At 38.1% G+C, this 121,896-nt stretch overlaps 11 protein-coding genes and 1 long non-coding RNA gene across 24 annotated transcripts; 6 read left to right on the forward strand and 6 right to left on the reverse strand.

Moving 5' to 3' along the window:
• The first annotated feature begins 13,032 nt into the window (after positions 1-13,032).
• LOC119076041 (protein artichoke-like) lies at positions 13,033-15,096 on the forward strand. 2 transcript variants are annotated; one of them, XM_037182667.1, is made up of 2 exons: positions 13,033-14,950; positions 15,012-15,096. In XM_037182667.1, the coding sequence occupies exon 1, from the start codon at positions 13,067-13,069 to the stop codon at positions 14,924-14,926; it is 1,860 nt and encodes a 619-aa protein (XP_037038562.1). In that variant the 5' UTR covers positions 13,033-13,066; the 3' UTR covers positions 14,927-14,950; positions 15,012-15,096. The 2 variants fall into 2 exon arrangements, with proteins under 2 accessions (XP_037038562.1, XP_037038561.1); XM_037182666.1 differs by having other exon boundaries at positions 13,033-14,938; positions 15,004-15,059.
• Positions 15,097-17,404: 2,308 nt separating this feature from the next.
• Positions 17,405-23,072, reverse strand: LOC119076011. Of its 3 annotated transcripts, none has more exons than XM_037182596.1 (5): positions 22,929-23,072; positions 21,145-22,874; positions 19,764-20,089; positions 19,353-19,652; positions 17,405-19,103 (listed from the first exon to the last, which is right to left on the reverse strand). In XM_037182596.1, exons 2-5 carry the CDS (start codon positions 22,840-22,842, stop codon positions 17,513-17,515), a joined length of 3,915 nt encoding a protein of 1,304 aa, XP_037038491.1. In that variant the 5' UTR covers positions 22,843-22,874; positions 22,929-23,072; the 3' UTR covers positions 17,405-17,512. The 3 variants fall into 3 exon arrangements, with proteins under 3 accessions (XP_037038491.1, XP_037038494.1, XP_037038493.1); XM_037182599.1 differs by having other exon boundaries at positions 21,145-22,404; positions 22,459-23,072; XM_037182598.1 differs by having other exon boundaries at positions 17,416-18,766; positions 18,809-19,103; positions 21,145-23,072.
• Positions 23,073-26,505: 3,433 nt separating this feature from the next.
• Positions 26,506-38,464, reverse strand: LOC119076062 (REST corepressor). 5 transcript variants are annotated; one of them, XM_037182700.1, is made up of 11 exons: positions 38,209-38,430; positions 37,434-37,551; positions 37,105-37,149; positions 35,581-35,715; positions 35,297-35,511; positions 35,061-35,225; positions 34,536-34,631; positions 27,647-27,801; positions 27,381-27,585; positions 26,980-27,324; positions 26,506-26,914 (listed from the first exon to the last, which is right to left on the reverse strand). In XM_037182700.1, exons 2-11 carry the CDS (start codon positions 37,543-37,545, stop codon positions 26,822-26,824), a joined length of 1,566 nt encoding a protein of 521 aa, XP_037038595.1. In that variant the 5' UTR covers positions 37,546-37,551; positions 38,209-38,430; the 3' UTR covers positions 26,506-26,821. The 5 variants fall into 5 exon arrangements, with proteins under 5 accessions (XP_037038595.1, XP_037038594.1, XP_037038596.1 ...); XM_037182699.1 differs by having other exon boundaries at positions 38,179-38,429; XM_037182701.1 differs by lacking the exon at positions 34,536-34,631 and having other exon boundaries at positions 38,179-38,464.
• A 2,989-nt stretch (positions 38,465-41,453) lies between these two features.
• Positions 41,454-42,905, reverse strand: LOC119076136. Its single transcript, XM_037182810.1, has 5 exons — positions 42,547-42,905; positions 42,370-42,479; positions 42,155-42,239; positions 41,876-42,088; positions 41,454-41,815 (listed from the first exon to the last, which is right to left on the reverse strand). The coding sequence occupies exons 1-5, from the start codon at positions 42,805-42,807 to the stop codon at positions 41,732-41,734; spliced, it is 753 nt and encodes a 250-aa protein (XP_037038705.1). The 5' UTR covers positions 42,808-42,905; the 3' UTR covers positions 41,454-41,731.
• A 2,284-nt stretch (positions 42,906-45,189) lies between these two features.
• LOC119076197 lies at positions 45,190-61,252 on the reverse strand. The gene is made up of 4 exons (XR_005087566.1): positions 61,239-61,252; positions 49,639-49,642; positions 47,992-47,998; positions 45,190-45,286 (listed from the first exon to the last, which is right to left on the reverse strand). It is a non-coding gene; the product is annotated as an uncharacterized LOC119076197 (long non-coding RNA).
• LOC119076012 lies at positions 46,273-69,555 on the forward strand. Of its 4 annotated transcripts, none has more exons than XM_037182600.1 (7): positions 46,273-46,512; positions 54,458-55,001; positions 59,323-59,547; positions 65,121-65,273; positions 65,338-68,483; positions 68,540-68,648; positions 68,712-69,555. In XM_037182600.1, the coding sequence occupies exons 2-7, from the start codon at positions 54,861-54,863 to the stop codon at positions 68,778-68,780; spliced, it is 3,843 nt and encodes a 1,280-aa protein (XP_037038495.1). In that variant the 5' UTR covers positions 46,273-46,512; positions 54,458-54,860; the 3' UTR covers positions 68,781-69,555. The 4 variants fall into 4 exon arrangements, with proteins under 4 accessions (XP_037038495.1, XP_037038496.1, XP_037038497.1 ...); XM_037182601.1 differs by having other exon boundaries at positions 54,458-54,989; XM_037182602.1 differs by lacking the exon at positions 59,323-59,547.
• Positions 69,556-75,679: 6,124 nt separating this feature from the next.
• Positions 75,680-80,248, reverse strand: LOC119076053 (NADPH oxidase 4-like). Of its 2 annotated transcripts, none has more exons than XM_037182688.1 (10): positions 79,936-80,248; positions 79,770-79,865; positions 79,188-79,386; positions 78,917-79,014; positions 78,667-78,851; positions 78,094-78,202; positions 77,784-78,020; positions 77,340-77,711; positions 75,954-76,132; positions 75,680-75,874 (listed from the first exon to the last, which is right to left on the reverse strand). In XM_037182688.1, the coding sequence occupies exons 1-10, from the start codon at positions 79,996-79,998 to the stop codon at positions 75,754-75,756; spliced, it is 1,659 nt and encodes a 552-aa protein (XP_037038583.1). In that variant the 5' UTR covers positions 79,999-80,248; the 3' UTR covers positions 75,680-75,753. The 2 variants fall into 2 exon arrangements, with proteins under 2 accessions (XP_037038583.1, XP_037038582.1); XM_037182687.1 differs by having other exon boundaries at positions 78,094-78,223.
• On the forward strand, positions 76,572-77,281 carry LOC119076149. The gene has a single exon (XM_037182832.1). It carries the CDS (start codon positions 76,623-76,625, stop codon positions 77,238-77,240), a length of 618 nt encoding a protein of 205 aa, XP_037038727.1. The 5' UTR covers positions 76,572-76,622; the 3' UTR covers positions 77,241-77,281.
• Positions 80,249-86,177: 5,929 nt separating the features above from the next.
• On the reverse strand, positions 86,178-96,337 carry LOC119076007 (nuclear factor related to kappa-B-binding protein). Its single transcript, XM_037182587.1, has 6 exons — positions 94,785-96,337; positions 94,556-94,720; positions 90,995-94,472; positions 89,834-90,930; positions 89,599-89,767; positions 86,178-86,836 (listed from the first exon to the last, which is right to left on the reverse strand). The coding sequence occupies exons 1-6, from the start codon at positions 95,547-95,549 to the stop codon at positions 86,754-86,756; spliced, it is 5,757 nt and encodes a 1,918-aa protein (XP_037038482.1). The 5' UTR covers positions 95,550-96,337; the 3' UTR covers positions 86,178-86,753.
• A 2,301-nt stretch (positions 96,338-98,638) lies between these two features.
• Positions 98,639-107,201, forward strand: LOC119076030 (zinc finger protein 2 homolog). The gene is made up of 12 exons (XM_037182648.1): positions 98,639-99,092; positions 99,157-99,264; positions 99,321-99,521; positions 99,596-100,035; positions 100,102-100,346; positions 100,411-100,528; positions 104,019-104,211; positions 104,288-104,393; positions 105,633-105,796; positions 106,680-106,818; positions 106,883-106,953; positions 107,089-107,201. Exons 1-12 carry the CDS (start codon positions 98,778-98,780, stop codon positions 107,176-107,178), a joined length of 2,190 nt encoding a protein of 729 aa, XP_037038543.1. The 5' UTR covers positions 98,639-98,777; the 3' UTR covers positions 107,179-107,201.
• Positions 107,202-110,852: 3,651 nt separating this feature from the next.
• LOC119076109 (reducing polyketide synthase swnK-like) lies at positions 110,853-115,505 on the forward strand. Its single transcript, XM_037182769.1, has 3 exons — positions 110,853-110,871; positions 114,072-114,938; positions 114,992-115,505. Exons 1-3 carry the CDS (start codon positions 110,853-110,855, stop codon positions 115,144-115,146), a joined length of 1,041 nt encoding a protein of 346 aa, XP_037038664.1. The 3' UTR covers positions 115,147-115,505.
• A 3,457-nt stretch (positions 115,506-118,962) lies between these two features.
• On the forward strand, positions 118,963-120,852 carry LOC119076079 (malonyl CoA-acyl carrier protein transacylase-like). Of its 2 annotated transcripts, none has more exons than XM_037182730.1 (3): positions 118,963-119,057; positions 119,118-119,975; positions 120,049-120,843. In XM_037182730.1, exons 1-3 carry the CDS (start codon positions 119,039-119,041, stop codon positions 120,528-120,530), a joined length of 1,359 nt encoding a protein of 452 aa, XP_037038625.1. In that variant the 5' UTR covers positions 118,963-119,038; the 3' UTR covers positions 120,531-120,843. The 2 variants fall into 2 exon arrangements, with proteins under 2 accessions (XP_037038625.1, XP_037038623.1); XM_037182728.1 differs by having other exon boundaries at positions 118,975-119,066; positions 120,049-120,852.
• The last annotated feature ends 1,044 nt before the right edge of the window (positions 120,853-121,896 follow it).

A 121,896-nucleotide genomic window follows, 5' to 3' on the forward strand; every position in this document is an offset into this window, starting at 1 on the left:
TTTATGGTGCGGGAAAGGAATTACATGATTTTTTCCATGACTATACATTTATTAAATTTAATATGGTGAATGTGAAGTGTGTATGTTTTCAAGTAAATTGCTGTGTTTTGTCTATTTCAGTTGTCCGATGCACAAAACGTTGTTCGTACCTCGACAGGAAATGGATTTGTTCAGCACACGTCAGCAAAAGCCAAAGCACTCAATTTTTTGTTTCGCTCAAGTGATCGACATCGTAAGATTTTAGGCTTTTGAAAAGTTGATGGAATAGATGATATTGTCGGTGATGCATTTTTTTGTAAATTTGGTTTGAAACTGGAGCATTTCGCATCGGCAATGCCCCAGCCTAACATTCCCCCGACGAATATTCACTTGTTTGTTGCGGCTCAAACTCTTCCGCATCTGACTCACAAGAATCCTCTGAAGAAGAATCCTTCAGTGTGCATATTTTGAACATAAAAGAACGTTGGACTTGTTCTAAAATGGAACTGATCGATCAACACTGTACACTGTTATTTATTGTGCGAGAGCTTTTAAAATTAAAACGAAAAGGAAATAATGTGGTTTTGCATTCGCTGGTCCTTCTTTCCGATAATCACACTTATCAGCATTTACTCTCATTTACTTTCAATTCCTTACAATTCCACATATTTCCAGTCAATTCCTATCAATTCCGGTCAATTCCGATCAATTCCGGTCAATTCCGATCAATTCCGGTCAATTCCATCAATTCCAATTATTTACCGGATACTCCGGCAATTCCTTTGAGGGTGTGTAGTCAATTTCCCGAGTCGGTTACCCCTCGAAATCACCTTACAATTTTTTCCACAGAATCCTTCGATTGTCCTTCTAGCACAATGTCTCGTCAGTTGTTGGTTGTTATGCACGTCATTGAACACACAAAAACATAGCTAACGCCGACCCGTACGAAACACCTATTCGTATCAAAAGCCTTTAATGTGAAACTCTTCATTTCTCTTACTTCATTTTCTTCTCTGCTGAAAAACTATTCTCCCTTTAAAATCACTTACATTATCCACTCTTTGCCTTGTTATCATATACAACTAAATTGCCGGAGGCAATATAGACAGCCCCGTACGAAGACAAATTTCATAAATTCCTATTTAAACAGCTATATACCGCTATATTTACCTATATTTCACTGTAAGTAAACATTTCACAGAGGAATATGCTATTATATAGCTCTATATGCCTGTATATAGCTCAATATAGCTGTATATAGGTATATATAGATGTCCGTATATGGAATCCCTGAAACCCCACACACATAACAAATTATTTCCATGTTAACAGAAACTCTCTAAGCATCATTTTTCCCACTTTATATCGTTTTACTAAAATCCAATATGGCCGCCGGCAGCCATTTTGTTAGGAGACCGGAAATAGTACCGACGCTTTACATTCGTTAATATCTTTCAAACAAAAAAAAATTCATGAAATTCGGTCAAAATTTACTCGAGATATTGTCAAAATACACCACGTTCACTGTACTTCCGAGTAGCCAGATAAGAGCTCACTCCAAGAGACCTAGCTCACGCTCCGGAGAACATAATTTCATAAATTTTTTTTCCCTGATTGGTACGGTCAATACCTATCTAATAAAGCTAAAACAGACGAAATATGTTCAAATGTGGCCGACCTACAAGCAAAAACTGCTTGCCGCCCTGTGCCTGTTCCACACCAAGGGGTCTAACTCACGAGTCGGTCATCCGATTTCCATAAACTTTTTTTTTGTCGATCGGTATTGTAAATACCTTTTATTTGACGTATCACTTACAAGTTTAACGTTTAAATGTCCGGAGATATCTTCGAAAAACCGTAAAGCACTTATTGGGCCACAGCTCGGGAGGGGTCGATCCAAAATCACTCATCTTCGAACTTAGCCTGTCTTTTGACATTACCAAACGGGAAAAAAAAGAATTTTCAAAATCGGATGCGTTTTACTCAAGTTATCGTGCAGACAGACGGACAGACGGACATTTTTTTTTTCGCGGATTTGGCATCTCTAGACAACCACAATAGGTTTCCCCTTACTCAGGGAGTCCAATTCGACGTGTTACAAACGTATGCGTAAACCCATAAGACCCCAGTACTTCGTACGGGTCTAATTAGACGACTCACTCGCTGTAACAATCAAAATTTTCTTTTTTTTTCGATAAAAAAAGCCTTGAGTATGAAATTAATCGTTCTGACATTCGGCCACTGCCGCTGTTGAGGAAGAGGGTTAATACCCATTCAAACTCGTCGCATCGGGCCTGAGATGCCATTCAGAAACGAGTTCTTTTTTATTCGTTTTTTTTATATTACACCAACAATAAATATATATTTCCATCGTAGCTGAAGCTGACAATAAACAATTTTTTTTGTGTGTTGAATTTACAGTTTCCGGGATTATATCAAATTAGAGATGGACATCCTCCGCAATAAAAATTCGTATAAAAGAAAAGTCAAAGATTTGGATATTTTTGTTGTAATAATTTTTTTTTCCCTTTTGCTTTATGCATGGTCGGTTGTTGTTGCGTCTATTGTCCCCGCATATATTTTGATAAAGAGGAAACGCTATTCACAACATTCCTTTTCCCGAATTTATTTTTTTTTCTCGTTTGTTGTAATAAGGACGACTTTTTTGTGAGTTCAATAGTGGCTGTCATCAATGTTGTAATGTTATCGAGAGTCATTTGATTCCCTCTTAACGATTTAATTGTCTTTTAAGATCTTCGTGTAGGTCTGACAGTAAACCTTTTCCCATAGAAACATTTTAGCATGTTTGCGTCGCCTTTAGGTATAATATTTTTCGGATTTTAGGCATTAGTGTAGCTAAGACCAGTTATTTGTGAAGCAAGGGAAGAAATGTTGAAAATTCATTTCGAGGTTGTTCTCACTTGAGAAAATGAAATTTCCTACTTTTTTCCAACAAAACGTTTCTCACGACAAAGGCTCCCGAAGTTCGAGCTGAGGTGAGAAAATGGCTATTTTCTCGCCTGTGTTGTGAAAAATTCATTGGAACATGCAGGGAATTTAGGGAACTTTCGAATCAGTGAGTATTTCCACACGAAGGCATTGACAATGTTGACACTTTCAAACAGCTAGTAAGGCAGTGTGAAATGCAAAGGTCGAAATAACATTTGTTGTCGTATGACCAGCAATTTTCGACCTGGGAGCAGATTAAGTACGTCAGGCCTTGGATTGGACAGAGTGGTGCTGATTTGATATAATGCTCTGAGAATACTTTACCATTTTGTGCACGAACAAGTCTAGCGAATCATAAATAAGATATTGAAAGTTCAATGCATCACTCAGCCCACGACTGGTGCGTAATGTGTGTAGCGAGCTACCAGAAAGCTCGACATATGTCAATGCTCGGTGGGTCAGTACCAGTGCCAGTCATAAAATACCAGTCAGTGTAACCTGTACTGTAGTCAGTGAGCAATTGGAGAACGTTGGCGAGGAATAGTTCCGATTGGAGAAGATTACTGGAGAGCTAGTCTAAGTAAGATGATAAAACTAGTGAAGTAGAAGATTTTGCTTCAATCTGTTTAAATTTCTTAAATCAAACGAAGTCAAAGACGTCATACGATAATTACCACCAGGTTTTCGTCTGTGCAAGAACGCTCTAAATGAGTTAGGAGAGAGGGTCTAACACAAGCGCACACTTCATTTTCTCGTACGTTTTCGCGAAAGTAATAGGTGCATGGAACGTTGATTGGAAGATTTTACCAATCTAACGGCCAGGAATAAGTTTATGGTTGTCCTCCACTAAATGTTTTAGCACTTGAAAGCATATTGTATACAAGTAGTGATCAACCACATCACCCATAAATGCAACTACCGCAATCAAAATCTAAAACAATCAATTACATTTTCATGAAGAGCGTCGAGAAGAGCACTAAAGAAAATTATTTATGATCATTTTTATTAATGCATCTGTTAACAGTCGACTGCTCAACGAGACACTTTGTAACAATAGAGACGAAAAGAAGTGAAAAAGGGTCCAGCCATGCCAGCGCTATAGATTCATTTTTGTCTATAATTCGAACATCCGCTAAATCAAATTTCCCTTCGTATTTATTTAACGAAAAAATACATCCATTGAACGAACATCCACTGCGTGTATCAACAAAATGCTAAATGGATAACAAGGATAAACATTAAATGGGATATGTAAGAGTTCAATAGAGAGATTTGGGTCATAAGTCATAAACATATTTTGAGATTAATATCTCTCAACGTTTATACACACACATCATATGTGTGTATCGTTCGTATATCATCATATGGATCCGAATAAAAAGCAGTATATGACATTGTTGAAAAAGATATAACTATAATGTTTATGAATGGACATAAGGTCATTTGAGTGGAAAGAACAGATAAAATGATGAGGTTTTCGTTCACATTCTTCCTTTTACGAACGTAAGGCATTTTTTTAAGCAAAAATATTAAATTTTTGGAGAATGATTTGTTCATTTCGGCGATGATTTTTCAAATGAATAGCAGGTCATTTAAATGGATGGACGTGGGATAATATCTACATAATCCATACGAATATAATACAGTTGAAAACGTTCAATGTAACATTACACAAATACTAAGCAAATGGTGTTGGCACAGTAGCAGACTAAGTGAAAGATTCTATATCCGGTCCTACTGAGCAGACTACAAATTACGTTCCCTATCCGTCTGCCTTTAAAAGAATGAATCTCTGAAGTTAATTGAAGGTCAGAGGGTCATAATTTTAAAGGCAGAAGGATAATAAACGCTCAGACTCTCAGCGATTGGTTCTCAATAGACAATTTGATTGGATTAAATTGAATAACCTTTGTGACCGAATCTATTAATTACCGCGGTGATACTGAAGTATTTTGAGTGAACGAGGGATTCTTCTGCCGAAATCAGACGCATTTTTCACGATATATGTTTAAGTCCAGCGGTAGGTCTCGGTCCTAAAATGTCAAAAACTGACTTCAGATATTTCTATTCGTCTATTCGCAGTGGCAGGTCTATTCGCAGTGGCAGGTCTATTCGCAGTGGCAGGTCTATTCGCAGTGGCAGGTCTATTCGCAGTGGCAGGTCTATTCGCAGTGGCAGGTCTATTCGCAGTGGCAGGTCTATTCGCAGTGGCAGGTCTTTTCGCAGTGGCAGGTCTTTTCGCAGTGGCAGGTCTATTCGCGGTATATTTGCAGTGTTAGGTCTATTCGCAGTGGCAAAGTTCTAAAATATGATTTTTCTTGGGTTAGTTTTACTGCTTCTGGATGGTCAAGGGTCAAATATTGATAGGCCGAATATCAAAATGTAATAGGCATTTATAGAATTTGGGTCTCAAAAGGTTTCATCTCTTTTCCACTAAGTCTTTTATGCGTTGTAGGGCAGACACACTCCAACTAACCAAACTGTGTAGCATGAGTGAAGTTGGGGACGTGACCAAGACGATGCAAATATGAATTTTTTTGCTCGAAAAATGTTGATTTAACAAGCGGTTGAAAAATTGCAAAGGGCCCACAAAAGTTACGATACATCTTTGATTATCTCTGATGGCTCACCACAACTTTCAAATTCTTCGATATTTCACGCGAAAAAATATTTAAATTTTCAGTAAGTCAGGGCATAGATGAAGACTAGCAGCCCTAGGTATAAGAACATATCCACTCCATCTTTAAAGTCAAAATACCGATAAAAAACATCACCTAGCATCTCCGAACCCTTTAAACCACTCACATTGTTTGCCTAATTTGCTCCAGTTTCGTGTTAAAATGATTTCCATATTCGAAGGGTATGTGATAGTCGTGTAGGTACATTAAATGCAGTGTGCAGCACACGTTGAAATTAATCGCATATCATCATTTCACAATAAATGCCTCATCAACGCAAACACACAACAACAATTCCATTAACTTTTCAAAACATATTTTAATTTCTACCCCCCCACCACACACACACACATTTTATATCCCTTCCGCATTAATATTGAATATTATTTGTATGAATATATACAAAACGCGATGTCGACCAAATGCAATCTGATAGATAGAAATCGGAAACATAATTGTACACACCAATAAATGCATTAAGTATGTTCTTTTGCTGGTGAAAATCATTTTTCAGAATGATGATGATGACGACATCGTTTCCTGGTTAAATTGCTTTCGAAAAGTTACATGCTACAATTCACTGGTGAGTGGGTGCAGCAACCGTCACACTTTAGCCACGTGTCAGACGTGGCATAAACTTTATATTTTCATTTTTCGTTTATTTTTTTTTTACGTATGCACTTAGGAGAGCTGCCCATATTTATGTTTAAAGAGATATAGAGGGTCTTCGAAGCATAAGTACTGTTGTGATGATGTTCTCTTTTTCCCTGTTCACACCTATTGATTTACACAGGGATAATAATTGAATTTTAGTAAGAAAAAAGAAAAAACTAAAACAAGAGGAGACGTAGCAGACGTAGTAGATACGGGATACAATCAGTATGATTATGAAAGCCCGTACGAAAGGGCTAATGGAATCTTAGGAAGCAACTTATTACCACCTTAACAATGCCAAAAGTACAGAAGGGATCCCAAAAAAACTCGCAGATCCTTTAAATCCATCCGAATTCTAGAACTGGAAAGACTGATAGAGGGTTCTGGAATTTCGGGAACCAACACATCGCCACCTCAATAATCTCGAAATTCCGGAAGGGAACCCAAACCTTGCAGATCCTTCAAATTCCATGATATCTACAAGTGGGAAAATTGTGGAATTTGAGGGATTCTGGAACCAAAATACTGCTACTACCTAAATTACCCCAAAAGTCCAGAAGATAACCCAAAGAAAAACCTCGCAAATCTTTTAAATCCCTTCGAATTTTTGAAGTGGGAAGACTGGAATTTTGAGAACAAACACATTGTCACCTCAATTATGTAAAAATTCCAGAAGGAAACCCAAAGAAAACTTCACATACCCTTCAAATTTCTTAATGTTTGGGAAGTGGGAAGAAGGTGGAATTTGCACGATCTGGGAACCAATACACGCTGCTACGCTGCAATAACTCTAAAAGTTCTGAAGATAACCCGAAAAAATCTGAAATCCTTCAAATTCCTTGAATTCTACAGCTAGGAAAATGACGAACCACATGGAGTGGCAGATAGTTGAACACTAACAAGCTTCAATCTTAATAATACCAAAAGTCCGGAAGGAAAACCCGAAAAACCTCAGAAAATCCTTTAAAATTCTGAGGTTCTAGAACTGGGTTAATGGTGGACCATGAGTAATGGTGCAACTTTGGGAATAATCGTACCACTTCAATAAGTCAAAAAGCTGAAAAAGTGATGAAAATCACATTTTTCTTCAATTATTGCACAAACCATCACCTACGGCCGAGTAGCACGATTTGCGCTCGCTGTAAGGGTTCTAGCTCATGATCCACCGATTTTCATAAACTTTCTCTTTCCCTTCGTATCTATGCCTCTGCAGTCTGCTACGAATTCCCCATGTTACAAACGACATAGTGCTTCTATAAGCTCCCAGTACTTCGTAAGGGGCTAAACATTTTTCCAATGTATCTGATAAAGGACATGCTGCTGCAGGACAAATCCAAACAACAAAAAAACTTTTCGAAAGTAATTTTCAAAGTTGTCTAAAACAAATCACTGTAAACATAAAAACGAAAACCAATAACGAACAGAAACATTTCCTAAATTGAACTTTATAGACCGGAAAAAAGAGCAGTTCTGTCGCACTAACATTTTCCTATTTGATGAACATTTATATGGCAACGACTGAAAAAACCGTATGTCGCTGAATTGCTTTAATAAGCAAATTGACTTTCGTTTTTTTTAGCAATTTTATTTGTCCTTAAGATGAACCCTCCATTGTTAACAGTCATGGATTCGATAAACGAACCGATAAAATGTAATAACATTAACAATCACATCAATTTACATCGGCAAACCCTTCCTCTTCGTCTTCATTGTCATGACTCGGATTTAAAATGGAATTGCAGACGGAGTTCGTACGGACTCAGTTGCAAGGGTAATTTAAATAATAATTTCGCCTTTAAAATGTAAATTATTACCAAACCCCAAATGCGAATTTCAAAATTTTAAATTGTTTACTTTAAGCATCGGTTCCAGCAATAAATATAAATGGGGAACAGAAATTCAAATAAAATTATTTTATGGAGTGTGGAAATCGGTTGACAGACAAATTTAAAAAAAAGAGCAGAAGAAGAGCCACACCGAACGTTATTTTTAACCAAATAGAAAATTTGTCGTCGTTTCCTGGATTTAATGAAGCGGCGTTAAATCGAGTCTATTGAAGAAAGGGACGGCTCTCTGTTCGGCGAAGTTGATGTTATTTTAAAGTTTGATTTAGTTAACTCTTGCCAAATCAAAACCGCATTGAGAATTTTGGGGGGCGGGTTCTACCGTTACAACCTACATCATTTTACATTGAACTGACTCGTCGTATAACTTTCTGCTTAGATTCACGATTTGAATATTGTGGATGGGTAAGAGTTTTGAATTGGTAAGTGTGAGGGTTGATTTGCCTGAAATTGATTTTTACTTTTTAAATATTTGTGTTACATTGATCAGACAACTTTGTTTTGTTGATAGTGACTAGATGGTCACTAAGTTGATAAATCCAACAAACCGACCCCTATAGTCATTCTGCTTGTTAATTGATCTGTTTATGAAAAATAAACTTAATTACATGGAAGCACGGCACGGTGCGACATTGATTTTTATTCTCACAATTCAATGAACGGATTCTTTTATGAATATACCTTCCTAAACTGATTGTGTGAGAGGGTGGCGTTGCCCTTTTTTACGAATGAATGTTAGGAAGAAGAACAAAAAAAAATGTTTTTTTGAATGTAAATAACATTACGAAAGGACATAAAATATGTACCCACGTGAATGCACCATTTGCTTTCGTTTAATTTTACAATTGTTTGTAAATGATATGTGGCTTAGTCGTGGGAAAAAATGGGGTAAAGTAGTGAAAACGATTTCAATCAGTTTAAATACGAAGTTACTTCACGACTGAAATAAATCATTATTATGGGACTCGAGGGTCTAGCGACAAGCTAACGTATCTCAAAATAGAGCTAACTAAAATAACATTGGTTCTATTTTGAGATTTTGTCGCGTTCTCCACGGCAACGGAAGTGGTTTCTTCTACGATTACTCGAATTCGGTTCGGAACACTTGAAGAATATTCTTTCTTCTATTTGTCCCAACATAGATATCTTTCCGTCGTCATTTAGAGAAATGATATTTGTCATGCATTGGCGGAATAAAAATTTCAACAATAGTCAAATATGATACGTTCAAAGCGAAGCGAGAGCCAACTTTTACTGTTATTTTATTTTGTCTTCTCTGGTTGTTTTTAACCTCGTTTTTAACTGCTCACTGCAGCACATTCCAATTGTTGCTTTGTAGGCCAATAAATTCACATCGGTAAAAATTCTTTTTGAATGTTTGCCGACTTCCTGCGACATTATTTCCCAATCTATACCTTCAATTGTATCTATTTATTTCACAGTCGTTTTCAAGTCATTGCAGCTCCTTTCTCTGTTTGGAGACTGTAGTTTTGCAGTTAAAGTAAAAGAATATTTCAATGTCTTCTGTTATCTTCAACAGTCAACAGATCTAGTTGCTTCCTCTACGTAAACGAAATCAATATACACATCGTGTGCCTAAAAAAGCATTGCCCTAACTTTTAGAAACGGCTAGTCATCTGTTATCGACAACGACTACAAATGTAAATCATGAGCTAAGGCTAGTGTCCTCTTATATAACGAAACGAATGTTCAATGAAATAAAAGTTTTTGTATCAAGCTCAATGAGATGCTTTACACAAATGAAGTAACAGATTTAATTATTTTGTTGCTATATGCTTGCCGTTTGTAAAAGGTTAATTGAGAAAAATGTTGGATGCAACTCGGTGATAATAGTACATTTTGTTACTAGTGACGAAAAATTCAGCTTTCATCGCGAGTCACAAATGACGATTTTTGTGCTTGAAAACTGAAATAAGACGAAACCACAACACCATTAACATAGAAACCACTCTACAGCCATTTCAACAACGAAGCATGCACACTTGATCGTGCCCGGAAAAATATATATGAAAATCAATTTTCGGCTGGAGAGTACTTTCTTGGCCACAAATACCTCTCTCTGGGAAGTACAGAAAAATTGACTTTTTGGTTGTAGAGTGAGTGTCGAAAAACAAAAATGCTTTTTCATAACTAGGATCCGTCCAATATGAAAAATACTATTTGTACCACGGACTAAAAGTCTTTTTTAGCGTATTCGATTCCAGACCTCGCCTTCGGCTCCGTCTGGAAACTTCTCACACGCTAAAAAAGACTTTAAGTCCTAGGTATGAAATGTACTATTTTAGGCACACGATATGTATTGTCACACTCGGTCTGCGGCCTTGTCTAGTGCCTACTGGACTACTATACAGTTTAACCAGTACTCTCTCTAGCAAACAAACTCTCTTAAAAGATCCGATTAATGGTGTAAAATTAGTTCGAGAAACTTCTTCATCAGACAAAAAGTGAACAGACTCACGAATCGTGAACAAGTAGCAGAGTTTCACAAACATCTTTACCACTTTAATAAATGTAGTTTGTTTGCTAGACGTAAACCGTAAATGTCTTGTTATAAGCCAAAACTTCTAACATTTCCGAGGAGACGATTATTATTGAATAAGCTGCGCTGGGTAAATCATATAAAAAATAATTAAATCAACGAATTAATAAGTTAATCCGACGAAACCAACGGATTTACCGCACAATAAAAAATTTATTATTAATTTTCACACCCTCACTCATCACCCGTTTTCCCTCCGTTTATTATCATTGGCAGTATTGTAAAAGTTTACAAACGAAAGCTTAACAACCAGAACAAAAATTTAATAAAGTCATCGCCTGTCATGATACTTAAATCCCTGGGTATTAAAATCAAAACAAATTACAGCATATTAGATCCCCATTTTATACATAAAATATAATAAACACCGGCATCGAATCACCACCACCATCACCGCCAGCAGCAACAACAACAACAACATCAGTAACAACAACCATCATCCACACTTCTCCTCCCTCACTCAACAATATCATGTTGAATATGGTATTAAGCCGGGAGAAATCTAATAATTTGCACATTCAAAATTCATTACGAAATGCATGATAATGCGTAAAACATAAGGTTTTGCGGCGCGGCGCTTTAAATGATATTCAAACGATTTATTAAACAGAAAGTGTATAATAATTGGATCAGGCTTTTGTTCCACATAATGTTATTATGTGTGTGGGTTGTGGGTGTGTTTCGAAACATAAATACATTATGTTAGGGTGTTGATTTGGTTATATTATTCATCCGTGCAGGCCTTTTTCAGCTGTTCGTTTTATTAAAAACCCTTCATAGAATCCTCTAAAACGATGTTCCCGAATGCCCAATCACTCTGGGTATGAATATAGAGCAGGACCTTAAGAATTTTAATTTTGAAAATTCCGAGAAAATTCTGAAATTAAAATTCTCTAAAATAAACCGTGGAATATCGAAAAAGGTTCCTTACTTCTAAGTCAGATCCTTCCACTCCACATAGTAGTGTCGTACATTGAAATTCCTAAATTTCATTTCCATAGCCATGGCTTGAGATCTACCATTTCAAAAATACCAAACTTGTCCTATTCACTATATCTGTCTAGTATGTAGGTAAGTCGACCTACTCGAAAGACGTTTTCAAGTAATTTTCATTTCCAATTTTAACCGAAATTAAGTTACGAACTTAGTCGAATGATGTGGTCTTTGGACTAATTTACCATGCATTCTGACACTCTGACCACACAAAACGAAGCTAATATAGCAGTGATGCACACCGACCAATTGCTGCCAGTTAATTAAAAAAGCTAACGTAATGACTATTCGCAGGCGCCTGCCTATAGCCAAATTATTACTGAAGATGCTCCCTTATACGAAATGCTATTGGCAGGCGCCTGCCAATAGCATTTTCTCTTTTATACAGGCTATTGGCCAACGCCTGCCAATAGCATGTTTCCTTTTACAAATACTATTTGCAGGTGAAATGGCCTGCCAATAGCATCTACGAAAAGCTAATTAGTTGAGCCGATACCAACAAAACGGTGACAAACGGTTCGTTAGATATATACAGCTTGTGTCAGACTGACACATTAATTTGACCTTTGTTTAATAAACGTTCATCTGCAGTGTGAATGCCACACAAAGCAAATTGTAATTCGTTTATTCTAAACAACTCAGTTGATGAAGCTAATGAACTTGAATCTGATAAATGGTTCTTAACATTGAACAGCAGGTGCATACATTACGGTCAATTTCGCTTGGTTATTGCACAAATTGATGCAACAATTGACTTTATGATGGATGTTAAACGCAATTTTATGCAATAATATTTATCAATGATTCAATCTTAAGTCATTTAAACATCCGTTACAAAAATAAAATCAGTTAAATAGAGTTACAGAAGGTGAAGGTGCCGCTAGTCCTTGTGTCTTAATTTACAAAATAACTGAAATCGCTCGAAACCTGTCTAAACTCTAAACTCTAAAATTTTTGACAAGGAGAATTTTCCACTACAAAAATTGTGTCACAAGAAGGGGCAGATGATGCGGCTTCCTTCGTAGAATGTCCTTAAAAATTGTGAGGTTTCCTCAACATCTACCATTTTTTGACGCATATTTTTGGAGAAAATTTTCTTTGTTTAAATTTTTGAATGCAGACACACAAGAACTTGCGTCACTATTCACCTTTACCCTTTGGGGGTCTTTTTGACTGATGCCAGTTTTATTTGGAAGTAAGTTGAAAGCAGGTTGTCTCTGTCGAAATAACCTAAATTCATTTACCAACCAACTCGTTACTGAAAATCCTTTTTTTAATTTTTTTTATTATCTGACTTGCGTCACGCCCGCTTAATACCGTGCGGGCATGACGAGCTAATCTGGTTGTTCCTATATTGCATCTAGCAAACAGTTTAAGTAAGGCTGTTGTGTGAGATTGATCTGGTCACAATGATTTGTGGTCTGTTATTCGCTTTATTGTTCACAAAAATCAACGCTGCAAATTTAACCACTGGCTGTCGATTCCTCGATGTTACCGAAGAATATGTGGAAATAAATTGCCGAAGCGATTACATTGCGCCCGACTGCTCTTTATCGTCCGAAAATGTGAGACATGTTAAAGTCAGCGAATGTGCTATTGGTGAATTATTTGAAGCGATCAATTCGTATCGGAATTTAAGTGGAATCGATATATCTTGGTCACAAATGTCAGATCAAGAATTAAGATCCATTTCTTGGGACTATCCAAATTTGACAAAGTTAAATTTGTCGCATAACGACATTTCCATGCTACCAAACACAAAATACACCGACCAAGGAATCTCCACCAAACTCATATACCACGACTATTTTCGAATCTATTCCGAATTATTATCGTCGAAAGTCGATCCATCGCAAATAGGAAAACTCTGGCAACTCACCGACATGGAAATATTGGATTTGAGTTTCAATCGGATCAAGTGGATTGATGACGACAGTTTCAAACATTTTGGCAAATTGAAAGAGCTGCATCTGGTCGGCAATCCAATCGAGCACTTGGGATGCAACATCTTTCTGCCGATCATGAATCATGCTGTAGTGCACATCTCCTGGGATAGTGTTAGGTCAATTGAGACGAGCTGCTTGAAAGAGACACTTCAAATTGAGACGAACAGCGAAAATAAAATCGATTTACGGATGAAAGTCAGCAATGGCAGTGAAGACATTCTTAGGAGAAATTTAATCAATTACGCGGACGGGAGAATCTATGAAAATATTTCGGATGTACTTCAATGGCGTGGATCAAATTTCCGGGGGTTCCTTTTCTCATCAAATATTCTGACTAATCTCAATGAGGAAATGCTTCGGGATTACACGGGATTTACGTATCTACGACTGAGAAACATGGGTTTGTCGGAAATTGACTCTGACGTGTTGGACAATCAAATGTTTCTATATTATTTAGACCTGTCGTATAACCAATTTGATGATGAAAATCTCAAACAGTTTTTAATGTCGTCAACTGTAACTAAATTGATTTATTTGGAGATGTTAAATGTTGCCGGCAATCAACTGAATAATGTTGACGAAATCATTCGAATTATGCCATCACGGCTGACGTTGCTCGATGTATCATCGAATTATTTGGGAAAGATGAACAGACGCTCATTCGAGCGGTACAGAAAATTAGAATATTTAATTTTGAGTAACACGAATTTGTCAGACATCGAACCGAACATATTCAGATATATGAACTATCTGATTGCTCTAGATATGTCTAACAATCAGTTAGAAAATGTGGACTTTGTTTCGTTCTTGAAAGACGTAAAAACATTGCAGTATTTCAATATCGCGGCAAATCAATTGAAAAATATTCCGGAAATAATTGAACTTTTACCACCGACGCTTTTGATGTTAGATTTGTCTTCAAATTTCGTGAATACCTTAAACGGCAACTCGTTTGAAAGGTTCAAAAATTTGGCTTACCTAAATATGAGCCGCTCAAACTTGACAGATATCAAATTCAACCCAATCCCATCCAATACTGCGATCAAATTGAGAATTCTCGACGTTTCGCACAATCACCTGAGCAACATCGATTTCTCGTCATTCTCCAGCATGTTTAAATCGGTGCACCTTTTGCGTCTGGACAACAACGAACTCACTGAGATCGATAGTCTTCATCCGTCCGATTTTCCGGAGCTTTTTTATTTGAGCTTAGCAAACAATCGATTCCCTTGTGGCTACTTGGACACATTCTTAACCAAATGGACCAAATTGAAGATCATCGACATGCCATCGGATCAGTACGATAACAAGTGTCAGATTTGAAAATGCTTCCATTGAAGTGGAATGAAGTTGCACACAAATTAGCATTAGTGTAGAATGGTAGCTTTATTCACGCCTTTATGTTATACCACCATTTTGCACCTCTTTTCCGAATAAAAAGATATTTGAAAGCTAACAGTGTGTGGTTTCAAGAATTATTTGTTCGATAACGAGCCAATTATGCTAAGTCAGCAGGCCGAAACATAAATGGAAAGTGTTACCTTTGTTACGAAACACATACCCTAAGGCCGAAAGCACACGAGCAATTTCGTTGAGATCGACAATTCACACCGCAAGTGTGTGCCTAAAATTTGAATTTCAAGTGAACGAGTCGATGAAAAAGTGAACCGAAAAATTCTTTTCAATGTTTTCTTGTATGAAAATGCGTTAGATTTAGAAGGAATTTCGCACGTTCCATTTTGAATTTCGACCGCACTTATGGCGTGAATTGTGCAGAGTTTTCCATTGTAATCCGATATTCACCACAGGCTAAACATAATGGAAAATTCAGCATAAAATTGCTCGTTTTGTTTTGGATTAAAATGGTTTAGCAAATTCTCTACAGTAACAGTAGCTACCACGGCAGTGGTCTAAGAAGACCAGGCAAATCGAAATCGTTTTTTTCGCAGAGAGTTGATACGCCCAAAGTATATAAACACTGAAGGTAACGCAAATCCTCAGGGAATAGCAAGAAATGCGGACCCCAAGTTTCGGGGGGTGAATATAAGATTTGTTATGTTGCATCCGTGACGTTTGGCGCGATAATGTTGTTGGAAGTGTGTTGTATAGTATTGTGTTTTGGCATGTGTTGCAACCTAACAAAGTAAATTTGACTTGTGTCCAACATTATAAAAACTATATTCACCCGAAAGTAGGGGTTCGTGTGTTCTTGCGGATTTACGTTACCTTCAGTGTTTATATACTTTGGGTACTCCGGGTGCCATCGTCATATTTTCTTGTCACAAATGTTGTTGCACCTGCTGGAATCGAATGCACTTCACCACTAGCTGCAACTTAACGCAAAAAAATTCAATATTCAACATAACGAAACTAAATTCACCTGAAAGTAGGGATCCGTGCGTAACTGCACTTTCGTCTCACCTTCAGTGTTTATATACTTTGGTTATGCACCGATGCCTACTATAGTTTCGTTATGTTGCACACATATCGGATTCACTTGAGTCAAATCGCAGCTTAGTGGTGAGGTGAATTTGGTTCCATACCACCTCTTACCTCGAGCATAACTGTATTTATTTAATCGTTACGTTACGACATTGCGGAAAATGTTGAATGCTTTGAAAGAAACCATTTATGGATGAGCTGAAAGTACCTTTACCTTCAAATATGACGCTTTTCGTTTGCCTGTTAGATCAAGATACTCATTTGGAAAAGGTGTAATTGATCTGGTTGACTCGACTCGAACCTAATCGATAAAAATCATTTGGAAACACAGCTCGACTCCTAGACATGAACAATGTTCATTGAACGTATAAGAACTATTCGGAGGTTTATGCATTTCTTGGTGTGAATAAAAACACACAACACTTGCAATCGTACACGCATGCATGCTTGAAAATTTGTAGGCTTTTCGCCGTTGGAAAAATGAGTATTCGTGCTCGGAGCAGTGCTATGCTTTGAAAATGTTTTTCTCATAGTCATATTCTCATGTCAGCTCCAACTTCAGGAGCCTTGGTTGTAAAAAAAACGTTGTGTTGACCTTGGGAAAAAAATTAATTTTTTCGGGTGACTTCTTGCCCTCGCTACACTCTGACCACAAACAACACCATCGAAATGAAATTTCCAACTTTGTTTCCCTTGGTGAGTAAAATACTATTTCAATTGTTACTTGGTCCCTGCATAAAATATCTCATGCAACTGGTTGACCCGGTCATCTCGAATCGAGTCGGGTCTATAGACAAAAAAAACGTTTTTGGGTAGTACCATAGCACTATCTCCTAGCATTAACTCTCGTATGACAGATGTAAAAAAAAACATCCAAATTTTGATACATGTATGCGCATACTGTTGGTTTCAACTCACACCAAGAAAGCATGCGTCAACGAAATAAATGCAACGGCCGGAACACCAACTTCGAAAGGGCACCTTAACCTTGTCTACAATCATCATAAACCGGCTCGCTTCGTCACTTTGTCAAGGAGATGCTACTCTTCGAAAATTGTGGAGTTTTGACTTTTAACTGCTATTGGTCCACTACTATTTGCTGATGAACTGAGTCATTTCGCACCTCTTTCATTTTGAAATTTGATGATGTTCGATGTCGATGACATGCAATTGTAGGCAAACTTTCATTTTGAACAGAATTGGGATCGCTGTACTTAAAACCTTTCAGAATCATCTGTTAGCACCGGAAGATATGATAAGCGACGACCATCTCGGTTTCTAAGACTAACGAATAACTTTGTTTGAGAGATGATCGATTCGGCGAATGAGGAGTAATGAAACGCACCAATTTCTCTCGCGAACCTTTGATGGCATTTTATTTTGCGTTAAAAAAATAACAATTCAAAATTGAGTGCCCGATAAAAAGTCCCGAGCGTACGGAAAACATATTTTGAAACAAATAATAAATTATTCGGAATCCAGTCGTTTGTCACGCATTGCGATAGACTTCAATATTCGCACCAATGGCGGATTATCACTGGCTAGTGACTGGATTTCGTGGTAAATCATTTTGTACGGGCCAATATCGCTGATATCGGACCGGGAATATTTGTTGAACATATCAACCAAAATGTTCAGCAATTTTGGTTGTGGATTCTCGGACAGGCGACTCAATAGCGACAAAATATGCTGCGAATCGATATTCGCGAGTGGATAGAAGTCTTCCAGCATTTGTTGAAACAATTCCGGATCCTCGCGGACGATGATATTCAAGATGTATGTGCAAGAAATCGTACTTTTACAACTGCCTTTGGCGATCTCGGACAAAGCCTCCACCTTTCGCATACCCAGCCGAATGCAAGCACGATAAATATGACTGTAAAACGACTTCTTATTGTGCTGGTCACAATGCTCAACGGCGGCTATTAATTCGGACTTCAACTTCCGAATGCTGAATATCTCGCACACGGTCGGAAAGTAATTGATGAACGCCATTCGAACTCTCACAATAAACGACGAGTACAGAGTCAGTACGGTTTCGGTGGGGAAAAATTTCAACTTCTTGAGTACCTCGTCCCCAGTCGGCAACTTGTGATTCTTTCGACAGGTATTTTCAGTACAAGCCTCATCAGCCAAGTAACTGAAGCATATCCGATTCAGTAAATATTGCACTTGCTGCTTAAGCAATTCAATTTGGTCGGTGGTTGCAGGTTGCTTCAAATGATCCGGTGGAGGTCTCACACCAATCAATGGCATTACTACCGTATTGGCTTGTCTGTCTGTTGGTAGAGATGGCACATTTATCGATAGGATTGCTGGCCTTAACTCTTCTGTTGTAGTGGGTTGTGGCTCAACAACATTTACAGGAGCGGAAGTAAACTGCTTTGATTCAATCGATTTCAATGACAACGACCGGGTGACAACGCGTGTGTCTCTCTTATTTCTCGCTGCTTTAATCCCACTGTTATTGCGACTTTCGATACGAGGCTCGAGTCTGAGGTCAATGGCGACTGGTGGAGTGGTTTCAGTGTCGACTGGTGGAGTGGTTTCAGTGTCGACTGGTGGAGTGATTTCAGTGTCAACTGGTGGAATGGTTTCAGTGTCAACTGGTGTAGTGGTTTCAGTGTCAACTGGTGGAGTGGTTTCAGTGTCGACTGGTGGAATGGTTTCAGTGTCAACTGGTGGAGTGGTTTCAGTGTCGACTGGTGGAGTGGTTTCTGTGTCGACTGGTGGAGTGATGTTTGTGTCGATTGTCGGAATGATGTCGACTGGTGGAGTGGTTTCAGTGTGGACTGCGGTAGTGATGTCTACTGCGGAAGTGATGTCTACTACGGGAGTGACGTCTACCGTGGAAGTGATGTCTACTGAGCGAGTGAGGTCTACTGTGGGAATGATGTCCACTGCGGAAGTAATGTCTGTGTCGACTAGTGGAACGATTCTTTTGTCGCCTGGTGGACTGATGTCAGGGTCAACTGGTGGACCGATATCAGTGTCGATTAGTGAAATGACATCATTTGGTCGAGTGATGTCTGTGTCAACTGATGAAGTGATGCTTTTTCTGTAAAATTAATTTTAATTTGTAACGAAAACGTCTTAAGAATATGAGAGAGCGATCGGAAATTAGCGCCTTTAATTCAATGGAATTCTCGAAGATACAAACAAAACCGAAAATGGTAAAACTCCTCCGTGCATTTCTATTCGAATGGGATCGGGGAATACTAACTCGAATTGAATCTGTAGTTGTATAGCAAATGTACGAAGATTTAAAGATTTTATTCGCTGGAATGGTTTACAGGAAAAAACTTACGTTTGATGTGATGACGTATTGGAGAGCTTATCATCCTCGTCGTCCTCATCTTCTGAAGGCTCATAGTCCAAATCGGTTGAATAATTATCGAAATTCCAATTCGTAGATGTTACAGTGCGTTGCGGGACCATCACTTCTTGAGTAGCTTTCATTTCTGGAGGGATTATGGCCGGTGACGTGACTCGCATATCTGGCGTCACTTCGACCATCGGCTCAATAACACAATGCTGTTTCTCGGTCGTCTGTGTAGTCATACTCAGTGGAATCGCTGAATCAACGGTTTGTGAAGCGGATGGAGTGCTGTAATTATTATTTGCCATTTAGAAAGGAAACGAAAGCAACGACACAAAAATCATCGAATTTCCATTATTCGCAACGCAACCAAACTGTAAAGAAGAACTTGATACTTACGAGTCTACAGCCGCACCTCCAGAACGATAGTTATGAGTACAACAGTTGTTGTACACGTCCCGAACATCGGTGTCAACGTGACTCGCCGGCGTTTGTTTCGGAGTGGAACTGTATGGTGAGGTAATATCCAACGAAAAGCTTCCATTGCAGAATCCGGTATCGGTCGATGCTGGTGTAGTCCGTTTCATTGACAAGTCCAGTGGTTCACAAACATCGTCTGTCGTATCGTCCACATCGTCCACCGGTTCTTTGTCATAAATTTGCTGAGCCGTCCGAATATTTGATGTGAAATCCAAAAATGTGGACAGTTGGTATGCTTCGTCTTCCTGGGATATCGGTGAAGGAAAATCAATGAATTTTTTGAAGACTTGTTGAAAGGCAAAGTGACTGGTGGCCTTTCGCGGTCTAAAATGTAGACTAATTTGAATTTTCAATTTTGCAGTTGATTTTCAACACGAAAATGAGGGCGAATCTTGTGCAATAGTAGATGGTAGAAGTTCAGGTTGTAAATTTATGCTTTCTGGACGAATGAGACTTATATATGTAAATCAGGACGATGTTCTTTACTTGGGACAGCTTTACTGTAGTTAGTTCCTTTTGCTATTGCCATCTAGAAATTATCCGAAACGAACCAACTACCTAACCGAAATGTGACTGGTAACTATACAGAAACTGGGTTCACAGAAAATGGGGCATTGAACCGAGCCGAGGGGTCGATAAGTTACCAAACATGAAATTAATTCCGTGGACGAATTGCAAAATGAACAGTGCAGAACACAAAACCTTTTACAAACGGCCAATCATCTGTAATTGACAAAAAACGTCACCAATGAATGATGATCTCCAGGTTGAGGTATCATATACAGTAAAACTGAGGAAGTACAAGATTTGTTATCAAGCGATGCTTGAAGCAAAATAAGTAACAGATCGAATCTTAATGTTCCGTTAAGAAGAAGGTTAGGTCTTGGTTAATTTCTCTAAGAAAAATGCATGCAGCTTAGGGTGTTCCCTATGATCAGCATCATTTTACGTGTAAAAATTACGGGAACACCCTAATGTGGCTATTCAGTTGAGATTCATTGCACAGACTCTGACTCATGCTTACCGCACAAAATTATTCTAGATCCCAAAATTAATGTAGATCTTAAGCGTAACATGTACCACACACTGTAGGTAACATATTGTTAAAACTAGTGAAGTAAAAGATCTTGTGTGCAATATTCACATTGCATTTCAACAAAAGAAGTAGCAGATTCAGTGATATCGTGAAACTATCGCTGTTTCTAATATCTTTACATGTCAAACGACATTAACTCGTACGTTATGTGGGACGAGCTAGATTCTCTTAAATTTAAACATGAATAACGGAAAAGCTACTTACAATGTCTGACAATATCGGAAGACTTGCGTACTGCAGAAACTCATTCACGTCCAAATTGTTGTCCGGCTGTATTTGCGATGAAAGCTCAAGCCATTCGTTGATTGACACATTTTTTTCTTCGATTGAAATCGCCTGTATTTCAGTCGGATTCACTGGTACGAATGGCGGAATTTCTTGTGTCGTTTTCGGAATTTCTTGTGCAGTCTTCGGAATGTCGTGTGTCGCTTCCGGAATTTCGTGTGTCGCTTCTGGAATTTCGTCTGTCGCATTCGCAATTTCGTCTGTCGCATCCGCAATTTCGCATGTCGCTTCCGGAACGTCTTCTTTCGGATAAGCTTCCTGTATTGCACTCCAGAGTGAAGAGCGCTGGGCCGCTTTTTCGATCTCAGTCTGTGCACCGATTTTACGTTTCGACGCTCTACGTTTCGTTCTGTCCACAGTGGATTGTCGTCTCGGTTGTCTAAAGTAATTGTTTCTCGGCTTCCTTAACCGCTTCACTTTTTGTGGCTTCTCAGCAAAGAATTCGATGTTTTCCAATGGATTCGGTCGGGGATACTTTTTGCGATAATCTTTTATGGTAATGGCGCAGCGTTTGAGTTCCGGACCATCGTAAAACACCGAAGATTGATTACGAAGTCTGATCATTCGTCGATTGTATGGCTTTCTGTTTCCCGGTATTTTCGGACAAACATGAAACACCATCGGATTCTGAGCATCTGGCAAAACATCGAAAGATCGGTCGTATGTGCATTGATTGTTGATAGGCTCCGTCGACATTTGCTGGCGATTGTTGGATGCATCGAGTTCATCTGCTGCTTGTAAATCGTTTCCGTTCGCTGGCTTCCCGATAAGGTCTTCGAGTTCTTTATCTTCATCGATGGATAATTTCGAGCCTTGTCGGTCGTAGAACGTAATGAATCTCCTCAATTGTCCACTTACAGTGCTTGCCGCGTCAATGTCATCTAAGCCAACACAACTGTCATCGTTTGTTAAGTTTGTTTTATTGGCATCTGCGATGAGAGTAGAACACTTTTGACTTGTTGCATCATCTTGTTCTTGTTGTCCAATGGTACCATTGTCTGACTGTACAATATCAGGCTTATCGACGTCAGGCGGCCATTCTTCCGTTTCATCAACGGAAGCAGGTAAATCCTTGTCTCCTTTCAAAACTCGCACTGTTTTTGCATCAACGGAAGCAGGTAAATCCTTGTTTTCTTTCAAAAGTCGCACTGTTTTTGCATCAACGGAAGCAGGTAAATCCTTGTTTTCTTTCAAAAGTCGCACTGTTTTTGCATCAACGGAAGCAGGTAAATCCTTGTTTTCTTTCAAAACTCGTACTGTTTTTGCATCTGTCGCCTCCTCAATTGTTTTGGCGGCGCTCAGCAATTTGTGTGTAGAACGTGTGAATCTCAACGACCTCAACAGATGCGGATTTTCCACCACAGTTGTGCGACTCCGCTTTCGACAGTTGAATTTTTTGACCTTTTCGGTTGTTTCTAGTGGCGACCTTGCGCTTTCTGCAGTTTCGTCAGCGACGGCAATACTTTCCGAAAGGTTCTTTTCCGTCTCGATGAGGTCATCATTCTCGTTTCTTTGAAGCCATTGAACCCGGCACGAGTAATTAGAATTTTCAAAAAACCGAGCAAAGGTTTTAGCGATCTCCACACTGGTTTCCTTTTTTGTCTTTTTCAACGGCATCGTGGTTCACCTCAGCACAAAATGGGCGTTCACTTCAAAACGATTTAATTTATTATTGGATTGCGCAATTAACCGATTTTTCATACCAGCTTATAGAGAAGTGCCAGCTTGTTCTACAAATTGTGTTTTTGTTTAATTCTTTCACACCGAACTCGCGGTTTTATGATGAAAAGAAAATTGTGACGGTATCACATCGTTTGTTGCTTTAGGAATAAAATGAAAACAAAGAGACGCTTTGAAAGTATTGACTGCCATCTAGGTGCGCAAAAATGTCAGTGGCGTCGAATCATAGAGCTTTGGGTATCTGACAGGTAAGCGCAAAAGTGTCGCCGATAACTAAGGCTGTACACTTTGGGGAGTTTACAGCTTGGCCGATAATGACATTGTGGTGTGTTGGAGGGGTTGGAGGTTAACCCTTTTATGTCAGATTTTCTTATTTTATTCATGCTTCATCTGGTTGCCGCAATCGAGGATCATTTGTTAATAACAAATTGTTACTGTCATTAACGATATTAGTTAGTGGCAAGCTTATCTATCATGCAAAAAGATTAAGGTTGGTTCGTACATATGTGTGTTTTATGGGTTTTATGTCAGTGGAAGCTCGGGGAAAACCCTATAGAGTTTGAAATTAATTTTCTCTATGTTGCCACACAATGTAATGTCAAATAAATGTCCAAGGTCTTTAACCTGTGCTAGGTCAACACACTCCTATAACAGACACAAGAACAGATTTTTCTAACGGTCATTTTGGCCTCTTATTTTGCATGGAACGTCTGTGACGCAATGGCTTATACCAACATAAAAAACTGAATTTATATGAGAATTTTAGACCAATGCGTCGTGTAGGCATCTTATTTAATTCTGTTCTCGTGCATCTTCTTGGAGTGCGTTGGCTAGGTGAAGTTCTTTTTCACAACGCAAACTGCTTCCAACATTAGTATTCACGCCGCAAGTGTGCCTAAAATTTGAGTTTTAAGTGCGGAGGTCTTTCTAACGTTACGTCATTCTCATACTCATGAAGTGTTGAAATGTATTTTTCGGTTCACTTTTTCATCGAATTGTTCACTTAAAATTCACATTTTCGGCACACTTACGGCGTGAATTGAAGATCCTTTATATGCCTCTCAACAACACACTTTAGGCATCAGAACAAAATTTTTTTAACGGTCAAAATGCCTCTTTAAAAAAATTAAAGAAAAATTCTGACTGTTACTTAATAGACTGTTATGATCAGAGCGAGAAAACCGAAGACTAGTTATTATAACTTGCCTTGGGGTACTTGTCAAAGTATTTGCTTCTCTTTCAACGTGGTACTTTGAGAGCGAGAGGACAGAAGACCAGTTTATTTTAACTTGCCTTGGGGTACTTGTCAAAATATCTTCTTCTCTTTCATCATAAAGTGCCCATTCCACTTAAAAAAAGTACGCCGTGAGAGAGCCGTTAGAGCGCCGTGAGAGAGCAAACTGTCAAATAAACAAAGAAAAATTGAAAAAATTCAATTTTGTCTCTCACACGGAGTACTTTTTTTGGTAAGAGGAAACTAAGCATAACACTCTATTCAAATCTGTTCTGGTGCCAGTTTGTAGTGCGTTGCTGTCAAATGTATATACGAGGGGCACCCTAAAAGTTTCGGGAATCGGGTATTTCCGACGCATAAAAGTATTTAATTTGAACATATTCGTACAACATTTTTTAAGGTAAATAGCCAACTCAGCTCGAAAAAAGCGTGTACTCAGACATTAGGGCTTATCATTAAAAATTGAACTAAAATTTCACGACTTCGGCAAGTTTAGACCAGGGTTTCTGTTGTTTGGGTCGCAGTATCGATGTAATACCAGCATAGTTCGATAAAAGAATCCTAAAAATATATATCTAAGAAATCCTAACAGATTTCATCAGAAATTTCGGGAAAATTGAAAGAATTAGATTCACACGCAAAATCACTGCGAGAGCGGCCCTACAAAATGGATCAGTTTATTTCTAAAATTTGAGGTGCAACATGGCCTGTTTCCTAGTGAAACAATAGCTTATGTTTCAGTTATGAAAGTCCATCCCTTTCCAGGCAGAACGTTTTTCCGCTTCTGAGATATTGAGGCCGAGAAATTTAAATCACGAAAAAGCCTGATACTGAAGTCTCACTTTGAGATCACATTTTGCTTGCCTTTGAGTAAAAGTGAGTAATTTATAATCGAAAAAAATACATTAAAAATATAAGTTCTCGGAACGTTTTTAGCGAAATTGTTCTAGGACTACACAATTTGCCGAGGGACACTAAATAAGATCAAACTGGTTTTATCTGCGTATATCAAATTATTTCACATGAATTATGACTTTTCTGATAGCTGAGAATCCAATGCAACAGCAAAGTACTTTCAGTTATCGAAACCGGTTTTTGAGGCAGATCTGTGGAGCTCTGAATCCGTCAACATTAGATGTTTTTAATTTATCGCATTACTACGAAGTGTCAACATTTGAAGGCCGCGTATATGACTTATTACCATTTAGATGGACCATACTTTACATGTTAACATAAAAATACTTTAATAAAAAATAATTATTTAAGAAAAAATTAAAAACGAACAGCACTTCAGAAAATGAATTCTTCCATTTTCAAAAATGGCCGACAAGCCTTTTTATAAATGTTCCTCAACTCACAACAAAATCTTTTTTTACGACGTTAAGACGTCATTTTACTTAAAAAATGTTGAAATTTACGAATATGTTCAAATTAAATACGTTTATGCGTCGGAAATACCCGATTCCCGAAACTTTTAGGGTGCCCCTCGTACGACAGATGGAGTACTCGTTGAATTTGTTATTGTTACTGTTTGGCGGTCAGAAAAATGCAGTTTTTGGTCACTGCAATCCATAGAGTTACAATCAAGAGATGGCATGGTGGCGCAGTCATTTTTAAACATGTCTGGGTGCCCATGTAATTTTTGGGTGCCGATTAGCATCAGCGCCACCTCTCACTGCAATTGCTAATTCAACTAATTATTTCATTCAGAAACGAGACAGTGGTTCGGACTGATTTTCTCCGGTGTGAAGTTCTTGTCCATCATTGATAATATGAAAAATAGTATTTGTTTACCGAGGTGAGAAACTAGGAAATTCCAACAAAACTAAAAGTTGCCAGAGCGAAGCGAGTTCCGCAATTCGCTCCAGTTGGAATTTCCAATTTCTCCCCAAGATAAAGAAATAATTTTTTCATTCGTGCGTGGCGTGAACAACTGTCTTTATCCACGAAGCACACACAACAAACACTTCGTGAAAAATAGTATTTTACATAACAAGAGATGAAAAGATGAAAAGTAGAGTTTTCGTGTGAATTTTGTTGATCCGAGACTAGAGGTCAATAAACACACGAAAACGAGACTTCATGGTCATTTTTAATGCATTTTGCATGGTGTCATGAGCTGTGTAGACAGATGAAAAATGCGTAAAAAATCAGAGTTCACATCAAAGTTACACTCGGCACGATCCCAATTTGACATTTGTCTCATCCATTTTCTCATTTCACTGTGTACCAGCTTACACATACTGCTTCATAATAATTTAGGCTTCAGACGTTTCGGTCGTTTCCATATTCAGTTTAGTTTCGAATATAGAAACTGATGTCGACAAGTCAATAAAAACGCAATCGAAATTGTCAATCGAATGGTATTCCGATTCGAAAATCTTTAATTTATTTGGATTAAATTTAACGTGTGGAACGAAAGCAAATTTAAACGACAAAAAGTGCTTCAAAGTGCGACTAAAACTAAAACTTCGACCATATATGGTTGTCTCAGTATACTCAGTTCAGATTTTGTTCGAAAATTTGCTTTTTGTATAATTTAAATCGATTTCTTTTTGTGTGATCCATTTCTTTTTTTTTAACTGAAAGCGATAGTCATTTTGCACGCAACGATAAAACATATAAAATCATAAATGCCGATCCCATACTCATGTTCGGGATGGGAATTTTCCATTGGACAAATCAATTATCATTTAACGCTTTGAGTATCGGCTGTGATACTTCCTCGACATCGTCATCATCTTTGGTGTTCGTATTCTCTTCATCGGCGTCGATCTGTAACGGAAGAAATATTTTCCATTAGCCATCCCCACCGTAACAGCACGTTAGCGTTGACTTACTTCCATTATTTCCGGCTCATGCTGCTTAATGTCACTAGCGTCCAAGTCTTTCTGTTCGTTCAGTTTCAGCTGCGCCTCGTACTCCTTAACCAGTCCGTCCAGATTATGCTTCTTACGATAGTTCACAAAGAATGTACGAACTTGTGCCTCGGTCTTCGAGCCAATTATATCGGCAATTGCTCCGTACTGTTTGCCATATTTCCGGATCCCGACTATGGCCAAATTAAATTCTTCGTTGTTCCAGCGAGAACTCAACCGATTCATCGTCTCGGGCGGTATCAGTTCTTTATTATCCTCTTCGGTGTTCGCTTTCAGAGCGCTAGCGAGCTGCTTCTTCATTTGAATCTAAATTGGATTTGGTCAGATTTGACTATCGAGGAAGCGGGAAATTGAAAACCTACTTGACTTAGTAAGGTGTTCAACTCACGATCCATCGATGCCAACAAATTGACACTACCTTGGTCGGACTGATCGGAACTGGCTAGGGCAACAATATCGTCGTGATTGATATGCATTCCACGCGGAGGCTTACGCTTATGGCGTTCAACACCACGGCCACGTTTCGCAAAGGTTGGACCGGTTATAGGTCGTTGGGCGCCAGTACGTCTAAGAAATTCGAACAAATTAGTCCACCGATTTTTAGTCACATATCTGAGTCGTTTCGTACCTCCAATGATGGAAGCAACTGTTGCATAGTTCGCCGTGCACTGAAAGATTGGTATAATTGCATGCGACACCGCATCGAGAACAATATTTCTCGGATTTTGTCATGTTGATGTCATCTTTGGTCGATGTGCCATTGGTTGCAGTAGTTGCGGATGTCTGTGAATGGATGCAATTGACTCATGATAGTTGTAGGATTTTAGTGGACTTTAGACAAGGACAATGAAAATGCATGCTTTATGTACACTAAACACAGTGACTACACCAAAGAAAGCTCTAAATTTTCCCACCAAATACTGTAAAAGGCACCAGACCAGTGGTAGGAAGAAAAAAGGAAGTTTGATCGAACTATACTACATTTTCGCAATAGAAGAAGAAGAAAATGTTTTCCCAAAAACAGTCAATGAGAGGAGCCTTAAACGGTATACACACTACAAAAACTCTTTGTGTTTTCCATCATCCAAGGACAGAGGAAAATTGTACTGAAAACTCAGACTTCCAACAATTGCGCTGAAAATTTGACGACATGAGTATCAATTACATTCTGCAGAACAAACGAGTTCCTGCCGAAAGAAGAAGGGACGAGTAGTTGACGTTTCTTCAGAAAGTCCTCGAGATGAAACGACAGTCGATCTGGCGAACTGGCGGTGAGTTCGGTGAAATAGTGAGTTCCTGAAGAAACGCCGACCAATAGCCATGTGGAGATCGTTGTTTTTTCACAAAGTTGCCGAATTTTTAGCGCAATATTTGGAAAGCATTTTGAAACCAGTAAAGAGGACTTCTCATCGGTACAAAAAAAAAATCGCCATAAAGTAACGTGTTGTGAATTAAACATGCCAACAGGCATTGAAGACCAACTGAAAAACATTATTCTAAGACGTGTCAGTGATCTGAACATGGTGAACATCAATGGCTTCCAATATCCATTGTCAAGATGTGTCGCAAAACACGCTATAGATTAAGGTTTCCTCCACATGTTTAATGACTTTTTAATTGTGAAGCAATCGTCGTCATCTCAAGAAGTAAATTGAAAATACACTCGGTTCATCAAAGTTGTACAAACCAAGGCTTTGCATGTGCACTTCGAAAGGTAGCGTCAATGGCCATTTTATTAGACCCGCGGCGACACACCACTTTCAAACGCAAAATAATTCTAATTCACCACATATGATGAGTTGAAATTTGTATAAGAAAAGCAGGGTGACATGAAGTCTTCCGACGACTACGTGCACATCTCATTTCAAAATGAAAAACGTTGGCGATCGACGTTACCTATCCGAATGGCATACCTTCAAAATAGCCATGACTTGTATTTGCAGTTTACGGCATTACAAGAGTGTTTTATCGAAACGGTTGAGTATGTCGGACGAGAATGTTTAGAACTCAAGATGAGTATTAGAAGCAAGCCATTCATCATAAAATGGGATTAGTAGAATAATGATACGTTCTGAAGGAACATGTTAAGATACTTCTGAGTTGATCAAGGCGGTGGTATCACCGTCAACTATTCCCTGTGCCGTCAACTATTTTTGAAAAAGTCTCCATGACAGTTTCAACTTGAAAATAAGAAAAGGTTTTCTTCAAGTTGAATTTTCCAAGGTTCTGAAAGAACAGGTTAACACATTCAAAATAATTGCGGCTTGTCAACTTTCGGCACTCTGGACTTTACTTAAATAGTCGTGGAATGCCTCCAAATAAATTTCTAAAAATCTAGAATTCAGTTTTGGATTTTTATAAATTTATTTGGAGGCATTCCACGACGATTTAAGTAAAGTTTAGGGTGCCGAAAGTTGGTAAGCAGCAATGAATTTCAATGTGTTAAGACATTCACGAAGGCGGGTGAAACACAAATTTTGACAATTTAGACATGTTTTGTTAAACACACTCACTAGAGAAAACTTGAAGAAAAAAATTATTTTTATTAAGTTCACATTTCACACAATCTGCAACAAAACCTGTCTCAATTGTCAAAATTTGTGTTTCAACGACTTCGTGATCAACTTAGAAGTTTCTTTACCTGTTCTTTCAGAACCTTGGAACGATTTTTATCACGAAACACAAATTTTGTCAATTTAGACAGGTTTTGTTAAACACACTCATCATTGTGTCAACTTGATAAAAAAAAAAAATTTCAAGTTTTCTTTTCACTCAATCTCTAGTGAGTGTGTTTAACAAAACATGTCTAAATTGTCAAAATTTGTGTTTCACCTGCCTTCGTGAGTGTCTCAACCAAGGCTGTATACTTTGGGGAGGTCACGCAGATCGCCATTTTATTAGATACGCGGGAACACACCTTTTCCATACAAACAAATTCACCAAAATTGAATTTGTATGGCGTGGTGAATTTTATGTATGAAACGTGGTGTGTAACCCGCGTATCTGCATCTGCGTGACCTCTTCAAAGTATACAGCCTTGGTCTCAACCTGTTCTTTCAGAACCTTGCATTTAGGCCTGAAAATATTTCTTTGAGTCAAAATCTTTTTTTTTTTGAAAAGCTGTGAAAGCACGCAAAAATGTGTTACGTTTGAAGGAAAAATTGGTTTGTGGGTAATAACTTATCACAATCCACACAAGTTTCTCACAGTGACATAAATTAGCTCCCACAATTTTTCCATTGAAAGTGACACACCTTTACGTGTTCCAATGGTTTTACTTAGAAAAAAAGATTTCGGTTCAAGGAAATCATCAAAAAACGAATATTTTCCGGTCTTAAAAGGTTACAAATATGCAAAGGGTACATCGCTCTTAACAAATTTGATGCCCCTTCGTGGGTGTCTTAACCTGTTCTTTCAGAATCTTGGAATAACGAGACCTTTTTTGCAGGGTCGCTCAACGAATGATTGTGAACCACTCTAAATCGGGAACAATTTAAAAAGAATGCAAACCGTACGTACAGAAGTTCGCAAAACAATTCCATAAACAAACACAAACATTTTTCGTTCTTAATTAATTTGAATAATTTATTTACATCATTTTCTGCACGTCCATTTTTTCTTTCTTTGCTTTTTTTCTCATCTTTCTTCTTTAAATTTAACAATTTAATTTAGTTTTTTTTTCTTCTTTAGCTTAATTTAATACCGAACCTGTGTTTGGGGGAGGGGAGGACCTGGTTTTCAAATCGTATGCACATTTATACGAAATCGAAACGTTCTTTCCTTTCCTTCTTTTGTTTCTGCTTTAACAAAATTGATCTCTCACTGTCTCTCTCTCTCATACAATCTAACTAAATTTCTACTTAATTTATAGCAAAATGCTACACACAATCAACACACGGTATTATGAATATAAATGTAGATGCAGAGCGTGTGCATAGCATTTTTTTGTCTACAGTACATCTCACAGAAGTGTCAGACGATGTGGTGTTGTTGCGGAGGTTCTAGGTTTCTGGAAAGAGTTGAAATAAAAAGGAAAAAATTGGTAAAATTCGAAATTTTAATTTTTTTTTGTTTGTTTTGTTTTACATTCTATTTCGCTAGCTAAATGTTGGGTTAATTAAAAAATAAAAATGAAAATTTATTTTGTCATACAAAATGAATAATTTAGAGGAAATGGGGAGGGAAGGTACAATGAAAATATGAAGCATTTTAGGGTAGAGTAGATTAGAAAATGGTTATAAAAAAAAGGATTTTGTATAATTTGCATGCACATCAACCAGGGCTTATTTTAGAGAATTCCGAAATTTTTTGAAAATACTCCGAAAAAATTCCGAAAAAATCGGATTTTTTTCTTCTTCAGAATTTCCAGGAATGATTCGGATTTTTTTCAGAATTAAAATTCTCTAAAATAAGTCCTGACATCAACAAAAAAAAAAAAAACATTACGGTTAAGAATGCTTCAGGTCTACAGTTCTTAGTTCTATGTTCTGCTGACACAACTCTTCTCTACAAGAACGTCTGATTCAAAATGGAAGTGAAAGTATCGTCCCTAATCTTCACCGTTTCGATTGTAATCTATTTTTCATAAATTGTGCACACCCCTAACCCTAATAATGAATGTGGACGCCGGATGTAATAAACAAACGAATTTTTGGTTTGTTATGGAATTGTTTGGTTTATGGAATATTTTGCCTTCATTCCGTACGATTCCGCTAAGTCGACAATACATTTCTTCAAATTTTTCATAATTTTTTATGTTTAACGAACTACACATGCATATAAGGAACTAAGAAAACATGGACTACACTACCTTAACTCCCACATTTAAGAGCAATGCATTCCTTGCAAATTTGTAGCCTGCATTTAGGCGGAAGAATATTCGTTTTTTGATGATTTCTCTGAACGAAAATCTTTTTTTAAGTAAAACCACAAAGAAATGATAAGTTGGTATGCCTATGGCGAGATAGAAGGAATATGAGGTTAAAAAATGTGTACGGTATCTCGTCACAGGCGTACCAACTTATCATTTCTCTGTAAAACCATTAAAGCACGCTAAAGTGTGTGTTTCTTTTAGAGGAAAAATTGGTTTGTGGATGATAACTTGGGGACTTGGAGAAACCTTTGCAGATTACATAAATTTACACAATCTGCAAAGGTTTTACTTTTTCAAAAAAAAAGATTTTGGTTCAGAGAAATCATCAAAAAACGAATATTTTTCCGCCTAAACGTAGGCTACAAATGTGCAAATGGTCCATTGCTCTTAATACAATTGATTTGTCACAGACAACATAATCGAAGTTATTTTTTTCCCATTTGATTGATGTTTGTCTCATATTGAATGAAATGATGCCTTTGAGGTACAGTCGACGTCAGTGAAATTTAGACATGTATTTGCTTCAACTGCTTTTCAGCTAGTCCATCAAAGCAAAAGAACTTATTCGTCTTTATACGCGCGTTTTAGTGCTTAAACCGTATACAGGTGAGTGGACCAGCTGACGAACGGCTAAAGGAAATTAATGCCTAAATTTGGGAGACATTTCCTGTACCGTTTTCTTTGTGAAAAAACCAGAACAAAAAGTAAATTAGAAGAAGAATGCCTTGGATCGGTAATTAGTGAGGATAAACAGATATCAAGAAGTTTTTGTAAGCTCTGCCTAAGGCACCACGATTGATCAAAACCACTGTGACACGTTTATTTGCGAACAATCTTTGTTAGTTCAAACTATTAAATTTATCAACATGGGCGTTAGTCGTTCAATAGAATTACGGTTAGCTCGCTTAGTATGTGTTCATTACGTAGGTGGAAGCACGAGTTTTCAATGTGTAAAGGCCTACTTTTGAAAATAGAAAATCAAAACCCACTGCTGACCGGTGGCGACTCGCTTGATGAACTAGTAATACGAGAACAAATGCCTTACTCTATAGAAATTTAATTAATTTGCACTAGAAATACTTCGAAGTACGTCGTACTAATGAAGGCTTTTCATTTTGTGCCGGTTCTTGTCTTTGGGTTGAGTTATTCGGTGTGAAATTGAAAAATTAACAAATTATATCACAAAATCGAAAGTTAACCTTACCGTCCTAACAATCTCTACAACATAAACCAATCTGTAAAAACCAAATTCTACAATTTTATCTTCAAACCATACACACCACAGTTCATGCAATTAAGACAAATTTTTACTCAGACTGAGTCTAGGACAATTAGTTAGACAATGGATTCGTTTTCGAAAACTGATTCGTAAGATTGATAAGACACAGTAGGGTTAACAGTTTATCTGGGCCTCGGAACAGACCAACTTTATGTCAAAAACTTAATTGAACTCGATCCGAGGCATGGTATCTTCGGGTCGGTGGTCAGTAGTTTTCTGTTGAACAAGCCACAGAAGGGAACTTATGTTTTGTTTCTTACTGAAGTATTCAAGTAATGTCATGCGCAACCAAAAACCACAGACACTCACCACAAGTCTGGCATTTTCGTACTATTAGCGAGTTCTTTACAGGGCGAATGAGCTTAGCCTTTTTGCATGACCTGTTGCGTCAACTTGTACAAGTTCGCGAATCAAAAGCGGACATGGAAATAATGTTTTCGATCCAGTCAGTGATCAAATCCAAAATTTACGGTAAACAAAACCTTAAAACGGGCTTCCCGTTCCCGATGCTGTGTTCGGTGAAGGCTTAATTTGCTGGTATTCAAATTTTGTACGGAAAAAATATTTCCCGGTGCTAGGTTACCATGATACCATACACTATTCCATGCCCAATCAAAGGCAGAATATTTTCGAAAATTCACATTGAAATTTAATGAAAAATTAGATTTTCAGTCAGATGGGTGTAGACACTGAAAGCGCTGAAGGTACACAAGATCTTTCTCCGATATACTCTTTCCCTTTTCAACGAGATCATTTTACAGATATTTGCCTGATGCGATAATTCTAAACATTGACGAGAAGCGAAGCAGTCATTTCATTACATGCTTAACTAAGCTCAAAAAGAAGGTCACAGTCAGATATAAGCTAGGGAAAATAAAATGATTTTATCGAAAAGCTGCAGTCAGAGGCAGTACTATTTCAGCATGAATTTCATTCAGCTGTTTTTCAGCTTGTTCACTCATACAAAACAAAACTGTGTCTACGGTTGGATCAGCAGTATACAAGTTGTTTTGTTTGTATGTGTCAACCAGCTGAAAAACAGCTGAAGCAAATTGATGCTGAAATTTCACTGGCTCCGACTGTAAAAAATGTGTAACACGGAAAATTCCGAAAAAAAAATTAAATGCGGCCGTATGGTGTATGCATGTCAAGTGTGGGTTAATTGATGAGTACAATAAAATGAAAGTGAGAAAATGAAGAGAGAGAAAATAATTAATTTTGAAACCAAAAGCGATCGAGAGCATAATAGAAAATGATAGAACGAAATGGATCGTGGCTGTCTTGTGTATAAACAAAATAGGCCAAAAAGAAACCAAAAATTAAAGGAAAAGAAAATTTCTCAGCTTTTCAACTTATGCCACCCACCTGATTTGTGGGCGTTGATGAATTATTATGATCATCATTTGAACCTCGTGGTGGCGATCCACTTGTTCTTCGAATACCTCTATGCAGTGGCCATTTCTAAACATTTTAAAATTAAAAATTAAAAAAAAAAAATTTTGATTAGCAAATTTCGTTGGGTCAGGTCGTAAATTTCGTCGTCATCGGTTCTGGCGAAGGGTGTGAATCGGATTCGATTATAATAACATTTTGATGGGCCACAAAATGTCATTATATCTCTTCAGAACAAAACAAAAAACAAATCAAAACAATTGAAATCAAAGAAGTTATGTGGACCGATAGAAGGAGAATATTGACGAAGAAAAATGCCAAGTTAAGAACACTTCGATCGATCAGTCTATACAACTTCTTTGATCAAAATTCTACAAAAAACCATAACACTGCTTGCAGCACACAAATCAAAATAATTAAAAAAACAAAAAACAAAAATCGAGAAACCAAACCAATCCAACCAACCCCAAACTTTAGTGTCCGCGGTTAAGAACCTACCTTTTCTTCGGTGTCCGATTCTTCGTTACTGCCGTTTTCGCTTCCATTCTCTGATCCCTCTTTCGCTTTAATCTTCTCCTGTCTATCCATTACTGACGTACGGCTACGCGTTTTTTTCCAGGAGTAGTAATATTTGACTAGACTGGGAATGGGCTTGTCGGGCAGCTGTTAGAAAAGAACCAACCGAATTAAAATCCATCGGATCAATCGCATACAACTTCAAAGTATAACCTTACCATCTGTCTGATTCGATGAAAACTTTTGCCGTGAAATTGAAATGCTTGCTCGAATAAAACTTTGTCTTCGACAGTCCATTCGTCCGGAAATGGTGTGAAATTAGCTAAATCTAACACGGCCCGTTCCAGATCGTGTTTGTGCCAGAATAGCATGCCGAGCGCCTGTTCACCGTTGTAGCCATATTTTTCCTTTGCCACGGAAATGTATTCTTCCACTGGTTTCGGGAAAGGTTCGGATTTATTAGTTTGTTCAATGTTTGCGTTACGGATTAAGCCCAACTTACATTTACTTTCTGGTATGTCTGTGGTGGGCGACCACACTAGCAGTGCACGATCGGTCAGTGTTTCCGGTTTTCTGTCAGTGATCGGGATTAGTTCTGGACAAACGACTTGATAGTCTTTACCAACACGAATTTTTTCTGGAAAAAGAGGAAAATTTTCATTGCTTTAGAAAGCTGAGTTAAAGGTACGACGACTACGAAGGCCAGCGGATTTTTTTTTCTGAGGCTGGTCATAAATTAAAGGCGTTTACGGCGATTACCACGACCCAAGAACAATCAAAAATAAATTCAGGAAAGAGAACTAATGCTGAGGAACGACCGGTGTGTAATTCATGAAAGAAAATTCAGTTTCGTCATTCATCCCTCAAAAATTTTCAGTTGAATGCTTAACACACGGAGATGACTGAACGAGCTTGTTTTGGTAATTTCCGTGATATCCATAGATAACGAACAACCCTCGTTTGCTTGTTCAGATTACACCCTATGCGAAATAACAACACTAAGGGAAGTCTAGTGTCTAGCAGACAAAGAGGGATATTCGAAGCTAACCAAATTTGGTGGAAGGACATTCTTAAACAGAGTGACAGGAAGTGTCACAAATGTTGACAGTTATCCAAAAAATGGTTTTGGTTTTCCGATTACTTCAATTACGTTAGAGCATAGCACCACATAAAGTGGAAATCGAAATCTATTTTCTCGAAAATGGTTCACGATTTTAGCCTGGAAATTTCCGTGGGTCGATTTTAACTTGATCTGGCTGTGCTAACCAAAGAACCTAAACCACTGAAGGTAATGCAAAACCGCACAAGCACATCGAACCCAAGTTTCACGTGAGTTCGAGTCCAGCATAAGAGTACACACTGTTGCAGCACCTACGAATTCACTTAGATTTTTCGCAGTACTTTCCCAACATTTACGTCTCATATTCACCACATTCCGTCAATTCTATAGAAATCGTTAGCGCTGCAAACGAAATATGGTGCTGCATTGCTGCACTTAAATTTATCCGAAACTTGGGTTCCGTATTTTTTGTGATTCGCTGAAGATATGCATTACCTTCTGACAGTTTTGCATTACTTTGGTACTAGCCATGAGGAAAATTAAAATTTCCGCAAAATTGTACCCTATGTTCCACATCGATTGGAAATTGTACATAGCGTCAAAAAATGGGAAGAGGCATAACCAGCAATCAATGCGTATTTAACACACTCTGGCATTGAGTTAGTTCTGTTGATATATGTTGTGGCGCGACCAAGACCCCATTGACGTTGTAAAATTGTAAAATCAACTTTCGTCTGACGTACAGTTACCGGAAATAATGATAAGGCCAACAACTGTGCAAATAAATGTGTTCTCGCTGACTCTATGGTTGATTTTGTTTGACTAAAATTCGTTTCAATTTTGATTCTTTCGGCATTGCGAACAATTATGAATTGACAGCCGTTCCATACGTAATTTAGTCTTTGATTCAAACAAACAACTGGCAGAAACCATAAACAGAAACAATTTTCTTCCACAATTTCTTACCTTCGTATTCGCTTTTCGTCTTTGTTTTGCCGATTTTCTTTGTCGCTGAAACGGGAAAAAAAAATCAAAAACCAATTTTATTATCTGCATCGAACAATTTGCAATCTTGCAAGTGCATCGTCTACCGTCATCCAGCAACGAATCGTAATGCGTTCAACATTCGCATATTTCTATACAACGTTTTTATGACTACACCAGTGGCTTTTCCACCGAAAATGATAACAAAAATTCAAAGCAGCGATCATTTTCGTGACGCGAATTTCGTCGTTGTTGTTGTTGTTGCGGGTAGACGAATTCACATACGAAATAAAATTCAATGTAACACTTACAATCATCGTCTGAACTGGAATCAGGTGAACCACCATGACCGTTGGGGCTCGGTCCACGCGATCTCTTCCCGTTGCGTACGTTATTTTCGTTATTCCTTTCGTTCAGCACCATGTTTGCCTAATATACAACACAAAGCCAAATTGTATTCATCCACAACACAAACTTTTATCGGATTTCCAGTGGAACAACAACGGAACAAACAGATTTATCGGATATAGAACAACCAAGCTGTGTGTGCTGTACAAGGCATATCAGACAAAGATGTCACTCGCTGAATGCTCAGCGTCACTTTTCTCTTACAACCGTACAAAAATGGATGGGTTTGCAATGCAGCAATGTCAATTTGACAGATCGACATCGTCATCCAGCGATAATTTTTTTTTTTTGAAATGGAAATTATTCTGTCTTGATGAATTGGACTACGGAAATTCAGATTTTCCATTTCGACAAGGACAATTCCAAGTTATGACTAGGACATTGATGAAGAAAATGTGGCGGGGTCTACAGCCGTTTGTTTGAAGTAATAAACAACACAGCATGTCATGTAGGTGGACTGACTGACTTTTCTCGTACAACCGTAGCACTTAATAAGCGCTTCGCGGATACGTTTTGTTTTAAAATTTTGTTGAATCAAAACCAACTCAACTTTCACAGAAGTCCCTCTGCCCACACACCAAGAACCGATCTGTCAATCCGTCCACTTATCAAAAGCGGAAATTTGCAAGAGATTTAAGTTTAACTTACGATTTCCTATTGAACGGATCTATGAACTACCTGTCGACTATGAACTGTGTGTCGAACGGTATTTTTGCTGATATTAAATACGGCACACCGTAACCAAAAATTTATTAGGATGTCACTTCGCTCAAATAAACCGCTTTCGCAACAGAACTGTATTTCCGTTTATTTCACTGTCCAATTTTTCTTTTAAGACGACATCCTTTTACCGATAGACTTATCAGTGTAGATGCGAAATTGAAATGAACGTCGACTTTGTGTCGACAAACGTCTTGCACCGAAAAAATAGAATGCAGTGAGCGTGGTGTTTATTCTCTCCATAGAGAGAGAGAGCGCGTTTGATACTCTTTCACGATGGTGGATGATGGATGATGGAGATGGATGGTAAAAATTGTCTACGCTTTGTCGTGTGCGTATGTGCTGTATGTGCATAATTTACCTGCTCTGTGGCATCTGGTGCTTGGATTAGTTATTAACGTCGTCATAAAGTCATTAGGTAAAAAGGACTTTGTTCCGAATGGAAAAGTACCAGAGCGTTTCGGGTCGTTTTGACGACATCAAAATCGTTTGATATGAAACTGCAATATTTGAGCAAGAGAAAGTGTGATTGACCATTCAATCGTACGTTGCAAGTAAACCATCTCAACCAACCGGTTCGCAAGTGATAAATTGGAATTAAACTTTTTGTGCATTCGAATTGCAGTTTTGTCAATAAAATTTCTCAATGGGTTATTGGGTGATATTAGGAGACCAAGATGACTACTTGCAATACTCTCTCTAGCAAACAAACTAATTTTATTAAGGTGGTGTAAGAATCAGGTAGCCTTTGGAATTTACATGTACACTACAGCGTAGTCAGTCAAAATGTAAAATAGCGTTTGTGGAATACAAAGAAATAATGTTTGAATTTGACATAGAGAACTGGAGAGTTTGGCTGCTAGAGAGAGTATTGCTACTTTTAAACGGAATTATTGTCCGCGGAATTAGAGTTAAGGCTCGGAACGCGGTCAAAAATATGACTCAGCCTGAAAATTCAGGTCAGGTCAGATTTATATTTAACAAAAACGTGACCTGACTTGAACATAAATTCTAAAATCTGTTATGTTTCACGTTGACCATTCAAATTTTCAGGTACACTTGCCAGATTTCAGGTCAGGACTGACCTTTTCACTGTATTCAGGTTTCAGATCAGGTCGAAATTGGTTGAATCGGGTTCAGTTCAAAACTGATTCAGGGGATTTCCAGTTCAGTTGTCACGTTAACCTGTTCCAAGCTGTAGCAGTTTAACGTTCAATTCAGTCTATTTCCTAAATGAGATTAACCCATCCACCGAATAAAATGCTTAAAGTCACTTTTAAGGAAATTTCCCATAAATCCCACAAATTTACGGTAGTAGCACGGCAGAGTAAAATAAACCTTTATTCTGTCGTGGTAGTAGACATAACAACATTTTTACCAAAAGGCACAGAATGGGCATACCGGCTTGAAATTTCGTATTTTTGAGATATTTCACTTGTAGATCTTAACTCTAAGCATTACCCAAAACTTCCAAAACAACTGATATCCCACAAAAACCTCAAAAGAGGAAGAGGTGACGCTAGTACTGTAAAAGTTAAACTTCCAAAACATTTGATATCAGTTTTGGTGACGCATTCTGCGCCTCAACGTAATCAATTTTGACCAAGAAAATTTTAACATGAAAATGAGTCAACGAGAAGTTTACCGATACCGATGAGATTTTACAACGAAAGTCTTACAAAAACGAGCCATCAGAACAGCCATCAGAACAGCGACTGAGCCCCGTACAAACCCGTATATCTATTGCGTACGTGACCCTAGTGCGTCTGTCACCCTACTTTGACCGTAAGCCTATTGCGCCGGTTAATGTAGTTAAAGTAAAATTATTATGTAATATGTACATCTTACAAATTGCGCATAGCGCAATTACGAAGCCCCGTACGACGTTCCTTTCAAATGAAACAAAAATTTCAAATCGCCCTAAAAATTTTATTTTTTTTGAAGGGCCTAGTATCGGCCTCAGTCCGAGGACCCAAATTTAATTTTTTTTTCAACTACATTCTATTCGGCCTTTGATTACCTTCCAAATGAAACAAAAATTACGAAAAACGGATGAAATTTACTCGAGTTATATGTGAAATACACATAGGGCCCTAGTAGCGGCCTTAGGCCAAGGACCCAAATTTAATTTTTTTTCAACAACATTCTATTCGGCATTCGATTACCTTCCAAATCAAACAAAAATTACGAAAAACGGATGAAATTTACTCGAGTTCTATGTAAAATACACATAGGGCCCTAGTAGCATTTCACTTCTAAGGCCCTAACTCACGGTCCACTCACCCGATTTTAAAAAACTTTTTTTTCCTGGATTGGTATTGACAATACCTATCATTTGCCGTGTCATTTACATTTCCATCGTTTATTTTGCCATAAATATCACCAAAAGACCTTAAATCACTTAGGTGGCCCTAACTCACGAAGGGCCGACCCGAATATGCCCATCTTCGAACTTAGCCTCACTATTTTGACTATCTTTCAGGGAAAAAAATATTTTTTAAAATCGGATTTGATTTACTCAAGATATCGACGTGACGGACAGACGGACAGACGGCCCAAATTTTTATTGCAGATTCGTCATCTATAAACATAGGCAAACACTTTGCCCTTACCGTCTGCTTCGAATTCCATCAATTACACACGGCATCGTAATCCTATAAGCCCCTTCGTACTTCGTACGGGGCTAAAAATGCGTCACAAAGTTGCAGATGATTATTGTCGTAACTGAAAAACTGAAAAAATGTTCCAACGGATGCGGAAGTGGACCTATGGACCAGCACCCGTCGAATTTGGTACCATTCGATCGGTATTTATCCCTTTTTCAATTTTCATAAAATTTTTTCATTTTTTCGTGGTTTTTGACGCACATTTTTTTTAAAAATTATTTGTCAGTTCGGCCCTGTCTACCAATATTTCGTTTTTGTAAAAAATAGAGCTTTGGGTGTCCGTGATAAAAACGACATAGTCGAACAATCGGATATTCTGTATACATTCGATTAACACTAGTGATGACCTCAGACATCTACAAAGTATTTTGAAGTTAATTGAACGACAGTTATTGCTGTCGTCTGTTAAGAGTCAAAGGTCATTCGTTAATTTGATAATTTGATTAAAAGTAAAAGGTGAGCCGATTGCTTGGGATGTGTAGAATGCAAAATTCTAACATTTGAACATGGACTTTTGCGGAGAGATAAACGATCGGCTGGCCGTATTCTTTTAATTTTTATTTGATCTGAAAAATGTACACAGAAATTGAATAATAATTTACCTACGACAAACTAAACAGCCTGAATACAACTTACGCCGTACACTCAATCCCGTTGAGTGTGTGGCACAAGGTGTATTCAGGCTGCTTACGACAAACGTGTTTCAGTCTCGATAGATTTGAGTCAAACCTTAAAACAATGAAAAAAATTATTCACAAAATAGCCTTCCCGGTTGCCCCATGTTCACTCCTTTCTCTCTCTCTCTCTCTCTCTATTTATATCGACGTGTAAATATCGCGGTTCTCCGACAGATCACTCGGTTGGATTTTGCAGCCACTCTGCACAAATTTGATTCCGTCCTGGAGTGAATAAGAATGGAAAATTAAGACGGAATGGCGATCCCGGTTCAGTATCCTTACCCTAACTAAAAATGGGAAATCTTTCCAAAACGCTAAGTGTGGAATGACCTCGATGCCTCGGGCTCCCATTAGAAAATAGTCTACCAACACTCCAACGACTAGGTACGCAAAGACGATGACAAGAAATGTTATATTGAGCACAGCTCCAGTGCTTAACGTTGACACAGTGAACAATTCCTGTTTGCATGCATGCTTGGAGAACAGTGCCAGATTCTGTGGATTTTATTTTTTTGTTATCAGAAGATGGTATACGGGTCAAATTTAGGCATAGTCACTTACAGCTTGCCCAGACGAGTTGCCATCCACGAAAAAATAATTCCGCTCGACATCTGTGCAAATCAGCGAAACTGTCGTGACCACAGCTCTAAAAATTCGGGGAGTGCAATTAGAATCGATCAAAGAAGAGACATGTCAGGTCCGGACAAGGCTTTTCAACTTTTCGTGGCAACTGAGCCTTTTGATAGCCAGTCCGGCCCTGTGTCTTTGGAACTCACTGATGAGTGTAAGCAAGATACACCGTACCATCAGTATCTACTTTCAAGGCAGCGTCTTTGTTATTTGCCAATAGTGTAAGGTTATCCGCTTCTGCATTGTATAGGCAGATCTGTTAGGCAAAGGTTTTTGTTCAAAAGGAAATTTTCGAAATAGTTCGCGGACGTTTTGTTCCTTACCCCGTAGCCCGGATCGCAAGTGCTGACGTTAATTGGTTTGAAATCCGGTCGAATGGTACTGTCGCTGCATAGGCTCAATATGTATGAAATGCCAGTGATGTTGGGCACAAACGCCTCAAACTCTACCTTTTCAAGTGCTTGTAAATCGTAGCCGAATCCATTTTCGTAATTACATCGACACGGACTTGTCTGCTGACATTGATCAGCTCGAATACAGTTGACAATTGATAAGATCCAGACGATTGAGAAAATCGAAATCATCCTTTGACTTTGATGTGTACAAATATTTGTTTTCTTTCTTTTTTATTGTTTGCTTATGACATTTCAGATAATCAAACAAAAAAAAGTCGTCAAACGTCAAATCGACATTCAAATGCATTCCGTTAGGTGCCATTGTGGCATAGATTTTTGAATTGAAGGCGCGATTCCAAGGTTGTGAAACACAGGGTAAAACAATGAGTTGATCACAAAGTTTGTGAAGGTGGCCTCACAGTCATCCGTTTTGCCTAAGTGTACATGGGAGTTGACATTGTCAACTTGACATTTCAAACAACAGGTTCATCATGTGCTCTATTGTTTAAATTGTCAACTGTCACGTACTCGGAGACCAAACGGATGACTGTTAATAGTGTTAAGGTGATAGAGATGGCGAAACGACAACCTATTGTTCCATCTCGGGGTCTGCTGTCAGATTCTTTTGTATTATCGATGACAGCAGACCCCGAGTTGGTTTTCCATCCCGCTCTACTTAAACACCGTATTCAGAGGTGGCCTCACAGTTCTCCGTTGTCACTCCGTTTAGCTTTCAACTGTTGGTCTGTCATTGATTTTTATTAAAACCAAAGATAGGCGAAACCCATGAGGGTACTGGTAAAAACACGTGGAGACATCCACGAAGGCGGGTGCCTTGTCAATCGTACTCATTATAAATTGTGCAAAAATTCAACTTAAGAGAACACAAATATTGTTACGTTGAAATTGTCATTAGACTTTTTCAAACCTACTTGGCGCCACAGAGAAATATTGATGCCTTCGTGATTCAGTCCAGAAGTGTCTTAATCTGTTCTTTCAGAACTTTGGGTCTTATGTGCATGAGACACAGGTATATGAGACAATGAAACTGTACATATATCTATGATTGTGAACCAAGCATACATCCATACCTACCTCCTATATAGTAAATGAAATGGTTTATATGTTCATTGATGAGTGCCCTTGGTGCTTGTCTCCACTGTTTTATCCCGAAAAATAAATTGATGTCAAAGTTGTAACTGGGATACTTTCTTCGAGTGTACCATTGATATTTGTTATCATCCGAGCTGTCATCGGTATTCACTACCTCTACCAGCGTTACAATAGTACCACTCTTTTAGTTCCACTTTTTTCGTAAAAGGAAAAAGTGGAACTATTTTCACGCCGCATATATGCAGCGTTACAATAGTTTCACTTTTTTAGTTCCTTATACAAGTGGAACTATTGTAACGTTGCATATATGCAGCGTTACAATAGTTCCACTTTTTCCCTTTTACGGAAAAAAGTGGAACTAAAAGAGTGGTACTATTGTAACGCTGGTCTCAAAACGAAATTTTCAAAGAAAGTGTTAATCTGGCATCAATCGGCTGATTTATCAACAACTCACTCATAATTCATGTCAAAATCACAAAGGTTCTGAAAGAACGGGTCAAGATAAAGAACAGGAAGGGCACACATTTTTTGTTAAACGCACTCATTACAAATTATTTGAAAAGTTCAAGGTTCTGAAAGAGCAGGTTAAGACAACTCTGAGTTGATCAGGAAGGCGGTGCAACACAAATTGCGTCAACGGCTACAAAGTTTATATGGAAATAGCAACTTCACAAAGGCAAAATTCTAAATTTTCGTAAAAATCATTTTCTTCAAGTTGATTTCACACACAATCTGTGCTGAGTGCATTTATCAATTTCGGTGTCACCCGCCTTCGTGGCTGTCTTAACCTGTTCTTTCAGAACCTTGGAAAAGTCAACTTGAATATTTTTTTTTTGTTAAGTCGGAATTATCAAATAAACTTTCACAAACCTAGTTAGCGGCAGAGAATTTTTGGTTCCACAAACCAAGGTAAATATAGTGAGGAGGTAATGCCATTCAGACGCGCGGTGTAGCACATAAGTTCGATGCCACTGACATCTTTTTTTTTAAATGGTTGACTATGATTTACTTGTGTTTTCACAAAATATTTTTGCTATATCACAACAGATGGCTCGAGTTTCTATTCCATTTTTTGTTTTTAACGAGGGGAGGAGATGGCGTTTGTATCGAACTTTCGTGCCACCGCACATCTGATTCGGTTATATATGGCATTACCTCCTCACTATATTTACCTTGCCTAGCTGGTGATCAATTCTTAGGAAAGTTTACAAAATATCTATGTCCTCCTGGTCGGTATGAGACCTAACGGCAAAAGTGACGTTTTAAACGTCAAACCAAAACAAATATGCGAAGTGGTCACGACATTTCTTTAAATCTATTTCAAAAGACTATTATGGTCAGAGCAAGAAAACCGAAGACTAGTTATTATAACTTGCCTTGGGGTACTTGTCAAAGTATTTGCTTCGTGGTACGTTGAGAGCGAGAGAGCGTTTAGAAGAAAAATTCATCCGTTTACAACATCCGTTTATGGAAACTCCGCCTACATTCTATTGTTTGATCACATCTGTCAAGTACACGGATGAACTAAACGGACGACTCTGAATTGGGCTTAACACTATGTTAGAGTTGAGGAAAATTATTTGATTGGGTGACCACTTTGCATATTCACTTTTGTTTGACATTTTAAACGTCGCTTTGACAGGTGGATAAGATTGACTATCTACTAGAATTGAAATTTGACATCTCAAGCTGACAGAGAGTGTCTGAAAGAGAGTGTTAGAGGCATTAGAAGAATTTTAACCCGAGCCACTGAACGCTGTTCTGTCGAAAGAATAGTCGACAAATTCTTGACTTGATATCAACGCAACGTTCATTGACTCGGATTAAAATTCTTCTAATATACCTCACAAACGATTACCTTAATTATGGTGTTCCTATAAATAGTCTCCTTAAAATTGATGTTACCTTTCAATAAACCTGATATTTTTAGCAAAAATATTAATTTTATGGCATGCGCCTATAAGATGTTTAATAATTCATGATGATTTTAGAATGTATGGAACGAATATATATAATAGACCGTCTTCAGTAATACGTATATAGATCATGGCATGCATTTCCCGTATAGTGTATAGTGTTAGTGTAAACAGTTCGAGGAAATGAGAGAGAGTTTCTCACACGAATTTTGTTGGTATATTCAATGAGAACGATTATGTCACATATGTCATGGCATTTGAATATATGTGATTGTGTCACCGACCAGACCCACCACCGATTCGAGATATTATCAAGAAGAATATTGCTAGAACCGTTCTGCTATAGAGGTTTGGAATTGGGAACGCATATTACAATTTACGCTGCTAATTTTATCCAATGTCTTACATAAACACTTCATCCGATGTCTTTACGGTAAAAATAAACTTTGAAGCTCTATAATGTAAGTGAAAAGCCTTCCCATAAACAAAATATCGCGTGAGCAATATTTTATGGGAAACGACATGTAATGAACCTCTCCCGTCTGAGTAAACCCCCCGTATCATTCGGTTTTTATTCAATATTTTTATCCTTCTAGTTCAGACTTTTCAGTTGAAATTCGTGAGTGGCGCGGTAACGTTCGGTTTTATGTATGAACTTGTTGTGTGTATATTATAGTTGTGTGATATATCCATCGACAATGAGCTTTTCACTTTTCACGAATGGAATTTCCTTTCATTTTACTAACTTTTGATAAAGCGACGTTGATAACATTTTGTCGATTTTTGAGAAAAAAGAGGAAAAGGATTTTTTGGTGATCAAAAATAATGTCAACATTTATCTCACGTTTATTGTGCACGTTTTACGGTTAGTTGAATGTTGAATAATAGTTCACCAAATTATTGTGTATAATTAGATCCGAAATTGGAGATAATTTTATGTGTCCTATCGATTTTGTGTGGCTTACTTACATATATACCATTTCCATCGGAAGGATATAGACTCGGAATTTTCTTCTTTATTTTGTATTCAAAATAATTTTTCTGTGTCATATCAGTGGAACAGAGTCACGTAACATGTACGGAATACAATAAATACAAAATTGTTCAAATTATTTAGATAGATAGATAGAACAACAACAACTCGACCAAAAAAATACAACTTTTCCGTATTGTAAAAGGGAGAAAATCGATTCCCGACTTGAAATAGTAGTAAAAATGCTAAGCAGAAAGAACGAAAGCCAGAAGAAAAAATAAATAAATAGAAACGTTTCTCAAAGCTGGGCATATATAGGGTAACAGCGCTACATAAGCTGAATGTATAAATTGAGAGGTATAATAAGAAGGGAAAATATTAGAATTGAAGAGCGAAATTTTCTAAACGGGTGGTATGAAATTCAACACGATTCTCGCATCACACTGAACAATATTCCGTGAATTTTGATATTTTTTGCCCGTTCTTCTTCGTTAAAAACAATGAACTTTCGCTTTATATGTCGAGAGTTTATATGGTCAATATATGTTCGGATTGAACTTTGTATATAACGAGAAATTATGTGTTCACTTGCTGACATAATCGTGTTCGTTTTGTATGTATAGTATACCATACCATACCATATTATAACGAAATCAGTCAAAAAACCCTTAACGGGTAAATGTGACGCAAGTCCTTTATCTTACTTACAAAATAACTGATATCGCTGAGGGTGACGCATTGTGCGCCGTACGCAAAAGTCTTATCCACAAAAAATTGACCCAAAATTTTTTTTAAAGTTTCACAAAAAAAAATTGCTTCACAAGTAGCAGATGATTCGGCTTTCTTCTGTGCAATTTTTTCTTTTGTAAAGCTTTCTTTCAAAATTTTTTTGGGTCAATTTTTTGTGGATAAAATTTTTGCATACGGCGCACAATGCGTCACCCTCAGAGATATCAGTTATTTTGTAAGTAAGATAAAGGACTTGCGTCACATTTACCCTTTAAGGGTTTTTTTTTGAATGATATCAGTACTTTTGTAAGTTTTAAGGTTAGAGCGCCAGTTATAACATACCAAAAGTTTTTTTTAGAGACGAAGAAAGCAATTTTTTATGTCCCGTAACACAAAAGGTAATACCAAAACCACATTTGGTCAAAGACAAATTGAAACACTTTTCCAGTTTTGGTCATTTCGTCCGTATTCTACTCCCAAAACTCTGACACTTTGCCGAAGACACCAATTCTCCATCTGCCGTGCCAACAGAGATAGCTCTAAAAACCTAATTGAAACAGAAAATTCCAACTTCGCGACATTTTTCTCCAATACCGGCCAATTTTACTCCCAAAACTCTGAGACTTTGCCGAAGAAACCAACCTTCCATCTGCCACAGTTCCCGAGATAAGTCTAACTGATAGTGACCAAATTTTTCCCGCTGCCCAACATACACCGAAAGTGACTAAATTTTTCCAGCTGCCCAACCGTACCACACAATTTTCAATAAGAAACACATCCCAAAACAACACACTTGACCATCCATTTCATGCACCAAAAAATACAACACACACCCACACACACACATACAAATTGGCATTTAAATGGCATTTGTATGGAGACTTTGGGGAGCTCCAGCTCCCAAGATATGGGGTTTTTCTAAATTTTGATAATTCCATTCTTATTTTTGGGCCATTATTAGCTGAGAACCAAAATTTCAGGAAAATCTATAGAAACGTTTGGGAGTTGCTGGATCCACTTTTCCATAGGAACTAACTTACTAACTAACGTAGGCGATTTCAGTTATCTGAAAAAACGAAATTTTGCTTATTTTCATACAAACACCAATATTTCGAAGTTCAATATCTCGGCCAATTTTGAAGCTGCAGTAACGTGTGATAGCTCGTTGAGCTCGTATTGATGCCCAGATGAGTTTGGGGTCGTTGGAGTTAAGGTGGAGGACTCAAAAAGTTGCTGTAAATATGTTCCGCCGTCCTCAAAAAAATTTTGTTAAAACTTTTTTGGTCCTGGACTTGCGTCACGCCCGCTAACTAACGTGCGGGCATGATAAATACTTGTCACGTTTAATAACTTAATGTGGTCGGTGGTATATCACATTTTGCCAAAAGACATTGGACAGAGACTGAATGTGGATTTTCGGCACGAGAAACATTTTAATGAAAACGTGAATTTTTAGACGTGAGAAATTTGGTGGATGGAGAGCCGAAAATTTCACTTTTGGTGGTTTGAATGACCTTTGCAATCGGCGGATTGTTTTCTTCTCGTTTTTAGACACGTACGAAGTACTGGGGTCTTATAGGTTTACGCATACGTTTGTAACACGTCGAATTGGACTCCCTGAGTAAGGGGAAAATATCATTGGACGCATTGTGATGAATAGCTTCTAAGAGTTCGCGATAGTATCATTTACTTTTGTTTGCAACCAATCTTTCATACGAAATTACGTCCAATCTGCTTCACATATTATAGTAGAATGCAGCACATTTACTCAGAGCCACATGTATCTACTTGCAGTTTCCGACGGTTCAATGCATTTATTTGCTTTCCTAAGGCTTTCCAATAACGTCAATGTGTCCTCGTTTCACGTGTTCACCTCATAGTTTCCATCGTTGTTAAATACCACGGAACACACTGGATAATGCAGATGCATGACGCGACACAGAACGTTTGTATTTTGATTAGAGTCCGCAAGTATTACACAATCAACTATTAAGAGATCTGATTATGGGCGGCATCTTGATCATTTCCCAACGGTGTATTGTCGTCATTTGCCAATTCCTTTATGACTGTAGATGCAATTTCGTTGGTAGTCGCTTACATAATCCGATTGTTCTTTCTTGTATTGCGCCAAAATGGCCGTATCTGCGTTGAATTTCCAGCAAATGTTGTTCTAAATTTTAAAGGGTTTCTTTCTTTTGAAGGACCTTAACGGAGACCTAACTTACCTGTTGAAGAATTTAGCCAAATGCTTGATAGGTTTTTGACACTTTCAGCTCATGGGAACGGCACAATTCTTGCACGCTAACTTCTTCTCATTCGGCTTTCCATTTAATCTTAATAAACTCACAGATTTACTACCAGATTTACAAAATTTTACCAAAACAAGGCATCAGAACAGTCGGAGCGTTTGCTGCGACTTAGCCCCGTACGACCCGTAATCCTATTTCGTCCGTAACCATAATACGTCCGTAGCCGTAATACGCCCGGAAACCTAATACGTCTACAACCCTCTAATGCGTCTGTTACCAAAATGCAAGTCAAGTTGGGCATGGTCAAATTTACTGAAAGTGTTCATTTTTAAAATTGCGCATAGCGCAATTACGAAAGCCCGTACGAAGTACCTTTCAAATAAAACCAACAATTTACGACATTATTTTAGAAACCCAAAATTTTTTGCCAACTTTCTATTGGGTATTCAATTATCTCTCAAATGAAACAAAAACTAGCAAAATCGGATGACATTTACTCGATTTATGTGCAAAAAACACTTAGGGCCGAGTAGCGGCCTTAGTCCAAGGGCCCAAATTTGAAACTTTTTTCGCCATCATTCTATTCGGCATTCAATTATCTCTCAAATGAAACAAAAACTAGCAAAATCGGATGAGATTTACTCGATTTATGTGCAAAAAACACTTAGGGCCGAGTAGCGGCCTTAGTCCAAGAGCCCAAATTTGAAAAATTTTTCGCCACGTTCTTTTCGGTATTCAATTACCTTCCATAAAAAACTAAATCTAGCAAAATCGGATGAGATTTACTCGATTTATGTGCAAAAAACACTTAGGGCCGAGTAGCGGCCTTAGTCCAAGGGCCCAAATTTTAAACTTTTTTCGCCACGTTCTTTTCGGTATTCAATTACCTTCCATAAAAAACTAAATCTAGCAAAATCGGATGAGATTTACTCGATTTATGTGCAAAAAACACTTAGGGCCGAGTAGCGGCCTTTGTCCAAGGGCCCAAATTTGAAACTTTTTTTGCCATCATTCTATTCGGCATTCAACTATCTCTCAAATGAAACAAAATCTAGCAAAATCGGATGAGATTTACTCGATTTATGTGCAAAAAACACTTAGGGCCGAGTAGCGGCCTTAGTCCAAGGGCCCAAATTTGAAACATTTTTTGCCATCATTCTATTCGGTATTCAATTATCTCTCAAATGAAACAAAATCTAGCAAAATCGGATGAGATTTACTCGATTTATGTGCAAAAAACACTTAGGGCCGAGTAGCGGCCTTAGTGCAAGGGCCAAAATTTGAAACTTTTTTTGCCATCATTCTATTCGGCATCCAATTATCTCTCAAATGAAACAAAATCTAGCAAAATCGGATGAGATTTACTCGATTTATGTGCAAAAAACACTTAGGGCCGAGTAGCGGCCTTAGTCCAAGGGCCCAAATTTGAAACTTTTTTTGCCATCAATCTATTCGGCATTCAATTATCTCTCAAATAAAACAAAATCTAGCAAAATCGGATGAGATTTACTCGATTTATGTGGAAAAAACACTTAGGGCCGAGTAACGACCTTTGAGTTGAGCCCTCCCAACAAGCTCGCGTTGCATCCTACACAAAAACAATGTTCAGCAACTTTGTTCTACTCGTCAATACCTTTCATTTGATAAATCACAAGCAGCCATTGCGCCCGTATTTCGGTAGATATCGTCGAAAGACTGAAAAACACCTATAGGGCCCTAGCTCTGGAAGGACCGACCCTACCATGCCCATTTTCGAACTTGACCTTACTTTTGTCGATACCAATCGGGGAAAAAAAGAATTTTGAAAAAAGGTTGTGATTTGCTCAAGCTAGAGGGGTCACAGACGGACGGACGGACGGACGGACATTTTTAGCCCCGTACGAAGTACTGGGGGCTTATAAGATTAATATGCCGTTTGTAACACGTCGAATTGGAAGCAGACAGTAAGGGCAAAGCTTTTGGTTATGTTCATAGATGACGAATCCGCAATAAAAAAAATGTCCGTCCGTCCGTCCGTCCGTCCGTGACCCCTATAGCTTGAGCAAATCACAACCTTTTTTCAAAATTCTTTTTTTCCCCGATTGGTATCGACAAAAGTAAGGTCAAGTTCGAAAATGGGCATGGTAGGGTCGGCCCTTCCAGAGCTAGGGCCCTATAGGTGTTTTTCAGTCTTTCGACGATATCTACCGAAATACGCACGTAATAGCTGCTTGTGATATATCAAATGAAAGGTATTGACGAGTAGAACAAAGTTGCAGAACATTGTTTTTGTGTAGGATGCAACGCGAGCTTGTTGGGAGGGCTCAAAGGTCGTTACTCGGCCCTAAGTGTTTTTTCCACATAAATCGAGTAAATCTCATCCGATTTTGCCAGATTTAGTTTTTTATGGAAGGTAATTGAATACCGAAAAGAACGTGGCGAAAAAAGTTTCAAATTTGGGCCCTTGGACTAAGGCCGCTACTCGGCCCTAAGTGTTTTTTGCACATAAATCGAGTAAATCTCATCCGATTTTGCTAGATTTTGTTTTATTTGAGAGATAATTGAATACCGAATAGAATGATGGCAAAAAATGTTTCAAATTTGGGCCCTTGGACTAGGGCCGCTACTCGGCCCTAAGTGTTTTTTGCACATAAATCGAGTAAATCTCATCCGATTTTGCTAGATTTTGTTTCATTTGAGAGATAGTTGAATGCCGAATAGAATGATGGCAAAAAAAGTTTCAAATTTGGGCCCTTGGACTAAGGCCGCTACTCGGCCCTAAGTGTTTTTTGCACATAAATCGAGTAAATCTCATCCGATTTTGCTAGATTTAGTTTTTTATGGAAGGTAATTGAATACCGAAAAGAACGTGGCGAAAAAAGTTTAAAATTTGGGCCCTTGGACTAAGGCCGCTACTCGGCCCTAAGTGTTTTTTGCACATAAATCGAGTAAATCTCATCCGATTTTGCTAGATTTAGTTTTTTATGGAAGGTAATTGAATACCGAAAAGAACGTGGCGAAAAATTTTTCAAATTTGGGCTCTTGGACTAAGGCCGCTACTCGGCCCTAAGTGTTTTTTGCACATAAATCGAGTAAATCTCATCCGATTTTGCTAGTTTTTGTTTCATTTGAGAGATAATTGAACGCCGAATAGAATGATGGCAAAAAAAGTTTCAAATTTGCGCCCTTGGACTAAGGCCGCTACTCGGCCCTAAGTGCTTTTTGCACATAAATCGAGTAAATCTCAACCGATTTTGCTAGTTTTTGTTTTATTTGAGAGGTAATTGAATACCCAATGGAAAGTTGGCAAAAAAATTTGGGTTTATAAAATAATGTCGTAAATTGTTGGTTTTATTTGAGAGGTACTTCGTACGGGCTTTCGTAATTGCGCTATGCGCAAATTTAAAAATGAATACTTTCGGTAAATTTGACCATGCCCAACTTGACTTGCATTTTGGTAACAGACGCATTAGAGGGTTGTAGACGTATTAGGGTTCCGGGCGTATTACGGCTACGGACGTATTATGGTTACGGACGAAATAGGATTACGGATCGTACGGGGCTAAGTCGCAGCAAACGCTCCGACTGTTCTGATGCCTTGTTTTTATTGCGGATTCGTCATCTATGAACATAACCAAATGCTTTGCCCTTACTGTCTGCTTCCAATTCGACGTGTTACAAACGGCATATTAATCTTATAAGCCCCCAGGACTTCGTACGGGGCTAAAAACGCCCGGCAGAAAGTGGCAGATGATTCGGCTCCCTGTTTTAAGACGTTTAGAAGTTTCCTCAACATCTTCCATGTGTGACACAAACTTTTACGGCAAATTAAATGCATCGCACACCGAACACCGCAGGAATCGTAATGCATTCAGCATTCGCTTACACATATTCCCTTAGATCATCTTCAAGGACGTTTGAAATGTTATCCACGTTAAAAAAAAATCAGACAAAAGAGTGTATGAACGACACATTTAACGAAGCTTAAGAGAGGTGACATCTGAAAGTACTGTAACTTAAAGATTTATTTTCACTTTTGGTGGTTTGAATGTGGGTTGAAATTTTATACGCGAGAAAGTTCGTGGATAAGAGAGGCGAAAATTTCAGTTTCGGTGGTTTGAATGTGGTCACGTGACATAGATGTATATATTATGTACACAAAACAAATGAAAGGATATGGCGTGGTAAATAGCGCGATATATCGCAGAAAAAAGGGTATATATGTCTGGGTTAAATCGTTTTTTTTTTTTTCAAAACGGTGTGCAGAGAGTTTCTCTTCGTCCTTAATTGGGTGTAAAAGGGAAATTATAATTCTCCATTATTCTCACTGTTTACACGATGGTTTGTGTGGTTCACGTCCATTGTTAATTGAAATAAATTCTTAAAGGATGAAGGTGTGCTGTCCTTCGGGAAACTTAAATTTTTTAAATAAAAGAAAAAGGAAAAACCTTTTCGATGTACCAGAGCATAATAAGTTTGGAAAGATTTGCGAGTGCTAGTCCTTCAAATGAAGCGAAATTAGATAACGGATGGAGGATGAACAGACGGTGGTTCAGTTTACATACATTACGTTGAATCCATTAAAATTAATTGCCTTCTCGGTTATGTAAGCTTTTGACCGGTTTTGCAATTATTTTTTTTTATCTCGTATCCTTTGGAGAATTCCTTTGTTCGTTTGATTTGACTGGCATCCGCTCCACGAAAACCTTTTTTTTATTGTTGGCTGGTTGTGCTACATAACTCAACGAAATAAAAAAAAAACTTCATTTTTATTCATCGTCTCTTTTCGAGGCAAAAAAGTGGAATTCTAAAAAGTTTTTTTTTTGCATTTTTTGTTCGGTGTGTGTTCCGTGAACATGAACAACATTATTCTGTTTCAGAAAGGAGGAGCGTTATATCATCATAAAAACGACGCCAGACTACACTACAACGGATAGCCTGCTATAGGCAACAAGTTCACCAGCAAAATAACACGACATCTCGTCAGCCGAGACAACGAGTGTGATTGATGTGGCGAACATAAAACTTTTGGATTATTCAAACGTCGAATTATGTGACTGTGAAAGATGTGTACATAATGGGAATTATGGTTAATTGATGTGCTATCCGAGGGTCTTAGTCCCTTCTTTTCCGTTGACAAGTGTTAATTGATACAATTAATTATGCACAAAAATTGATGTGACTTGAAGAAGGGATGAGCTGAAAGTAGAAAATGTGATTGTGCCAAAAAAAAAAAAGAAAATTTAAAGTGAAAACGGATCAAACGAAGAAAAAAACGACAAAATGAATACGACGAACGTACCACCGCCGGTTGGTCCGGTTCAGCGGAAACGATCGGAAAAGCAGCGACGATTGGGACCAGCACCGATAGCATCGTTTGAAATGTCTTTTGATGATTCAACGAACAATGAGGTTAGATCCAAAGTATGTAAAATAAAATGTCTCTCCTAAATGCATGCCAAACTGACTAATGCACGTTCGAATTCAGGGTCGGACTAGCTACGAAAAGACGCATAAAACTCCAAAAAAGGAATGATTCAGTCCAAATATGCGTCAAAACAGTAAATTTTAAGTAAAACGTGAGAGGCGCAATATGCCCGTCTTGACCATAAAACCAGTCCACCCCTGTTCGAATTGTAGTTTTGTTTAATGTTAAAAGCACATTGCAGAGTTTTTAAGATTAGTTTACACCTTTCACTCTTTAAGTGCTGCACACACATTTTTGCATGATATCAAAGATTCATGAGAACAATCTATCAACCAGAGCACATAATCCTCTTTGTTTCTTTGAGGGATGGTGTGCTAGAATAAACTTATGGTCCGAGCATACAATTTACAAACGTGTGCGCTCTCAGCATGATATATTTTATCAATTTTTTTGTTTGTAAATCCACGAAAAATGAGTTCAATAAGTAACTTTTCGCCTCGACAATTTCACACCGAATAGGGTGGGTTGAATTTAACGTTTGGATAGTTTTTTAAACACCAGACCACTGGTTGCATTCAGAATGACCCGGAGTATTTTTTACAGATTTTAATACGTCTGTCCCATCTCCATGCCTCAAGATGGTTTTTTGATTGTTGGAATCATAAATTGACTCTGACGTGTGAGATGAAGCAATTGTTATTCATTGGAGTTCATAGCTCAATCAAATACGTCTTAAAATGACATAAGCATGAACGAACAAGATAGCCATTCGTCCTGTGTAAGTCAGTTATCGTTCCCGACCAGGTGAAAATTTTTTTGAATCGGACACACCATTTTTGTTTCCGGACGTTTATGGTGCTATCGATAGGTAATTTCAAGGTGATCATTTCGTAGAAGAAGAATTTTTTTAAAACGACATCTCCGGCTCGGGGCGACTCAAAGAAAATTTGAAAATTTCAAAATCATGACTTTTTCAGAAAATTTTACACCGAAATGAAACGACCCGGTCGGTTTTGATCTAATGGTAGTTTGTAGAGAATTGACAGACGATTCTAATAAAAGTATCGTCGGGTCGAAAGGTTGTAGCTGTGAGTCAGGGTGAGGCATCAAAGTCCAATTTTATGGTTTTGTCAATGAGCACCCCAACCGATTTTTCATTTTATTGGCTTAAAATGAAGGCTAGCACATCCCATTTAACATATCAAAAAATTGAGAGGGGGTTTTTCATTTTTTTCAAAAAATCCTAAAAAACTTTCTTGCGGGTGCCCACATTCCTGAGATTTTTTAATGGAAATGTATGGGAAGTTCTCCTAAAAATGAAATTAATTGCTATATACTGGTTGTCTCTAGTCTACCGAACAATTATATGCACGAACAAGAAATTTAACATTTTTACTTTGTGAATGTGGACAACTTTCACTGATTTTTTCACAATCGGGAAGCTTTCTGGTCATGTCTAGCTCATCCATTGCTGGGTATAGCTTCAGTTGCTACTATATCTCATAGCCTGAGACCGCACCTTTCCAAAAATACCAAACTTGCCCTATTCCCTATCTGGCTTGTATTCTTTACGATGTCAAATATGTTGATAAGTCGACCTACTCGAATGATTTTTGAGGAAGTTTGTTATTTCCAATTTTAACCGAAATAAAGTTACAAATTATGTCAAATAAGGTTGTTATGGACTCATTTAATGAAGTTTACACGCAAGGTGATACATTCTGATCTGTTCGGTAGACTAGAGACAACCAGTATATAGCAATTAATTTCATTTTTAGGAGAACTTCCCATACATTTCCATTAAAAAATCTCAGGAATGTGGGCACCCGCAAGAAAGTTTTTTAGGATTTTTTGAAAAAAATGAAAAACCCCCTCTCAATTTTTTGATATGTTAAATGGGATGTGCTAGCCTTCATTTTAAGCCAATAAAATGAAAAATCGGTTGGGGTGCTCATTGACAAAACCATAAAATTGGACTTTGATGCCTCACCCTGACTCACAGCTACAACCTTTCGACCCGACGATACTTTTATTAGAATCGTCTGTCAATTCTCTACAAACTACCATTAGATCAAAACCGACCGGGTCGTTTCATTTCGGTGTAAAATTTTCTGAAAAAGTCATGATTTTGAAATTTTCAAATTTTCTTTGAGTCGCCCCGAGCCGGAGAGGTCGTTTTAAAAAAATTCTTCTTCTACGAAATGATCACCTTGAAATTACCTATCGATAGCACCATAAACGTCCGGAAACAAAAATGGTGTGTCCGATTCAAAAAAAATTTCACCACCATGAGTTTTTAACCAAACATTTCAATCGTTTTGAAAATACTCGTTTGTTTTGAAGGCATAAAATTAATGTTGTCTTTGTCGTGGTAATATTACAGGGAACGTTGCGATATTTCAACATGAATTTCGTTTAGCTGTTTTTCAGCTGGTCCACTCATCCACACAAAACTGCTCATACGTCTACGGTTCTACAACTACAACGCTCATCTGTGTAACTTTTTTACCAGTATAGACATTCTCAATGACTAAATTTCACTGACGTCTCCTGTTTTTACCAAACCGAATATACGTTAATTTTAGGCCTTGAAAACAAATCTCACCCAAGTATTTTGGAAATGATTGCGAAGAGTCTAAATGTTCGGAGTACTTTGTAAGGTTATCACAATTCAGTATATGCCTCACTCACACTATTCGGTTGATCATGATGATTTGCAGATTTTATCCACATGTAAAGTTAGATTGGTTGGTTAGAAACTCATGGTAGGGACCGGTAATTGGATTACACAGGCTAATATGCTCACGCCATTTCAAAACTACATTATTAACTCTAATCAATAACAATGGTTTCAACTCACACATTCGGGAGAAATCATTCAGAGTTATATGCAACTCTACGACCACGAAAATCAAAAATTCGTCTTGGGAAAAACGAATAAACAAAATTGTTCTGTAAAAAGAACTGCAAGTCGCTCTAAATGCAGCCAGGGATCAGAGCTTAAAAAATATATTCGAAGTTTTTATTCAACCCACCGAACCCACCCTAATGCAGCCAAGAAGTTCAACTCTATTTTTCATATAAGTGCAGAAGGGATGCTGTTGATCTCATTGCATCAGCATCATTTGTTTAAACTTTTTGGTGCATTCAATTTTCCCACAGTTGAGTGGCATTAATGTGCCACAATTTGTTTGGTTTGTAATTTTATAGAGAAAAAGACTGAAAAGGAAGAAAAGGATATGAAGAAATGAAGAAAACCAATTCTATCCTCTCTCGCTCTCTTTGCCAAACCATCTTTTACAATGTCATATCAGGGGACATCCATAAAATGGTTCTGTTTGAAGTAGACGAAGAAGAAGAAGTGACGATGAAAAAACGTTTATTGCTTCGCCCATGACCCTTAGTTTCGTACAAATCACTCAGTGCCAGTCTATATGTGGAAGCTGTGTGTTACACGATTTTATAATTATAGCGCACAGAGAAGAGATGAAACAGTGGGGTTGAATACACATCGTCTCTCTTCATGAACGTACGAACAAAACGAGATGCGATCAAAACGTGAAAAGAGAATAAAATATTTTGCCAGAAATTGTATTGTTGCGAGCATCCAGATAGTTCATTTGCAAATCGATTGCACACAATGTCTCATCTCTTTTCGGAAAACCCATATTGTTCGCTCTCGCTCTCTCGGAAAACATCGCATGTAATGGAGAAACCACCCCTCATTCATATTATGAACAAAATTTTTCGTATTTTCCGACAGTGGCAATCAGTGTGGTATATTTTTCAGTGGAATTCATTTGCCGTACCGAAGAATCATTTCTTCCTTGCAAATGTGAATCGCTCCATTTGTAAACGAATAATATTCATTCATTCATCGTTTAAGGAGTGTTTTCGCTGTGTGAAATGTTACTGAAACGGGCCAGCAATTGTTAAATAATTCAAATGCAATTAGCTTTCGAATAAAATGTAATGAGAAAACTGGGTGCAAATTAGGTTTTCGTTCGGTTTTCTTTTTCGCTTTAATGTTGTGTGTGTGCTAACCGTGTGAACGACAGACACAAAAAAATTGTCTATCGTTTTGTACGGATTCGGTGCAGTGACTATGAACTGAACACATTTTCCATTTTATCTAAAGAATCAAATTTCTCGCTTCACAAACAAAAAAAAAATAATTTGTAAAAATGACTTGAAATTATGTGCATGGTTCTGTTAATAAGTTACATAACTGTTCGGCCGTATCGCTTTTCTCGAAACGTTAATTTTGTTCCGATTGGATTTTCCATTTTCTCTTCTTTTTCGAAATTTTCATTGTAGATGGACACGGGCAATGTGCCTGAAAATCGGTTACCCGATATACGAGAAAGCGAAACACCCATCACAGTGAAACCATCTGCGGTAACGAACAACAATCTGAACAACATGTCAACGGGACCTACTAATTTAGGAGTTCATGCACCCCGTATTGACATTAGTAGAGCGTCAAGCTCATCACAGCAGGAAGACAGTCGAGAAAGCAGTCCAGAGAATGTATTTGAACAAGTGAGTTATTATGCAAAATGGCAATATTCTATTTCTTCTTCTGAACGCTCAACCTCTATCTGCGATGTTGTAATGGCCATGAAGGTATTTCACATTGAAATCTCTGTCTCTGTAGCATGGGAAATTAAAATAATTGTCACGGGAATAATTACTTTCATGTGCGATGGATGTATTATGAAAAGGGAAAAGTTTTATCTATTCGGACTATATTCGGACAATGCAATGTTGGAAAGGGAAAAAGAGTTTTGGATACTTTTTTCATACATGTTTCCGACACACTCAATTCAGATAAATCTCTTACCTGATTTCCACACACAATGGTGATATAGACGTTGATGTTGAGTAACGTTTGCATGACATCTGTCGCTCTGCGAACGATAACGTTAATGGAATTTATTATTTAGGTCGGAAAATTTCAATTTTACTTGGAATTTATTTACGGCCATAAATATTTAATTTACCAGCGATGAAACGTGTATATAATAAATACACAGTAACCCAGTGTCTGTGATTGCGATAAGACACGATTTTCACGTAATTTTCACGGAGATGAGAAAATTACGCCAATTGGTTGATTTCCTTGCATACCTTCGTTCAATTTCATAAACCACCTTCACCTTCTTGCTATTTATCATGGTTACGACACCACTCATTTTATGTACATTTACTGTTCACATTGCACACATATAGACAGTAGCGGATACTTTACAAACGCTGTCGATATTGTCAATTTGAGAGAACTGACGACAAATTGGTAATTAGTTGGGTTCTAGTAAATTTCATGGATGTAAAGTAAAGCATTGTTGTACCCAGCAGCATAGTTAATAATACGAAGAAAATGGATGTTCTTTTGGTGTTAATTTGACAATTATTGTCTAGAATGTTTAACATTAGGTCCCTCTACCCAGCATCCTCAGCACAACCCTTTTTCTTATAAAAGGGGAATCATTCTGTGATATGTCTTTGATCGTTATATGATATGTCCTTGTCCACCTTAAGTAGACGCGACGGATTGTTGACCCTTCCGAGCCCGAAATAACTTTCAAAAATCACTCAGGCCGGAGGGCGTGTGCACAGACAAAAATTGAATTAAAAATATTTTTTGGGTGAGAAATGAATTTTATTGCCTACCCCTTGCGAAAGTTGACCATTAGCAGTTTTCTCTCTGTGAAAATGATGTGGAATATTTTCGGTTCATTTTACGTGAATTCATTTGCAATATTCAAATTTTAGCTACGTGCTTCATCAACGCACTTCAAGCAAAAGGGCTTTAAGTGACAGCTGTCAAATAGAGAACTATTTTGTTTGAAAAATGTTTTTTTCAAGTGCCAAAATTTTTTTGATACACTGTCCCGTCTATATAGAGTACAACTCATGCTTGAAGTGCGTTGGCTTCATTCATTCGGCAACAACGTTGTGATACTTTGTGTGTTTTAGAGTAACATGCATCGGCAACTGTTTCTCGAAAAGTTGAGCTGTATAAGTCTCCTTTAAATCGCATAAACAAACTCTTGAAATTGTCGGAAAAGAAATAGTCACTGAAGCTAGTGGTTTTAAAAACACACGGGTGAGTTTGCGAGTATCAGAAAATGAAAATCATGAAAAAGAATTACTTTCGCAGCATCTAATGTAATCTACTATTCCTTATCAAAGAACCCATCTTCAGTTTCCCACTCCGTTCTTAATTTAACACAAAAATCTGCTTCTAATTTTGTTTAACCAGATTCAACCAGACATGAACCAGTGACTATTTTTGGGGCAACATTTTCTCATGTTTCCTCGATTTTGAATCAAATTTTCCTTAATTTTTCCGAAAAACTTCTTTGTGAAATTTTTGAAAATTTGTAGGAAAGTTCGGCAAAATGTGAGAAAAACGAGGAAAATGTTTTTCCAAAAAAAGTCACTGACATGACCACAATAAAACTTCGAAATCAAAAAGTGTTATGAATCCGAATGACTTCTACAAGTAAAAGGTCGAGTCTTTCAGGAATATAAGCAATTTGTCCGGAAAATCTGTTGTATAGTAATAAAATTCTCGTTTATGTAAGCCGTGAGGTTGTGCACAGTCGTTAAATTCTAAACAGTAAGCGTTACAACCATATAACGATTAAAGTGTCGCTTCGGGTTCGATGTAACATTGCCCTATGTAATGGACCACGAAAAGCCTGAGACTCAGCAGACCGCTTATTTTTGTCATTTTACTCAACTAGGTCCCACCTGTTGGGTGGGTCAGATCCCTTGACTGTTTGTCTGAGCTTTTCAATAGTATTTTTATTGACAATGATTTATTGATTTTTTTCAATGAAATGTAATTTTGTATAATATAAAATGCCCCGATAAAAAATGGCGTGTGTTTGTTTACAATAAAATTTAAACTCGTGTGAATTGCAGCCCTCGGCTTCGCTCTGGCCGCAAACTTCACACTCATTAATTTTGGTTCTGTTTATTCGGTTTTGTTTACAAGGCAAAATCAAATAACAAGACTCCAGATCGTTTTAACAAAGAGTAGAAAAGGCTTCTTTTGTGAACTACTCCCACATTGTTGAACCAATCCGTTGAGATTACTTCAGTTATCGTGTTAACCAAGAGTAGAATAGGCTTCTATTGAGAATTACTCACAAAAACATATTCAGAAGAAGAACTACTAGAACGGTCTAATAATTCTCTCATTGAAGATTTAATTCTGGTTAGTTTCATCGAAAATCTTCGAACCTCGCTTCGCTCTGGCCACAAACTTCACACTCGTGAATTTTTGTTCTATTTATTCGGTTTTGTTTAAAGGGCAAAGTCACATAACAAGAGAAATGCTATTGAAATAGATACAAAAATTCTGTTAGCAACATAATCTATCTTGGAACCTCAGGAATCAATTCCATTCTCCACCAAACATTTTTTTTAAATCGGTTGAGAATTACTCTAGTTTTTGTGTTAACAAAAAGATCTTTCAAACCATGTATTGCAGGGCCTATTTTCGATAACTTAAATTCTCTAAATTATCAAAAAATTCTCTAAATTCTCGAAAAATTATCCAAATTCTCTAAAATTAAACTCGGTAATTTCGATAATTTTTCGACAATTTAGAGAATTTTTTGATAATTTAGAGAATTTAAGTTATCGAAAATAGGCCCTGATGTATTGTATATGTCCATCCCAGACGAAATGGGCCCAATTTTGATAGGTGGATTGATTTTCAAAAGAATCCCTCTTCATATCACCCGAAAATTGGGCTCTGTATTTTTTGTGGTCCGACACATTACCTTCACACTGAAGTTCTTTGGACGAATCGGGTTACAGGGTAGTCCAAAATAATCGGTCGGTTAATAATTCCGTCGATGATAAAGTTAAAATACGTTCCATTCCATCACGATTCTCATGAATGCTCTAATCAATTCACATAAATTGTGTTATTTAACATAATGCCTACAACTACCTACCACTGTAGATTTACATCATTCACCTTACAACCCTCCCTCCGATCAATAAATACTAAATGTTCCAAATATTTGTCCACAATATAAATATTACATTTGTGTGAATTGAAAAGCAGATATTCTCCAGATCTTATAATAATGTCTATCACGGAATCGGTGATGAAGGAAAGGCGGATAAAAGCAAAAATTGAGCGTGCTTAGAATATATGTTTCAGTAAGAGACATATCAACTAGTTCTTTGTTTATGCTTTACACACATGACTTAATTTTCTTTTGTCGTGACGTTGCTTTCTATATTCGTTCTTTTTGGGTTTGCGGTAAACGGCAACAGAAAAGAGGAAGAAAAGAAAAGAAAAACTTTTCGCTGTTTTCCACCATGGTATTGATGGAAAATAAGTCATCGGATATTATGTGTCGAAACAGAGACCTAGTTTTCATGGCTGAGTACGTTGCTATTGTGCATTATTTTTCGCAAAAAAAATGATGTTCACGTTTTGCAACCGACAGAAAAGCCATTCTTCGATTAGAAAGTTTTCTGTACGTGAAAAGTTTTGCCTTACCGCTACAGAGATGTGATTAAACTCTTCTCCGAAGATCAGGTATACTGCGGAGTATATTAAGAAAATTGTTGTAACATTACGTATAACGTACGACACTCGCACCCACTATAGTTAGAGTTACAAAGAGAAAAATGAATCTTTCAGCTCGTGCACAATTATCAATACTAGCAGATATGTTCTTTGGTACATTATTTAGTTGTGTAGGCAGCGGTGGTGTCTAGATTGAAAATGAACAAGTGAGTCATTAAATGGGATTATTTTGAGGTCGGTGGCTCTTGATTTTTCCATACCAGGACCATGTCATGCGAATCAGAACATCAAAATCTTCTTTGCTTTAAATTGCTTCGCTTGCTTATAGACTTCCCACTCCTAGAACTATGTAACTGTTAGGAATTTAGCTGGTTTTCCAGCCGACCATCGGGAATCTAGTGACAATTAAGGTATGTTAGTTAACAAGAAGGTAGTCAGGAAAACCTACTAAATTCCTTACACTTCCATAGTTCTAGGGCAGGGCAGACAGTATTTCATGGTAATCACCTCTACCGATGTCGAACATGATATAAGCAGCGAAACTAGTCAAAAAATAGCCGAGATCATTAGAAATGCCTAAGTTCTAGAACGAAGAAGAAGGAGGAGGGCCAAGATAAGACCTAATTTGGAAGGAATTGCCCTTTGAACAGTCACAGAAATTGTATTTAAGGAATGGAATTTCTCCTATACCTCGAAGGGAGAAGGAAAGTAGTGGGAAAATGTGAGTGTAAGGACAAGTACTTTAAAAAGTATTCCAAACTACAGCGACGTGTCTCTTGTTGATCTAAAATAAAGTTTAAAAAAATCCTCGTTAGAACACACAAGGCTTTCCCAGGTTCATTTAGCCTGTAGTACTTGATAGCTTTCTGTAGATTTCTAATGACGTCTCACTTATGAAGATTGGCTTAGAAATGGCCAGGAAGAGTACTATCAAAGTTGCTGAGTTTTCCGGAACATTTTCGAAGTAAATTACATCTCCGGGCAGAAAATCCCTTTTCAATTTTCCGGAGTTTTTGTTTCTACGGTTCTGTCTCCAATCTTGAAGTGAAATCTAGAAGATCACAGAAGTTCCTGGGCTACAGTAACAACCTTAGTTCTCATAAATTCAAAATTCATTCGAATTTTACGTAGGAGGAAAAATAAGGCTCGGAACAGGTCCTGCATGACCTGCATTGACATGAAACTGAAAGTGCAAGTCAAGTCAGGTAAATCAGGTCAGGTTTCAGGTCGACAGGTGCAATTTTTCAGGTATACTTGAAAGCTGACCTGAAAGGTTTCAGAAATTCAGGTTCAGATCTGGTCAGGTAATTTTGAAAAAAATTACCTGACCTGACCTGAACTTTCAGATCGCTACCATATTTGACCGCGGACTTATTCCGAGCCTTAGAGGAAAGAGTTTGGCCATTTGAAAAAGAGATCAAATAGAACAATGTGTAGACGTTGAGATTATATGACAACCTTAAACGTTTCGGTAGTCGAAACAAAGATAAATTGTAGAAAAAAGATTTCGAGTTATTTGCCTCCGGCTAATTTCAATTTTTCTACTTAAAAGGTCGGAACGGGAACTCTTCAGGAATCAACAAAAGCTGGTCTTGGATTCCATGAAGATGGCACAATGGACCTGCGCAGTTCAACGGAGGAATTGTACTTTTTGGAAGGAGACAAAGAGAAAGCGGTGGAAAGCTCGGACAAATTTACGCAACAGGTTTTTATCTTCGAAGACATTTTGTTCACTCACAAAACTAACAAAAATTACGCAACACTTCCAGGTGCGTCGATCGCCGATTATGTTCAAATTCGATGAGCACCAAACATGTTTGCAGCAAAACCAACGAAAAGATTCGGCTAGCTCAGAAGTTGCAGCGTTGCTGTGCATATCTGGACGAACTAGTAGAATATCTAGCGTTGGTAGTCAAGGATCGGCTGTCAGCCGATTATCAGCTATGTCTGGCGTATCGCGATCTCCATCGCCACACAAAATGATTTTGGAGACTTCGTTTTGCGGACCAAAACCATTAGATAATATTGTTTCCGGCGGCCTAGTATCTAGTTCCGATCCACCAACTGTAGAAATATTAGAACAAGTTTTATTAGCTAGAAAACATGATCCGACTCAAGCCATTTTGGCTGAGGGTGTCAAAATCGACACGTCAACTCCTAAGAAACAGAAGACTACTGCCAAGCCCGTTGGTAATGGGAATGTTACGGATCGCCCTGTTGTCAATGTGGAAAAGCTGACAAAACCAATCCCATCAGTTGCATCAACAAGAATTGCTGGCAAAGGTGGTGGTGTTTTGAAGGCGTCTTCTAAGCCAATAGTTGGGAAAACGACATCTGGCGTAGAATATATTCGAATCAAACTGAAACCTGATCACCTGTACGCCGACAAGGGATTGGGAGAAAATGAAAAAGTGCTCGAAGATACTGCGGATGCGGTGAAAAAGCCAGCTAGCCTAAGTCTTGGTAAAGATACACCGTCGAAGAAAGCAGCACCACATTTCTCGCAGCTAGTTAAAAGTGACGATGCAATTACGAAGCATCCGGAACAGGTTCCTCCGAGTCCTAAAACTGTCCGTCACATAGCTCTGCGTGACAGTCGCTCACCTTCACCAGCGACGGTAGCTGTGTCCAGGAAAAGTAGTTTCTGTTCGTTATTTAAGTCAAAAGAAGTGGCTGCGAGTCCGGAATCTCCGATCGTCATCAATCAACGGAAGAAAAGCGGAATATCTTTGCTCAGTGAACTCACCGATAGCCCGAAAAGTCGAGACCGGTCGCGTAGTAAAAGCCGTGAGAGTGATCGCGACGTTTCTCAGAATAATACGCCGAGTAAACAGAAGTCGGTGCTGGCTATATTCAAACCGAAGCGTAGCGGCTCCAAATCAAAGTCCTCTTCACCCATTGATCCCGAAGCAATGGCTACACTAGACTCAGCTGATTTTAAATACATCGCTGATCCAACGCCAGCATCCACAGAATCTAGACCGAGATCACGTCTTCGATATTACGATTCACCTTTAGATGGGAAAACCATACATATTCCGTTGCACACTCCACCCGACGAAAAGGACAACAACATTTGCACGGTGAATGTGATTAAAGAGCGGAGACAACAAAACGAACAAAACAATGCTGCCAAACAACCTCAACAACAACCACAACTCGAAGAAGAAGCACCACCGAAGGAATTGATTACGAAACAAAAACCCAAACCACCGACTGAAAAGGTGTATCGAATTGAAAACGCCGATGGAAGCATTTGGATACCACTAAAGTCACCTACGGACGACCACAGTAAAACCGATGAGGATAGTATGTGGAGTGTCGAGGCTAATCGAAATAGTTCCGTTGGAAGCGAAGGTACGGTTGTATCGTCTAGAGCACCATCAAACGCAAGCACAGAAGTGACGTATTCGAATCAAAGAAAATTATCGAAAACTAGTCTTAAGGACACTGAAACCCTGCCGTCGAATGATGGCGCACCAATAACACCCAACACATCGATTGCCTCAATATCACCTCCCGTCCCGAGTTCATTCGTAACACCAGCATCTGTACAAACACATACTACAACCACTGCTGCAACAACTGTTCCTGCTACATCCGTTGCTACCACAACAACTACAACGGCAAAGGAAAAACGACGAATTCTGTTCTGTACAAAAATTGGATCAGGCAGCCAAGAGCAAATATTTGCCACACAGCTAAGCTTATCCAAAACCGAGAGCTTATGCAGTCAGCTCTCCGAACAAGCGTCGATTTTGGAAAGTCCTGTCGAAGCCAAAGAAATGACAGTGGTAGATGAAGCTGTGGCGAGTCCCGTAACTATGCGCAATAAAGACTCATTCGATAAAAGCACCATGCTCAATGACGCAAAAGTTGATTCGAAAGAAAAATTCGATAAATCGAATCGCCATTCCAAGTACATTGACAATATTGACGAGATCATGGCCGTTCAGAAGCAACTGGAAGAGGAGCGAATGGAATCGATGCGACGGGAAATGCATAGGAGATCAGTAGAAGAGAAAAAAGTACCGAGCACAACTCGCAAGCCAGACCCTGTTCTACAGATTCCTGGACCACCGCAAGATTCACACTCATTGTCAGCAGAAGAACGGTGTGGATCGTCAGAAAGTGAACTTGATTCGGAATTGACGGCAAAACATGTGTGCAATGCAGTGGGAAGCATAGAGGAGGAAAGTGCAAGATTAGTGGAACAAGGGTCATTCGATGAACTTCCGTATGTTCCAACTACATTACCAGAAGAGCGACCAGTTGGTATTGCGATAGTTCCAGTAAAAGAGAGATCGCTGATGGATGTAAAGACCTGTCCGGTAGAGAGACCGCGTTCAACGACACCATTAAATCCATGTCATTTAGAAGAGTATTGCGGAACTTTACCACCGACAGAGGATCCGGACGGCGGAATAGTTCGTGGTGAAAAGCTTCGAATTAGTTTGCCGCGCAAAGAAGCCAAAGAGAAGGCAACCAAGTCGCCTAGACGAATATCGAATACGAGCGGAAAAAGTTGGTTCGAATTTGCCGAACAAGGAATCGGCGGCACTGGATCCGATCGACGCAATTCGAATCCCGACGAAGATCCTCCACCATTGCCACCGCGAAAGCCACAAAATGTGTCCCAATGGATCAATTTCGAAAACATTCCCGAGAAGCGAAAGCAACCGAAACGAATAACCACGTTGCCGAATAAGGAGTCATCGTACGACAAAAATGCACCGCATCAAATCCAGTACAATTATGTCAATCCGGAGGAGTGTCAATGCGAGTGTCACGAAATCGAACGGGATGGCGGTGGTAAAGTGGAAGGGAATAAGAAAAACGAAGAGTCGGAGAATGAAGACACTTTACCGCTGTTGGAAGGAGAGGGCAGCGATGGTGCTAATCGAGCTAGTGCAAGGTAAATTTCATTCATTCGCTTTGAACGATCTGAAATTAACTTCCGACAATTTGCAGTGACGGTTCATTGGAATCACCACACGAACAGCAATCGGAACATGTTAGTCGATCGAGAACTCGCGATATGGATGACTTTCACGGGGAATCGTCATCCGGTCATAGACGGGTAAGTGATTGGAATAAATTTTGTACCCCCCCGATGTGATGTTAAATTGTTAAATTTGATCAGGATTATCACTCGTCGGCTGATTCTGCCTCAACTTCGTCTAAAAGAACCAATTTTCATAAAAAACATTAACTCTCACCGGAAAACGACACATTGCCCAGCAATAAAACTCATTCCGCACTCATCGTCATCACTCCGCATCAATTCGAAGTAAATTTATAGTAAAAATGAAAGTAAAATCAAATTAGTGGCTGAGCGGCAATGAGCTTACCCACAGTTTAAATAGTTAAATGAAATTCAGTAAAAATTTATCATTAAAAAACCTAAAAAAATGTGAATTTATTAAAAATTTGAATTGAAAAAGCAATCAGATCCAAAGAAAATTGTTCGTCTAAATCTAGTTTTGTAATTAAATTAAAACAAACAAAATGAAATCGAAGCCTCAAAACAATATTGCTCTATGTGTGTGTGTAACGCTCGTTTTAGTGACCGGAATTGTGGTTGTAAAAGTGTACGACAATTAACCCATTTCCATTGAGTAAAATTTCTCAAATTTTTATTTAGACTTCGCGTTCGACTCGGTCACTACTTTCCCACTCGTCAAAATAAAAACTTTAGAAATTTTGCACAATATCTTACATTGATTTAATGATTAGTTAGAATAATGCCTGGTATTCGTCTTCTTCCGAATTTTCCGATATTTTTACGTTCCACCAGCAACAGGGATTATTTCCTTATGAGAAATCTACACATGGCTAAATTGTTGCCTACATTTCGGGGCAAAATTATTATTATTTTGATGATATTTTTGGACTCAGACTCAGACTCAGAATTAGTCTTATTCAAATATATAAAAAAAATCCTTTAGAGCAATGAACCCTTTGCAATTTTGTAGCCTAAATTCAGGCGGAAATTTTGTCGTTTTTTTGATGATTTCTTCAAATCAAAACGTTTTTTTTTTGAAAAAATAACTATTTTATGTAATTTAAAATATCAAAAACCAATTTGTGGTAGTCGCTGGAATCTCTGTTGAATCGAGGACTATTTTTGAGAAATTTACAAAGGAAAGAAATTGGAGAAATAAGAGCAATGGACTCTTTGCAAATTTGCAGCCTACATTTAGGCGGAAAAATATTCGTTTTTTTGATGATTTCTTTTAACCAAATTTTTTTAAAAGGAAAAATTGGTTTGTGAGTCATAACTCAACCCACTAGGAGATTGCATAAATTTACACAATGTTCAAAGGTTTCTCCAAATGGGATAAGTTATCACCCACAAACCAATTTTTCCTTAAAAAAATGGTTAAAAGAAATAATCAAAAAAAAGAATATTTTTCCGCCTAAATGTAGGCTGCAAATGTGCTCTTAATTTCTCCAATTTTTTTCCTTTGTAAATTTCTCAAAAATAGTCCCCGATTCAGCATAGATTCCAGCGACTACCACAAATTGGTTTTTGATATTGAAGTCAATTTCTTGAGAATACTTAGATCAGATGAAGTAATAGAAATGATAGTAAAACTGCTGATATGTTTACCGTCTGCTAAAGGTTTGAAGCACTATAATTTCAGAAGATCAGAGTTCCTTTTGAAGGATAGCGGACCGGGTATCAACTCGCAAGCTCTCTCCTCAATTCAATACCTTTTTCAATTGTCTTCAACCAATGCTCTCTTTAGCACCGAAGTTAACTGAGATGTCACAGTTTCCTTTTGTGCTATAGAGAAAATTGTTTCAAGTGAAACTTATTTCGTTGAACGAGAAAAGAACGCAAGCCAACTTAAACTGCCTTTGGTTTGTCTTAATGTTTATTTTTGTTTCATTTTCTAAAGACACATGAACCACCCAGCTTTACATTTTGCCTAATACGGTGTATTAGTACCACTTGAATACTTCACTCCACGTATTAATCGATTTTCTATGCAATTTTACATTTTATAATTGTGATGTATTAAACTGTCTCGTCAAACGTATGCATCAACTCAAACAGATGACTGCTTCAAGTCTGTCAACATTTTCCAGACGGGAACTGGCATAGTTATAGCAATATCTATGTTAAAACTAAAGAAGTAAGAGATTTGGTATCAGTTTGTTGAAAATATCTTTATCAAAAAAGGTAATAGATTCGATAATGAAAAGATACTAGCCGTCTGTGAAAGGTGTCAGCTGATGTATTACACCGGAAACTATGTTCCATTTAAAATAAAAAAGAATTGTGAAACAACTACAGTTAAGGTCAATCAAATCTGTGTCTACAGTTAAAGTCAACCAAATTTGTGATCAGCTGGTGCATCAATCACACTGATTGTACGATTAATATCACTAGCATGTGTTTAACTATTAAATAGGTATAAATGCGTGGTAAGCACTGCGTGTATCTATGTGGTAGAAGTGCTGAAACTAGGACACTTGGTTGACTTTAGGTGTAATTTAATTTGAGATTAATTAATGAACTCTGTAAAAAGAATAAGAAACGTAAGCATAGAGACAACTGAAATAAAATTTAAACTAAAATTAAGTCCCACAGAAAAGTGTTCTTCGGTCGAACCCCCTCTTGTTATATTATTAATAATGAAAATTAAGAAGATAAAAAAAATATGAAAGAAGTTTAGGACTATTAATCAAATCATTAAAGAAAAAGCTAACATTTTAAATTATTGAAATCTATATGAACTTTTGTGATTGTTAAACAAAAATAAAAAAAAATTATAAAATGAAAAGATGAAACAAACAAACAAAAAATTTATGACAAAAAAAATGTAATGAAAAACTCTGCAACTGTTTTATGGGATAAATTTATTCACTTGCATTGCTATTATATCTATTAAAGAAAGAATTTTTGTTTTTGTTTTTTCTCAATCGAAATTTGATTATATTGACAAATCATATTAATCTCATTAAAGGTAATTAACTAAAAAAAAACAAACAAAATCAACAAAAATTGCGTTCTCTATTTATTTTTGGAATACCTAAAGTTATCTTCGAAGGAATGGCCAAGACTGTAGACTTTGGGCACGTCACGCAGATCGCCATTTTATTAGATGCGCGAGAACACACCATTTCTGATGATTTTACATAAAAACACAGCACTGGTCCTAGCATGAACACTGAAGTCAAATTCAGAGGCTATAGCGATAAGAGCTACCACTTAGGATTGTTTATTGTATGTTTTAACTCATACAACGAAAACAAGTGATCTTTGTGTACAAAAGAAATGCCAATCCTACTGCGATTTCATCAGCATCCGAATATTTTCTATGTTCATGCTAGTAGCAGTGCTGTGATAAGAAAAAAAAATCAACCAACTACGTCTTACAATTTCGAACGTTTTATGCATATATTTCGACTATTTTCCAGTAATCGAAAATCGTAGTGTACTTAACCAACGTGGATATATCAAGTAACTCTTTACTTTAGTTTAGTTGACTTCAGATAACAATTGAAAATAAATATTGAATAGCCACAAAAAAGTCCAAAAATGCTTCGAGGGATTCTTTTGAAAAACAGCCTACCGAAATCGGACGCATTTTCCAGTGGACTTTTTTATATGTGCCTAGAAAGGACTTCGACCCTAGAAGCCAAAACCACTCTCAAAAAAATTCTTCGAAGCTTTTGTGACTGGTGAAAGGGGCTCAAAAACCGAAAAATTGCACTTTTCTTACAAAAATTTCTCCGGGTACACGAGCCGTACATGGTCGTGTGGGGTGTCATTAGAAAGATAATCACATATACTGTTGAGCCAAATAGAGACTCATTGGTTTTAAAATTAATCCACACTGAAATATGTGCAGTTGAAGTTTTCAACCGAAAACTTGCACTTTCCTTACCAATATTTCTCCAGGTTCACGAGCCGTACATGGTGGTGTGGGGTATCATTTGAAAGGTAATTTTATGTGCTTTTGGGCCAAATAGGGTCTTATGGGGTTTGGATGCATATGCGATGAAATATGGGCACTTAAACATTTCAACTTCTCATATTTCATCGTAGATGCTTTCAAACCCCCATAAGACCCTATTTGGCCCAAAAGCACATAAAATTACCTTTCAAATGATACCCCACACCACCATGTGAGGCTCGTGTAACTGGAGAAATATTGGTAAGAAAAGTGCAAGTTTTCGGTTGAAAACTTCAACTGCACATATTTCAGTGTGGATTAATTTTAAAGCCAATGAGTCTCTATTCGGCTCAATAGTACATGTGATTACCTTTCTAATGACACCCCACACGACCATGTACGGCTCGTGTACCCGGAGAAATTTTTGTAAGAAAAGTGCAATTTTTCGGTTTTTGAGCCCCTTTCACCAGTCACAAAAGCTTCGAAGAATTTTTTTGAGAGTGGTTTTGGCTTCTAGGGTCGAAGTCCTTTCTAGGCACATATAAAAAAGTCCACTGGAAAATGCGTCCGATTTCGGTAGGCTGTTTTTCAAAAGAATCCCTCTTCATATCCCACTTTTATATAGAAAATAGTCCAAATAGATCGAAATTTGGGTTCCAAGGGTATAAGAACCACGTGAATACAACGAAAAATTCTTTATTTTAGTTGATCTCACTTCTATCAGCAATAAATCATGAAGAGCTGCACAAAAAACCTCAAATAAGCGAAAAAGAAACGAAATAAAGGGATAAAATTTCGTCGACTTGGGGTGGACTTCCACTAAAACCGCTCCAACCCTTTGCAGCGAAACTTATCCAAGGATATTTTTGCATGTTACAGTACTACAGAGGCTAGGCTCTCTCACCATACATACCATGTCTCGGACTTGTGTCACTGCAGCCGTTCAGGTACTTCGGAAAATCACCTATTTCTTCATCTAAAGTCATTAATATCACCGTCAGGTGAACATGGACCTGGTGGTAAGTATACTCAAATTTTGCGTCTTTTCAAGACCTTCAAACGTAGCTAAAAAAGTTTTTTCCCGAAATTGTTTCACTCGAGTAATTGCAAAAACATAGCTAACGCCGACCCGTACGAAACACCTATTCGTATCAAAAGCCTTTAATGTGAAACTCTTCATTTCTCTTACTTCATTTTCTTCTCTGCTGAAAAACTATTCTCCCTTTAAAATCACTTACATTATCCACTCTTTGCCTTGTTATCATATACAACTAAATTGCCGGAGGCAATATAGACAGCCCCGTACGAAGACAAATTTCATAAATTCCTATTTAAACAGCTATATACCGCTATATTTACCTATATTTCACTATAAATAAACATTTCACAGATAAATATATGCTATTATATAGCTCTATATGCCTGTATATAGCTCAATATAGCTGTATATAGGTATATATAGATGTCCGTATATGGAATCCCTGAAACCCCACACACATAACAAATTATTTCCATGTTACCAGAAACTCTCTAAGTATCATTTTTCCCAAGATATTTCTATTTTACTAAAATCCAATATGGCCGCCGGCAGCCATTTTGTTAGGAGACCGGAAATAGTACCGACGCTTTACATTCGTTAATACCTTTCAAACAAAAAAAAATTCATGAAATTCGGTCAAAATTTACTCGAGATATTGTCAAAATACACAACGTTCACTGTACTTCCGAGTAGCCAGATAAGAGCTCACTCCAAGAGACCTAGCTCACGCTCCGGAGAACATAATTTCATAAAATTTTTTTTCCCTGATTGGTACGGTCAATACCTATCTAATAAAGCTAAAACAGACGAAATATGTTCAAATGTGGCCGACCTACAAGCAAAAACTGCTTGCCGCCCTGTGCCTGTTCCACACCAAGGGGTCTAACTCACGAGTCGGTCATCCGATTTCCATAAACTTTTTTTTTGTCGATCGGTATTGTAAATACCTTTTATTTGACGTATCACTTACAAGTTTAACGTTTAAATGTCCGGAGATATCTTCGAAAAACCGTAAAGCACTTATTGGGCCACAGCTCGGGAGGGGTCGATCCAAAATCACTCATCTTCGAACTTAGCCTGTCTTTTGACATTACCAAACGGGAAAAAAAAGAATTTTCAAAATCGGATGCGTTTTACTCAAGTTATCGTGCAGACAGACAGACGGACAGACGGACATTTTTTTTTTCGCGGATTTGGCATCTCTAGACAACCACAATAGGTTTCCCCTTACTCAGGGAGTCCAATTCGACGTGTTACAAACGTATGCGTAAACCTATAAGACCCCAGTACTTCGTACGGGTCTAAAAAAACGATTTTGTGCCCCTTTTCGCAGACCTCACTACCTCGATCGTCGACAACAAAATAAATTTCACCAAACGTAGTACTACGTTTTACTCGCATCAGTTCAACGAATCGAATGAGCTATAAGTCAATAAAATCCGTGACACCTTGTCCCAAAGTTGTTCGAAGATTTGGCGATATTTCTCAAAAACAAAAAAAAAAGTTTTTTTACTCGCCAGAAATGAAGTTTGAAAGTCGAAACCAAACTTTGACTTTATACCGTCATACCAAAGGCACGCTCCAAACATTTTTTGCGGAAAGTGGCTTAAAAACATCTTTGGACTATCCTGAACATTTTATAAGCAGCATGTCTCAACTTTTTTCCACAAACAAAAATTTTTCTCGCTTGTCGAAAACTTGCTTACACGCTGAAAAATGGCCGACTCGTAGGAAATTCTATGAATAATTTTCGAGTATGTGTTAACCAATAAGAAAATAATTTTAAAGGTTTTTGTGAAAAATAAGTACTAAATATGGGTCACATCGAGGGGGAAACCATTATTTTGTGATTAACACTTTTTTTAGATCATTTAAGCAAATTTGTTCTAGATTTTGAACCATACATGTTCGTGGCATTCATAATTAGGCATTCCATTAGGAGTGGGTGGTTTATATACGGAGGCAGTGTGGAGATCAACACCGAGATGCTACATATAAGCTACTTTTCCATGTGTGAGAACTTTAATCCTCAGAATTAGCTATTTGAGCAGAGCTTAAATCAATAATTAATGGGAAAAAACATTAAAGAAGTTATGTCAAACGGTTCCAGAAGAAGTGGCCGAGTAACAATGTTGATAACAATGTAAGCTACGGGTAAGATATTTTACAAAATTTTATTCAAATACCTCTCGTCAGCCGTTGTTACAATTTTTCATTTGTTTTCCATTTGTGATATTTCAATGAAATCCTTGGTGTAGAAACCAGTAGTTGTAGCCAAGTTTATTCTTTTCGTGACACATTTTTTGAATTTCTGCATTCAGGCTTTTCGGACCCGAACTGAACACTGCAACTTCTTGCCTTTGTAAAATGAACAACAAAAAAATTTCATCGAAAAAATCCAAATTCAAATTGAACAGTGTTAGCGAAGAGAACGTACTTTTGATAGAGAAAGTCCAAATACGAGAATAGACTGCACCAATTCGGTCGGCCCGAGTGTATTCTGGATTTAACAAACGAAGACTCTTGATGGAAGATTTTAGCAATTTTTTGGGCGTTGAAATTTTTTGTTACATAAAGTTGAATGTCCAAACGATCCGGAGCGTTCTGTTGCCACAACTAAAGAGGTAATTCGTTTAAACTGAGTGAATAGAAAGGGGACCGACAATTCTGAAAGGTTTTTACTTCTTAAAGATGTCAATGAACTACTGTCTACGCGACTCTAAAGAAGTTATAGCTCAGGACGTCGAGTTCTTGCGGAAATTATTACTATAAGAAGAACATTACTGTAGGTTTGGAATCGAAACAAAAATTCCTTTTAAACTCATCGCAATTCCAACGAAACAACAAAATACGGAAGGAAACGCACACGCACGTTATGTTAATGCACAAGATGCTAATTGAACTTAAAATTTCAATGTCCCATCGTTCGAAAATAGTGCAGAGAGTAACGTTCCCCACATTTTAGTGTAAATTTAGATCGGTTATTAGATGCAATTCTGGTGCCAGGCCAACAATTTTTTCCACTAGCTCTGTCTTGTCGCGCTATTTACAGTTCAGTTAATAATTCAACTCCGTCGAAAAACGCACAAAAATTGTTGAATTAAGAATGGATGGCTTGGAGGGTCACTTATTGGAACTGATTGCTAGTCGAGACTGGAAGAAAATCATCCAATTGAGTGAGCATTATTCGTTGACCGAAAAGTCTCGATTCTTATGGGCCTGGCCCAGTGAAAAGTGTCTGCTGCAACTCAAAAATGTTCTAGCAGAAAATGGTGTTAAAAGTGTCCTAAGCATTGGTTGCGGATCGGGTTTACTGGAATGGCTTTTAGAAGAAATGACAGGACTACCAGTCAGTGGCATCGAACTGAAACATTCACTGTGGTCATCCAACTACTCTCCAGCAAAATTCATTAAAGTGAAATTCATTGTCGATGAACCGAGCACAGAATATCTTCGGGAAAGTGCCTCAACTGTTGACAATTTTGCTCTATTATTCTGCTACTTCAATAACAGATCGGCATTCGATAAGTACATCGAAGCATACGATGGAAATGTGGTGTTGATAATTGGCCCACGAAGTGACTGTAATATTGTTACCGATCCGCTACCATTGGATCCTAAATTTTGTGGACATAATGGATTCAAATGGGCTGTGAAAGCAGTCATTAACATCAATGACTACGAAGACGATTGTAACATTTTAGCTGTGTACAGAAGAGACTGACTCAATAAAGAACTGTGAGAAACCGAAGGATCTTGAAAATTGATTTGAATTAACACTTTGACCGCACCTGGTAAAAAAGGGATCAATTTCGGTACTAACCTTTTCCATCAGCTGCTCAAAAATACTCGAAAACCACAAAATCTGTTCCACATGCGTAACCACCCATGTCAAATGTATGCGACTCGGTTCTTTCCGCAACTTATAAAGCAAATCATTCAGTACCGATATAAACGGAGTTATACCCACACCACCAGCCACGCACAACGTAATTTTATGTTGAAATATCGACTCCAATGGGCTGGGAAATGGTCCATCGACAAGGAATTTTAGTGGCGGACGCTTATGATATGTTTTGATGGTTTGATGCTTTTGGAAGCATAACCGCGACGACATTTTTCCGTACAGTTCCATTGTCCAGTCACCCCGAGTTGCGATGAGCAAGGTGAATGTATGATCGGTTTTGGTAGGGACCTGTCGATGTGGCGTTGAATAGATTTGGTTTTTCCTTCGAAAAAATAGATTAGGAAATGGCAAGCCGTGTACCTTAGTGACTGTGAATGGATGCCATTCCAATGAAGATATATTCAGGCACTGCAGTAAAATATACTGGCCCGGTCGTATGTTCATTTTACTCTTATTGAGACCCAAACGCAGGAAGACAGCTTTGCCCGGGAACTTTTGCATATTGTGAAGCACAACGTCATTCGCATTTCGTTTTATGAATCGGACGAAGGCGTCCGCTAAGTATATGAACAAGCCAATCGTTGGCCATATCCACCCCTAATTATTTGTGCAAGAAGATTGGTTAACGAAACATTCAGCAAATTAAAGACGAAACAAATCACGCGCTTACTCTATGTTCGCCAGAAGAGAATTGTTCCTTGTTGTGACACGTTTCATCAGTAGCGTTGACATCGTGTGCACATGGGAGGTCAACGTTGGTTTGGAATTTAATGATATTGCTGGCGAGAAGTAAATAAAAACTAAGAAAATCCTTTAGAACAGTCAAATCGTTGTTTCGTTGTTTAGACCTCACTAACAGCCTTTTACGACAATAACAACCCACGCAACGCCTCGAAGTATAGAGGATAACCTTTGAGGAAACTAAGGCGTATAACTGCTGTCTCGCCTAAATGTAGACTAGAAATTCTAAACACACAGCAACTGCCCCAATTATGAACCTTTGAGTGAACTTGGGGACGTTATCAACGAAAGAAAAATAATTAAGCCACTACGCCATCCCGCACGTAATACTAGCTATCACGTGCATTAAGGTTCATTTGAAATCAGTGACATTGCACTCCTCAAAGTTCTTCAGAAGCAATAGCTAAATACACGTAGAATTGGAACTACATTCTTTTGAAACGAATGCCAATCTCACACTGATGTAATTGAAAAATGTAATTCGCAAAGATTGCCAACTTACCCCAACGAGTGAAAGTACAGCAGCACCAACACCATCAGCATAAATAGATGGTGCAATGCCAAATAGCAATTGTAGTAATAGTGACGAATGGGACGTGTGGATGAGATCCACATTACAATCAAAGCAAACAGCATAAAGCATCCGGAAAATCCAGTCGGTGTGGCAAATATCAATCTGAGGTAAGACTGTGAACGAGAAACGACTGACAAAACCCGGAAGATTTTGAATAGTTGAATCACTTTATAGTTACATCATTCGTCCCCCTTGCCCAGTTCAGATCCAAATGCTGCCAGTCATAAAATTGTACGAAATTTTTTGCATTTATTGTATGCGCCACAGCATGGATAACTGTTTAAAACATAAAACGAATTTATTAGAACGTTTTTCCGGCCATAAAATTTTTTAATGGACATCATGACCAGGGCCTATATGTTCGTGAAATTGTTTCACTAAAAGCTTTCAGATGTGACTTTCTCAGTTACACACAAATAGACCCTGGTTATTTACGTATATATACGTACCAGACACTAAAACCAGTCCAATGCTGAATGTCATGTGCAAGACCTTAATGTTTTCCAAGTAAAATGTTAAGCAAAATGTCGATATTCGTCTTAAGATGCAATGGATGATTTGATTGAAAGTGCGACACACCGGTAAAATGGAAATCGCAACAAGGAAGTACAGTACAGGAGCGGTTGCCCGTGAAATGCAGAGTCCATGCTACGAAAGGAAATGAGTTCTTGAAATGAATTAGGAACATGTTGACGGAGGTGTCGTTGGAGAACTCATGTAGTGTTTTATTGAGAGCTTCTTTGGGAGCTTTTGTTGTTTGGTATTCTAAAACTTGAAATTTGAATGAGGTCACACCTCACTAAAGCAATAAATCTACTACTTTAATAGCGCAGCATCCGCTAGTGATTGTTACAAAATCTATTACTTCAATATTTCTATCAAACATTTCGCTGTAAAAAGGAAACACTTGCAAGATGCATCGCTTATTTTTGTCATATTTGTTGATAGCGGATGACTAGCCGTTTCTATTAGGCTCACAATTTGGATTCACTATTGAAAGAAAGAGTTGAAAAAACGATGATTTCACTCACCCCAACAATTTTCTTTAGTCGTTCATACTCCGGTTCGTCATAATAAAATTTGTATGACTTACAGAACACCAGAAACAGTGACAGGATCCACAGAAACTTTTGATGACAAAAAAAATCCAATTTTTGTAGAAATCGATCCTTTCACACAGTGTCTCAAATACCTTACCAGAAAAATGTATTTCACAAAGAACCATTTGGTACAATTGAATATTTTCAAATTAACGCACATGTTCCCCTTTTTGCGTGCTCCAGTTATCGAAACAGCATCTCTTACACTGAACAGTGAATTCGACAAATATTTTCCACTCCGATTGTTTTGTTAGTATATGATCGATTGTATAGTTAACACAGGCGGCCCAGGCATCTAATTCCATACCAGTCAATATTCATTCACTGTCGTCGAATAATAGACTAATAGTTATTAGTATAGGCGCACACATCATAACAGCACTTTTTGTAAATGCATATGTTCTCGAACTGCCAAAGATCGTTAAATGAAGAACTTTATATCGAGAGACTTTAGCATAGCACTTTAGATACAAGCATGAACATTAACATAACATCTCACAAATTAGGAGTCTGTTTACACTAAGGGAGTAAGGACCATTTTAGGAGGAACGTTTAAATCCGAAAAATCGTTTGGCTGCCAGTGAAGTTGGGAAATTTATTTACTGAAAATTTCCTAAATTTACCAAAAATTTGCTGAATTTACCACAATTTACCAAAACGGAAGCGGAAACAGTTAAATCTAGGTAAATTAAAATTTCAACAATTTGCAGTAACTTCTGTAACTAAAATTCGCAATAGTGGGCCCTGTAAGGCTATTCTTCTAAAATCTTCTCTTTAGGGATTCATTTGATTAAAACAAAAAATCGGATTTTTGATGGGAGATTTTTTCGATTGTAAACGTTCGTATGGAAATGGTTCTTACTCCCTACTCTCGCATAAAAAACTTAGTGTAAAAGAGGTTCTAGGTAGTTTGTGTAACAAAAAGATAACAAGCCTCCCGCCTTTATAGAACGAAACTCAGATTCTACTATGATTTCATCAGACTCCACGTCTCTTCTATGTCAGTGCTTGTAAGCTTGAGTGCTATGATAATAGAAATGAGAAGCGAACGAAACGTGTGTGAAAATGTGTAACAATTTTCCAATCTCATCGTTTTTTCCCTCATTTTCATTTTTAATTCGTTTATTTCTTTTAAACGTATACACACAATTAATTCGGTTATTTTATATGTACACAAATATAACATGGAATATTATGTATAAATGGTCGGTTGGTTGGCCGATCGTCGTCATATGTTCAATTTGCATCGTTCACTTTCTTGGAAGTAAGTAAATCACGTTCTAAGCGAGTTATGTATAAACAAAGCGAAACTGGTGTTCGATATTATGGTTAGCATAGAAAAAGAAAAATTGAATTTGAGTTCGATTGAACAGATGAACGGAATAATTTACTTAAATTCAGAAATGCATTTTCAGTCAGAGAAATATATCTTTCTTTGAAGAATTTTTCATTAAAAAAATGTTTTTTTCCAATTTGTCTTTTCACTTGAATACGCTAGCAGAAGGTAAAAATGTGTGTTACAGACTAATAGTGGAGAAACAGATTTTGCTTCAATCTTGTTTTGTTTACCATGGAGAGAAAACAGTAAGTTCCATCGAGATCAATGTTTGTGGGCAGAGCGAAGCGAGAGCTAAAAATAGGTCAAGTTTCAATTTTCTACTTTTTCACGAGCATGCATGACTTTTCACGTTTCGAACACTACTTTCGACGCACTTTTAGCGTTTCAAATCCATTACAAACGTCGGGAGTAAAAATGAAAACTGTTTTTTTCATAGAACTTATTGACCTGGGCTTCGTCTCAGATCAACAAAATTCACACGAAAACTAAACTTTTATCCTTTGTCATGCAAATATTTATTTTGACACACACACGGTGTGAAAATAAACATTTTCTAACCTGAACTGTCAATTCTAATATTTAGAGGTAAACGTCATCTTCTCACCGTGTATGAGTGAACAAAATAAGAGTTTTCGCGGCGCACATATGACAACGTATCAGATATAATTGTTGATATGCTTGCCGTCTGTGAAATCTTAAAACGATTTGATTTGATACAAACGAAGAAAGATTAGGTCATCATAAACAAAGAACGAAACTGTTGTAATATTTCAATGATACATCCGCCCACAAAGATGTTTCCATCATAAAAGTTTCAAATCAACACACAGAGGATTCGCGGATAGATACAACAAGTTTTTTATGACTTCCGCCAAAAGAAAATGTTTCGTTTACATTATGCGATTGTCGGGTCATGTGTAAAAATAGTTTACGACGGATGCAATATTAAAAGTAGCTTGAGAACATCTGTGTTCTATATGGCATGACCGTGACCGTTGAAACGATTTGTTAGGAATTGTGGGATTTGTGGAAGACACCAATAGGAAGCAGATACATTTCGAGATAATTGTCACGAAAGTAATCGATCTTAACGTGTCGAACGTGTTTTAGGCCCGATTTTCTTCCAAATTTATTGATTGCCCGTCTGGGTTTTAACCAATATCAGTCAATAAATTCATTTTTGTCATTTTCTCCTACTCTATGGAAACTAGTGAGAAAAACCTGAGTTTTCTTCATTATTTCAAAAAGCGACCGCCACGCCACCTTACCGTTCGAAGAAAAGATGTTTCTTATGACCCAAGAAAGCTAAATCCCACAAAAAGACCCATACGGGTCAGTCCACGCGCGCAACACTTTTTGAAGACAATGAAAACTGGTCTCTCTTTCCATTGTTGTAGCGCAAGCGGTGGTGGTGAGTAAACGGAGTGAAAAGAATCAAAAGAATCACCGGCGTCCTCACAGGTCACTGTTTCCTAAACAAACACGCCCATACAATCGGCGTACACAACGACCCCCACTGCAACAAATGTGGAGAAATAGAATCATCCGAACACTTCCTATGTAAATGCCCAGCGTACATAACTGAAAGAGCCAAATGCCTAGGAAGATGCGGGAAAAGGCAATAAAAACGCATAAGATTCTATTCAGTACAATTAGGCCGTGTGTCACCGCACATTCTTTAAAAGAATTAAAAAATTCTCAAATAAGTTGACATTTTCAGTCTGAACATTTCTGACAACAAACTTGATGTAAGCCTACACGCCAAATTTTCCAATTTTCAACAAACTAATCCTCGCCGAGTTAATACTGCAAAATACGAATACGACACACAATTTGTGACTTGGACTTTGCCAAACAAAAACAAATTGACAATATAGTAGCATTTCAGTTGATCGCTAACAAAAATCGAATACACACAACATTGTCCTGCAAGTTCACCACACTAATTTTAACTGAAAGCCAGACTTCCACTTCCAAGGTCTTTAGGCAATATATACCTTGCGCTTTGCGTATTTGTGGGGAACATGCAAAAGTTCATCACAGTAGGCTATTGAACCCACTAAAATCTAATTTTAAATCGCTAGAATAATTCCATAAATCTAAATGTGATACTAAGAAACCACGTGTTTCAATAAGTCCTGGGAGCGATCCTGAAGACATGGACCTAATCTTTTTGGGCTGAACGTACTTTCGTTCACTTTTCCAAGCCCTCTCAAGAAATATCACTAAATAACTAAAGAAATCCAACATTACATCTACATTACACATTACATTACACATTGCACATTACATTACATTACATTGTAATGTAATGTAATGTAATGTAATGTAATGTAGCGTTACAAACTGCATCTTTGATTTCTGAAGCCAATCGGCGAGATAAAATTTTTTGCTTTGCGAACTTTTAAAGTACTCACAAAAGTTCACCAAAGTGCGCTGCTGAACCCAGAAAAAGTTGGGTATTAGTAGCTAGATTCGCTCACTGAACCTTGCAATATTACGTAATATTACGTAATATTGCAAGGTTCAGGGAGCGAATCTAGACAGTCGGGCTTAACTTTTTCTGGGTTCAGCAGCGCACTTTGGTGAACTTTTATGAGTACTTTAAAAGTTCGCAAAGCAAAAAATTTTATCTCGCCGATTGGCTTCAGAAATCAAAGATGCAGTTTGTAACGCTACATTACATTACATTACATTACAATGTAATGTAATGTAATGTGCAATGTGTAATGTAATGTGTAATGTAGATGTAATGTTGGATTTCTTTAGTTATTTAGTGATATTTCTTGAGAGGGCTTGGAAAAGTGAACGAAAGTACGCCGTTCAGCCCAAAAAGATTAGGTCCATGTCTTCAGGATCGCTCCCAGGACTTATTGAAACACGTGGTTTCTTAGTATCACATTTAGATTTATGGAATTATTCTAGCGATTTAAAATTAGATTTTAGTGGGTTCAATAGCCTACTGTGATGAACTTTTGCATGTTCCCCACAAATACGCAAAGCGCAAGGTATATATTGCCTAAAGACCTTGGAAGTGGAAGTCTGGCTTTCAGTTAAAATTAGTGTGGTGAACTTGCAGGACAATGTTGTGTGTATTCGATTTTTGTTAGCGATCAACTGAAATGCTACTATATTGTCAATTTGTTTTTGTTTGGCAAAGTCCAAGTCACAAATTGTGTGTCGTATTCGTATTTTGCAGTATTAACTCGGCGAGGATTAGTTTGTTGAAAATTGGAAAATTTGGCGTGTAGGCTTACATCAAGTTTGTTGTCAGAAATGTTCAGACTGAAAATGTCAACTTATTTGAGAATTTTTTAATTCTTTTAAAGAATGTGCGGTGACACACGGCCTAATTGTACTGAATAGAATCTTATGCGTTTTTATTGCCTTTTCCCGCATCTTCATCCTACATCCTCCCACATAACATAATTTGGAGCATTTCACCTAACCATATACTCGATTACCTCAACATAACAAACAGGTTGTAGGTAATTATAAATGGGTAAGCACAACAGGCCCACTGTAGGCTTAGGTGCAGGGGTTCGCCCCACCCACTCATACTAAACTAAACGGAGTGAAGTACGGATTAACGCATTCACTTGAAATGTATTCACCGCCAAGAAAAGTGCTAAACGTTTAAATGCGTCAACAGCCTTAGGTTTAATTTCCGCTTACCAATTTTTGCTTTGTTTACTTGACTTAAAGTATGGTTTCCTCTCAACAAAAAGTGCTCCATGAGAAAACAGTGAGAGAGCGAGCTGACAAGTAAACAAAGCAATTTTGTCTCTCACATTGAGTACTTCCACCAAAAATTCTGAGTATTTCATGAAGTGATTAGAAAGATGTAGCCGCTGAAACACGAGCCGACACAGATTTCTGCAAAGAGCAGGTGAAGTCGCTCGACAAATCAAAGAGGCCGTTCTACAATCAATCATTTCGAAAGTGAGTCCAGTCTCCAACCAAAATTAGTGGAAACGAAAAAAAAAAATTGAACATTCCAAGGTGGAGGAAAACCGAAAACCATAAGAAAATCAAGATGACTTCGCCGAAGAAGAACGATACAAAATGATTTCGGTTAAGAAAATGTTTTGCAGTTGGTACTCGAATTTCATTGTTATTGAAACGCGAAGATGGTAAGACAGATGGTAAGACACGAATTAATTTGTAACTGACTCAGGTAAATCAGGTTCTCTGATTTTACAGGTAATTTCAATGAAGACTATGTTCAACTATATTGAGACAAATTTAGTAGCTTAGTCCGGCTACAAGCCGACCGACGGTGGTTGTTGTTATTTTTAAGTTGTTCATGTCAAGTTGCGGGCCAGTGCTGTTATTTTTGGACTTACGTTCATTATATAACTTGGAGGATCAATAGGTGCTTCTGTCGGTAACACTTTGTGCTACCAAAGTTTCAACGTTCATATCCTTCTGGTCGTGTGCAAAGGCGCCAGGCTTGAATGTGTCAGGTCAAGTCAGGTCAGGCTAGCTCACGTTGAGTACTTTTTTGGTAAGTGGAAATCAAGCATTAAGCATGAATCACACTACACTCCGTTTACTCACCGTTTTCAATGAAAACTGTTCTCTATTTCTATAAACGGTGAGTAAACGGAGTTTAGTGCGCTTCGTGCTTTAAGCTCTCAAGCATTTACTCCGTTCTGACCTAGACGTGACAGTTCGTTCCAAAAAATTGAAAAGAGGCGAAATTATGTTCTAAGAAAGTGTCAATTAAACGGAGACCGAAACGACGTGAGTGCGTGACAGGGCCTATTTTACGGAAACATGTTTCTCAAGTTTTTGAAAGTTTCCAAAATATTTCTGAAAAGTTTTCTAAAGTTTCTCAAAGTTTCCTTAAGTTTCTAGAAAAGTTTCCTTAAGAAACTTTAAGAAACATTTTGGAAACTTTCAGAAACTTGAGAAACATGTTTTCGTAAAATAGGCCCTGGTGCGTGAAGCCTTTCAGAACGTTGCCTACAAGCCATTGAGTCAACGAAATCAAAATACGAACCGTTATTGCCATAATTTTAGTATTATATTCAAATATCATACATGTACATCAGCTACACGCTAAATTCAGTAAATCTAAACATTAAGATGGGGGGGAGGAGGGTAGTAATTACTGCGTGTAAAAATGAATTGTTTCTCTTTCCATAATTTAAATTAAGTCTTAAAAAATAATTACAATTGATGTCATTTGCGTTCGATCCCAAACGGTCTACGAAATAAAATTGAGAAAAGCACACACCATTCTCCTAGCCTATTATAACATTCACATCATGCTCTCACCACTTTCAATTCGTCGATTGATTAATCATTTTTTGTTTATTTTTTATTTACATTGAGAGGAGAATCGATAAAATTCGAATTTAACTTATAAAAAATCAATTTAGATTATTACTTCCAGCAGTATTAGGTGTTGTTGTTGTTGTGTGTATGATGCATGCCTTTGAATCGGTATTTTTGCAAACACGAATTTTTTGTTTTCTTTATTTTGCTCTTTCTTTGTCACAATATGGGAATAATAATCTAGCTCGCACTTACCGTCTAAAATACACAACATTTAAATACTACTCTTAATTCTAGCTTTCGCCACTGTTTGGCGGCCGAGGTGCTTGTGGAGATGATATGATTTGGGCAAATATCTGACGATCGTCGTTTGTTCCTGTAAAAATGTTTTTAAAAAAGACGGAGTTAATGTACTGGCAGTTGAGTTGACGTTGTCATTCACAAAAAGTCGATTGTCTTAAGCTGTTAGAAAAATGATCGTTGACTAGTCCCATCCCAAATAGAAAAATTTGGTGTTCAAGCTAATGAAGTAATGACAGATTACGTCCTCTTTTAAAATTGTTTATTTTGCCACGTGTGAGCGCTGAACTGCATTCACTAATTCATTTAAAACTAAGTTCAAAAGAGATGCAAGATTTTGTGAGAGAATTTCATACGCTTACTCTCTGAAAATCCTGCATCTCTTTTCCACTAAGTTTTTAGCCCCGTACGAAGTACGAAGGGGCTTATAGGATTACGATGCCGTGTGTAATTGATGGAATTCGAAGCAGACGGTAAGGGCAAAGTGTTTGCCTATGTTCATAGATGACGAATCCGCAATAAAAATTTGGGCCGTCTGTCCGTCTGTCTGTCACGTCGATATCTTGAGTAAATCAAATCCGATTTCAAAAATTTTTTTTTTCCCTGAAAGATAGTCAAAATAGTGAGGCTAAGTTCGAAGATGGGCATATTCGGGTCGGCCCTTCGTGAGTTAGGGCCACCTAAGTGATTTAAGGTCTTTTGGTGATATTTATGGCAAAATAAACGATGGAAATGTAAATGACACGGCAAATGATAGGTATTGTCAATACCAATCCAGGAAAAAAAAGTTTTTTAAAATCGGGTGAGTGGACCGTGAGTTAGGGCCTTAGAAGTGAAAAGCTACTAGGGCCCTATGTGTATTTTACATACAACTCGAGTAAATTTCATTCGTTTTTCGTAATTTTTGTGTCATTTGGAAGGTAATCAAAAGCCGAATAGAATGTTGTTGAAAAAAAAATTAAATTTGGGTCCTCGGACTAAGGCCGCTACTAGGGCCCTATGCGTATTTTACATACAACTCGAGTAAATTTCATCCGTTTTTCGTAATTTCTGTTTCATTTTGAAGGTAATCAAAGGCCGAATAGAATGTAGTTGAAAAAAATTAAATTTGGATCCTTGGACTGAGGCCGCTACTAGGGCCTATGTGTATTTATACTCAAGAAATTAAAATTTTAGGGCTATTTGAAATTTTTGTTTTATTTGAAAGGAACGTCGTACGGGGCTTCGTAATTGCGCTATGCGCAATTTCTAAGATGTACACATTACATAATAATTTTACTTTAACTACTTTAACCGGCGCATAGGCTTACGGTCAAAGTAGGGTGACAGACGCACTAGGTTCACGTACGCAATAGATATACGGGTTTGTACGGGGCTCAGTCGCAGCAAACGCTCCGACTGTTCTGATGGCTCGTTTATGTGTTGCAGAGTAGTGGAAGGCAAGGGCCACAATCACACAAAGCAAAATGAGGGATTCTTTTGAAAAACAACCGCCTGAAATTGGACACTTCTTCAAGCAGAACATGCACTTTTCCTATAGAAATTCCTCCGAGGCCAGGAAAAGTACAATGTCGTGTAGGGTGTCATTGGAAAGGTAATTGCATGTTCTTTCGGGGCAAATAGGGTCTTGTTGAGTTTAATATTCGTCCACACCAAATTAACTTATGAGCAGTTCAAAACAGTGGTAAAAATTTCGGCCAACTTTAAGTGGGTCCTCTGCATCCGAAAAGCAGTGAAAACTTCCAAAAACTGTTTTCCTGGGTAGAGCCTCGATGAAAGTGCCGTTAAGGTGTAAATTTGAGATCAAGTTCTCCTACTCGAAGAATTCCAATGACACCATACACAACCTTGTACGTTTCCTGGCATCGGAGGAATTTTCATAAGAAAAGTGCGTGTTTTCGGTTTTCGGCTCTAGTGACAAATACCTACTCGGGCAGGCTGTTTTTCAAAAGAATCCCTCAGTACGAAGTTTCCGGTGAAATGATTTTAAGCGCTCCTGTCAATGATGTAATGACTCACTTTCTAGTAGTGTGGTGAGTAAAAAGACTTTACACGCTGCAACTCACTCCCATTTCTATGGGCTTTCGCGGGCTAAATAATTTTCGCAACTTTTTGGACTGTTTTATTTGACACTACAGCCTTGTCGTCAAAACAAAAATGACCATACAGTGATGCCACCTACTAATTGTATCAAACACTAGTCGACAAAATATTCCCAGAGATTTAATGGTTAAGTTATAGGGATACGCTTACGCTTGCCATTTGGTAAAAGGGTAAGACGTTCTGGGTCAAGGATACCCCAACAAGCATAAAAAATGAAGTTCACTTCACACAAACGACAAGACTAGGTCATACCAATAGAATAGATGGTTTAAAGTGTTGTAAAGTGTTGTTTAGTTTAGATTGTTTAAAGTGTTGTAAAGCGCCGTATGCGAGCAGTCTTTTTTTTCGCTTTGAATAAATAAATAGATTTAAAAAAAAAAAAAAAAAAAAAAAGTTGTAGAAAAAGACTGTCCATTACTCCATTGCTAAAAACTCTATGGGCTACGTTGGACAGTTACCGAAACGCTTCACACTTTGCTGGCGTATATAAGATCGAATTAACCGAAGGTCATTTTGGTCGATGTTTTCATGCTCGTGCACCTTATACCCAGTCCGTAAAGTCTGTCTCACACCAGTCAAACAACAAGGTGTTGTTAATGGTGGGGAACATACTTGGATGAAACGAAAGTAACAGTCGCGACAATTCGGCTGGTGATACGCTTAATGCCGTCCACGAAAGAATAACGAACGAATATCGAATACAAAGGCTAAGACCACTGTTCAACGTCGACTTACCTTTGTTTTGCTGTTGAATCGGAATAACTTTCAGACCTTGCAGAGATTTCAAATTGATCGCCCCGCCTTGGAAATTTTGTGGCAAAATAATTTGACCTCCACCTTGAACGGTTAGTACCACTCGCTGTTGTCCCGATGATGCAACGGTTTGCGGTACTTTGACGGCCGTCTGTAAAACAAAAGAAAACGAAAAATTGAAAGGAAATTGTCACGAGCATGCGATCATTGAACGAACCTTAACGCCTTGCTGTAAAACGATCTGTTGTTGCTGATTACTACCAGCGATTTGATTCTGTTGGGCAGGTGAATGAACGCGTATCGTTTGGCCAGCGGTTCCCAGCATGACTGTCCTGCCACTACTGTTGCCAGCCAAACTATTTGTCACAGCAATTTGATTCGGTGATTGGAGACGCACTACTTGATTACCAAACATAACAGTTTGCGTCTGCGATGTCGGTTGTTCGAAATGGGACAGCACATTATTTTGCACCTTCAAACCGGACTGTCCACTGATCACATAATTGGTGCTATTCGAGCCGGATGTGCCTTGCTGTTGCCATATAACATTTTGCTGCTGTGTGGTTCCAGTTTTGGCTGTTTTACTCGCTATGATGATCGGTTTACCGGCAAACTGGGCCACATTCAAATTCGATGCGTTCACCATGCGTATGCCCGGCTTCAAGCGATTGCCGGGTAGAACGCTTTGCACACCTAACACTTTGGTAGCGTTCACTAGCTGTTGCGGCGTTATCGATTGGACTAATTTCGGTTGTTGTTGCGTCGAACTTGCCACGCTTTGACTCTGTTGAATTTGTTGTAAGATTGTTGCTGGACGTGCTGCAGTAGCCGTTTCCGTTTTCACAGCTGATGCCAACGTCGTTTGCACGGTCGACGATGCAGCCTGTGTCGTTATCAATCGTTGTGGTTGAGCCAATGAAATCAAATTTCGTGGTTGCGACACCACAGCGTATTGTGTGATTTGTGAACCGGGTCCGCTAGCCAATTGAATTAAACTCGTTTGACCAGGTTTCGCGCCAGCCACTCGTAACGTTGTGCCGGGAGCGAGTCCTTGTTTCTGCAGGATGCTATCGAGAGAAATGATTTGTCCGGCAGAATTGGTGAACACCTTGGCCATTACAGCATTCGATGATGTGGTCGCTCGAACTGTGGACACTGGATGGCCACTCGACGAAACGAGTGTAGCTGTTCCCGGTTTGACGATTCGAGTTATGGTCTGTTGTGGCTGCTGCACGGACGTTGACATCGATTGAGGAACTGATGCAATGATCGTTGGCACTTGGCTTGTAGCATTTGACGTGAGCAGTGATGTTCCTGGTGGACGGCGAACACAATATGTAATGTCAAAAATCGATGAAAAAAATCTCGAAAATCTTACCTGGCTTCGGCGAACCAACTGGCTGTTGAATCAACGTTGACTGTTGCTTCTGAATTTGTTGCAGCACTTGCTGCTGCTTTATAATCAGACTTTGTTGTTGCGGTGAACCAGTCTGCTGAACTCGAATTTGCTGTTGTTTGATCGATTGCAAGAGGCTTTGCTGCTGTTGTGGCGTTAGACTGGCAGCCGAAACACGTTGGACTTTGCCGGGTTGTTGGTTCATTTGATGGATTTGAATGATTTGCGAATTGATTGGATTTGAGTCGGATGGCGTGGATGTGGTGGAATTGATGGATGCGGCTATTGTGGGCGGATTGGTGACAATTTTTTGAACTAAATTTGGTTGCGAAACGATTACAGTCTTTGACTGTTGCAGCGTTTGTTGCGATTGCATAGCTGCTTGGAATTGGGAGCCTTGTATTTGGTTGGACTGCGTTGAATTTACAATCACCGAATTCGACGACACCAAACTGATCATGTTCGGGCGCTGGCTTTGTTGCTTTTGTTGTTGGGAAATTATGTTCTGTAAAATTTGCCGCTGCTGAACCGGTGACATTGTTGTTCCTTGGGCTTTAACCGTAGTTGCCGTGAGTTTTGGCTGCTGTTGTGCCCTGATTTGAACTTGAGCATTCGGTGTGTTGGAACTGAGTAGCTTCTGTTGTTGTTGAAGTGTGATGTTTGCCGCGGCCACAGATGGATTGATTAGACTCTTACCGGGTTGCACACTTCGTTGGATCGGTTTGAGCACTTGTTGTTGTTGTTGTTGTTGTTGTTGTAACAGCGACTTTGGTGCTGACGTACTCGTCAGAGCTGGCATTGTAGTTTTGATCAACTTAGCACTCTGTTGATTGATTGCCGCTTTGTTGATCGGCTGATTAAGGCTGATGTTGATGGGAATAATGAAATTCTGGTTTGACGGTGACGATTGCGGTACCAACGGTGGCGGTTTGATGATTTTCTTATTTGTTACGTAGAGAGGAGGTTGCGACTGATTTTGATTGATTAGAATCGACTGTCCCGACGTCATTGTCGTCATTGATTTGCCGGGCACGGTGAACGCCGATGAAACGTGCACCGTTTGGATGCCACTGGATGTAGAGACTTTGATTGGGGTGGTCGACGACAACGCCGTGGCAGTTGTTAACGACGACATTGCATTCGGTAAGTTTGATGACGGTGTCACCAACGCAGGTACTTGCTTCTTGGTCTTTTGATTGATAATCTTTGAGAATTTATTGTCCACAATCAGACTGGGCATTTGCGGCGAGTTTTTGTTCACTAAAATCGGCGTCGTATGTGCTTCCAGTGACGCTTCCACATCGATATGTTCCATTCTGTCCATCTTCTGGATGCTGGTCTGTTTGATCGGAACCAATTCGGCTTTGATGGCAGGACTTTTCGACGTTAGTTTGTTGAGCAGTGGTGGCTGATTCGATATTTGGACCAATGACGGACTCTGGATGGAACTGAGAGCCGGGAGTTGGAACGACGGTTGAGATGAAATCAGTTGAGCGTCGGATTTCAGTTTCGGTTCATTGGTCACAACCACCTGCGAGGATGGTAATAGTCTAGCTGTCGCCTGGATTGGTGTCGATGGGAAAAGAACATTGGGCTTAGTTTGTGGCAGAACTGTTGCAGTTCGTGTAATGGGAACCAGAACCGATTTCTGTTGAATGTTTGGCACAACGTCCGTTGGCTTGGCAATGACACAGGCTTTACCAGTTTTGATGGTTTTGATTTTCCTCGTCGATTGTTTCTTGTGCTTACTCTTCCCTTGGAATTGCTGATGCATTCGCTCAAACTCCTCTTCCGTTCGGTTACGGTGCAAATAAATCCAAATTTTGCGCTTCGGATCATACTTGACGCACGGATCATTTTCCGTGTGCATCCGGTCCAATGCACCGCTGACAATGGTTTGCAGCACATTATCGGCCGCCTCCGGATTAATGTACTGTGACGATCGCAGTAGTTCGCAGATGTCAGCTCTCGTTCCTTCACCATTAGGTAGACGGGCCGTAGCATCTCGCACCAATGTCAGAATTGTCACGAAATTCGGCCGGTCAATCGTTAGCATATTGTGACCGCGAGCTTTGGTAAACGCTGGCAGTTGAGTGTAAATTCCTTTCACCGGACCCACCACACTTTCGTAACCGTGCATGCGGTACGTAAACGACATGTGAGGATTTTCAAATCGACGACGTTCTTGCTGACGAAACTCTTCGATTTCGGCAGCGCTCGCCTTTCCAACAGTCCAAGTGGTTGGACAACGTGGCGGCAATAACGGCGATAGCGATCGATCGGCAATCGTTCCACTGTCATTCAATTCACTGCCGCTGTTGTATTTACCATGCGACAACTCGTTCAATTGCATGTCATCGTCGTCACTGAAACCGGATTGTGTGGCGCCCATTTCGTTTCGTCGGTTCAGCCAGTACTCACATAACGGACTCAAGTGCTGATCACTGTCCCGTCCGGCACCGATCCACTGATAGATGTGCATGCTCTTCTTGTACTCCAAATACGGAACGAAATCTTCCGGCTGGTCGGCAAAGTCACCAGCCAGAAAGTTTATCGCCGATGAGAGTAAGCTGAACCAGTCGTCTGCTTGACTGTACCAATCGTTCAAGGCAGTTATTGGATTCGATAGCCATGACGACACCTTATCTTGCAATGTGTCCATTGTCGTTCGGTGGTATTGCGTCGAGCAGAAAATGTCTCGGATCAACGAGAAATAGCAAACGTGCGTCTCCTGCATCAATTCGGGCGTTCTGTACACAATTTGATTATCGTCGACGTCATTGACGATGTCGATGTTCGAACAGTCTTCCAAATCGATGGGCAGATTCATCATATCAATGCCGTCCAGATCGGATAGTGTAACGGGCTTCGCCGAGCTGACATATTTACTCATCGTGGTTATTGATGGTGTAATGGTCGCCGGTTCGGATTTTATGCTAACAATCGGCTCATGGTGGATGGTAATGTTTTCCTCTTTGATACGAACCGACGAACTGTTTGCATTCGAATGGCCTAACGGCACATTTCCGCTCAGTTTCATTTTCTTGGCCATCTTCTTTGCCATTGACGTCGAATTCATTTTCCGTTTCGCCTTCGGTCCGTGATTGTTCCGGTGTGAAGTGGCCGATTTCGATTCGGTCGGTGATATTCGCTCCTGTTTTATGTCCAAATCGTCGTCGCTGTCACTGTTTCCGGCTTGCGAATTCATTCGACCGATCATCAGCAGAGACTGTGACTTGTTCAGCTGTTGCTGGAATCCGGAAATGTGATGTTCCGAATTGTCGAGCGGTGACGATGCAGCCGTCGTGGAATTTTGCGGTTCAGTTTTGATTTTGATTGCCTTCTTGGTGGAACCCTGTTTGGATCCCTGAGCTATTTGACGTCGATGGCCGGCTGACAGTTGCGTTCTCTCGAAGATGTCGTTGAGATTAAGGCCTTTCGTATCCAGTTCGGGATGATCCTGCCGAGAAAAAGAAACGTCAATTCGGGATTAGTGTGAATCGAATAGAAAAGCAACGGAAATGACTTGACTGAGAGACTCACCGATTCTTCAACTTTCCGCTTCCGATGTTGCTGTATAATCTGTCGGTAGAAGTCTTCGGACAAAGCGGCTGTTCCACCAGGTCCAACCAAATGATCTAATGTACCACCTTGTGACGATAATGTTCCCAGTATCCGTAATTCAGCACCGGGACTTGCAGCTCCACCCTGAATAGAATCGGTAGCATTAGTCCTCCGTCCGGCAAGGAAAATTTTCCATCAGAAAACTTACCTGAATGCCACTGAGATGTCTTCGTTGCTTCCTTGACAATTGGGCCGGTGGTCCCTCTGGATAATTTTCGTCATCCGTCAATGACGGATTCAATCCAACGTCCTCGGAAATGACGGTAATATCTTGAAAATACCGTTTCTTTGCGCGCATAGCCGCTGCACTGGTTGACAATTTATTGGTTCCATGAATGACTCGTTCCACTTTGAGCGTTGCTCCGTACGGTGATTCGTAGGCAGCTTTCAGTAACCGTTCTCGGGACAATGCCAACGATTTGGCCAGCCGGCTCAAGTGTTCGCATTCCTGGAATTTCTGTTCGCGACGCAATGACTTCTGGATGTTCGACCGAAGTCTCGATATGTCCGGTTGGAAATTGCCTTCTTCCAGATTTTTCTGGAAATCACGTAACGGCGACGCACCGAATCGATGAATTTCGTGTTTGAAAAATCGCTCTACGGTTGCATCCTGTTCACGTCGATTGACCAGCGGGTCGGTGGTGAAATTTGGTAGAAAACTGACTAAATGATCTTTGATCGGCTCCGGTAAATTGTTCCATGTGTCCAGAGAGAAGAATTCATTGAAAATATTTACATTGTCACATAGGCCTTTCGGCAATTCCAGGTGTTGCTTCAGTATTCGAGCTGGTTCCAAAATAACGTTCGATGTTTCCGAATTGCTGTCGCTATCCGATGACGAGGTATCAGCATTGCTACCGGAGGAACAGTCCGAGTCAGACATTATACTGTCGTTTGCATTACATTCATCCATTTGACGTGCACAGTGTCTGGTGAATTATTATTTACAGGGACCGTGTAGCTCTGCGGAATTCGCTAAATTTCAACTAAATTGTTAGCGTGAGTTAGCAAGTTCTCTGTGTTAATCGGTCGGATACAATAAATAAAGTCGGCTTACAGTTCGCACTTAACGTGCCGGAGAAGCGTAATGTATTCGAATTCGGTCAATAAACAAAACAAAAAAGAAAACTCCGAAGTGGTGTGCCACTGTAAACAGAGCTATTTTAAACAATTTTAATTTGAGGTGGCGTCGACAAATCACTTATGAATTATTCGCACGATATTCGCCCAGTAATTCTCACAAATCACACAATATTTATCAAAAATCAGCGAAAAATTACGTTCAAACAATTCAGTTTAGCGACATTTTTTGATCGATTAAAGTCTCACTCGAATTCATATCAATTGAATGAAGTATTTTGCGTTACATCACTTCACGAACAAAAACCATTTTAATTATCATTTTGTCGTTCTCGTTTATACAGAAAAAAGTGTTGGGTTTTTGGTTGCAAATAATTTTTCTTCAAACACACGATGAATGTCAAACTTGTTAAATGCAATCGAAATGTCAAATTTCAGCTCAAATGATGGTATTTTGATCGATGGAATAAGATTTGTTCACGGATTTATGTTGCTGTGCCCTTTGCCAATTGTATGAAATTACGTTGCTTCGCGTACATTTCCATTATTTTCTACATTTTTTTACTTATTCGCTATTTGGTTTGAAACCTAATTTTTTGACTGAAGCGGCGCTGTCGACGCCAAGCGATGCAACACACAGCGCATACTTCATGTTGTTGCTGTAATATCGATGTTTGGAATGGGAGCGCTTTTACATGTTGAGTTGAATCCACATGGTGTTCGGTGTTTTGTTTTTGAGCTCTTCCAACGCACTTTAAGCAGTGGTCTTCTAAATAGAGTACTAAAACGGAAGAGTGTATCAAACAAATTTTGGCACTTGAAAAAATCTGGAAACATTTTTCATACAAAATAGTACTCTATTTGGCAGCTGTCACTTGAACCACTTTTGCTTGAAGTGCGTTGGCTCTCGCTCCTCACACGATTTGGTTTTCACGTTTTTTAGGAACATATCATCTCCTCATTCCAAGGATAGTTTGTTGAACTCACCGATTCCTGAAATATTTTTAAACCAAATAAAATTAAACCAAACAACTTACGAGAAGTGTCAAAAGTCCAAGTATCAAAACTCTTTTATTTAGTCGTTTGCTTAATTTCCGTAAGTAATTTTATGATAAACGTTTTATTAAATAACATTTCCTTCTTGCTTAAAGGGGCTGAGCCAATTAAAACTCTTTGTTTATTTTAAATTGCACGTATAATGCGAAAATTTGAAGAAATAACATTTCCCCTTTAAAACACTCTCCATCATAACCCAGGTAAATATAATGAAGAGGTAATGCCATTCAGACGCGCGGTTTAGAACATAAGTTCGATGCCAATGACATCATTTTTACAATGGTTAACTACGATTTACTTGTATTTCACAAATTATTTTCACTATCTCACAACAGATGACCCGACTTTCTATTCCATTTTTGGCTTTTAATAAAGGGATGAGATGGCGTTTGTATCGAACTTTCGTGTCACTGCATAATCTGATTTGGTTATATATGGCATTACGTCCCCACTATATTTACGTTGATTTATAACAGTATATTAATATAAACCTGTACAAATTTGCAAACTACACAATAATGAGAAACGTCATACGTTTAGCAATATAACACGACCTTAAATTAACGTGTAAGCCTTTGTTCTGTCACAAAGGCTGTAAACTACTTTTTCCGTGGTATTTCTACGAAGTGCAAAAGAAATGCTTAAAAAGTTTGGGTTCAACATCAGACTCACATGCGAAAAATTTGACAATATATCTGTCTATTAACATTTTTGCATGGATAAATTCCTCCAAGGTTTATCCCAAGTTACTTCCAAGGCTAAATGAAATGTCAAACCGTCATCCATAGAGCCATAACATTATTAACAATACAATTGTCAAAATAACAAAGAAAAGTAAGATGTGGTTACGGTTCTATGGGTGACATCGGTTCGTGTTCGCTTCATTTTGTTCGGCTTAATCTTGCTTGGAAGAACCCTATACTGATACAGATAAACGGGAGACCAAGCGGGAGACACTGGACGATAATATGGCTGGTTGTCGCAAAAAAAAAATTCACATCTTGTGATGATTATCGTGGTGAATTTGCTTTTATATTTAAAGCATCAAAAGTGGTGTGTTCCCGCTAATTTCTAATAAAATGAAAATGGTGACCTCCGTGACCTCCTCAAAGTTTACAGCCTAACACTTTGCATACATTTTTCACGATCTGTGTACTAAAGTTGCACAGATCGGTGACAAACAAAGTATATAAACACTGAAGGCTGAAAGTAATGACATCCACAAAAACCACGGAACCCTAATTTCGAGTAAATCAAATTTTTCAAAATTATTACCGCCGAAGGTAATGCATACGCGTAGTCAGCGGATCACGGAAATTACGGGGCCAAACTTTCGGGCTATTACGCCAAACGGGACAGATGCAACAAATCTTATATTCATCCGAAACTTGGATTCCATAAAGTTTGTGTGCGTTCGCGTTACCTTCAGTGTTTACATACGTAGGGTGAAAAATCATAGAGTTACACAAGAGATGTGGCATGGTGGCGCTGATGCTAATCGGCACCCAAAAATTACATGGGCACCCGGGGCACCCAGACGTATTTAAAAATTACAGCGCCACCATGCCATCTCTCGAGTAAAACTATGTGAAAAATGGTTGAAAACGAAACCATGCATAGTTTTGACGTACAATGTATGAGTCATCTGTCAAATATTTCTCATCAATCTGATGTAAAAGCTGACATTTTGCAGGTCTTACGACGTATAGATGTCTACTAGCTTAAAAAAGCAAATGAAAGTTTGAAAATTGTGAAGCGCTAACAGTCGGTGATAAAGAAGTGTGAGCCACCTCAAAGCACAAATTTTATCTGACACTTGCATCTAACTTCACCGTAATATCGCTACGAGATGTCAAATCAAATTTACTTTTGTGATTGTTTACAATATATTGGGTGCCGTAAAATTGAACAGCAAATAGCGAGTCCTTCGGCTACCTTGATTTTCATCAGCAATTTTGGAATCCTACAAACCAGACAATATCAACAGACAACAGATTCGAGTGCCATGACTGATATTTGCCGGTTATGTGCATCGTTAAAAATATTGGATCAACTTACGTCCATGCAAGAGCCAAACCTGCGAATCGCGGAAAAACTGGCTAGATGTTGTTCCGTCGAACTGTCTCCGGATGAATTAATGCCACAAAGTATTTGCCATGAGTGCATTGTGTCGATTGACAGTAGCTGGAATTTTGCGGAAAGGGTGTGCCAGGCTCAGGACATCTTGAAGAAAGCTTTCATCATTCGAACGGCACCGATTGATGAACCAGACGAGCCGGGAAATGCATTTAACGGCACAATCAGTCGGCATAAAGTTGCGGTAAATATTTTCGATTCATCAATGTGTCCATCGACACTGTAGCTTTTGTCATGTTATAACACAGTCACCAGTATCAGTCAACGAGCTGTCTTTCAAAGTGAGGAGCATGATCATATCGTTGCATACTAAAGGTTACACGACCAGTGAAATCGGGCAAAAATTGAATATCAATGTGAGACCTTTCGTACGCAGTGAGGGAAGTTTTTTTTTAACGGATACGTGTTTCAGGGGAATCTGGCCGACCAGTGGATTCGAATGTATGAAGATCAGCGCAAGCCAATCAATGATTTGGTCATGAATGAAAATGAATCGGAAATTGAATTATCGAACGAGAAGACTGATATTCTGGTCGGAACGGGCAACGAGGATATTGAAGTCCATTCAGAAAATGACACCGAAGCCTCCACCATAATAGAAATTGTTGACTATGTAAGTGGTCAATGTCTATGCAGTCAATGACTATCCCGTTCCACAATTTCAATTTTTCCAATTTTTTGTGCTAGAAACTGGACAGCACTGAGAGATCGGTTGTCGACAGCGTCGTAGAAACGATTCCCTCTGTCGCTGATGCTGCAGAAACGCACTCCCATTCCGAAAATATTTACGGTGATCAGCATGACAATTCCGACGATTCAAACTCGAATTTCGAAGACGTTGAGATCCTCAGCGCAATCGAATTGAACGACGACGATAAAAATGACGATGGATCCATATCGCAACGAGCTGTGGAAAAATTGAAAATCGAGTCGTGGAACGACTATCCGTGGAAGTGTATGGACTGTGACCTATTGATGGCGGACATACGGGATCTACGTCAACATCACATCACCAATCACCAATCGACCAGTAAATATTGTTGCGTCGATTGTCCCAAAGTGTTCAACAAATATGCGACGTTCCTGACTCACGTGCGGAACAGACATCGTTCTCATTTGAAATTTTGGTAATCCTTGTGTTGTCAATCGATTTGAAAATTTGGACCATCCATTGACCATCCGTTCGCTTCCAGCTGTGATATTTGTTCGGTCTTCTTCTGGAATTCAAGATCGATGCACCAACATCGTTACGAGCACGATAAGGATCGGTCGTATATCTGTCAAACGTGCGGCAAAGGTTTCCGTTGCAACAGTACGCTGCAGGTGCATTGTCGGTCGCATTTACCGGTAGACTTGAAGAATCGATACAATTGCGACATTTGCTTCAAGAAATTCGGCACGAAACCGAATCTTCAGGCACACAAGCGCATCCATAGCGGTATGGTATTGATAGCAGTACTGACACAAATTTTCCTCTCATTTTCTCTCTCAATATTCGAAAGGAGTGAGAGACTTTACATGCGAACAGTGTGGACGTGGATTCGTGCAGAAAGGCAATCTGGAAAATCATATGCTCACCCACTTTCCGAGCAAGCCGTTCAGCTGCCATTGTGGAAAGACGTAAGTACTGCTCGGATTGAACCCGATTTTCTTAAAAATTAAATATTTTCTTTCGTCACGTCAATACCGTTCATTTGACATATAGCACACCATTTTTGAGTCAAGTTTGGAGTCAAGTTCCCGGAACAGTGTTTTTGTTTTGGGTTGTTTTTCGCTAGATTTTTCAGTTCATCCCTGGATGCTTTCGCTCAAAAATGGCGTGCGATATGTCAAATGAACGGTATTGACGAGACGAAAGAAAATATTTCATTTTTTCCGAGCTTTCGTATTTTTGATGTTAGACATTTATTTACCAATCAGTTACAATAAACCTAGCTGATAAAACCATACTAAAACTAGAACTAGTACTCATAAAAAAAGGACAACTCAATCAACGCAAAGAAAGAATGTCTGACACGGGTACAAGAGATCAAATTACGCATAGATCTCGTACATGGGCCCGGAAAGTGCCTCTCGAAACCTCTCGAAATGCCATCCACATAAATGTGGCTGACCTTATTTTAAAGCCGTGTTGCTGAGCTAGCCGGTCTGACGATCCATAATTCGTTATGTGAAAAATATTTCTAAAAATCCATACGAAATTTCATACAGCCGAGGAGCGTCGATAATTTTCGACAGCACATCAAACACGAAAAAAATGCATGAGTTGGAGCGTCTCCTTGCCAGGGACTCCAGACTTAATGTTGTACATCCAGAGCCTAATATTTGGGAATTAATTCTCTAAATTCCCAAAAATTCCCTAAAATTCCCTAAAATTCCAAAAAACAACAACAAATATTTCAGAACATATTGAATATAATATATCCAGTAAATTGAGCTTAAGCGGCATATCGCCAAAACTGGAGGTGATGGTGATAGGGGAACAAGTGGTCTCCGATTTTAAGGAGTGATAGATTCGTCTTCAATTCTAGAGAATCGTATCTTTCATTTTTTTCGAACATTTTTTTAAATTTTCGGTTAAAGTGTTCAAAGGTGAAAGCATGTCAGAGGGTACCGAAAACCTTTTTGCGGATATAACTCAAAACTAATTATTTTAAGAGCAGTCTACACTCCGACCTTCTATGAAAAACATTTTCGATGATAACTTCTTATTAGAATATTTTTTGAAAAAAGTGGTTTCATCGTTTGGTGCCACAACATATAAAGTTCCGATGGCCACCAGAATAAACCGCGAGCCTTTTTTAATAAAAGTTTAGTTTTGTTATAAAAACTTTTTATATTTTTTTACAGAATTTAATTAAAAAAATCACTGCCATGATGAACTCACGTACGGAAACTCTAAAGAATCGAAATGTGATATTAGGCATCTGTCAGCTGATAGGAATATTTTGTTTGTTAGTGTTGGTTTTTTGGTTATCTCGGTGATCACAATTAAAACAAACTGTCAACAAATAAAACATCCCAATTTGTTAAGTCACGAAATTGTTTTTTTTTCAAGCGCGAGATTTTTTGAAAATTGGAGCGGCTTATTAAACTGAAATTAAGAATTTCAAATTCCACTTTTCCAATATCAATATACATTTTCAGTGTGTTTTTGATGTGTTCATTGAAATAAAAATAATATGGACTAACGCTCGCGGTTTATTGTCAAAATTGATGCAGTCTACGCCGACAAAAGCTCAAAAGTCCAAAAAATATCACAAAAAACACAAATTTTAGGAGTTTTGAGTCTTTTCTCAGTACACTACATCAATCTGGACAATTCCAGTGGCTATCGAAACCTTATATGTTCTGGCACCAAACGATGAGGCCACTTTTTTCAAAAATAATTCGAATAAAAAGTTATCATCAAAAATGTATTTCATAGGGGGTCGGAGTGTAGATTGCTCTTAAATTATTGTGAGGGATTCTTTTGAAAAACAGCCTACCGAAATCGGGAGTGTTTCCACAGATTTCAGTGTGGAATAATTTTAAAACCAACGAGTCTCTATTCGGCTCAACAGTACATGTGATTACCTTTCTAATGACACCACACACGACCATGTACGGCTAGTGTACCCGGAGAAATTTTGTTAAGAAAAGTGCAAGTTTTCGGTTTTTGATCACCTTTCACCAGCCATAAAAGCTTCGAAGAATTTTTTTGAGAGTGGTTTTGGCTTCTAGGGTCGAAGTTCTTTCTAGGTACCTATAAAAAGTTCCACTAGAAAACACGCCCGATTTCGGTAGGCTGTTTTTCAAAAGAATCCCTCTGTAGTGTTGTACTAATGTCGCCTTTGGAGAGACCTACAAGTAGAGTATACGCCCTGGCTGGTGCGAGTACATCGACAAGAATTATATCCTTCAGAGCATAATATTTGGGAACCAATTCTCAAAAGTTCACTAAAATTCAAAAAAAAATCCCATTTTTTTCTTTGCTTGTTCATAGTTTTTAAAGGTTTTTGTACTTTTCCTGATCTTTTACGAGCATTTAATTATAAAAATGCAACGAAAAGAAATTTTTTGGGAATTTTTGGGAATTTTTGGGAAATAATTCCCAAAATTCCCAAAAATTCCCTAAATTCCCAAAAATTCCCTAAAATTCCCTAAATTCCCAAAAATTCTCAAAAACGATTCCCAAATATTAGGCTCTGCATCTGACCTTAGACGAATTATTACTTTGTCTTTGGTTGTACGTTACATTTTTAACGTTGCGGTTCTTGCAACGGATCATCAAAGTGCCAAATGAGTCAGTGTAATGTGTTGTAGTGTGCTTATGGACATGTAATTTGAAATGAAAAATTGGTGCACGGGTGGGAGACGAATTGTGAATTTTTCGCGCTAATGTGCCCACCAATTCTCACACTATCAAATATTTCGTTTTTCATGTCGGGGACACAATTTTTACGTAATTTTGTTCGTAATTTCCGGTCTATATATAATTCGTCTAAGCATCTGACAGAATACTCAGCAATTTTGTCACGATGGACACCGCAAATCGGATTCCAAATCATAGAAGCGTATTCGAGATGACAACGCACATGAGCATTGCAAATACTTGTGAGAGCTTTCACATCGCGAAATTCGCAGCAGATTCTTTTCAAAAATCCAAGCATCGAATATGATTTTGAAACGATTCTGGCGATGTGGCTGCTGAAACTGAGTTTTTGTTGTTCGTCTAGCATTACGCCGAGATCTCGTACTTCACTGACTCTCGTAAAACTAACAGTTTTCGTCTTCAGGGAATAAAACGTCGTCGTACATTTCCTTCGTGTTCGTTTTTTCTTTCAATGAAACGTAGTGATTCACCCAAATAGATTTAATCACAAGAATTGCGTGGAATCTTGTATATTCCTGCTGGTTCTTTCTCATCTCTCTCTTTGATGCTGTTTAAAATTTTTTTGTACTTTTACTCCTGGAGTAAAAGTTACTTTTCATTTGAGTTTATTCCGTAGATAGCCCGCAATTTTATTGAAAGCATTTCCAACGTAAGGATATTCTCCTATTTTTTCTGTTTTCCCGCACCTCCCGTGTTCAAATCACCAGACACTCAATCAAAATCAAACATTCACAGATTCAAAACCCAACTGCGTCTGTTGAAGCACAAAACGGTTCACACCGATTTTAAGCCCCATAAATGCCAGGATTGCGGAAAAGAGTTTCGCGAAAAGGGAACGCTAAAGGAACACGAACGAATTCATCTGGGACTGATGCCATTTACGTGCGAGTTTTGTGGCAAAAAATTCCGTTTCAAGGGTGTGCTAACGGTGAGTGATACAACCGTTTGATTGTATGTCAGCAGAGACTGTTTTCTGTTGATGGTTACATGTTCTCATCTTATAGACTCATCGTCGTCAGCATACCGGCGAGAGGCCCTACTCTTGCATCGAGTGCAATCATCATTTTACCAACTGGCCAAATTACAACAAACATATGAAGCGCAGGCATGGTTAGCGGGATTTTATATTTAAAAGTTAAATCCCAACAAAAATCTCAGCGAGAAAAGTGTGACGCAGTCTTTGCAATACAATTTCTAAAATGAATGGTATCGCTAGAGTTGACGCGAAATAACTCTAGCGATATCATTCATTTTAGAAGTTTTGAGGTCTTAACGTGCAATTTAGGCCGCACACTATTCATCAAAATGATACCCGAGTGAAGATCTATCGATATAGCCAATAACAATTTTTTGATGCAAATTCCGGTCGCCATTTTGAACCTCTTTCTCGCCTCGACGACCCCACGTTATATTCATCAAAATGATCGCCACAACTTTTCCTACTACTTTGCCGAAGAAAGTAACTCTCTATATGCCACCATTCAAGAAATAATTGACCCACCCAGTTCCATGTTTTACATTTTTTCACATATGCCAGGAATATCGTACTTGTAAAACTCTGAGACTTTTCAGAAGAAAGTAAGTCTTTCACGACAAAAATATTAGTCCTTCATTCCTACGCTCGAGTAGCTCAAAATTTGGTCACTCTGACCACTCCAGTTCAACCGGATCCAGTTCTGTTTCTTTTTTTGTATGATTCGTGAATAGCGACTACCTTTCATTTGATGTGTCGTACGCCTCTGAAGGTTTCAATTCAGTTGAGTCTCAGTCGAAAACGCGTTCACGACACTTAAAAACCACACTCAGAAGCCACTTCGAGCCCAATACAACCAAATTCTGATTTTTCCTGTGGTCAAGGCGTATCACATTTTCATTTATATGCAATTCAGTGATGATATTTGTAACTTACGCCTGTGAATAATGTCGTATGAACGTATTTCACTAGTGCGATAATGATAAAGGATTTGCAAGGGGATATACATACATAGGCTGACTATTTTCCGAGATAGCCCGCCGATAGATAGGTAGAAACATACAGAGTAAGTTGAAACGAAATAGTCGAGTGATAGCTCGTTTTGAAGTGAGAATATGATCGAATAGGTTCTTTTTTGTGGGGGTTAGACTGTGTCAAGTCCTCCGCTATCGCTCCAGACATGATTTGCGATTAAAATAAGAAATTGTTGCGTCGTCGCTGTCCGTATTAAAACATTTGTCGTGTTCGGTGCTCGTAACGCTGACCGAACATCAATTTGCCACAGTGTTACGAGCGCACACAATGCACGATATAGCGCTCCCGAAAATGCAATAAATTTCGGTCTCGAGTATTCAATTTTAATTCGAATATTTCAGGAATAAATACAAGCGTTACAGTTAGAAAGCCTCAATTAATTCCTCCCTCCGGGATTCCTCCGACAAAACTTAATCATGTGGTGCCAACCGTTCACAATACGGCTTATGTTCAAGCGACATCCATTCCAACAACAGACAGCCGAAATGGTCACATTGCAAATACGGTATGTGTTTTACTAACATTCAGCATTACACCCAACACATTAGGGTGGCAAACATTTTTTGTTGGTTTTGTTTTCATCTGTGCTATCGATACTGGCTACAGCGTTGTGAGTGATGGTCGTTTGCAGCAATATATTTCCTTAAACAAATGAAGTAGTAGAGTGTGTGTCGAATACTATGCAATACTTTGAACAAATGAAGTAGCAGATGTATAATGAGTTAAGCTTGCCGTTTCTGAAAGATTACTTTATTGTCCACCCCATGCGAAAGTTGACCATTACATTGTAGTTTGGCCCATGCGAAAATGATCCATTACACGAAGCAAATTGTCGGCTCATTTTACCTGAATTCATTGGTAACAATCAACTTTTGCATGAAGCAGGCAATGAACCTTGCCAACTCACTCTGGGGTTTTTATGCAACTTGCTTCTGTAACTGATATTTTTCGACAAGTGTAGTAATCTACTACTTCTCGTTCATCGCTTTTGTCAGTCACTTGCGAACCTTCAACTTTTATGAGCAAGTCGAGAATTTTCGAATTCCGAGTCCAGCCCGAATGAAATTTTCGAAGCCCGACAACCCCGAAGCCCTTTTTAAAGTAAATCCGGCCGAACCGGTTATTTTCGCCGAAAATTTGAGCAAATTGTTCGACACCCTAACATAATATGTTCCGTACGGTATACACGTGTGGGAGATATATATTGAATTGTTTGTATTTATGTGAACGACAAAGAATTTTCTTATTTTTTCTTTCGGTGCCACAGACCACCGCCGCATTTATATCACAACGCTAAATACCAACCGTAAATGCACAGAAACCCGAAATTAATTTTCGGAATTCCAATTTCAAAAAGAATTTTTTTTTTCGATCTGTTTGTTGCGCAGGATATGATGGAAACAATATGCGAAAAGGATGTCATTTGCGTTAATCAGAATGGCTACGCGACCGCAACGGCACCAGAGACTGTCGCGGCCGCAACGGTCCAGGGAGTGAATGTTATCGTCAATCGAAGTGAACGGAAGGGTAAGTCCGCATCCAACACAATTATCGAAATGATTGTGTGAAGCAAAACGAATTTTATTTCCAGCCACATCGCATCAATCGCCACCTCAAATCACAATTTTAACTCAACCGGCTAGAGACAATATCAATCAGCAGGTGTGTTTGTGTTGTTGTTGTTGTATTTATCGAAAATCTAATTCTAATTCCATTTCGGTTCACAATCTATATTCTCAATTCCCAATGGTCACATTCACCGCATCATCGTCTTCGAAACTATATTTAACCTAACAGTACAGTTATTTACCGAATGGGTCGACAATGTTGGGATTTTATAACATTCATGGTGTGGACTTAATGCAGAATTCGAATGTTCAACAATAAAATGTTGACAATTTTGAAAGAAATAAAAAAAATCTTTTTTTTTTAAATAAAATTCAGATCGGAGTTTGTTTTCGCAGTCTACCCTGTTTGGTTGGTACGCGCTAAAAAGTGATCTGGCCATTGTTGTGCCATTTTTAGGTTAGAGTAAACTTACCTCTCAAATTATAAATGATTTTCCATACTTTTGTTTTCCCTAGCGTCGAAATTGGCTCATTACAACCCTAGAGATGAAATAGTTATTTACATGCGTCGAAAACCGTACTTTTCATGTTTTAAGCACTTCTTTCGACGCATCCATTACATAACTCGGAATAAAAGATGAAAAGTCTCGTTTTCGTGTGTTTATTGACCTCAGCTTCGCCTCGGATCAACAAAATACATACGAAAACTCTACTTTTCATCTTTTTATCCCTAGTCATGTAAAATACTATTACAATAAACACACGAATATAAGACTTTTCATTTTTATCCAGAGTTATGTAATGGATCATGGCCCTACGTTAGTGAAGGGTCGTGACGCAAGTCCGTTCACACTGAAAAATTTGACAAAACAATTTTTTCCGTAGGACTGAGGAACATATATGACAAACGTTTCCCCCTCCACTCTTATTTTATTCGTAATCTGGGGGTCCATACGAGCTCAACGAGCTATCACACGCCTCTTAAGGGTAAGATTTGGCCGGGCTTGGAAATTTGTATGAAGAAATTGATTTCCACACCCAAAAAAATTAGATTTTTGATGTACATTAAAATCGCCCAATTTTAACGAGTAACTCGTAGAAAGTACGTTTTAAATGTACAATTTACGGATGAGTAAACCATTGGTCTTATCGTGTTTTTGGGAGTTTTACCCGTACATCGATGTACAGTACACTTGATCCGTACAATGCTGTACGATTAATACGTACTTATCAGGTGACAGTTGTGATTTCTATATTTGACACGTGAGACGCCTGCGACACTGTGTTTCCTCAAACAAGTTAATTTTGATGTTGTCAGCCAATGCTTAGATTTGTTAAGTAAACACTATTTGCTGGCGGAAGACTGCCAAAACGATTCATAGTGTCGTGTCAGTTATCAATACAAACGTTCGCTTTTATAGATTTGGCCGACCTCGATCGGTAATTATATGTTTGATTAGTTGGGAAGAACTCAATTGCAGAATAAAACTTTAATAAAATTTAAAAAAATCGACAAACATTTTGATAATCAGAAACAGAAACTTAAAAAAACACAACCATGTTACTGGCCCAATAAATGGTTCACTTTGCTTTTCAACCGTACATTATAAGCTGTTCGAAATTACATTCACTCTTCTCAGCAGCCCGTTAGTTCAGCTAGTACGTCTGAGCCTGACAAGTAAGAAGTGACGGGTTCAAATCCAGTTCAAAAACTTTTTTTTTTATTTTTTTTTTTGCTTGTTTTCTCGTTAAAACTATAAAAGCAGATGATGTGATATGATTGTATCATTACGAATCATCAATTAAGTTGTATTTATTCTTAAATATAAACATTTAAACGTCATTGCCTGTCTGACATTTACTGTACGTTTTAAATGTACATAGTGTACGTATAAGTAAACCATTGGTCTTATCGTGTTTTTGGGCGATTGAAACGTAGAACTTTTTCTTGGGTGCATACAATTTGAAACAGATGAATTTGACCAACCTTTGTTACTTTGTCCTTCTGTTAACTTTTGAATTTACCGGTTTGGTCTTTTTGCGTGTCGAATCTGTAAGCGTCACCTACACCGATGTCAGTTCTTTTGTAAGTGGATAACAGGACTTGCATCACACATCCACTGTAAGTGGTTTTGGAGGGGTACTCTAGGTATTCATAATGTAGGTACATTATATATATAACCGCCAAAAGAATAGTTTAATTCCATCTGAAAGCAAAAAAGAAAATTCGAAAAATAAATTTTTAATTGAATTTTGGTCGGCAGCAGCAGATTCGTTCTGTTATTGTTCCTGAATGAAGAATCGCACATAACATACCTAAAAGTGTTAGAACAATAGTCATTCGCTCTGTTATATAGTAAATTTATTAAAATGTAAAATAGCAACAGCAACATGTTGCGAGCTACAATGATAACAAAAACTGTGCACAGAAATTGAAGCCTCACCATATATTCTAATGAAATAATAACTTCAACAGTCATATTCATTCACCCTCATACCTACGCAAAAAAAACGGAGAGAGAAGAGGATGAACGAAAAAAAAAACGAAACGAAATAGGAAAACAGGAAAATCAAAATAAAATCCCAACGGTTTGATATGCAAATGCAATTAAAAACTTTCTAAACGCCACACACTCTGTTGAAATAAAAGGGAATCAAAGCTTTTGCGGTATTAATATGAGAAAGCTTAATTGAGTTTAACGTGTAGTTAGATAAGCCTAGCGCTTTCATTTCGTCGGACATTATTGGTTTTCCGTTGTGGAACATTTTGTTTTAGTTTTTGGAAATTTACAAAACTGAGTCGATGATTTTGATCTCTTAAAAGAAACATCGTTCCAGTGGAGTTGCAAGAACTAGCGTCACTAGGAAACATCTCGCCTAGGACAACAACACTGGTACATCACCCGAATATTACGAAGCATCAGTTCAATTTTGATGGAAGGAAACCCATGAAAAACATCCGTTCAAAAAGAACATTGAAAATCCAAGTTAACCAGATGAACGAATATCGAGCAGTAAACTGTAAAACAGATGCAGAACATCTGTCACCAGAATTCTACAATTTAATAATGAAAAGTACGAAATGTGCACCGAGTAGGTGCCGACAAACGTGAAGTGAACCAAGGTTCTGAACCTTGAAGTGAACGTAGCAGCGCATCGACGAATTTGAGAAGTACGCAGAACCAAAACAAACAAATCATAACAAACAGAGTTATCTGTGATATTTTGTTACTAATATTGCATGCAGACAACGCACTTCAAGCAAAAGTGCTATTAATGACAGCTGCCAACTATAGTACTATTTTGTATGAAATTTAATTCCCACTCTTTTTACAGTGTAAAATTTTGTATGGAGCGCTGTCAAGTTTCAGTACCGTATTTAGAGTACCACTTTTGTTTGCAGTGCGTTGATACAGATCAAGTCTGAGTAAGTGTAAGCCCGAACACTGACTCACTGACAGCTACACCGTCAACCGTGAACCCTAACCTCAAATCTGTGGAAAAAAAATTGAGCTGCCTCTTAATTTTGTTAGGTTCTTTGTGGATGATTTTTGACATTTCGAATAACCTTGGACATGCTCTATCGAATAAATTCAAAATGGCCAGAATGACACCTATGAAAAGTTTTTATTGTTCAGCTTGATATCTTTTTGGTCGAGGCGGTAATGTTACAATGTCAATGCATTTGGTTAAGTTGACTGAAGGGAACAAATAGTTGCATGGATTCAACAAACCGAATGCTAATGTGTTAAAATATGGTACATAATTGTGAAATCATTCCACTCGTTGTGCCTTCGGCTGCACTCGTTCCACGAACATTCACACTCAGATGTACACTCTCGTACACATTCAAACTCGTTCAATCATGACTCACTTACTTGACCAAGTATGCAACATACTACTATTATACAGAGAACTCATTTTCAACAATTTTTCTTGAAAACCTTAACGAAAAGTGTTAGTTAGCCTTAACAGTACACATCGATACACATCATGAGTAGCGATTTGACAGGTAAGAACTCGACTTGCTGGATATTTAGGATATTTAGAAATAATAAAACTTACTGACATATTTTTGGCCAAGACATTTTTAAAATCGATTTTTTACCATGAAGCCGTGATGGCTCATTTTTGGTCAAATCTGGTTGTGGTCTACATTTTTCTCCATTTGACCAAAAATGAGCCATCACGACTTCATGGTGAAAAATCGATTTGAAGAATGTCTTGGCCGGAAATATGTCAGTAAGTTTTATTATTCTTTGTTGGAATCTCTTGTTTTTTGCCCTTTTAATGTTTTGCGTCGCAGCTAATCAATAAAACTAATTAAGATTCAACGAGTTTTTGGATTTAAATAAAGTTTTCCTTAGACTGAGAATTGTGTTATGTCGATAGAGATTCGAGGTATTAACATACCAGGGATGCAGAGCGTTTACTCGTGAAAATATTTTTTCGAATTTTCTTGAAAAACTTTTCGCAAAAATTCATGAAAATTTGAGAAAATCGTGAAAATCTGAAAAAATTGGAGAAAATATTTTCGTGAATATAGGCACGGCAGGGATGCATGTGAAAACCGAAAAAAGTGAAGTGATTGTCGAAAAATGTGAGTAAAATAGTTGATTTATGATGAAAAAAAATGGAAAATAGTGAAACAGAGCATTTTAGACAGGAAAATTGTTGCTACAATCTTGGGCATAATGTAACAGTGACTTTTCCATGAATGCTTACAAATAAAACAAACAAATTTATTTCCATTTCTTTCATTCAATTGACTCAAAGTTCCTGCAGGCTGGCAGGTCTTGAGGTGGTTCGTTGTCCCTGCCCAAAGAAATATAAAAAAAACGACAGTAGATGAAGTAATTTGTTGCATTATGACTGTTAGCTTCTTTTTTATATTTTGGAAAAGTTTGACTCATAAAAGTTTATCTGATTCTTTTAACAATATGTCCTGGTACAATATGTACAGTTCGCCGAAACCTTGACTTTTATTGACTGAGGAATTTTTTCAGAGATTTTTGTCCCTTTAGATTCAATGTGTCTCAGTGGCTAATATTCAAAGTCTCAAATTTATTGGAGTTTAATTATTTGATTTGATTTGAAAAATTTACTGGAATCTGGTAAGAAAAATCTGATATATTTTTGAGAACCCGTGAACGAAAACTTTAAGATTCAATTCAATAATGCAGTGCAATACAAAACACGAATTGAATCAACGCACTTCAACACGACATTGTACTTCATACAGAAATTTATTGGAGTGATGAAGGATTTATTTAAAAAAAAAAAAAAGTAAGCCCGGCAGGGGAGCTTGATTTGACTAGGGACCTGAATAATCCGGTAGCCTTATTTTGCAAAATATTCAATTTATGTCAGTATTCATTTGAGTGTTCATTTTCATTCAGTGTATTAGGTCTCTTATTTGACGTTTCAAAAATGAACAGCTGCTGCCTCTTTACTCTTCCGTGTTTTCAACACGAATAAACTGTGCTAAAGGAGTTTAGAGAATACACTTTCACGTTATTCGAAAACCTAAAATTTAAGTCAGTCACTAAATTTACTAAACATTCAAGCATAAAAGAACGCAAACAAAGCACCTAGCAGGGTAATAGAGGATTTTACACGTCAAATAGAGTAGTTTTTTGATACCAATAATACCATTAGCAGCCTTAATGGTAATTTTGCAATGACATTATGAAAAAAATGGTATGGAAATATTCGCATACTTCGATTAAAGTACTACTTTATTTTTTTCTATTACCCTGCTAGGTGCTTTGACGCAAATAATGTTTTTTCTATTCAGATGTTTTTAGTATTTATCCAATTGGGCTCAAAAAATTCCACTCGGTTAATGGGTTTAAAAAAAAAATCTTACGCATATCTATTCACACTTTGTAACAAACTGATTAAACTGTTTCATCTGAAAAACATAGGAGGGACCCGTACAAACTGTGTAATTACGCAATAGCTGTGTTGTCCATAAGTCAGTAGTGTATGCGAAAAACCTTTACAAGTCTTCATAAATAGCCATATTATGACCCAAGACCCACGTCTTTTGACAGACATTACTGTTGAATTTGGAACCAGAGAAATCAACTACATAGGGAAATACAGTTACCGTGCTCCGGTCTCTACCATAAAAAACCAAAACTTCGAGCTGTCTAAAGACGAGACCACAATCATCGTCTACATTATTTGAGAACAAATACTTTATTTAGAGCATGATGCCCGCTCAACTGCTCAGTTTATTCCGGTCTTATTTTATGTATTTTAATCAATGTTAATTTAAAAGGTCACGTCAATACTCTCTCTAGCAAAACAACTCTCTTTCGACTATGTCAAAATACCACCTCATTCCTTTTTTCTTTGAATCATGCACTGTTGACTAATTTCTAATTTTACTTGTAAAATGCAAAGGCTACGTTGCATTTGTATCACCTTAATAAATGTAGTTAGTTTGCTAGAGAGGATATTGGTCACGGTATTACGTTATGGAATGAAAACACTCTTTGTTCGAAAATTACTAAACAAGAAATACCAAAATCGGATGCCAATCGAAATCGACGTGTCACAAATGTGATAGTAAAGTTATAAGGCCCCTAACTTCGTATACAGTTATACAAAACGATATTTTCGTTTTTTTTAAATACATTTTTTACTGAACAATTCGTACAGTTTGAAAAAAATAGATAATATTTAGTGTACTTGTCATGATTCTAGCGTAGATAACCTTCTGCACAGCACTGCTCCTAGCATGAACACTGAATTAACAAGTGTCAAATTTGGTGGCTTTAGTGAAAAGAGCTACCACTTACGAATGTTTTGCATTGTATGCTTTAACTCACACATCAAAGTCTATACAAACGCAGTGCCTACTATGATTTCATCAGCCTCCGAATATTTTTTATGGTCATGCTAGTAGCAGGACTGTGCCTTCAGTTAAGGGAATAAAGCGATACTTCAGGTTTTTGCGTCTGTCAATCACGGTTAACTACTTATTAAATAATATGGGGTTGTGTCCGGACAAGGCAGCTCCTTAGCAATATCACAACAATTTGTTTACAAAAATAGGAGACCAAAAATCGTACAGTGTCCACTTGTAAATTTCATTACACTTTGTACGATTTTTGGCCTCCTAATTTTGTAAACAATTGGAGTGATATTGCTAGAGAGCTGCCTTGGTCCGGACTGTATTTTAATTTTTCTTTCATTACGCAGCAGGCAAACTGTTGGACTACGCAGAGTTTTTGGCAAAGACAGAATTCACCGATGTAAACACTGTCGGTTACGAAAGTGTTAAAGATGAAACCAATGTCAAAATGTACAGCTTGTCAGCACCGTCTTCATCCTCGTTGGTTGAAAAAATCGATACGCTTTCGAAAAATCCAAGAATGATCTCGGCCGAAGCAGGAAATGATCTGAGCGCCACATCCAATGAATTCAGGCATGCAGTTCTCTATTCTGATGCGAAGAATCTGGCAGAAGCGTTATCAACAAGCCCAAAAACCTTTGACGCAATCAAGGCACCACCACCGAAACTTTGTTTTATCGTTACATGTCAAGGGTCACAGTATATGGGAATGGGAAAAAATGTGTACGAATGGTCGCCAGTATTTCGGTACCACTTCGACGAGTGTGACGCTATAATAATGGAAAATTATGGCGTTGGTGTCAAGGAGTTGATGTATTCAGATCAAGACGACTGGATGGGGAACCCATTGAAGGCTCTGCCATACATTTTGTCTTTGGAGTACGCCCTCTTTCGATTATATGAGTCGTGGGGCATCAAACCAGATTTTGTTTTGGGTTTGAGTTTCGGCGAATATGGAGCTGCAGTTATAAGTGGAATGATTTCGTTGAGAGATGCTTTCAAATTGATCATGAATAGGGCGAAGATGGTCATCGATAACATCGAGGAAGAGGCACTGGGAGTGGTTGAATTAAATGTCAGTAAATTTGATACGATTATGGAACAACTGAAGAAAGAAGATGGTATGGAAGAAGCGTGGCTGGATATAGCAGGTTGCAACTCACCACTTCAAACTTGTGTTGTTGGATATCGGAAAACTGTTCATAAATTTGTGGGTATGTGAACTGTGTAGTTCAGTCGACATTGATTTTAACTTTCGCTTATACAGAAATTTGCAGAGGAACCGGTGCTAGATGCATGCTGATGGATCCATACCATCCGTACCATTCTGATTATGTGCCTCTGTCATTCCACAATTCGAAACGATCACTTCACAAGTCCAGTACAATAAAGCCATCAATGGAACGTTCATTTCTACCGTGAGAAATGGCAAAATAATGGAAACTTTGGATAAGGATTACTACTTGGAGCACTTGCAAGGACGTGTTCTGTTCGTGAATGCTATAGCGACTGCGATTAAGAATGAGGGAGTTACTCACTTTTTAGAAGTTGGACCACATCCAATCAATATTCCGTTGGTGAAAGCCATACTGCAGAATGCATACCCTGAGCTGGGCACCAACTTTGATTTTTATTCGTCACTATTAAGAACAGAAAGTGATAGGTCAACGTTGTTGAATACTTTGGGCAAATTATATACGGCCGGATGTAGTGTAAATTGGGACAATGTCAATAAATTGATGGATCAGTAGTGTCGAAGTAAGAAGAAAGTCTCCGTTTGGGAACTAAATGAACTGTAAAATACAAAATGAAATTCCACCCTCTCCATTTCACCAGTAACGTTTAATCGTAAAGTATTTTAAATGTATTGAATTAAAGGACAATTTAAGTTGAGACCATAGAAATCAGTTCGAATTTACAATGTTTAGCACAGCGCACAGAGAACAACATTTGCTGAACTCCAAACACGGCCTTTAAACCATTGAATACAGCTACTTGAGAAAGACAGTTTAATTTCATTAACGAAATATTTATGCAGCCCCCGTTCGAAACGTAATAATTATCAAATTAACAGAAAATTCACAATTTTCAGCGAAACGGAATCACCATTACCATTTCCGTTAGAAATTGCATTTTTTCGAGTGTTCTGAGGTCCCTAACTAATGAACTAAAAATTTATTTTGGGCGAAAGTCTGAACAGTGAACACCGGCTGGTGGCCACATAAACTCGTTAGAGTGGAGCCGGACAAGCCGTCAGGGACAGTTTTTTCGGATGGCTAGGGCTTCGCCGGACCAATATCGAGACATTGGAAATTTACTTATCGAGTCACACATTCAAATAACAAATGCGACAAGTTCATTAAATGAAATGAAATTTCTTTATTGAATGACGAATGGTCAACATTTTACCTATGAACGGCCAAACAAATTGTTGGATAGTCGTAACCCCACAAATGTCAGTATAGTTTCGGTGAAAATTTGATCAGTTCTTTCTTTCAGTGTATTTTGGGCGAAAAGTAGTTTGGGCGAAAGTCATACTTTCAGTGTATGTGGGAAAGAAGTAGATCAGTGAACACTTTCAGTGTTTTGGGCACTTGAAAGTGTTTTTCTATATGACAATACAAATTAAGACTCCTACGAATGGAAGGTAAGAGCTGAAAACCTATAGAGCGCGAAGTCAATAGTGGTCCGCATACTCAACTATTAGAAAACATGGCAAACTGTTTCAATTGCAAAGCTCTATTAATCAAAGGACGTTTCTTGGAAGAAGAACCTAAGACATTACGGTAAAAAATTACGAAAGTTCGACGTAACATGTCTGCTGGCCATAAGCACAGAAAATCACTTTCATGGGAACACACAACCTGTGATCGCATATTATATAATACGTATAACAGTCAAAAGAATAGTTTAACTCTTTATCTAGACACGGCAAAAGCAAAAAATGAAAATTCGAAATATAAATTTTTAATTGCATTTTTGTCGGCAGCAGCAGCGGATTCATTCTGTTATTGTTGGCAGACAAAGTTAAAATTGAAGCTTTGTCCTGTTACTGTTCTGAAGCGAGTTGAATTATACTGAATAAATCGGACATAACATACATGGAAGACCATTTATGAACCTTATAGCGTTAGAACAATGGTCATTCACTCTGTTATTGCAAATTTATTAAAATGCAAAATAGCAACAGCAACATGTTGCGAGGTACAACAATAACAAAAAGGGTGCATAGAAATTGAAGTCTCACCATACATCCTAATGAAATAATAACTTCAACACAGTCAAATTCATTAAAACTCATATCTGAAGAAAAGAGAGAGAGAGAGAGAGAGTGAGATAGAAGAGAGAATGCGGTAACACGAAAAAAGTGATACGAAATAGGAAACAGTAAAATCAAAATAAAATTCCAGCAAATTTGATATGCAAATGCAACTTAAAAACTTTCCGAATGCCATACACTTTGTTGAAATAAAGGGGAATCAAAGCTATTGCGGTATTACGAGAATGTTTAATTGAGTTTAACGGGTAGTTAGAGGCCAGTGCTTTCAGTATTGGTTTTCCATTGAGGGATATTTTTTTGTCGATACTTATGGGATTTCAGAGGACTTTACACTACAAAACTTTAGTGTTAGTAGAGGTCCATAGGCTAAAAAGAGTTCAGTTCATAGTAGAATTGTCAAATTTCACTTTCCACTTTGCAGGAACTTTCTATGTACCAATTTAACAAAGTTACATCATTTTTACTAAATCCAAGATGGCCGTCGGCAGCCATTTTGTTAGGATGTCAAAAATAGCACGGCCACTCTACAGTCGTCAATAGCTTTCAAACAAAAAAAAATTCATGAAATGTCAAAATTTACTCGAAATATTGACAAAATACACCACTGTACGGCCGAGTAGCCGGATATGAGCTCACTCCAAGGGACCTAGCTCACGCTGTGGTGAACCGAAGTTCATAAACTTTTTTTCCCTGATTGGTACGGTCAATACCTATCAAATAAAGCAAAAGTAGTTGAAATCTGTTCAAATGGCCGACCTACAAGCAAAAACTGTACTTGGTTCACAACAAGGGATCTAACTCGCGAGTCGGTCGTTTGATTTCTATAAACTTTTTTTTTTAACGGCACATCAGAAACTGTGAAAAACTGCTATAATTTTCTCAACCTACACGCTAAAAACAACTATGGCCTAGTGTCCACCTCACTCTTAGGGTCCTCTCACGAACCACTGACCTGATTTTAACAGACTTTCTTTTCCTGATCGGCATTGTCAATACATTTTATTTGACGTGCCATACGCAGTTTTAAGCTTCTTATTTGAGTAGATATACCTAAAAATCCTCAAACACTTATGAGCCCTAGCCGTAAGAGTATATTATTGTCTGGCTCAAATATTTTTTATTGAAATGGTTTTATTTCGAGCCGAATATTTCGAGGAATATTTCCCATAAACAAAAAAAAAATCCCGGCGAGACAGAACGGTATTTGGTCATTAAGAATAATAAACTACCGGTAGAAAAAACGGAAGTACCGATAAAAAATAATAAATTACCGATAGAATATATTGAACTACCGATAGAATATAATGAATGATCGATAGAAAATAATAGATTACCGATATAGAGTGATTAACGATCGATAAAGATCCCAACTTATCGGTATTTTAGTACTTTTTATCGGTAAAAAATTATCGGTAGTTTTGAATATTTTTATCGGTACTTGTGGATTTCCTATCGATCATTTATTATTTTCTATCGGTACCATATTTATCGGTCATTTATTACTTTTTATCGGTAGTTTTGAATTAATTTATCGGCCGTTTATTAGTATCCAAAAAAAATGTCTAACACTATAAAACTAATTCCACACAAAAAGTGGGTGGTGGGTGGTATTTTTTCAGGGTCTGTCAATCGTTTTCGCATCAGAGTGGCAAGCTGTATCACTGGTCCAAATTTCACAATTCTACTATGAACTGAACTATTTTTGGACTTTTACACTAGCATGGACCTCTACTATTTCGATTGATAGCAGTTTAATCAGCACTCAGCAGCATATCAGCAAAGAAATTCTAATTTATTTTCATGAGAACTCTAATTAAATTTCTCCTTCGAGCTCTAATCACACGTGTTATCCAAAAGTGCAATGTCAGTTCCAATGAATTGTCATAAAAAAGGCAAGATCTTATCATCGACGAACACAACATATAAATACGATTAGATAAACCATTGTTTGAATTAGTGTACATTAGCAGTTAAAAGCAACCACAGTCTCTGATAACTGAAATATCATTTTATAATCGTCTGTGACGCCACATAATGACTGCCGATTCATCAGGTAAATCAGGTAAAATCGTAGTGTATTGATCGCATTTTTAATTTCTTGTTAATTGCGTAGCGGGCAAAGTGTTCGACTACGCAGAATTTTTGCCAAAGACAAGGTTCATCGATGCAAACACCGTCGGCTACGAAAGTGTTAAAAATGAAACCAAAGTCAAATTGTTCAGCTTGTCAGCACCGTCTTCATCCTTGCTAGCTGAAAAAATAGCCACGTATTCGAAAAACCCATTGACCGAAGCAGCAAATGATCTGAGCGACACATCCAATGTATTCAGGCATGCAGTTCTCTATTCTGATGAGAACAATCTGATGGATGCGTTATCAACAAGCCCAAAAACCTTTGACGCAATCAAGGCACCACCACCGAAGCTTTGTTTTATCGTTACATGTCAAGGAACACAGTATATGGGAATGGGAAAAAATGTGTACGAATGGTCGCCAGTATTTCGGTACCACTTCGACGAGTGTGACGCTATAATAAAGGGAATCTCTGGGATCAGCGTCAAGGAATTGATGCATTCGGATCAAGACAACTGGATCGAAAGCCCATTGGAGGCTCTGCCTTACACTTTGTCTTTGCAGTACGCTCTCTCTCGATTATATGAGTCGTGGGGCATTAAACCAGATTTTGTGTTAGGATTGAGTTTCGGCGAATATGGGGCTGCAATTATAAGTGGAATGATTTCGCTGGAAGATGGAATCAAAATGATAATGAATAGGGCCAAGCTGGTCATCGATAATATCGAGGAGGAGGCATTCGGAGTGGTTGAAATAAATGCCAGTAAATTTGAAACGGCGATGGAACAACTGAAGAAAGAAGATGGTATGGAAGATGCGTGGCTGGAAATAGCAGGTTGCAACTCACCACTTCAAACTTGCGTTGTTGGCCATCGGAAAACTGTTCATAAATTTGTGGGTATGTCAACTGTTGTTCATTATGTCAATTTAGTCGATATTGTGTGCGTTGACTCCTGTTTTCGGGTACACAGAAATTTGCAAAGGGACTGGTGTCAGATGCATGCTGATGGATCCATACCATCCGTACCATTCTCGATTATGTGCCCCTGTCATTCCACAATTCGAAAAAATCACTTCACAAGTCCAGTACAATAAAGCCACCAATGGAAAGTTCATTTCTACCGTGAGAAATGGCAGAGTGTTGGAAACTTTGGATAAGGATTACTACTTGGAACACTTGCAAGGGCCTGCTCTGTTCATGAATGCTATAGCGACTGTGGTTAAAGATGAGGGAGTTACTCACTTTTTAGAAGTTGGACCGCACCCAATCAACATTCAGATGGTGAAAGACATTCTGCAGAATGAATATCCGGAGTTGGGCACCAACTTTGAATTCTATTCGTCATTATTAAGAAAGGGTAGGGATAGGACAACGTTGTTGAATACGTTGGGAAGATTATATACGGCCGGATGTGGTGTAAATTGGGACAATATCAATAAATTGATGGATTAGTTGTGGGAAAGTAAGGAAACAGTCTCCATTTGAGCTAGCGAAACGGTTTCAGCCACTACTGTTTAGATCTGAGAGGCAATACAGTTTTTTAATTTTTTAAAAGATTTAAAGAATTATTTTGATAATATCTCATCACCACTAGTGGTTTTTCATGTCCTTTTGCATGTATATGTCTATCGAATCATAAGCGAAATGCCTAACATTATTGTAATTTTTGTAATTTATTATGAAGCAAACATAGCTAACAAAAATATTTTTGGATATGTTTCTCAGTTCGCAATTTAATGAGCCGGAAGGTTGGAAAACCGTTCAGTATGCGGAACAGAATGAAAACCAACATTATGCGAATCATGAACGATAAATGAATAAGACCTAATTCGTATGAGCTTGTGTGATATCGTAATACAAGCATCGAAGCGGGTTTTTTTACGCATATGATGTTCGTGGCCAGTTAAACTAGCTTGCGGCTTGTTATTAAGAATCTAACATTCTGTTCACAAATAGTTCCATCGTTGTATACCAGCCACCGAGCTTTAAACAAATTTCTACTTCCGAAATTAAGAGTTTGGAGAATTTGTAAAAGAATTTTTTTTTTTGGTATGCTTTGAAAAACATCGTAAATCTGATTCAATTTCCAGAGAAGAGAAAACATTGGAGGTCATAGTAAAATTTAAATTTAAAACACTCCAATTGCAGAAAGAAATAATCGAATCAGCAGCTGTAATCACTTCAAAAGAAAAAATTTTGGATAAAATTTTCTCTCCATACTGTTTCCAGGATCTTTTACATGAGCTGTGTTTCTGAGGTTAGGAATTATGATGGAAAGTTTGTTCCTCTTCTGTCGCTTATAACTCTTCTCAGCCCAAGGGCTGCAAGATTCAAAATGGAACGTGAGAGGGTTTATCTTAAGCTACGCGTAATTCGCCTAGTCGGTTGGCCTGTAGAGGCGCCACATTTTTTTCATAGTACTTCAATCTCACTGGACTATTTTTTGTGTAACAACTTCACATTGATTCATTCCCATGAAATGTCACAGCAGTGAAGTTTGTTCATGAAAAAATAATTCAGTGACAGCAGACTTTTGATGAAGAAAAGTACTAAATTGTATTAGATTTTACCCTTAGTTTCTAAAATCCATTCTCCTATTATACCCTCTAGGTGTAATTACTCTTAGATCTTAGGCCATAATTATATCGGGAGGCGATGCGAATATTCACGTGCTACAATAGCTATTTTGCCAACATGTGCCTAAATGGAAATTTTGCGCAATAGATGTGAAAATTGAGGGTGACAGCACATCGTATGGCCCAAGTTAGCAACAAGATTTTATGAACAGGGTTGGGATCTTCATTTTTCCAAACGTCAC

Source organism: Bradysia coprophila, unplaced genomic scaffold (assembly GCF_014529535.1).
Source record: "Bradysia coprophila strain Holo2 unplaced genomic scaffold, BU_Bcop_v1 contig_232, whole genome shotgun sequence".
Lineage (NCBI taxonomy): Eukaryota > Metazoa > Arthropoda > Insecta > Diptera > Sciaridae > Bradysia > Bradysia coprophila.

Excerpts from the sequence above, each read along its gene's own strand:
- LOC119076136 (XM_037182810.1), bottom strand. The coding sequence starts at position 42,807 with ATGATTTCGATTTTCTCAATCGTCTGGATCTTATCAATTGTCAACTGT. Across the intron at positions 42,240-42,369 it reads TATCTTGCTTACACTCATCA|AGCTGTGGTCACGACAGTTT; the intron begins GTGAGTTCCAAA and ends CCGAATTTTTAG. Across the intron at positions 42,089-42,154 it reads GCAACTCGTCTGGGCAAGCT|AATCTGGCACTGTTCTCCAA; the intron begins GTAAGTGACTAT and ends TAAAATCCACAG.
- LOC119076079 (XM_037182728.1), top strand. The coding sequence starts at position 119,039 with ATGACTGCCGATTCATCAGGTAAATCAG. Across the intron at positions 119,067-119,117 it reads CGATTCATCAGGTAAATCAG|CGGGCAAAGTGTTCGACTAC; the intron begins GTAAAATCGTAG and ends TTAATTGCGTAG. Across the intron at positions 119,976-120,048 it reads AACTGTTCATAAATTTGTGG|AAATTTGCAAAGGGACTGGT; the intron begins GTATGTCAACTG and ends TCGGGTACACAG.
- LOC119076149 (XM_037182832.1), top strand. The coding sequence starts at position 76,623 with ATGGATGGCTTGGAGGGTCACTTATTGGAACTGATTGCTAGTCGAGAC.
- LOC119076030 (XM_037182648.1), top strand. The coding sequence starts at position 98,778 with ATGACTGATATTTGCCGGTTATGTGCATCGTTAAAAATATTGGATCAA. Across the intron at positions 99,265-99,320 it reads GGCAAAAATTGAATATCAAT|GGGAATCTGGCCGACCAGTG; the intron begins GTGAGACCTTTC and ends TACGTGTTTCAG. Across the intron at positions 99,522-99,595 it reads TAATAGAAATTGTTGACTAT|AAACTGGACAGCACTGAGAG; the intron begins GTAAGTGGTCAA and ends TTTTTGTGCTAG.
- LOC119076012 (XM_037182600.1), top strand. The coding sequence starts at position 54,861 with ATGAATACGACGAACGTACCACCGCCGGTTGGTCCGGTTCAGCGGAAA. Across the intron at positions 65,274-65,337 it reads CGGACAAATTTACGCAACAG|GTGCGTCGATCGCCGATTAT; the intron begins GTTTTTATCTTC and ends CAACACTTCCAG. Across the intron at positions 68,649-68,711 it reads CGTCATCCGGTCATAGACGG|GATTATCACTCGTCGGCTGA; the intron begins GTAAGTGATTGG and ends AAATTTGATCAG.
- LOC119076007 (XM_037182587.1), bottom strand. The coding sequence starts at position 95,549 with ATGGATGAATGTAATGCAAACGACAGTATAATGTCTGACTCGGACTGT. Across the intron at positions 94,721-94,784 it reads GACATCTCAGTGGCATTCAG|GGTGGAGCTGCAAGTCCCGG; the intron begins GTAAGTTTTCTG and ends GATTCTATTCAG. Across the intron at positions 86,837-89,598 it reads GATTCAACAGCAAAACAAAG|GAACAAACGACGATCGTCAG; the intron begins GTAAGTCGACGT and ends ACATTTTTACAG.
- LOC119076053 (XM_037182687.1), bottom strand. The coding sequence starts at position 79,998 with ATGTGCGTTAATTTGAAAATATTCAATTGTACCAAATGGTTCTTTGTG. Across the intron at positions 79,015-79,187 it reads TGGACTGGTTTTAGTGTCTG|TTATCCATGCTGTGGCGCAT; the intron begins GTACGTATATAT and ends TGTTTTAAACAG. Across the intron at positions 75,875-75,953 it reads TTGGACTTTCTCTATCAAAA|GCAAGAAGTTGCAGTGTTCA; the intron begins GTACGTTCTCTT and ends CATTTTACAAAG.
- LOC119076109 (XM_037182769.1), top strand. Across the intron at positions 114,939-114,991 it reads AACTGTTCATAAATTTGTGG|AAATTTGCAGAGGAACCGGT; the intron begins GTATGTGAACTG and ends TCGCTTATACAG.
- LOC119076062 (XM_037182700.1), bottom strand. The coding sequence starts at position 37,545 with ATGGTGCTGAACGAAAGGAATAACGAAAATAACGTACGCAACGGGAAG. Across the intron at positions 35,716-37,104 it reads GACGAAAAGCGAATACGAAG|AAAAAATTCGTGTTGGTAAA; the intron begins GTAAGAAATTGT and ends CTCTTTTTCCAG. Across the intron at positions 27,325-27,380 it reads TGAACACCTTACTAAGTCAA|ATTCAAATGAAGAAGCAGCT; the intron begins GTAGGTTTTCAA and ends AATCCAATTTAG.
- LOC119076011 (XM_037182596.1), bottom strand. The coding sequence starts at position 22,842 with ATGCCGTTGAAAAAGACAAAAAAGGAAACCAGTGTGGAGATCGCTAAA. Across the intron at positions 20,090-21,144 it reads TTCCGATATTGTCAGACATT|GAAGACGAAGCATACCAACT; the intron begins GTAAGTAGCTTT and ends CCGATATCCCAG. Across the intron at positions 19,104-19,352 it reads AATACGTCATCACATCAAAC|AAAAAGCATCACTTCATCAG; the intron begins GTAAGTTTTTTC and ends TTAATTTTACAG.
- LOC119076041 (XM_037182667.1), top strand. The coding sequence starts at position 13,067 with ATGATTTGTGGTCTGTTATTCGCTTTATTGTTCACAAAAATCAACGCT.